This window comes from Salmo salar, chromosome 11, assembly GCF_965601325.2.
Source record: "Salmo salar chromosome 11, fSalSal1, whole genome shotgun sequence".
In the NCBI taxonomy this organism is placed as follows: domain Eukaryota; kingdom Metazoa; phylum Chordata; class Actinopteri; order Salmoniformes; family Salmonidae; genus Salmo; species Salmo salar.
The window spans coordinates 86,471,198-86,598,012 of NC_138301.1; the positions used below are offsets into that span (position 1 = coordinate 86,471,198).

General features: G+C 42.2%; 5 protein-coding genes across 7 annotated transcripts in view; 2 read left to right on the forward strand and 3 right to left on the reverse strand.

Annotated features, from left to right (window-relative positions):
• Positions 1-55,322: 55,322 nt before the first annotated feature.
• Positions 55,323-72,613, reverse strand: cox5ba (cytochrome c oxidase subunit 5Ba). Its single transcript, XM_014128278.3, has 4 exons — positions 72,413-72,613; positions 71,896-71,966; positions 56,095-56,194; positions 55,323-55,920 (listed from the first exon to the last, which is right to left on the reverse strand). Exons 1-4 carry the CDS (start codon positions 72,507-72,509, stop codon positions 55,808-55,810), a joined length of 381 nt encoding a protein of 126 aa, XP_013983753.1. The 5' UTR covers positions 72,510-72,613; the 3' UTR covers positions 55,323-55,807.
• A 3,193-nt stretch (positions 72,614-75,806) lies between these two features.
• Positions 75,807-77,311, reverse strand: dbnla (drebrin-like a). The gene is made up of 3 exons (XM_082957604.1): positions 77,181-77,311; positions 76,964-77,033; positions 75,807-76,826 (listed from the first exon to the last, which is right to left on the reverse strand). Exons 1-3 carry the CDS (start codon positions 77,196-77,198, stop codon positions 76,621-76,623), a joined length of 294 nt encoding a protein of 97 aa, XP_082813730.1. The 5' UTR covers positions 77,199-77,311; the 3' UTR covers positions 75,807-76,620.
• Positions 77,312-81,761: 4,450 nt separating this feature from the next.
• On the forward strand, positions 81,762-109,270 carry tcf7l1a (transcription factor 7 like 1a). Of its 2 annotated transcripts, none has more exons than XM_014128276.3 (12): positions 81,762-82,723; positions 82,854-82,935; positions 83,295-83,458; positions 95,978-96,061; positions 100,274-100,391; positions 104,383-104,476; positions 104,613-104,699; positions 106,972-107,088; positions 107,169-107,334; positions 107,471-107,578; positions 107,689-107,776; positions 107,897-109,270. In XM_014128276.3, exons 1-12 carry the CDS (start codon positions 82,538-82,540, stop codon positions 108,469-108,471), a joined length of 1,869 nt encoding a protein of 622 aa, XP_013983751.1. In that variant the 5' UTR covers positions 81,762-82,537; the 3' UTR covers positions 108,472-109,270. The 2 variants fall into 2 exon arrangements, with proteins under 2 accessions (XP_013983751.1, XP_013983752.1); XM_014128277.3 differs by having other exon boundaries at positions 82,857-82,935.
• Positions 109,271-110,536: 1,266 nt separating this feature from the next.
• Positions 110,537-121,183, reverse strand: LOC106563110 (caspase-7). The gene is given in 4 exon segments (XM_014128334.3): positions 110,537-111,345; positions 111,445-111,608; positions 120,589-120,696; positions 120,699-121,183. Coding segments are annotated over 4 exon segments (822 nt in total). The 5' UTR covers positions 120,805-121,183; the 3' UTR covers positions 110,537-110,901.
• Positions 121,184-125,147: 3,964 nt separating this feature from the next.
• dusp11 (dual specificity phosphatase 11 (RNA/RNP complex 1-interacting)) overlaps positions 125,148-126,815 on the forward strand; it is a 21,044-nt gene continuing 19,376 nt past the window's right edge. The window contains exons 1-4 of one of the 2 annotated variants that reach the window (XM_014128274.3): positions 125,148-125,544; positions 125,800-125,850; positions 125,975-126,050; positions 126,640-126,771. In XM_014128274.3, coding sequence (XP_013983749.1) covers positions 125,417-125,544; positions 125,800-125,850; positions 125,975-126,050; positions 126,640-126,771 — 387 coding nt within the window. In that variant the 5' untranslated portion in view covers positions 125,148-125,416. Of the gene's footprint in view, positions 125,545-125,757; positions 125,851-125,974; positions 126,051-126,639; positions 126,772-126,815 lie in introns of both variants that reach the window. The other variant, XM_014128275.3, reaches the window with a different exon arrangement.

Consider the following 126,815-nt stretch of genomic DNA (forward strand, 5'->3'; position numbering starts at 1 on the left):
ATGTTGTTATAGGCACTTTAGTATTGCCAGTGTAGCAATATAGCTTCCGTCCCTCTCCTCGCTCCTACCTGGGCTCGAACCAGGAACACATCGACAACAGCCACCCTCGAAGCAGCGTTACCCATGTAGAGGAAGGGAAAAAACTACTCCAAGTCTCAGAGCGAGTGACGTTTGAAACGCTATTAGCGCGCACCCGGCTAACTAGCTAGCCATTTCATATCGGTTACACCAGCCTAATCTTGGGAGTTGACAGGCTTGAAGTCATAAACAGCGCAATGCATTGCGAAGGGCTGCTGGCAAAATGCACGAAAGTGCTATTTTGAATGAACGCTTACGAGCCTGCTGGTGCCTACCATCGCTCAGTCAGACTGCTCTATCAAATCATAGACTTAATTATAACATAATAACACACAGAAACACGAGCCTTAGGTCATTAATATGGTCGAATCCGGAAACTATCATCTCGAAAACAAAACGTTATTCCTGTTACATTGCACAACCTTCAGTGTTATGTCATAATTACGTAAAATTCTGGCAAATTAGTTCGCAACGAGCCAGGCGGCCCAAACTGTTGCATATACCCTGACTGCGTGCAATGAACGCAAAATGACACAATTTCACCTGGTTAATATTGCCTGCTAACCTGGATTTCTTTTAGGTAAATATGCAGGTTTAAAAATATATACTTCTGTGTATTGATTTTAAGAAAGGCATTGATGTTTATGGTTAGGTACAGTCGTGCAACGATTGTGCTTTTTTCGCAAATGCGCTTTTGTTAAATCATCCCCGTTTGGTGAAGTCGGCTGTCTTTGTTAGGAAGAAATAGTCTTCACAGTTCGCAACGAGCCAGGCGGCCCAAACTGCTGCATATACCCTGACTCTGTTTGCAAGAGAAATGACACATTTTCCCTAGTTGAAAGAAATTCATGTTAGCAGGCAATATTAACTAAATATGCAGGTTTAAAAATATATACTTGTGTATTGATTTTAAGAAAGGCATTGATGTTTATGGTTGGAGCAACTTGTACCTAAGCGATTATATGCAACGCAGGACAGGCTAGATAAACTGGTAATATCATCAACCATGTGTAGTTAACTAGGGATTATGATTGATTGATTGTTTTTTATAAGATACGTTTAATGCTAGCTAGCAACTTACCTTAGCTGCTTACTGCATTCACGTAACCTCGTGGAGTACAATGTAAAGCAGGTGGTTAGAGCGTTGGACTAGTTAACCGTAAGGTTGCAAGATTAAATCCGTGAGCTGACAAAGTAAAAATCTGTCGTTCTGCCCCTGAACTAGGCCATCATTGAAAATAAGAATGTGTTCTTAACTGACTTGCCTAGTTAAATAAAGGTCTAAAAAAATAAATACATTTAAAAAAAAAAAATAATAATAATAATAAATCGCCCAAATCGTCATCCAAAAATACCGATTTCCGATTGTTATGAAAACTTGAAATCGGCCCTAAATAATCGGCCATTCCGATTAATCGGTCGACCTCTAGTGAGTAACGAACGTATTTTGACATTATAACACTTGCAGAGCTAATGGGAGTTTGAATCAGAGCTTCCTGAGCGTTAGAGAAGTGACAAGTCATACTCAACGTCGACATCTCTAATGCACAGATATTGGACCAGGCTGGAACTAAAGCCCGTAGCTATCCAGGTCCAGGGGTTTAGACAGCAACAGCTGCAGACCCATCTGACTTCTGCTCACTACAATAATCCACAAGCCATAGTCCCTCAGTGACACTTTATGAGAAAGCTTAAAACAGAAAGTGTGGTAGCAAAGAGAACAGTCTAGGACTTGGGTGATTGGAGTATTTGGCAATTTTTTGGGCCTTCCTCTGACACAGATAGGTGCTTGCCAAATGGGTCCCCAGAGGGGGAAAAGACATTGTCGTGCCCTCTTCACGACTTTCTTGGTGTGTTTGTAACATGACAGTTTGTGGACACCAAGGAACTTGAAACTCTCGACCCGCTCCACTACAGCCCCGTCGATGTGAACGGGGCCGTGTTCGGCCATCCTTTTCCTGTAGTTCACGATCCTTTGTCTTGCTCACGTTGAGGGAGAGGTTGTTTTTCTGGCACATTTTTACATTTACATTTTAGTCATTTAGCAGATGCTCTTATCCAGAGCGACTTACAGTAGTGAATGCATACATTTCATACATTTTTTTTTTTTGTACTGGCCCCCCGTGGGAATCGAACCCACAACCCTGGCGTTGCACACACCATGCTGGCATTGCAAACACCATGCTCTACCACTGAGCCACAGGGAAGACCAGTGTGTGTGTGTGTGTGTGTGTGTGTGTGTGTGTGTGTGTGTGTGTGTGTGTGTGTGTGTGTGTGTGTGTGTGTGTGTGTGTGTGTGTGTGTGTGTGTGTGTGTGTGTGTGTGTGTGTGTGTGTGTGTGTGTGTGTGTGTGTGTGTGTGTGTGTGTGTGTGTGTGTGTGTGTGTGTGTGTGTGTGTGTGTGTGTGTGTGTGTGTGTGTGTGTGTGTGTGTGTGTGTGTGTGTGTGTGTGTGTGTGTGATTGTGCATGCCAGATGTAGCACTCTCTCTCTCTCTCCTCAGAGACCATGTGATCTGTATGGAGAAATGGCCGACAGATAGACACCGTCTGGCCTACACCACCTTCCTGCTGCTGTTCCAGTACTGCGTCCCTCTGCTATTGGTGCTGCTCTGCTACCTCCGCATTTTCCTACGCCTACGTCGACGCAGGTGACACACACGTGCACGCACACTCACACACACACACACACACACACACACACACACACACACACACACACACACACACACACACACACACGGGGGATGGGCGTAATCCAGCTCTGAGGATTGTGGGTTCAATCCCAGTGCTAGGCATTACTTTTTATTTGTTTTGTTTTAATCCTATCCCAAACCTTAACCCTTACCAGTCGGAATTAATGTTGAAACTTAACTGTCAAGTTGTTTCTGTTTTAACCCTATCCCAAACCTTAACCATTAACTTAAAGGGGCATTTTTCAATTTCATATTCATCATCTCCAGCACCACCGCAACATCAACATATGTGAAAGTTGCACATTTCTATGTTTTGGTGGCTCAGTTCATCCTCAGCCAGCAGAAGCAACAGGCTCTCCAGGAGCAAGCACTGGAGGAGCAGCACCAACAAAACCGCAGACTGGTAGCGGAGGTAGCCCAGTTGAAGGTTGGGAGGGCTCAGGAGTCTGGCCCGAATCAGTTCCTGGTTCAGTTAAGGGAGGAAGATGACGTGGAGTTGTATTTGTACACCTTCGAGAGGACGGCACAGAGGGAAGGATGGCCAAGCCCAAGTGGGCCAGCCTGTTGGCACCCTACCTCTCTGGGAAGGCCCAGAAGGTCTACTTTGATTTGAATGCTGACCAGGCCTGAATTAATTGGGGCAGCAGGGTAGCCTACTGGTTAAAACATTGGACTAGTAACCGAAATGTTGCAAGTTCAAATCCCCGAGCTGACAAGGTACAAATCTGTCATTCTGCCCCTGAACAGGCAGTTAACCTGCTGTTCCTAGGCAGTCATTGAAAATAAGAATTTGTTCTTAAACTGACTTGCCTAGTAAAATACTTTTAAAAAAAAGAGGGACTCAAACGGGAGATCCTGAGCAGTTATGGGTTCAATCTCACATGCCATGCACGACAGGGCCTTTGACCTCACCCTTTCCCCCTGTGCTCAGATGAGCGACCTGACCAAGGGCTGGCTACTGATGGAAGTACCATCCCTCCCGAAGCTCATCCTGGATACGAGATGAAGAAGACGGTGAACATGCAGAGCCCGGAGGAATTGCTGACCGCGGTGGAAATTCACCAGAACACCCAGGACCTGCTGAGAGGGGCCCGAGCGGAGAGAGGACACGCGGCGAGGGGGACAAACAACACAAAGAGAAGCGAGGGCTGAAGGGGGCCCGGACAGAACGAGCCGAGGCTGTGGTAGCGGGAGGGTGACCCAAACTGACAACGTCGGCGGCTGCTGGACCCAGATCAGAGACGCTGCTATGAGTGAGGTGAGCTGGGGCACCTCGCGTGGAGCTGTCCCGGCCGGGAGGAGGCCATGCCCTGGTGTCAATGGCATTGACACCAGCCCTCTGCTGGACTCTGGCAGCATGGTGACCCTGGAACCGTCCGCTTCTGTAATGACTTCCAGGGCCTGAATGAGGTCAGTAGGTTCGATGCCTACCCCATGCCCCGGGTGGACGAAATGATCGACCACTTGGGAATGGCGAGATACAGCAGCACCTTTTCCTGACGAAGGGGTACTGGCAGGTGCCACCCGGGAGAAGACTGCCTTCTCCATCCCGGGGGGGCTATACCACTACTGGGTTCTGCCTTTTGGGCTCTACGGGGCACCAGCAACCTTTCAGCGACTCATGGACCGCGTCCTGCGGCCGCACAGTGAGTACGCAGCTGCTTATCTGGATAACATAATTGTGCACAGTGACAGTTGGGAGTCACATCTTTGTAGGTTACAGGCTGTGGTGGATGCGCTAAGGGATGCAGGTCTGACCGCAAACCCCCACAAGTGCAAGCTGGGCTACGCTGAGGTGGAGTACCTGGAATATCAGATCGGGAGGGGAAATGTCAAACCTCAAGACATTTTTTTTGCCATTAGGGGATGGCCGGTCCCCCGAACCAAGAGGCAGGTGAAGTCATTCCTGGGGTTAGCAGGGTACTACAGTAGATTTGTACCTAACTTTGCCGCAATAGCTACTCCCCTCACGGACTTAATGAAGGCACGACTACCCCAGATGGTCCGATGGACGGAGGACACAGAGGCGGCATTCCAGGCCCTGAAGGATGTGCTATGTTCGCATCCGGTACTCTTCACCCCGGGCTCCTCAAAAAACCTCCTGGTCCAGACAGACGCGTCTGACACAGGGGTAGGGGCCGTTTTGTCCCAAGAGCAGGAAGGAGTGGACCACCCAATCTTGTATGTGAGCAGGAAGCTCCTCCCGAGGGAGAAGCAATACTTGATTGTCGAGAAGGAGTGCCTCGCCGTGAAGTGGGCACTGGACACCCTCAAGTATTACCTCCTCGGGAGGAAGTTCAACCTGTTCACTGACCATGCCCCCCTTGTGTGGATGGCAAGAGGTAAGGACACGAATGACCGTGTCACCCACTGGTTCCTGTCCTTACAGCGATTTTCTTTTTCTGTCATCCACATTCAGGTCCAGTTCGGCAATGTTGACGCCCTCTCCAGGAGGGATGCAAATCTAGCCCTGAGCATGCCTCCCTCCCAGTCAGAGCTAAGGGGAGGGGGGTGTGGTATACCAGGAGGTCTACCCCTGGGGATGGTAATAGAGGGGAGGTACGTGAGGCAATGTTGGCTCCCTCTGCTGGGAATACGGGAGCTGGGCACCCCGACACGGACAGCTCCAAGTGGAGGTAATTAGGGGAAAGTGCCAACCAGCCGTAGAGGTCAAATAAAAGGAGCACTGTGGCACACCGCGAGAGAGAACGGGGAGAGACCGACACCAAGCAAAAGTAGAGGAGAAGGACCGCGCCAAATCTAAGTGATTTTCTTTGTTATGTTTATTTTCTGTCCTAGTAAAGATGTTTTGCGGACTAAAAGCTCTCTGTATCAATCTCTGCACGCTCAACCCAGCACCCCAAAACACGTACCAACAAATGGGTGTGATCATTCTACAGTGGTCCCTGCAGCTTACCCTCAAACCGGTGTGATTAGAACGCTTATTTAGAACGTACCGTTTCGATTAAGGCAACAGTCAGCATTTGAGCTAGCCATACAGTTTTTGGGGGGGATGCAATGTTCAGACATTCACAGAAGTAGCGACAGCATACACAATCATCCAAACTGGAATATGTAGGCTACATTAGTCCTAGCGCTAACTGAGGAGAGATTGACGTAACACAAGCCGTCATATTTAGATAACTCTTGGCTGTCAGAAACTACAATATGGAATTAGCTAATAGCAATTACTGTTTATAATTCAACACAATACGGGTAACCTTAACATTGATCAAAATAATTGAGTAAAACAAAAAGTTTACTTGAGAGATGATTGAACCATTCCTTCACCTCATAATAATATCTTTGGAAAGACAGACATTTACGTGACACCCAGAATGCATTGTATAATGTCAACAAACATACATACCTGGCTCCACACATACCTGGCAAATAGCTTAGCATTAGCTCATTATAATCAGTACAACCTTCAAAAAAGTATTTTACACAAATCGTATGTGTCCATTACAATCTAAGCAATAATCGAAATGCATTATTTGTCACCAGTACTTGAAACCGTGAATAAAACTGTAAATAAATGTTGCTCCGTACATACAGGGCCTTCGGAAAGTATTCAGACCCCTTGACTTATTCCACATTTTGTTACGATTACAGCCTTACTCTAAAATGTATTAAATTGTTTTTTTCCCTCATCAATCTACACACAATAGCCCATAATGGCAAACAGTTTTATAGAAATGTGCTAATTTAAATATATTTTTTTACTCAAATATCACATTTTCCATAAGTATTCAGACCCTTTACTCAGTACTTTGTTGAAGCACCTTTGGCAGTGACAGCCTCGAGTCTTGGGTATGACGCTACAAGCTTGGTATGCCTGTATTTGGGGAGTTTTTCCCCATTCTTCTCTGCAGATCCTCTCAAACTCTGTCAGGTTAGATGGGGAGCATTGCTGCACAGCTATTTTCAGGTCTCTCCAGAGGTATTTGATCGGGTTCAAGTCCAGGCTCTGGCTGGTTCACTCAAGGACATTCAGAGACTTGTCCCGAAGCCACTCCTGCGTTGTCTTGGCTGTGTGCTTAGGGTCGTTGTCCTGTTGGAAGGTGAACCTTCGCCCTAGTCTGAGGTTCTGAGCGCTCTGGAGCAGGTTTTCATCAAGGATCTCTCTGTACTTTGCTTCGTTCATCTTTGCCTCACTCCTGACTAGTCTCCCGGTCCCTGCCGCTGAAAAACATCCCGACAGCATGATGCTGCCATCACTATGCTTCACCGTAGGGATGGTGCCAGGTTTCCTCCAGATGTGACGCTTGGCATTTTGGCCAAAGAGTTAAATCTCACCTCCCTGACCAAGGCCCTTCTCCCCCAATTGCTCAGTTTGGCCGGGTGGCCAGCTCTAGGAAGAGTCTTGGTGGTTCCAAACTTCTTCCATTTAAGAATGATGGAGGACACTATGTTCTTGGGGACCTTCAATGCTGAAGAAATGCTTTGGTACCGTTCCCCAGATCTGTAACCCGACACAATCCTGTCTAGAACCTCTACGGACAATTCCTTCGACCTCATGGCTTGGTTTTTGCTGTGACATGCACAGTCAAATGTGGGACCTTTTATAGACAGTTTTGTGCCTTTCCAAATAGTGTCCAATCAATTGAATTTACCTCAGGTGGAATCCAACCAAGTTGTAGAAACATCTCAACGATGATCAATGGAAACAGAATACACCTGCGCTCAAATTCGAGTTTCATAGCAAAGGGTCTGAATACTTACGTAAATAACATATTTCTGTTTTGTATTTTTAACACAATTGCAAAAACCTCTTTTCGCTTTGTCATTATGGGGTATTGTGTGTAGATTATTTTCCTCATCAATGTATTAATCCATTTTAGAAAAAGTGAAGGGGTCTGAATACTTTCGAAATTCACTTTATTGTGGTCTAACTCTATGACTAATGGCATAGCTGCCACACACACACACATAGTGATTTCAACTGCAGTAATGCCCTCCATATTCAGTGTCCTATTCTGCAGTGTTAGCTGCTGTGTTATTGTGTAAGACTTCATGGTGTATGTTTTTGGCCTGCTCTGGGAAATGTGTTGTTTGCTTTTACACTGTACTGTACAGGATATAAAACATGTGTTTTACTGAAAATGGTCTGTCTTCAACACTGTGCATGTTATAACACACACATGCACACACAGACAAAGAGTTACACGATGTCTGGCTCCTTTCTCAGGAGTAGCCTGGGTAAACAGCACGCCTGGAACTCTCTCTCTCTCTCTCTCTCTCTCTCTCTCTCTCTCTATACTTCATTAGCGTATCAGTAAATCAGATCACTGTACGTGAGTGTGAACCATTCACGCTTTATCAGAGTCAGTATGGTTCCCTCGTGCTGAAACAGCTGTCTACCGAAACCAAGTGATTGACAACATCTTAAAAAAGACAAGATTTCAAGAAGACAACAACTACACTAACGAATAAACGGTAGCATCGGAGAGAATACAGGAGCTTCAGAGCTGGACAACACAAATCTCGGTGAAGAATGAAACCAAATGTCTGAATGAGATTGAGAGGACATTTACCTTGTGTCTATCTCCGAACGCTCAGCCAAGTCACCTGCTGTAGGCTATACGGACAGAACAGATGCGTTCTCTCTCTTGTGTGTGATATATCGGTGCTTCTCTGCTGCCGCCTCTGGGCTGCGCTGTGTGGAGGGACTCACTGCGCGTAAACGCGGCTTTATAACGAGAGAAACAGGGGAGGGGAGAGACAAGTAGGGGGCAGTCGGCAGCGAGTCTTATGATAAGAGAGAGAGAGAGAGAGAGAGAGAGAGAGAGAGAGAGAGAGAGAGAGAGAGAGAGAGAGAGAGAGAGAGAGAGAGAGAGAGAGAGAGAGAGAGAGAGAGAGAGAGAGAGAGAGAGAGAGAGAGAGAGAGAGAGAGAGAGAGTTAATAAGGTCACTTCTTGGGGAAAACGTGCATTTCTTCTAAGACATTTAAAAAGATTATTAAATCAAGAGGAAGATAAAACATTTAAAAGAGGCATCCTGCCTTTGGTGTGAATATGTCTAATCATCTGAAATTACATATGAAGGCATGAGTCATCATATTTGTGCATATTCTTCTTTTATCTAGAAGAGACTGTCAAACGAAGTTAATAGCCAGACAAGTGTTATTTAGCCTATTGTCATTGGATACTCTTAGAGAGGGACAAACATAGGCCTAGACTAGGGGAAAATAAAGAGTTTGGCGGGAATGGACACAGTATTCTTTATTCAGTAGCTAGAGGACTCCTGATATCTAAGTATAGTTGTTGTCTTAATTTGTTATTGTCTAGTACCAATGGTGTAAAGTACTTAAGTACACATACTTTAAAGTACTACTTAAGTAGTCTTTTGGGGTATATGTATATTACTATTTATATTTTAGAAAACTTTTACTTCTCTACATTCCTAAAGAAAAGAATGTACTTTTACCCCATAGATTTTGCCTGACAGGCAAAAGTACTTGTTACATTTTGAATGCTTAGCAGGACAAGAAAAATTGTCCAATTCACACACTTATCAAGAGAACATCCCTGGTCATCCCTACTGCCTCTGATCACTAAACACAAATGCTTTGTTTGTAAATTATTTCTGAGTGGAGTGTGCCCCTCTCTATCCGTAAATTAAAACGTCTAGAAAATCAGGTTTGCTTAATATAAGGAATTTAAAATTGTCACACCCTGATCTGTTTCACCTGTCCTCGTTATTGTCTACACCCCCTCCAGGTGTCACTTGTTTCCCCAGTGTATTTATCCCTGTGTTTCCTGTCTCTCTGTGCCAGTTCGTCTTGTATGTTCAAGCCTACCAGCGGGTTTTCCTACTTTGCCTTTTCTCCTTTTTCTAGGCATCCCCGGTTTTGACCCTTGCCTGTTCTGGACTCTGTACCCACCTGCCTGACCATTCTGCCTGCCCTGACCTCGAACCTGCCTGCCACTCTGTACCTCCTGGACTGATCTGGTTATGACCTTTTGCCTGTCCACGACCATTCTCTCGCCTATTCCCTTTGGATTTATTAAACGTCTTAAACTCCAACCATCTGCCTCCTGTGTCTGCATTTTGGTCTCGTCTAGTGTCATGATAAAAATGATTAATGGTTATGTATATTTTAGCAGTTGTATTTACTTTTGATAACTAAGTACATTTAAAATCAAATACTTTTAGAATTTTACTCAAGTAGTATTTTACTGGGGGATTTTTGCTTTTTCTTGAGTCATTTTCTATTAAGGTATCTTTACTTTTACTCAAGTATGACAATTAGTACTAGAGAGGTGGAAAAAGTATCCATCTTTTTTTTTCCTAACTAGGACCATCTACTTTAAGTGCTGCCTGTCGTCACAGGAGCCTACTTGGTGCATGAACTGCTTACTGCTCATAACTTGCAGATGATTGTTGACACATCAACCAGGATTAAAGGGTAGGGCAATTTGACTGTTGTGGTTTTGGTAATACTGTCTGTGTCAATGGCGGTCTCATCAAAACTAAGACCGTCGCTGAAACAAAGATGGTTCTGCTGAGCTATTTGTGGAAGGAAAGAGGAAGGCTCCATACCACTGACTCGTTTACCTAGTTATTTTCAGCTGATCTCATTTTGCTCTTTTGTAGCTTTGGCAACTACTCCTCTCTACCTCCTATTCCTCTGTATCCGCTGCTAGAGGCACTTTCTATCACTATACATTTCATGCTCCTGCCTCCACCATAGGAAACTCTTTTCCATCTGTGGAGACCTTCTCCCATTCCTCACTTCTCTCATCAACTCATCCCTGGCCACTGGCTACGTCCCCGCTGACTTCAACAGGCAGAAATTACTCCCCACCTTCAAAAACCAAAACTCTGATGTCCAAAACTACAGACCGGTATTCCTTTTTTCTTTTCTTCCAAAACACTTGAGCGTGCTGTCTCCGACCAACTCTCTTGCTATCTCTCTCAGAACATTTTTCTTGTCCCTAACCAGTCAAGCTTCAAGACAGGTCACTCAACTGAGCATGCTCTTCTCTGTGTCATGGAGGCTCTCCGTAGTGCCAAAGCTGACTCTATCTCCTCATCCTCCTAGATCAGGGATGGGCAACTGGCAGGCCACGGCCCCCCTTTTGAAGGCCCTCGGATGCATGAAAATAAAAACTCAGTTGGGGTCTCAACCTTCCGTTGCAAGTTACAGTAGTAGAATACACAAGGTGCAATTTCGAAATTTGGTTGTGCATCAGCAGTTTTCTCTTGTTATGTCAGTCACTGATAGTCAATCAATTAGCCCATCAGCTAAATGTTTTTATATTGGTAAGTTAGTCTAGCTGCCAACTATCTAAACTTAGTAATCATGGTCGAATTACCGGCCGGGGGTCCCCATTGATTTTGTTAGTCTCACTCAGATATCATATTAATTAAAAACTGCAAACATTTCTCTTCACCTTATGGCAAATGTGTAGAATTGCATGAAATTAGCTGTAAAACAGATGCACATGTGTGTAGGCAGACCCTGCGAGAAACTGTAATGACTTCAGATTTTTTTTGTGGTCCTCACCGCCATCAAAGTTGCCTATCCCTGTCCTAGATCTATCCACTGCCTTCGACACCATGAATCTTCAGATCCTCCTCTCCACCCTCTCAGGGCTGGGCGTCTCAGGCTCTGCACACTCTTGGATTGCATCCTACCTGGCAGGCCACTCCTACCAGGTGACGTAGAGACAGTGGTGTAAAGTACTTAAGTAAAAAATACTTTAAAGTACTACTTGAGTCGTTTTTGCAGTATCTGTACTTTACTATTTATATTTTTACATACATTTTCCCTGACACCCAAAAGTACTCGTTACATTTTGAATGTTTAACAGGACAGGAAAATGATCCAATTCACACACTTATCAGGAGAACATCCCTGGTCATCACTACTGCCTCTGATCTGGCTTCATTTGTCAATTATGTCTGAGTGTTGCAGTGTGCCCCTGACAATCCGTAAAATTAAATAAAAAGAAAGTTGTGCCGTCTGGTTTGCCTAATATAAGGATTTTGAAATCCTTTAACTTGAGTCATGTTCTATTACGGTATCTTTACCTTTACTCAAGTATGGCAATTGGGTACTTTTTCCACCACTGCGTAGAGAGGATCTGTGTCTGCACCACGTACTCTCATTACTGGTGTCCCACAGGGCTCTGCCGCCTCTGGTCTCCTGGTACTCCCACCCCTATGAGAGGGCAGCTCCCGCTCAGCGCAATCCAAGCTCTTCTCTGTCCTGGCACTCTAATGGTTGAGCCAGCTTCCTCCTGAAGCTTGGCCGGCATAGTCCCAGCCCATCTTTGAAGACAGTTGAAACCTTACCTCTTTAAAGTGTATAGTAAACAATCCCACCCCCCAAAAAGCATTTAGTGAACTAATACACCATTCAAACCAACCAAGACGTTTTCTCACCAACTTTTCTTTATATATGAAAGGTATTGCCAGCGACAAAGTTTATATAGCGCATTCGGAAAGTATTCAGACCCCTTCACTTTATCCATATTTTGTTATGTTAAAGCCTTATTCGGAAATAATAATAACACATTTTTAAAAAAGAGATCCTCATCAATCTACACATTATACCCCATAATGTCAAAGCGAAAACAGGTTTAGACATTTTTGCAAATGTATAATAAAACACAACAGAAACAACGTATTTCCATAAGTATTCAAACCCTTTGCTATGACATTTATTTATTTTTGTACATTTTTTTAGTCATTTAGCAGATGCTCTTATCCAGAGCGACTTACAGTAGTGAATGCATACATTTCATACAATTTCATACATTTTTTTTTTCTGTGCTGGCCCCCCGTGGGAATCGAACCCACAACCCTGACGTTGCAAACACCATGCTCTACCAACTGAGCTACAGGGAATACATTTGCAACATTTCTAAATAACGTTTTTTCTTTGTCATTATGGGGTATTGTGTGTTGATTGATGAGGAAGAAACAATTTAACCCATTAGAATAAGGCTGTAATGTAACAAAATGTGAAAAAAAGTGAAGGGATCTGAATACTTTCTGAATGCACTGTACTTTTATTTTCACCAAATAGCTAGTCATGATTGTGGTAACACTCTTAATCTCTTGATGGTTTCTTGGCAGCGCATGTTACTACCATCATCCTGGCAGTTCTAAACTTTGCGAGGCATGTCACTTTTCTCTTAACCAAAACTGGATGGACCCATAAATAATTACTGTGGGAATAAAGACCACTGAATTATGAAAATATTGGAACAAAGTAGGATAATACAATTGAAGACTTCAAATTGTTGCTTACTGAAACTCCTAAAGTAATCCAATTGTTATAATACATTTGATTTAAGCAATAGTCTACCCATTTGTGTGATCAACTACACTGAACAAAAATATGAATGCAACATGTAAAGTGTTGATCACAGACATTTTATATACGGGCAAAAAGCTTATTTCTCTCAAATTTCGTGTTAGCAATTTGCTTACATTCCTGTTAGTGATTTATTCTTCGCCAAGATAATCCACCTGACAGGTTTTCCATATCAAGAAGCTGATTAAAAATTGTCATTACACAGGTGAAACTTGTGCTGGGGATAATAAAAGGCCACTCTAAAATGTGCAGTTTTATCACGCAACACAACGCCACAGATGTCTCAAGTTTGAGGGAGCGTGCAATTGCCATGCTGACTGCAGGAATGTCCATCAGAGCTGTTGCCAGAAAATTGAATTCCTGTCAGTAAAAGAAGCTGGTAGGTCCACATCTATCAAGTGTAAAAGGTCAGAACGTCCCTCACCTGTCCTCTCAGATCAATCACCTCCCGTGGGACGCATTCCCTTGGTATCATGTCAACCTGTCAGCTAGCCACTCTCTCACCTAAATACATGTTTGTGATGTATCTTGGCTGTATGTGAGTACACTACAAACCCTGACCAGAGGTCTACACCTTTATAGCGCAGGAGGTAGTTTGGTTGCCCTATTCGTGGGGTTGCTGGTTCAAGCCCTGCTGAACCCCCGCTGTCTTCAACAATCACTACATTGAGGTAGATGTAAGTAGAGTTCCTGTCTGCCATGAGTAATTGGGAATCAGTGTGTGCGTGTGTCAGTGCTCAGCAGGCCTCTACTCTCTCTTTGAGGTGTCTGTATGGACATGATGCCACACGTCTCCATGGGGGCCACATCATTTGGGGAATAAAATCCTTGCTAATATTATATAGAAGTTCCAGTGAAGCACCTTTAACTGTGCAATCGGAGTTTACACATTGTTCAGAATAACTGCTGCGTATGCTGACAAAAAGCCACTTTGGGAGAAATGAAACAAGCAGATTGCAGAGCTGCCTTTGTTCACAACTGTTCGCAATTTACTTTGATAATGAGTTTCTGATTCTCAGAGATGGATTGCATACTGAGAGAGAAATACAGAGAGAGAGGGGTGGAGGGAAACAGGGTGGGAGAGAGAGACACACAAAGATCCCAGCTAACAACAAATGTTCCCACGTCTTTAGAGAATGTTCCATTTAAGAGTCTCATTAGGTCATTGCCTAATGTTTTCATAGGAATGTTCCAGTGATGTTCAATGACTGTTTCCAAGAGACCATTCCCTTAATGTCAAACAGCACTTACCCAGAACGTGGTTACCGTGTTCTCAGAATAACCAATATTAAGGTTCTAGACACGATTCATTGGAACTTTGCAAGAACATTAGAACATTCCTGTAACCAATGACATGCAAAACATAGGAGCCTTATGTTTTGTATAGTTCCCAGCTTGATCCGGGGCAGTTTAAGACGTTTATAGGATGTCCCCTGATGGTCCCAAAGAAACATTTTCCACCATAAAACAAATTTTTACATACCACCCCTTGTTACTGTTGCCGAGGCCATCAAGGCCTTGATTGTTAAACAAATAATCTATTTATAGATTTGTCTGTGGCAACATTAAGGACAACCACACACAGTGGTTTTAACGTACAATGTTTTCAACTTACATATTTGACACACATGATTACATAGTGCATGTTAATTTATACAGTAAATATTATTCAACATTTCCTCAACTGGGATTTGAACTAACAACCTCTTGGGTCATGGCATTCCGATCTTCCTGCTATGCCACCATGTCTGTTAGCCGTTAATCTAAATAATCTCTCATTATTGATTTGATTTACTTGTTTCAGCAATGCAGCCCACTGCCCCTCTTTTGAAGTCCCTCGAATCAATAAATGAAGTGATAAAAATATTATAAATATATTTTGACTCAGTCAGGGGTGCACACGTGGGTAAGCAGACCCATGAGCAACTGTGGCCCCTCATCATGAGTTCAGATATTTTTGTGGCCCCCACCCCCATCAAAGTTACCCATTCCTGATGTATGTCAAATTGTGTAAAATATGTAAGTTGAAAAAGCTGTGTGTTGATACACTGTTTGTGTATGTGGGGTGTCCCTAACCTTGCCAACAAACAAAGCTTTATGGGCTTGACAACATTTCTTCGGGACCATATCTTTAGGAACATCCCTGGAACAGGTTGGGAACTAGACAAAAACCTCCAGGGGACCATGACAGAATGTCCTACATTTTAAACATTCTTTGAGACAGGAATGTCCTTGCAACATTCCAAAGTAACGTGTCTAGAACATTAATATCTTATATACTGAGAGCATGGCAACCATGTTCTGTGTATGCTTGGTGTGACGTAGATAGAATATTCTGCTATGCTTACTATTTATCCACGCCAAACTTGGTGCAAAACCACACCCATGAGAAAACCTAGCAACATACAATGCTGTGCTGATTGGGCAGAATTCGGTTGTTCCCTGTGATGATGTAAAAGCGCGCGAGAGAAGGTTAAACTCTAGAGATGGATTTCCCACCAAGAAAAACTGCCATCCATACCTTGCATTTCCCCCGAATCTGGATATGAAGTTGCATTAAAATATGCAGCTTTTTAGTGAGTGATTGAAGCCAGCCTGACCAGATGGATAGCATCAACATCATGGATAGTTGCATTGTTTTTGGAGGTATGTAAGCTGTGAATTATATTAAGTGTTATCGCTATCTTACAACATTGATTGGGCTGAAGCTGTCTAGTGTTGAATTAGTGTTGTTATCTAAGTGTTTGAGAAAGGACTGTTGAGATACTTCGCTACATGACATTTATGCTAGTTGGCAACTAAAAGTGATGCTGCATAGCTAGCTAGCTGAAGGGCAAAGCTAGCTACATTGATTCACTATTACTGACAATCATGCCATGTTAGCTATCTACAGAGTCACTTGTTCGTTAACTTTTATTTTGCTCATTTCAAACGAGGCTGCAAAACTGCGCATCTCCTGTGGTTTGTGGCATGGCACAAACAAACTCCGAACTCCCCGTTCTCGGGGATTCCCTCTTTAGCGTTCGTCCTCTTTCACACGCATTTATTTAATCAGAGGAAATGTCTGAACTCTGACTAATCAGCGTGGCTTTGAATGTTGCTAGGTTACTCGTGGTTGTGGTTTTGCACCAAGCTTAGTGTGGAAAAAAAGGACAATTCTCACAACCCTCAGAACACTGGACACATGAATATTCTTGCAACGTCCCATGAAATGTGTCTAACATTCATATCTTATAATCAAGAACAGAAAGAAGGGAACACATTGTTACTTTGGCCCAACGCCTAGAAACAATGTGTGCAAGTTCATGATCAGCGTATTGCACACTGAGAGCAGAGACGCCTAGTTTGTTCATGAGTATAAAGAGTGCTGAAGGGAGAGCTTCCCTTCAGAGCTTCTGACAGACTTGTACTTGGAGAATAAAATTTGTTATAACCTCGCCAGCCGTGATAATAAAGATCTGTTTATTTACTTTGACTTTGAGTCCGTAGTGGTAATTTCCACAACAATTTGGCGTCATGAAACAGGATGATTGATACGACCTGTGAAGCTCGGCTGTGAGGGTCTGTGAGGGAACACCAGCGGCGTATTCCATGTGAAGGCGTGCAAGGGAAATTCCCGTCTGAGCAAAGACGAGGACCCACCCAGACTAAAACACATCTACGAAACCTGGAAGGACTGACAACTGAATTTCACTGTCAATTTAAATACATTTTGAACAATAAGAACTGTTTTGAGAAGCTTAGAAAAGGATGCAGAGTCCCAAGACGGGACAAGATGGAGGTAGAGAGACCCTGTTGGCAACGTTGTCTGTAGGTATTCAGGGAATATTTACGTAGTTCTGGGAACTACATGGAAGTTCTGGGAACTACATGGAAGTTCTGGGAACTACATTTTAGGATTTAGAGAATAGTAAGTGATTGAGTGGAATGATGTTTGTATGATTACCTAATTTACTGAACAGGGAAATTAGTTCCCAGAATGATTGAGGCATGAACGTGATAATTGCTAGAGTAAAGTAAAGTGATAAGGTATAATTAAAAGTAAGAATGGGGAAAGGGAACTGTAAAACAAGATATGAAGACCCAGATTAGGCACCAAAGGGACACAGTAAAGCGATGGAAAATACATTTGTTAATGGGGTACTGTGCCAGACAGAAGATTGGACAGCATGAACCGATGGTGGTTTCCCTGAGGATGGCACCCTGAGCTCTGACAAATTGGAGGAAAAAAGAAAACAGCTGTAAAAGAGAAAAGTAATATAAAGATTAAAGTGAAGTGGGATGATTTTAGAAAGTGGGAGAGAAGCGGATTCTCGTAAGGAGAAAACAATAAAGGTATCACGACTCAGGATATGACCCAGATGAAAACACAGGAGGGGGATAGTGCAGTTCTAGCTTCTGGGCCTGAGTAACAGGCAGTTTATATTAGGCACCTCATTCATCCAAAATACAAAATACTGCACCCTACCCAAGAGAGGTTAATTCTGGACACAAGTGGGATGTAAAGAGAGGGTTTGGGGCAACAGAAGACGGACAGCAGAGGGGCTAAGGATCTTGGAGAATGGGAAAGGGCTAATAAAACGGGGGGGACAGTTTGCGGAACTCTACCCGGATGGGCAGATCCCGAGAGGACAGCCATGCCCTCTACCCAAGACGGTAGCGGGGAGCAGTGGTCCGGTGGCGGTCCACCTGTCATCGGTACCTGGATGCGGTCTTGAGAAGAGCGGCCCGGGCTCTCTTCCAGGTACTTCAACAGCGATGGATGACCACCTGGGCAGAATGTGTTCTGACCTCTGCCTCTTGCTTCGAGAGGAGCGGGGGCTGATAACCTAGAGAACACTCAAAAGGCAAGCGGCCCGTAGCAGAACAGGGAATCGTTTTGCGAGCTCATCTTTGATCACCTCCGATAATCCGTGAAGGAACATATCGAGCAATGCTTCTGGGTTCCAGGCACTCTCAGCCACCAACTCATGAAAATCCACTGCATAGTCTGCCACACTACAGGAGTCTTGATGTAGCAGCTTACAAGCAGCCTCTCTCCCGGACAACGGAGAATCAAACACCTTCTGTACTTCCGCCAGGAACTCCTCCAGACTGAGGCAGACGGTGGACTGTTGCTCCCACACTGCTGTAGGCCAGGCAAGTGCCCTCCCGGACATCAGCATTATGAGCCATGCTATCTTCGAGTGGTCCGAGTGGAACGAAGAAGGCTGCAGCCCAAAGATGAGAGAGCACTGGAAGAGAAATTCCCGGCAGGTTCCAGAATCTCCAATGTAGCGCTCCGAAGGAGGTAAGCGGGGTTCCCGGGACACTGGGGTAGGCTGGGAAGAAATGCCACTGGTGGTGGGGTTGCTGAGAGTCTGGGGGATTACTGGTGTGGCCCTCTGCCTAGTAGGGAATCTGCTGAATTGCTCCAGAAATGTATCGAATGCCTGGTCATGGCATTCCACCAGGGTATGGAGTCCCTCTATAAGGCATTGCAGTAACTCCTCATGTCTTCAATGGTGGCTCCTTGCTGGGAGACAGCATTGTGGAGCTGGTCTGAGTCTGTTGGGTCAGTCATGGTCAGTTCGTACTATCACGACTCAGGATATGACCCAGATGCAGACACAGGAGGCGGATAGTACAGTTCTCAGATGATTTATTGTAAACACAGGGCAGGCAAAGGGCAGGTCAAGGACAGGCAGGTGTTCGTTATCAGGTTAGAGTCAGGCAGGTACAGGATGGCAGGTTGGCTCAGGGTCAGGGCAGGCAGAATAGTCAGAACTGGGAAAACAAGGAAACAGAACTTGAGAAAAAGGAAGACGGGAAAGCACGCTGGTAAGACAAGACGAACGGGCAACAGACGAACAGAGAACACAGGTATAAATACACAGTGGATAATGGGATGATGGGTGACACCTGGGGTGGGGTGGAGACAAGCACAAAGACAGGTGAAACAGATCAGGGTGTGACAAAAGGGACTGATGCAAGAGAAAGACGAAGACAAACCAAAGGAAGAACTAGAAGAAGGCTGAGAGTTTGACCATCCAGCTTTGAAGATGATGATGATAAAGATCGCAAAGTAGACGAGCGGCCTCCACTCAAGAAGCTCTTCCCCCTCATATCCAAACCCTCAGGGGGGAGCTGTTATTACTGTGGATTGACTCTGGGATGTGGATGAGGTGAAAGCCATTGTAAAGGACGTGACTTACCCCACGAAAGATGCTGTGAAGTTTGAAGAGGTGAGAGCAATAATTGCCATGTATAACCCCACCACCCGTGAAAGTGAGGAAATACTCCGTCGGTGTTTGAAATTCAAGTGGAACCAGTGTAAGGGAGGTTGGAAGAGTGATGCGCAACCAGAGCCAACCGTGCTGACCAACTCAATGCCGTGTAAGATAATGTAAAGACAATATACCCAAAACACACAGACTGGCAGAAAATACATTCCACCATGATGAAGGCCGATGAGAGCTTGGAGGACAATCAAGAATGATTTGAGAAGATCTTCCTCCAGAACTCTGGTCTGACCCCTGATGAAGAACCATGTGGCAGCCTGCTGTGGCCTGTCGTGGTTACTGGCCTGCGACAAGACCTGAAGACAGCTGTGACCGCTACATGCACTGAGTGGGAGACAAAGACCCTTGCTGATGTAAACCTCACATCACCCATGCAGAAAGACAGATCAGGTCAAAGAACTCCAAGACTGGTGCTAAACTACAAGCTGCACAGTTGCACAGTTTTTCGCGGGGAGAGGTGGAAGAGGATACCGTGGAAGTCAAGGACGAGGCCGAGGAGGAGGTAGAGGAAAGGGAAGAGGCAGAGAGAGGGCTAGGAGCGCAAGGTGCCTCTGGAGGGAGAGACTGGAGCTGCTACAACTGTGGCAAGCCAGGATATTTAGCAAGGGACTGTCCTGGTGATGGAGATGACCAGAGTGAATGGCCAGGACCACCTAGAAGATGTAAGAGTTGGCAATCCCTTTGTTGGGTGGCCGATTTGCTTATTATAATTTACCACCTAATTGGGGAGGGACGTGTACTGTTGGGTTTGTGGTGCTAAGAATGAGAGTCCTTGGAAACACTGAAACAGAATTGATGGTTCTGTTCAGGGACTATCATCAGCTGAACCCTCGTTTTAATAAGCGAGACATTCTTCTCCCGATCCGTTGGTGTTTTGATGCCGCAATATGGAGTTGCATGTGCTTTAGATCAAATTAGATATTTGGCTATTGAAGTTGAGAAATACTAGAGACGCCGTGGTTGTTCTGAATGAGGGAGTAAAAGCACTCCAAAAGGTGGCCCTGCAAAACAGAGAGGCACTTGACTACTTATTGTCTGGTCAAGGGAGTATTTGTGCACTCATTGGCGACAAATGCTGCACTTTTGTCCTAGATGTGTCATCAAGTGTGACTTATCTTGCCAAATATATTGCCACTGTTGCAAAGTCTCATTCCGGGGAATCAGAGTGGGTGTTTGCTGGTTGGCTGAAAGGCTTCTTTAGAGCTTGGGGCTCCCAGATAGCTCAGTAGGTGATAGCTGGAATCTTTTGTTTAATGTGTTTGATCATTTTTCTTTCTTGTTGTAAAGCCATTTGTACTTCCCTGGCAACTCGAGTCTCAGCAACTATCATGTTCAATGCTACTAAAGAAGGTGATACTGATAACCTGCTGTCTCTCCAGAAACTCCCCTTTCCCCCTATAATGGATGATAATATGCAATTATGATTTAGTATCCATGTTTGAATAAGTACCTGAAGGTTTAAGGGAGGTTGCTAAACGACAGCAACCTTATAATGTAAAGGATTATGGAAAAAGGATCAAATATCAAGATTGATTTGTCTATTGTTATGCCTATCGTATGTAATAATCAGTATTTACTAAATGCACTCCTGTTGATAGACTGAATGTATTGTATGCTAAGAAGTAAAATACATTTTTGTTATCACATTTGGTGATAAAAGGAGGGAGTGTAGTGGACATTTTTAGTGTCCTCTGTGTCTCTGCAAATGTGTGACTACATGTAGTGTGTTGTCTCTTGTTATTGCGTTAGGATGTTCTGTGCTCTCAGGGAGAGGACTGATAGAAGAACAGAAAGCATGGATTACGTTGTTACTTTGGCCCAATGCCTAGAAACTATCAGGATAAGGTAAGACCCAGATACAGACTGTGTGGAAGTAACAGTGTTAATTACAGCAACAGAGGCCAAGGTACAGGACAGCAGGCAGGCTCAGGGTCAGGTCAGGCAGAGGTCGGAAATCCAGATGCAAAGGTATAGGATGGCAGGCAGGCTCAGGGGCAGGCAGAGTGGTTAGGTGGGTGGGTTCAGGGTCAGGGCAGGTAAGGATCAAAAACCAGGACGGCGAGAAAAAGAGAGACTGGGGAAAAGCAGGGGCTGACACAAAACCATTGGTAAGCTTGACAAACAAGACAAACTGGCAACAGACAAACAGAAAACACCGGTACAGTGAGGGAAAAAAGTATTTGATCCCCTGCTGATTTTGTACGTTTGCCCACTGTCACGTCCTGACCATAATAAGTTGTTATTTTCTATGGTAGAGTGGTCAGGGCGTGACAGGGGGTGTGGATGTGTTTTTGTGTTCTATGTTTTCTATTTCTATGTTGTAGCTCTAGTTTGTCTATTTCTATGTTGGGGTTTATTGGGTTGACCTCCAATTGGAGGCAGCTGGTCCTCGTTGCCGCTAATTGGTGGTCATATTTAGTAGGGGTGTTTCTTCATGTTGTTTGTGGGTGATTATATTTTGTGAGTGTGTATGTTCCTCCTGCGTCACGGTTTGTTGTTTTTGTTAGTTAAAGTATTTATGTATTGCATCACGTTTCACTGTTATAATAAATATGTGGAACGAAAACGCTGCATCTTGGTCCGCTCCTTATAACAGCCGTGACACCCACTGACAAAGAAATTATCAGTCTATAATTTTAATGGTAGGTTTATTTGAACAGTGAGAGACGTAATAACAACAACAAAAAATCCAGAAAAACACACGTCAAAAATGTTATAAATTGATTTGCATTTTAATGAGGGAAATAAGTATTTGACCCCTCTGCAAAACATGACTTAGTACTTGGTGGCAAAACCTTTGTTGGCAATCACAGAGGTCAGACGTGTCTTGTAGTTGGCCACCGGGTTTGCACACATCTCAGGAGGGATTTTGTCCCACTCCTCTTTGCAGATCTTCTCCAAGTCATTAAGGTTTCGAGGCTGACGTTTGGCAACTCGAACCTTCAGCTCCCTCCACAGATTTTCTATGGGATTAAGGTCTGGAGACTGGCTAGGCCACTCCAGGGCCAAAAATGTGCTTCTTCTTGAGCCACTCCTTTGTTGCCTTGGCCGTGTGTTTTAGGTCATTGTCATGCTGGAATACCCATCCACGACCCATTTTCAATGCCCTGGCTGAGGGAAGGAGGTTCTCACCCAAGATTTGACAGTACATGGCCCCGTCCATCGTCCCTTTGATGCGGTGAAGTTGTTCTGTCCCCTTAGCAGAAAAACGCCCCCAAAGCATAATGTTTCCACCTCCATGTTTGACGGTGGGGATGGTGTTCTTGGGGTCATAGGCAGCATCCCTCCTCCTCCAAACACGGCGAGTTGAGTTGATGCCAAAGAGCTCCATTTTGGTCTCATCTGACCACAACACTTTCACCCAGTTGTCCTCTGAATCATTCAGATGTTCATTGGCAAACTTCAGACGGGCATGTATATGTGCTTTCTTCAGCAGGGGGACCTTATGGGCGCTGCATGATTTCAGTCCTTCACGGATTGTGTTACCAATTGTTTTCTTGGTGACTATGGTCCCAGCTGCCTTGAGATCATTGACAAGATCCTCCAGTGTAGTTCTGGGCTGATTCCTCACCATTCTCATGATCATTGCAACTCCACGGGGTGAGATCTTGCATGGAGCCCCAGGCCGAGGGAGATTGACAGTTCTTTTGTGTTTCTTCCATTTGCGAATAATCACACCAACTGTTTTCACCTTCTCACCAAGCTGCTTGGCGATGGTCTTGTAGCCCATTCCAGCCTTGTGTAGGTCTACAATCTTGTCCCTGACATCCTTGGAGAGCTCTTTGGTCTTGGCCATGGTGGAGAGTTTGGAATCTGATTGATTGCTTCTGTGGACAGGTGTCTTTTATACAGGTAAGAAACTGAGATTAGGAGCACTCCCTTTAAGAGTGTGCTCCTAATCTCAGCTCGTTACCTGTATAATAGACACCTGGGAGCCAGAAATCTTTCTGATTGAGAGGGGGTCAAATACTTATTTCCCTCATTAAAATGCAAATCAATTTATAACATTTTTGACATGCGTTTTTCTGGATTTCTTTGTTGTTATTCTGTCTCTCACTGTTCAAATAAACCTACCATTAAAATTATAGACCGATCATTTCTTTGTCAGTGGGCAAACGTACAAAATCAGTAGGGGATCAAATACTTTTTCCCCCTCACAGTATAAGTACACAGGGGATAATAGGGAAGATGGGCATCACCTGAGGGGGGTGGAGACAAGCACAATGACAGGTGAAACAGATCAGGGCGTGACAAGAAACTATGTGCGCAAGGTCATGATCAGCGTATTGCACCATGAGAGCAGGGACACCTAGTTTGTTCATGAGTATAAATAGTGCTGAAGGGAGATTATCTAGAGATTCTCAGAATGAGAGAGAGAAATGAGAGAAAGAGAGAGTAAAAGAGAGCAAGTTACACTAGTCATATCTTATATTCTGAGAACATGGCAACCATATTCTGTGCGTTTTTGGTGGGGTAAATACAGGCAAATGTATTGATAAAAGTCACCTTGTCCTAGAGAGATTTACACAGTTATCAAAATGTCATGTCAGGGTAAGCCTACAAGAAACACAGCCCTTATTTGAAGTGTTTCTAAAATCCCCTATGGGAAAAATGAATGGTGGAAAACGATTGGAACCATTTCCTTATTTGACAGCTAGATTTTATGGGTATTATGACTCGTACTGTGGTACTCTATAGGGGATCATAGCCTTCACCTGGATTCATGGAAAGAGCAGGTGTTCCTAATTTCTTGTACACTCATTGTATGTCCGAACTCAGAATCAAATAGGCTTCCCCAAAAGAACATGGTTGCTGTGGTGGAACGTTTATTTTGATTGGCTTTTTTATGCATTTATCAAAATCCCAACAGGTAGGCTGATTTCAGATGTGGCATGTAAACAAGATTATTAGGGAAATCGTTCTTCTTGCACAGCATGTTAATGTTTAACTTGAACTATTATATTAATCTGACCATTCACAATAATCGTATTATTGTGTGCATACTCAGTGACGATCATGTTCCTATTGGTCATTCACTGGGATCAGCTCATAACACCAGCCACACTACACGATAAAGGCCAAAAAAATCTGACACGATCAGAACTTTGTCTGAGCCTACGACCACACGTAGTGGTACTTAAATCGGCAGACCTAGACCCTGTTACACTGAACGAGCCAAGATGACTGACAATTGTTTACAACCAAGAATTTGCCCACGACATGAACATTTTGTCTTGGACAGCAAAATCCAGGCATAAAATGGCTAAAATCGTACAGTCTGCAAAGGCTTTAACAGAGACAAGCCACAGTAATAGTCAGACTTTAAGAGATAATTTCAGCAGATTATAATGGTTTGATCTTTTGACTCACTCACACAGAGGATTTATCTCATCAGAGGCCAGATGGCATGAGTGTGTGTGTGTGTGTGTGTGTGTGTGTGTGTGTGTGTGTGTGTGTGTGTGTGTGTGTGTGTGTGTGTGTGTGTGTGTGTGTGTGTGTATCCACTCTGTGACATCAGCCACTACGTTGGATGAAGGTGGGAGACGAACAGCACACACACACCACACACACACACACACACACACACACACACACACACACACACACACACACACACACACACACACACACACACACACACACACACACAGGGTCATATCAGCGATGGGAGATGTCATATCAGGGTACAGAAATAACACACATGCTCTCAATCATCTCCAGGTCCTATTCATATATGAAACAAACTGGCCATTAGTACTGAGCAATTAACCGACATGCTGGTTATTTTTCATTTTTTAAACAACTAATTGACTGACATCTGTTGAATTATTTGAATTCCATTTTGTTTGCGTTTTTTTTCTGTGAGCTCAATGCGCACTTTGCACAGTTTCTCTAGAGATGAATCAGATTAAGCCCGAACCGTGCAATGTAGTAGGGAGTTGTCGTTACTAACAGTCCAATATTCAACATAGTTTAGTGCAGAAAACATGGTAATTAACTACAATGCAGCTGTGAGTGGATAATCAAGCAGACAGGACTTCTGCAGCCAACCACCATCTTAACACACACACACGTCCTGATCTCTGCTCATCAACACAATATCCACAATATCCACTCCAACCGTTATCTCTCAGTGACATTAAAAAGACTTCAGAAATTATTTGTTTTTTTATTAGCTGCATCTTCATTGATCTGGAGGACAGTCTTTCTCTATTGTCTCTTCTCTCCTCTGTCTTCCTCCCCTCTCTCCTTTTCCCGCCCTCTCTCTCTACTTCTCTCTCTTAGTAATACTCTCAATACCAGAGCTCCACACAGGCTGATTGATGGGTATCTGAGCCCCAGTTGGAGACCTCTAGGATGGGAAATCATCTTAGCTCCTTCAAAATCATCTTCGCTCCTTCCCCTGGGAGTGACACAGCCTGGAGCTCAACGTTCTAATATTACACGCCAGAGGAGAGGAGAGATGGGATCATGTAGGGATAAGTAGGGGTGAGAGGGGGAGCAGGCGCATGAAATGGGATTTTATGTGAACCCAATCTTCTCCTGCCAAAAAAGCTTATCACACCCAGTTATCATCTCTTCTCTCCATTTGAATAATATTTTCTCTCTCCATCTTTCATCATGAATGTTCTTCCATTGTTCCCGTGAAATGTGTCTAGAACGTTAATATTGAATATTCTGAGAACATGGTAACCACGTTCTGGGTAAGTTCTGTTTGACATTAAGGGAATGGTCTCTTGGAAACCGTCCTTGCACATCACTGGAACATTCCTTTGAAAACGTTAGGTAATGACCTAATGAGACTAAACTTCTCCAACGTTCTCTAAAGTTGTGGGAACGTTGGTTGTTAGCTGGGAAGTTTTTGATGGGATTTTATTCTTAAACGTTCCAATGTTTAAAACATACAGTTGTCCGCTGAGAGAGTGAGTGTCGCTGGGTGTCATCTCTAATGAAATGGAATGAGAGAGAACACAAAACATTGACAGTTCTCCAAACAAATTTTTGAATATTTCCTATTAAAATAAGTTATGATTACTTGGCTCACTGCATATTTGCATTTAGAAGAGTTAAGTGTCACCAAATGTATGATAATGTTCTGTGCAAGTTTGTTGGAATATTCTCCAAACCATCAGAAAACTGAAGTGATGTGAACTCAATCTTCTACTGCCAGAGAAGCTTATCACACCTTGCTATCCCTCCATCTGAAAAATGTTCTCTCCCCCTCTCTCTCTAACTCCATGAAACACGTCTGTCCTACCCATTACTTGAACTTCAGGTCGTTCTCATGTATGTGTATGCGTACATGCACTGCCTAGTCAGACCTGATGAGATTGACAAAGCATGATCAGGGGAGTCAACTGTAAGCGTATGTGTGAGACAGATGTTATTACAATGTAAAGGTGAGGGGTCAGATGAATGAGATGTGGTTCCATAGGGAAATCATTGAATTAGATAAGTACACCAGTAGATGTGTGTCAGTTATCAGATATGAAGGTAAGACCCAGATGCAGACCACGTTGGATAACCAATAGTTGAATAATCCCAAAGGGGCAGGCAAATAGACAGGTCAAGGCAGGCAGGGGTCAATAGTCCAGAGAAGTGGGGGAAAGGTACAGGATGGCAGGCAGGCTCAGGGTCCGGTCAGGCAGAGGTTGGTTATCCAGAGGTAGGGCAAAGGTACAGGACGGCAGGCAGGCTCAGGGGCAGGCAGAGTGGTCAGGCAGGCGGGCTCAGAGACAGGACAGGCAAGGGTCAAAACCAGGAAGGTGAGGAAAAAGAGAGACTTCAAGGCACACTTAACCATCATGGCTATCACAGCATTCTGCAGCGATACGTCATCCCATCTTGTTTGCACTAAGAGGAACTATCATTTGTTTTTCAACAGGACAATGACCAAAGAACACACCTCCAGGCTGTGTAAGGGCTATTTGACCAAGAAGGAGAGTGATGGAGTGCTGCATCAGATGACCTGGCCTGCACAATTACCCGACCTCAAACTAATTGAGATGGTTTGGGATGAGTTGGACCGCACAGTGAAGGAAAAGCAGCCAACAAGTGCTCAGCATATGTGGGAACTCCTTCAAGACGGTTGGAAAAGCATTCCAAGAGTGTGCAAAGCTGTCATCAAGGCAAAGAGTGGTTACTTTGAAGAATCTAAAATCTAAAATATATTTTGGTTACTACATGATTCCATATGTGTTTTTTCATAGTTTTGATGTCTTCACTATTATTCTAATAATAAAAATAAAGAAAAAACTTTGAATGAGTAGATGTTTCCAAACCTTCGAATGATACTGTATATACAATGAGCAAAATGATCATGATGTTTATATGTGGCTGCTATGAGAGTGAACTGTGTTTGTGTGTATTTGTATTTATTATGGATCCCCATTAGCTGCTGCAAAGGCAGCAGCTACTCTTCCTGGGGTTCAGGAAAATTAAGGCAGTTATACATTTTAAAAACATTACAATACATTAATGACATATTTCACAGTATATCAGGGATGTATTCATTCCGCCGATTCTCTTGAAGAATGTTTCTTAAATGGAAGCCAACGGAACGAAACGGGAATTAACATACCTGAATTAGTCCAATAGAAACTGTCATTTGCAAATATTGGACTAATGATTAGACCCTAGATCAGCTAGATGCAGGCAAGAGTGTGCAAGGCGGTATTAAATGTGTCTCTCTCGACCTGTGCACTTACGTTGTAAACTTTCATTCATATGATTGGTTGTAGCAACCCCATGATGGGTACAGGGAACATTTTAGTATCATGTAGTAGCCTAAACCTGCTACATTGAGCTGGGTGAATGGAATAGGAATGACAGTCATCCAATATGCTGTAATAGAAATAAGGCCATGCTCATAACAACAACAAAAAACGTTACCAACCGCCACTGCTGTGTGCATGAGGGTGAGTGAAATGAAGCGTGAAAATAATAAAAATTACTTGGTTTGATTTTCACATTGAGATTCTGTTGTGGTCGATAGCCACCCACTTCTGGAAATGGATTGTTATAGAGTGAGTCAGAGTGAGATTCAGGCAGATATCGAATTATACAGAAGAACATTATAAAGTCTGCAAGAGATTCTCAGAGAGAGAGAGAGAGAAACAGAGAGAGAAAAAACACTAGCTATCAAGGTCCATCTTACACTCCTAACAGAATAGAAAGGGGGATGCTGGTGAGATTAAGGCGAAGGGAAAACTGGCCACCTCTTCCCTCCATTCTACTGGCCAATATACAGTCACATGATAATAATAATGGATAATAATGGATGACCTCCAATTGCGGATTTTCTATCAACGGGACTCTCAAAACTGCAATATTCTCTGCTTTTCTGAAACATGGCTCTCGGACAAGATACCTCCCATAGCTTTCCAACTCAATGGATTCTCTATTCACCGTGCGGACAGGACAGTGGAGTAACGGAAATCGAGAGGGGGAGGGGTTTGCCTCTTCATCAACAACAACTGGTGTGCTGAATCAAGCGCAGTGGGAGTGTTGACCTATTGATCACCCGTCTTGCAATACCGGATGGTCAAATGCCGACCCTTCTACCTACCAAGGGACTTTTCAGCTGTTATCGTGATTGCTGTATACATTGCACCTCAGGACAAGAAAAATAACAAACTGGCAAGAACTGTATGAGGCTATAAACAAGCAAAGAAATGTACATCCGGAGGTTGCTTTTCTAGTTGCCTGCGATTTTAATTCCACGTCATAAAGACAAGTGATGCCCAACTTCGATCAATACGTCTCCTTCGCCACTAGGGACGATAAAGTCCTAGACCAGTGTTATTCTACCCACAAGCAAGCAACCATCTACCCTCATCCACAATTCGGCAAATCAGATCATGACTGCGTACTCTGCGTAGTAAGTACCCGTGATTCACTCCATTGAGAAATTGTCACCAGAATCAGAGAGTATACTAAAGGACTGCTTTGCTAGCGCTGATTAAAATGTTTCGATACTCCACCAATAACATTGACGAGCTAACCACCTCAATCGCAAGCTTCATTAGGAAATGCATAGGTGACGTTGTCCCCACAGTAAATGTTTGCTGCTTCTCCAATCAAAAGCTCAATCAAAAGCCCAATCAAAAGCCCTGGATTAAAGGTTGGTGCTAAACTAAAGGACAGGGCTACCACACACAGGGCTATCACAGACAAACCTGATGCTACGGCTGAAGGCGGGAACAAGTACAAGAAGTCCCGCTACAACCTCCGCAGAGTCATCAAACGAGAAAAATAACAATATAGGAATAAGGTGGAATCATATTACACAGGCTCCGCCACCCACCGCATGTTGCAGAGGCTACGATCCATCACAGATAACAAAGGAAGACCCAGCCGTGATCTGCCCAACGTTGCCTCTCTACCAGATGAACGCAATACAATTTATGCACGTTTCGACAATAACAACATTGTGCTGAGTGTGAGGTCCGCCACCAACCCAGAGGACTGGGTGATCGAACGTGAGTAAGGCCTTTAACCAGATCAACACCCGCAAGACCGCGGGGCTCGACAGTATTCCAGGGCTCCAGAGCATGCGCAAAACAGCTGGCAGGCATATTCAAATCAAATCAAATGTATTTATATAGCCCTTCTTAAATCAGCTGATATCTCAAAGTGCTGTACAGAAACCCAGCCTAAAACCCTAAACAGCAAGCAATGCAGGTGTAGAAGCATGGTGGCTAGGAAAAACTCCCTAGAAAGGACAAAACCTAGGAAGAAACCTAGAGAGGAACCAGGCTATGAGGGGTGTCCAGTCCTCTTCTGGCTGTGCCGGGTGGAGATTATAACAGAACATGGCCAAGATGTTCAAATGTTCATAAATGACCAGCATGGTCAAATAATAATAATCACAGTAGTTGTCGAGGGTGCAACAGGTCAGCACCTCAGGAGTAAATGTCAGTTGGTTTTTCATAGCCGGTCATTGAGAGTATCTCTACCGCTCCTGCTGTCTCTAGAGAGTTGAAAACAGTAGGTCTGGGACAGGTAGCACATCCGGTGAACAGGTAAGGGTTCCATAGCTGCAGGCAAAACAGTTGAAACTGGAGCAGCAGCACGGCCAGGTGGACTGGGGACAGCAAGGAGTCATCATGCCAGGTAGTCCTGAGGCATGGTCCTAGGGCTCAGGTCCTCCGAGAGAGGAAGAAAGAGAGAATTAGAGAGAGCATACTTAAATTCACACAGGACACCGGATAAGACAGGAGAAATACTCCAGATATAACAGACTGACCCTAGCCCCCCGACACATAAACTACTGCAGCATAAATACTGGAGGCTGAGACAGGGTCATTTTCAAACTCTCCTTGTCCCAGTCTGTCATCCCCATGTTTTAAGATGACCACCATCATTCCTGTTCCCAATAACTCTAAGGTTTCATGCCACAATAACTATTGCCCTGTAGCACTCACATCGCTAATCATTAAGTGCTTTGAGAGGCTGGTTATGGCACACATCAACTCCATCCCAGACACCCTAGACTAGTGATTCCCAACCAGGGGTACTAGGACTAGGTACTTGGCCTATCCACAGGGGGTACTTGAGAAAATTCATGAGACTATAGGCTTTATGGTAAAATGCACATGAAGGGGTACTTCATGGGAACTCCGGAAAATAAGAAACATTTAACTGAACACACTTTAAACATTATTTTGTATTGCTTCTTTGGTTTGATATTCACATTGAGATTCTGTTCTGGTCGCTAGCCACCCGTTTCTGGAAATTTACTTTTATAGAGTGAGTCAGAGTGAGATTTAGGCAGATATCGAATCATACAGAAGAACATTATAAAGTCTGCAAGAGATTCTCAGAGAGAGAGAGAGAAAGACAAAGAGCGAGAGAGAGAGAGAGAGAGAGAGAGAGAGAGTCAGTCATGGGGCCCTATGCAATCATGCACACTGACAGTCCAACACACACACAAACAAGTCATAATTTGCTCACACACACGTATAATTATACTGACTCTACACACACACACACACACACACACACACACACACACACACACACCACACACACACACACACACACACACACACACACACACACACACACACACACACACACACACACACACACACACACACACACACGCTAAGCCACTCACATTCAATCATCATATACGCTGCTGCTACTCTGTTAATCATATGCCCTGATGCCTAGTCACTTTACCCTTATACATATATAGTTGAAGTCGGAAGTTTACATACACCTTAGCCAAATACATTTAAACTCAGTTTTTCACAATTCCTGACATTTAATCCTAGTAAAAATCCAATGTCTTAGGTCAGTTAGGATCAGCACTTTATTTTAAGAATGTGAAATGTCAGAATAATAGTAGAGAGAATTATTTCTTTCAGCTTTTTTTTCTTTCATCACATTCCCAGTAGGTCAGGAGTTTACATACACTCAATTAGTATTTAGTAGCATTGCCATTAAATTGTTTAATTTGGGTCAACTGTTTCGGGTAGCCTTCCACAAGCTTCCCACAGTAAGTTGGGTGAATTTTGGCCCATTCCTCCTGACAGAGCTGGTGTAACTGAGTCAGGTTTGCCTCCTTGCTTGCACACGCTTTTTCAGTTCTGCCCACACATTTTCTATAGGATTGAGGTCAGGGCTTTGTGATGGCCACTACAATACCTTGACTTTGTTGTCCTTAAGCCATTTTGCCACAACTTTGGAAGTATGTGTGGGGTCATTTCCATTTGGAAGACCCATTTGCGACCAAGCTTTAACTTCCTGACTGATGTCTTGAGATGTTGCTTCAATATATCCACATAATTTTACTTCCTCATGATGCTATCCATTTTGTGAAGTGCACCTGTCCCTCCGGCAGCAAAGCACCCCACAACATGATGCTGCCACCCCCGTGCTTCACGGTTGGGATGGTGTTCTTCGGCTTGCAAGCCTCCCCCTTTTTCCTCCAAACATAACAACGGTCATTATGGCCAAACAGTTCTATTTTTGTTTCATCAGACCAGAGGACATTTCTCCAAAAAGTATGATCTTTGTCCCCATGTGCAGTTGCAAACCGTAGTCTGGCTTTTTTACGACGGTTTTGGAGCAGCTTCCTTGCTGAGCGGCCTTTCAGGTTATGTCGATATAGGACTCGTTTTACTGTGGATATAGAGACTTTTGTATCCGTTTCCTCCAGCATCTTCACAAGGTCATTAGCTGTTGTTCTGGGATTGATTTGCACTTTTCGCACCAAAATACATTCATCTCTAGGGGACAGAACGTGTCTCCTTCCTGACTGGTATGACGGCTGCGTGGTCCCATGGTGTTTATATTTGCGTACTATTATTTGTACAGATGAACGTGGTACCTTCTGGTATTTGGAAATTGCTCCCAAGGATGAACCAGACTTGTGGAGGTCTACAATTCTTTTCTGAGGTCTTAGTCGATTTCTTTTGATTTTCCCATGATGTCAAGCAAAGAGGCACTGAGTTTGAAGGTAGGCCTTGAAATACATCCACAGGTACACCTCCAATTGACTCAAATGATGTCAATTAGCCTATCAGAAGCTTCTAAAGCCATGACATCATTTTCTGGAATTTTTCAAGCTGGTTAAAGGCACAGTCAACTTAGTATATGTACATTTCTGACTCACTGGAATTGTGATACAGTGAATTATAAGTGAAATAATCTGTCTGTAAACAATTGTTGTAAAAATTACTTGTGTCATGCACAAAGAGATGTCCTAACCGACTTGCCCAAACTATGGTTTGTTGACAAGAAATGTGTGGAGTGATTGAAAAAGGAGTTTTAATGACTCCAACCTAAGTGTATGTAAACTTCCAACTTCAACTGTAGTATCTACCTCTATCACTGCAGTATCCCTGCACACTGTAAATTTGGTACTCAAATTGACTGATTCTGTATATAGTATGCTTACTTACTTTCTCATGTTCTTATTTCTATTTCTCGTGTGTTTTTGTTCTACCTTCTGTTATTTTTAGTATAACGTTGTTATCGATTACTGCATTGTTGGGTTTAGAGCTTGCAAGAAGGCATTTCACTGCAATTGTGCACGTGACATTAAAACTTGAAACTTGAATAGAGAACATCTAAGATATACAGTATGTTATATATTTGATGATTCTTTATCCAAGCTCAAAGCAGTTCATAAAGGTATCTGTGATGAAATCTTTTCACACATTCAAATGTCAAACATACAGTGCATTCGGAAAGTATTCAGAGCCCTTCCCCTTTTCCACATTTTGTTACTTTACAGCCTCATTCTAAAATTGATTAAATGAATTGTTTTCCTCGTCAATCTACACACAATACCCCATGATGACAAAGCAAAAACAGGTGTTTAGACATTTTTGCTAATTTATTAAAAATGAAAAACAGAAATACCTTATTTATATAAGTATTCAGACCCTTTGCTATGAGACTTGAAATTGAGCTTACGTGATTCCTGTTTCCATTGATCATCCTTGAGATGTTTCTACAACTTGATTGGAGTCCACCTGCAGTAAATTCAATTGATTGGACATGATTTGGTAAGGCACACGCCTGTCTATATAAAGGTCCCACAGTTGACAGTGCATGTCAGAGCAAAAACTAAACCATGAGGTTTGAAGGAATTGTCCTAAGAGCTCCGAGAAAGAATTGTGTCAAGGCACACATCTCAGGAAGGGTACCAAAAAAATTCTGCAGCATTGAAGGTCCCCAAGAACACAGTGGCCTCCATCATTCTTAAATGGAAGAATTTTGGAACCACCAAGACTCTTCCTAGAGCTGGTCGCCTGGCCAAACTGAGCAATCGGGGAGAAGGGCCTTGGTCAGGGAGGTGACCAAGAACCCGATGGTCACTCTGATAGAGCTCCAGAGTTCATCTGTGGAGATGGAATAACCTTCTAAAAGGACAACCATCTCTGCAGTACTCCATCCATCAGGCCTATATGGTAGGATGGCCAGACCGAAACCACTCCTCAGTAAAAGACACATGACAGCCCGCTTGGAGTTTGCCAAATGGCACGTAAAGGACTCTCAGACCATGAGAAATGTATATTCTCTGGTCTGATGAAACCAAGATTCAAATGTTTGGCCTGAATGTCAAGAGTCAATTCTGGAGGAAACCTGTCACCATCCCTACGGTGAAGCATGGTGGTGGCAGCATCATGCTGTGGGGATGTTTTTCAGTGACTGGGAGACTAGTCAGGATCGAGAGAAAGATGACCAGAGCAAAGTACAGAGAGATCCTTGATGAAAACCTGCTCCAGAGCGCTTAGTACCTCAGACTGGGGGCGAAGGTTCACCTTCCAACAGGACAACGGCCCTAAGCACACAGCCAACACAACGCAGGAGTGGCTTCGGGACAAGTCTCTGAATGTCCTTGAGTGAACCAGCCAGAGCCTGGACTTGAACCCGATCAAATACCTCTGGAGAGACCTGAAAATAGCTGTGCAGCAATGCTCCCCATCTAACCTGACAGAGTTTGAGAGGATCTGCAAAGAAGAATGGGAGAAACTCCCCAAATACAGGCATGCCAAGCTTGTAGCGTCATACCCAAGAAGACTCGAGGCTGTAGTCACTGCCAAAGGTTCCTCAACAATATACTGAGGAAAGAGTCTGAAGACTTATGTAAATGTGATATTTCTGTATTTATTTATAATACATTTGCGAAAATTACAGGGTATCGTGTGAAGATTGATGAGTAAATATTTTTTTAAATCATTTTAGAATAAGGCTTTATTAACGTAACAAAATGTGGAAAAATTTAAGGAGTCTGAATATTTTCCCAATGCACTGTATGCCAACTCAAACTATTCAATTTGACATAAGCCTGCTTACCTAAAATGGGTGTACCAGAAAATCTCTACAGTATAGCAATGATATGCATATATATAAAAGTGATATGGGTATATACACTGAGTGTACAAAACCTTAAGAACACCTTCCTAATATTGAGTTGCAGTTGCACCCCCCTTCTGAACTCATCCCTGACCATACTGATCCACATGGAGGAATCTCAGAGCTCTGCATAGTGCAGGCTTTCATCTCCCAGTCAGTTTGATTTGGGTGGATTCACCAGCCATGGCAGAAAGTGCATAGAGGAGAGAGATGAAAACCAAGATTCAGGATGTTTTTACTGGCTTCAAGGAAGCTGTAAAACTTTCCAATCCCTCCTGGACCGACTGAAGCCCGAGAAAACTCCTACAGACAGTCACAGCTCACAGCAGGGGAGGACCAGCTAGGATGGGGAAATAGGGTACAGATTTAGGTGGAGAGTTATGATGTAGAGTAAGAGAGCTGCAGAGTCAGGGTGAAGACAGAGGGTGCAGAGTTAGGTGGAGAGTTAGTAGGTTGGAGAATTAGGGTGGAGAGTTAGTGAAAATGCACAGTGTTAAGGACGTCGACTTAACTAATAGTGAAGGTAGATTGAGTATGAAGTTAGCGATCATGGGACCTGGGGCTACCACTTTTTCCAGGCCTGAGGATAAATGGTTTGTTTTAGCTTGAACATGAGCATCTACAGATATCCAAACTCAAAAAGTATAAAGGCGTAATAACACTGTAACGGAGACGCGGGGAGTCAAGAAGCAAGTGCAGGGGGGTGAGTTTAAGAATACAATAAAAGAACGACACAAAACAAGAGTAGCGTCTGGACATGAAACACATAACTAATAATCCCTGAGGAATGAACCAAAGGGAGTGACAGATGTAGGGGAGGTAATCAGTGAAGTGAGTCCAGGTGAGGCACATAATGAGGCGCAGGTGCGCGTAACGATGGTGCCAGGTGTGCGTAATGATGGTAGTGTGAGCCAGTGATTAGCAAACCGATGACATCGAGAGGGGGAGCGGGAGTAGACGTGACAAACACGCTCTTAAACATAACACACACGCGTCACAACATTTGCTCGTTAGCAGACACCCTCTCCACTGCAATTAGGGAACCGCAGGGGCTCGTTTCCATGACAACCACTCTGTCACTTTTATCCTCCAATCAGGGGGCGGCCTCACAGTGAAGGTGCTTAATGAAGTAAATGGTGGCATCCGGTGTGTGTGTTTGTGTAACAGACGTCAAGCTGCTTGCTTAGCAAGTACCACTGCCTCCGGATTCGGCTCACACGGAGGCTCAAACACAGGACCTCTGCCTTGCTAGCACACATGACCACCCTCCTGAAAGCATCTTACCAGTCATGCCACACGAAAAGCCAGCTATTCACCAATGCAAGTGGGTACATTTCAGGCTGAGGTGTGTGTTTCACACATCCCAGTGCTACATATTTGTGTATGCTAGCTTTTATTTAGGTGATTATTTGTTCTCAAAGATAATATGGGTCCATTACCTTTTCTACATACTTTATATATCTTGGTTTAGTATACACTGAAAACGTTTTTCCATCGTGAAAATGATACAATATGTTACGAATTTGCAAAACATTTGATATGTGACAAATTCCAATTTGTTGTGGCTAACGTAAGCTAGGTGGCGTTGTGGAAAACTCTATCCAAAGAGTAGGCAGAGACTATTGGAGTATAATTATTAACTTTTAATCAAGCAGCTGCAGGCGAGATCTATTTCTGAGCATAGTCAGTGAAGGAACTCACCTGGGAGATGGTTGCATGTCCTTCATATAGAGGGAGATGAAAATACAATCATATTGTTTACACAACAGGTAAATTAAACAAGCAAAGCAACAGTTCCAGAACACAATGACCTTGTGTTAGGGTGCAGACATAACAGGAGTCTATGAAATGCAGTTTATCACAGTTCAACACGGAACAAAGCATAAACCTTGAGAAGTTACAACAGCTTAAGTCAAATTCTGCCACCACAGTGGCTAACACTAATGTTAGCTAGGTGGCTAACGTTAGCTAGGCTAGGGGTTAGGGTTAGAGTTTAAGGTTAGGGTTAGGGTTAAGGTTAGGGTTAGAGGAAGGGTCAGCTAGCATGCTTAGTAGTAGCTAAAAAGTAACAGAAAAGTTGCTAATTAACTAAAATGCTAAAGTTGTCCATGAGATTAAAAAACGCTACCTTTGGTTTGCTAGACGTTCGCGTTGTACACCCACCCACCCACCCACCCTGACCAACCACCCTACTTTTGTTTTTGCCTCAAGTATCCTTCTGTCTTATGTAGGTTATGTATACCAAATGTAACATGTCATACTCATTTGAGTGTCCCCGACACGTTTACTATGTTACGTCTAGTCTATGAGACCATGCTGGTGTGTTTATGTGCAATAATAGGCTAATGAGCAAAAGCTTGATATCTCCTCAGTGTGTACAGTACCAGTCAAAAGTTAGGAAACACCTACTCATTCAATGGTTTTTCATAATTTTTTAAACTTTTCTACATTCCTATTGGTGACCTTTAGTAGTGGTTTCTTTGCAGCATTTCTCTCAACAAAGCTTGATTCACACAGTCTCCTCTGAACAGCTGATGTTGAGATGTCTGTTACTTGAACTCTGTGAAGCATTTATTTGGGCTGCAATTTCTGAGGCTGGTAACTCTAATGAACTTAACCTCTACAGCAGGCACTGTATGTGTCTGGGAATAAGTTAAACAGACCATCAGATACCCTTCACAATCAATTACAGCCAAATGTCAATGTAGTGGCCAAGGTGTCGAGGGACAACTTTAGATCAGAAATGTCCCATTATTAAAGATGGGCTGAAAAATTAAGGATAGTTTGTGTGAAAGCAGAAATTAAGCTATCACACATCCTTTACCTCCAGTGTCCATTGCAGACTGACAAGATGACAGTTAGCCTGTGGGTAATGGCTTGAGATTGTGATGGTCGTCTGTGGGAGTTTGGGCAGCAGAGATCTGAGAGTGAACAGCTCGGATACAGTTAGTCAGAGCTATGCAGTACTTCATCATAGTGTCATCCAACAGATGCAGATTTGGGATAGCACATGGAGGGGATGCTGGGGTTCTCATAGGCCACTTTTCTTGCAACAGGCACTCAGCCACTGTCTTTGCTTCCTCATTTGTGGTGGGAAAGCTTCAGTCCATTTTGAGGAGTTATCCACCATTACCAACATGTATTTCTTTCCCTTACAGGTGGGCATATGTACAAATTCTGCATGCACTGATCATTCACCCTTTGGACACATGACTCACACCGTGATACATGCGTCCAAGGCAACCCAACAGTGCCGGTGGCTAATCGTTCAAGGGTTGTTCGTTCTACAGTAAAACCCTCTCCATATGTAGCCAACAGAGTATGAAATTGCAATAAATAGTTACAGTAATCAACCAGCAGCCACTGATGCATAGTAGATTGTTATTGGCTGGAGTGTACAGCCAATAACAGGGCCTTCTCGCTAGACCTTGGGAGGAAACGCTCCCAAACCAGGGAGCTCAATGGATTCGTACATAAATGTAATTCGTTTCAGAAACCACCTGCAGGATAACATTTCTAAGTCATGACACAATTGCACAAAATATGAAGGAGGGCACAGGAACGTATGAGTAGCTTTGCTTAACCACCTCTCTACATCTCCCCTCTTGTGTAACGCAATGTTGTCAGTGTAACGCGATGTCAGTGTAACGCAATGTTTCTTCAGAATACAAAAAAAATGAAAATAAACTAATCAGAATAATGAATAAAATTAGAATTATAACCCTTGATAAATCCATAAGGAAATAATTATATCCCATAAGGGAATTCAAGATCTAGTCAAATAGACTACAAACAGGTTTCTCTAACACTACTCATATACTGTTGTGTGTGAGTAACTCACCCGCCCACTCCCTTTGTGCTTTCTTCACAGTCAGGAGCAATGCTTCTCTCAAAACATACAACATGCAAAACAACAATAAACACTTCTTCATAAATATCAGCATTTACTTATTACATTGAAATTTCAGCAATGTCACTGATCTTTCTAGCGAGGGTGATCAGACCTCACCAGAATGTCAGAACAGAGGTCATTCAAAACCATTAAGTGAGTCTAATCTTTCCAGTTTCTTTCCCTGTACTTCAGACTCATGGTTTTAAAACATGTAAAACATTCCTCTAGGCCAGGTTTAGATTGGGTTTTTCAGTACATTTCTCATCAGGAGAACTTTCACTACCGGTCAAAGGTTATAGAACACCTACTCATTCAAGGGTTTTTCTTTATGTTTACTATTTTCTACATTGTAAAATAATAGTGAATACATCAAAACTACGAAATAACACTTATGGAATCATGTAGTAACCAAAAAAGTGTTAAAACAAATAAAAATATATTTTATATTTGAGATTCTTCAAATAGCCACCCTTTTCCTTGATGACAGCTTTGCAAACTCTTGGCGTTCTCTCAACCAGTTTCACCTGGAATGCTTTTCCAACAGTCTTGAAGCAGTTCCCACATACACTGAGCACTTGTTGGCTGCTTTTCCTTCACTCTGCGAGACGACCATGGCGACCCGTCATTCAGGGCAGAACTGTTTTGAGTCCCACATAAAAAAAAAATCATTACAAATTACAAAAATGACAAAAACTAAAAAAGATATATAGATATTTTTTTCTTTTTTTGGGGGGGGGGGGGGGGTTGCCTATTTTGCATGTTATTTTGGCATTAATACGTGTCACATATCAGTTTGTAAACAATGTAAAAAATATATATATCATTGAGTTAATAACGCCGCATACAAACATGGTCTCTTTTTTGTTTTCTTGGGTAAAGCAGCTCCAAAATGCAGGTGTTTCAGCCTAGCTTAGTGTTTTTTGTGGTGGTGGGGCAAGCCAGCAGAAAATAGGAGCATTGTGCCGTGATCGGCTCAGTGTTCTGTCACTCAAGGGCACACTACGTCACAGGCCAAGTCTAAGTCCTTAGTAAGAGTAGACATTGAACATTTAAGCCCTTTGGGTCCTGCCATAGAGTTACATTAGAAGAGCCCTTCAAGACAGCTCAAGGTCACAGATAAAATGACATATTTTTTTTTACATTTTAGTCATTTAGCAGACGCTCTTATCCAGAGCAACTTACAGCAGTGAATGCATACATTTCATGCTTTTTTTTTTGCACTGGCCCCCCATGGGAATTGAACCCACAACCCTGGCATTGCACACACCATGCTGGCATTGCAAACACCATGCTCTACCAACTGAGCCATAGGGAAGTACTTTCAAAATCTTCGCGAGCAGTCATCATCATGAATCAAGTTGACAATCTACTGGCAAATTATTTTTAATCCTTGTCATATGAAGAGAAATATTTAAGAGAAATTATAGATAAAACGTATCGGTGCTCATCGGCCATTGGGACATAAACATTACACAACAAGTTGGAAATTGCAAATTCGACAATGAGTGGTTTGGAAGTAATCACTGGCTAACTGCAAGCAATGGAAAGCAACCATTAGCCTGCTATTCAGTGGAGTGGTGTTTTTTTCAGAGTTCCCACCATATATCCAGAGAATGCCAGACTTTGATGACAAAATTTGCCCACAAAGGAACGCCGTGCCACCTTCCTGTTTAAGTGAGCACAGCACAAGGTGAGTCAAAAGATGTCTTGTAATGTTATGCTGCGGCATAAATTATGTAATATGCAAGGGAGATATGTATACTCTAGCTAAGAAAGTAATACTAAGTGTATGTTGTGTAGTAAGCTGTTAGTAGCCCATGTGCCTCACCCTAATAGTTTGCTTTATATTCACCAACGCGGTATTGTAAACACATTGTTCGTGGCCAGTGTGTTCCTGTTGGCAGATTTTTTGTTGTTGTACTGCTTTGACAATGCTACTGATAGTAGTGATGGAGCTTGGCTTGCACGTGCAAATTCAGTACAAACGACATTCTATAATAAAATTGTGTTATTTGACGTGTCAAATTAAAAGCTTATTTAACATGTCAAATAGTGTTATTTGATGTGTATCTTTTTTTGACGTGCAAAGACCAAAACAGCATTCAATGTGCCTCACCCTAATTATTTGGTCTATTTTCACCTCTTAATTTCGACTACAGTTCTAACTTGATGGTGCACATGTAGCCTATAACCTGTTTTAGAGAAATGTAATCATTGAATATTGTAAGAGCTTTCATTGTCTGCTTGTATGCCCCCTTTATTTATCCTACGGCTCTGACTTGGTGTACAGGGAGTACACTGTAAGAACGGCCCATGTTCTGAATTCTGTTGCTGTACATTTCAAAAGTGCTGAACAAATAGTTATATTGACTACGTCCGTCGTCGCTCGCTCATGAATGTCTTAATCGAAATTACAGATTGACTCTTCTTCGCTTGTCGTCCTCTTATGCCATAGTTAGTACATCTCAATTGTTAGTAAAAACCATATTTGTTTTTTAAAGGCAGTAAATGAGGCTGAATGAAGTGTTCTGATGTGAGACAAGGCTCCGCTTATAGCCAGGTGTAGCAGTGGTAATGTGTTGGGACAGGTTTACGTAGGCCCTTACAGTTTGTGGGCAAAGTTTGTCACCGTTATAGTGCAATTAATGTATTGTTTAGTGTTGTGGCTTTTCTGGCACCCATCCCACAATTATTATTTTTTGCCCCACCAAGATTTACATGCTAAAATCGCTACTGGGTCCGACTCATCCCAAAACTTCTCAATTTGTTGGAGGTCGGGGGATTATGGAGGCCAGGTCATCTGATGCAGCACTCCATTACTCTCCTTCTGGGGAAAATAGCCCTTACACAGCCTGGAGGTGCGTTGGGTCATTGTCCTGTTGAAAAACAAATCATAGTCCCACTAAGCCCAAACCAGATGGGATGGCATATCGCCGCAGAATGCTGTGGTAGCCATGCTGGTTAAGTGTGCCTTGAATTCTAAATAAATCACAAACAATGTCCCCAGCAAAGCACCCCCACACCATAACACCTCCTCCATGCTTTACGGTGGGAAATACACATGTGGAGATCATCCGTTCACCCACACCGTTTCTCAAGGACATGGCGGTTGGAACCAAAAATCTCCAATTTGGACTGCAGACTAAAGGACAAATTTCCACCGGTCCAATGTCCATTGCTCGTGTTTCTTGGCCCAAGCAAGTATCTTCTTCTTATTGGCGTCCTTTAGTAGTGGTTTCTTTGCAGTAATTCGACCATGAAGGCCTGATTCACGCAGTCTTCTCTGAACAGTTGATGTTGAGATGTGTATGTTACTTGAACTCTGTGAAGCATTTATTTATCTGGGATGCAATTTCTGTGGCTTGTAACTCTAATGAACTGATCCTCTGCAGCAGAGGTAACTTTGAGTCTTCCTTTCCTGTGGCGGTCCTCATGAGAGCAAGTTTCATCATAGCGCTCAATGTTTTTTGCGACTGCATTTGAAAAAACGTTCAAAGTTCTTGAAATTTTCCGGATTGACTGACCTTCATGTCTTAAAGTAATGATGTACTGTCGTTTTTCTTTGCTTATTTGAGCTGTTCGTGGAAGATTCATTATTAAAGGGAAATAGTTCTGCCAAATTGAACCCCAAAATGTAATGGATGAGGATGACAAGAGATAAAGCTCCATAATAAATAATTAAAAAGCTAAGTTTTGTGCTTGAAGGATTTTTGTTAGGTTCAGTTTGATAAAGTTAGCTTGCTAACTTAGCCAGACAGACACGGTTGTGACTTTCCGTAGCAGGTTAGGAGAGAATTTTAGCTAACCCTTACCCTTTTCCTAAACTTAACCTAAGTATCCTAACCTACCATGTTAATTATCCTAACCTGCCATCCAGGTTGTTCAAGATTGGCATCGAAATTGGACGTCTATCCATGTCCTGAGGACTTCGGGAAATGCCTTCAAAACTGGCTACTAGGTGAAACAGTGTGCGCTATTACTATCAGGTAGGCTTGAGTTTTGCTAGGGCATTGTGGACAAGGATGATGAATGGGTGTTACCAATGACTCTGGATAAGAAGGTTGTGTGTTCGATTCCAACATTTTAATGTAGTCAACTGGGTGAGACTTCCAAATGTATTCGCTGATCCCTCCTGGAGACCCTGTTGGAGTCATGTCCAACCGGGTCAACAGGAGGGATAAGCCAATCATGAAGAAAATGTACCACCTTAAAATTGAGTTATCCTCAATTATCCCTGCCCATGCTGTCACACACAATATATTAGCAGAGATACAAAGACGATTCCTCTATATCTATGATCACCATTTAGCGCAACATAGCTAGCTAGCTACTCCACTGACTCTCAACAGCTAACAAGCATCTGCTTCATTCAAAAATGAATCCATTGTGATTTAATTAAAATGTTTATAGCTACACTGGTTATTTAGTTGTGACTATCTGGTTAGTATCAACATGGGCTTAACACGATTCCTAGTGTCATGACTTTCCCTCTTGGGTGAGGATCATAAGCTCCAGATCATCTCCCCCCCGCCAGAGTTTTTGGACTTAACAACCTGGTACTAAATACCTTGCAGGAACTCTCTTCCACTCTGCAGAAATGGAAATGAAAAATCCTTTGCAGTGCTGTAACATAAAAAGGTTTTCTAATGTAAATTTTTTGGGGAAATGGTTCATGGGGCTCGCAACAATAATCATGTCAAATAAGTCGTTGTTTGTGATATCATTAAGGATGGTATAAGCAAATAATGGCAACTCTACAAATGTATACGTTCCAGTTATCAGATTTACATCTACATGTTGTGGAACTTATATGAGCAAATATGAAACCATTTGTGAGAAGATGAAATGTGATTTTTAGCCTCCTAAGAAAGAATGGTTTTTCATGTAAGACTTTTTCCAAGTCAGTGCCCACGGGAGCACAGACATTATGACTAAAAGTTGGATCGTCCTTTTCCCCCAAGTCTTTAAAAGGACTCGCTGAAGAATTTACATTAGACCATGTAGGCGGACAGTAAGCCGGAAGTCACAAATGGTTAGACAATAGAGACCAGAAAAACATGGAGTGGTGGCTGCACATTGAAATTGTAGGAATTTAAATCTCTAGAGACCAATATATGGACGGTAAACCAGATGTGTAAAATGGTTAGACTCTACATTAGACCAGCGTGACCGACAGCGTGAGCTGAAAGTTACGAAATGGTTAGAAACTCTGAAACTCGTTCTAACAGACACTCCGAGACCAACCTACTACAACTACAAGGACATTGTGACCTCTGGTGAACCACCAGAGACTTACACAACCAGAGACTTTCTGATGAATTACTCTCCACAGACTGATCAAATTATTTCAACAGAGCGAGATGACAAAGAAATACAAGCCTAAATATGTGTTGCATTTCTAAATTCGAATGAGCGGTTGTTAGGGTGCTAAATATCCATATTTACGATGAGCGTATTATTCAACTGTATGTACAATAGTTGAATTCCTGTCTCTCCTCCTCCTGCTCATATCGGGTTAGTCCACTAGGGACTTTTCATTGCATTAAGTTAACTGTCAATACTATACTGTGTGTGTATTTCTATGTGATTATTTCATTAGTTAATTATTTATTTACTAAGGCAATTTATGTAACTTGATTCATCATGAACACTAGGGTTCGTGCAGACTTATAGGATATTAAAATGTTCAGAATGAGACTGATGAGTTAATAATGATAATTAATGGATGACTGGTATAACAATGTTTTTATATCTTTACAGTTAATTTGGGAAACGGTAACACATTAAATAAACTTTTCCCGTGGTGCCCCAGGTTCATACTTAATTAATTGTTATATGATTAATTTAATTGCGTAATAATTGAACATGGTATGTAATTATTTGATTAAATAATTGTCATCGCAATAATGGTACTAACATCATGACACTAGCTAGCTAGAAACATTAGCACAGCTTGCTAGTTAGCTTACATTAGGTAAAGCAGGCACAAGCTAAACAACTTTGTGCCCTTGAGTTTTTAAACGAAGGAAATCGGAGATAAAACTGTTCTATGTTCTACCGACGAAGGGGCGTAGTCTTCGGAGCCAAACTTTGCTTGCCTCCAGAAAGAAATGTGTGAGCCCGAAAAACCGAAGGCCAAAATGAACAAAAACACAAAATGTCTTCATAATTTATGCATGAAATCTACCGGACTGTTTCGGCTGGGAAGCATGCGGTGATTGGTCAGCAGCAGGGATTCTTCAATAAAGTCTTTGTTGTCTATCAATGAGAGACGACTCGTTTTACTGCACTTGTTTTAAAAAAAATGTTTATACTGCACCAAACATCTTAGTTTGATGTCAAATTATGCAACTAAGATCTCTTCGGCAAAAACATCAACATTAATAACAGATTTCTTGAGTTAATTCTAATTATTTTGAGGAAGTCTACTGGCTACGGTGTCTCAAAATGAACAAACAGCACTATTGTCGCTTTTTTTTCTAGTTTTTCAAGCAAAGGTATTTTAAGGGAGTATGCCAGCACACTTGTTTGGTTCGGCTAGCCGAGTTTGGCTAGCCGCAAAACACCAGTCTCAACGTCAACAGTGAAGAGGCAACTCCGGGATGCTGAGATTAGCACACAGCGTTGTACGAGATCTTCAGTTTCTTGGCAATTTCTCACATGGAATAGCATTCATTTACCAGAACAATAATAGACTGACGAGTTTCAGAAGAAAGTTCTTTGTTTCCGGCCATTTTTAGCCTGTAATCGAACCCACTAATGCTGATGATCCAGATACTCAACTAGTCTAAAGAAGGCCAGTTTTATTGCTTCTTTAATCAGCACAACAAGTTTCAGCAGTGCTAAAATAATTGCAAAAGGGTTTTCTAATGATCAATTAGCCTTTTAAAATGATAAAATTAACAATGTCTACACTGTACTTTCTGATCAATTTTATGTTATTTTAATGGTCAAAAAATTAGCTTTTCTTTCAAAAACAAGGACATTTCTAAGTGAACCCAAACTTTTGAACAGTAATGTAAGTAATCAGATCCTTTACTCTGTACTTTGTTGAAGCACCTTTGACAGCAATTACAGCCTCGAGTCTTCTTGGGTATGACACTACAAGCTTGGCACACCTATATTTGGAGAGTTTCTCCCATTCTTCTCTGCAGATCCTCTCAAGCTCTGTCAGGTTTGATGGGGAGCACTGCTGCACAGCTATTTTCAGGTCTCTCCAGAAATGTTTGATCGGGTTCAAGTCCGGGCACTGGCTGGGCCACTCAAGGACATTGAGACTTGTCTTGGCTGTGTCTTGGCTGTGTGCTTAGGGTCATTGTCCTGTTGGAAGGTGAACCTTCGCCCCAGTCTGAGGTCCTGAGCGCTCTCGAGCAGGTTTTCATCAAGGATCTCTCTGTACTTTGCTCCATTCATATTTCCTCAATCCTGACTAGTCTCCCTGCCCCTGAAAAACATCACCACAGCATGATGATGCTGCCACCACCATGCTTCGGGCGGCAGGTAGCCTAGTGGTTAGAGCGTTGGACTTGTTGCAAGATGAAATCCCCGAGCTGACAAGGTAAAAATCTGTCATTCTGCCCCTGAACAAGGCAGTTAACACACTGTTCCTAGGCTGTCAGTGAAAATAAGAATTTGTTCTTAACTGACTTGCCTAGTACAAAAAAAAATGCTTCACCATAGGGATGGTGCCAGGTTTCCTCCAGACTTGAAGCTTGGCATTCAGGCCAAAGAGTTCAATCTTGGTTTCATCAACTCCAAGGTCACCAGACCTGGGCTTTGTCTCAGCCCAAAGTCTTTTGCCTGCTGGGAGGGTATAAAACAAGCTAGGCTACACTGCATTACACACTGCAATGAATACTCCAAACATGAGGCCTGGCCTGCCCTGCCTTTTTAGTGCTGCCTAAAACCAGCATTTCTGCAGGGTCAAAGTGGTTTTCCAAAGTCATTTTTGATTTGTCCCAAAAAACATTTTTTATGATGCTCACGGGCAACTGTTCATTCTCTGAGGGAGAGAGTGCAAAGATGAGAAGGAGAATCGGAGGTAAACTTTGTTAGCTTGTTTTTACTACAGCACATTTTGTTAGCCCAAGATGATGTTATTGACCTCACAGTAAAGCCAGATTTGAGTAACTTACATTTCAACATGTTGACTCAAAAGCTGCAATGACAGATAATGTTAAGCTAACTAACTAATGTGAGGGACTACCCAGTCTAGCTAGCAGTGCTGCTTCATTAGCAACCTAGGAGATTTTATGAGCAGGGTTTTGACAGAACAGTTATTGATCAGCTATCTGGACATTGAATCCAACTGCTGGAGCTCTGTTACCACCCGACAAAGTATCACTAACTAACCAATTACTGTCTAATCAAGTACTGTCCAAATATGCACAAAAACAAAGATTGAGTGAACTGCTAATATCATTAAGGAACAGAAATTATCCCAGATTTTACCTTTAGCTCAATTCAGGTAAACATGATTTGCCTGTTGTTCATATTGTGTGTGTATGTGTGCGTGTGTATATTTCTTATGTGTGTTTGTCTGTTTAGAATTCTCCATATTGCTAAGGTACTATGCTGTCTCTGTAATAATATAGGAGATCCAAGAAAGCAGAACTTCAGACAGCAAGGAAGAGAGGGGAGCAGACAGGACAGAGTGAGAACAAGGGAGAACATAGAGAGAGGGGAGGCTCCACACAAGACAAACATGGCATATTCCTCTCAAGCCAGAGGAAGAAGTCCCTGCTAAACATTATCTCTCAAAAAAAGAAAGATGCCACTTCTGACATGTCCTGTGTGTATAAATTGTTAGACCCTGATATGTTCCCATCACTGAAGGTAATCATACAGGTCGCGCTGACCATGCCAGTTAGCATCTGTGAGAGATCTTTCAGTGCATTAAGACGTCTACATACCTGCACTAGTGGAAAAAGTACTCAATTCTCATACTTGAATAAAAGTAAAGATATCTTAATAGAAAATTACTCAAGTAAAAGTCACCCAGTGAAATACTACTTGAGTAAAGTCAAAGTATTTGGTTATAAATATACTTCGGTATCAAAAGTAAATGTAGTTGCTAAAATATACTTAAGTATCAAAAGTAAAAGTATGAATAATTAAAAATTCCTTATATATGGCCATACAGCACAATTTTCTTGTTTTTTTATTTATCTACGGATAGCCAGGGTCACACTCCAACATTCAAACATCATTTAAAAACAAAGCATTTGTGTTTAGTGAGTCCGCCAGATCAGAGGCAGTAGGGATGACCAGGGATGTTCTCTTGATAAGTGTGCAAATTTGCAAATTTGAGCATTTTCTGTCTTGCTAAGCAATCAAAATGTAAAGAGTACTTTTGGGTGTCAGGGAAAATGTATGGAGTAAAAAGTACAGAATTTTCTTTAGGAATGTAGTGAAGTAAAAGTTGTCAAAAGTATAAATAGGTAAGCAAAGTACAGATACCCCCAAAAACGACTTAAGTAGTACTTTAAAGTATTTTTACACCACTGCATACTTGGCTTAGGAGACCAATGACTCAAGATAGAATGCATCATGATAATTGACAAAGATATACATACTAACACGCTTGGGAAAGAGTGAAGTCATAGACAGGTTTGCACCTACAGTTTAATTTTGTTTAATTTCTAATCTTTATGGATGGACTAACATCCTAGTACTGTGCAATATAACTCGGAAACATTGTGAATATTTATTTGAAGAAAGGATTGTATGCTGGTATGTACATGTGTGTAAAATTGTGAAGTGTTGTTACTTCAGGGGTGTTGGAGGGGGTGTACTTGTTTTTGTGTAATTAATTAGGTAGAAATATTGTCCTGTAGCTAATTGACCTTGGAATCTGTGATTTATTACCACAATTATTATAAAATCATGATTTTCAAGCGTGTTTGGTGCCCCCCCCCAACTAATCTACAGTTATAATACAAGCCTACTACTAACGAGTTCATGAAGTTCCAACATAATCCGAAGGATGGCAGCCTAAAATCCCAATCCTGCCATATTGCAAGTAACTAGAAAAAATGTTCATGCAAAACATTCATTTGTGGTTTAGGCTGCCACCATTTGGATTATTGTGGAGCTGCACAGTGCACGCAGCATGACTATCTCAGCAGTAATGTGATCAACATGAGGCTTTTTTTTATTGCCAATCAAATATTGGACATGGTTTAAAACATTGCAACAAAATGATAAATACTTTCTCCAACAATTTTTCTTCATGGAAAATTGTGATGAACTCTGATCACAACACTGTCCAGATCCTTCCAACCTACCTTACAGCAGTAAACCCCTTGTGAAATGTGTGGACTGAGGATAGCATAGAATCACTTAAGGGATGTATTTTATGTACAGATTGGGACATTTTTCATGAATTAGACGTGCACAAGTCAACACTGATTGTCACAGACAGCATACATTTCTGTGATGACTCGGGCACCACTACACAACTGCATAGGGCCGATGTAAAACGGCAGTCACACACAGCATGATGCTTTAGGATAAGCAGTCCATAAACTCTGACATAATAAGCCAGTAGGTCTCAATCATAAGAATACAACAAAAAAACACCATTAAGCATTTCCTAATTGAAATGTACTACTATTACTTCCCATTGCAAAAAAATTAATTCATGTTTAGCCCACAAAGTAACCGGTGACCTAAAGCAAACAAAGGCATACCCAAACAACAAACCGTTCATCCCAATGGAGGTAAAGGACTGTTTCAGCCACAAGAGGCAAACATTCAAAAACAAGGACCAACAACAACTGAAATGTGTGCAAAAGGAGCTCAACCAAAAGCTCAGTCAGATAAGGAAACAACACAAGGAATCAATGAAAAACATTTCCTTACAACGAACTCCAAAAAACTGTGGGAGAACAATCACCAACATGAACCTGCAAAAAAAATCCTTGCACACACCAGATGAGCTGACCAAAGCCAGTTAATTACATGTTTTTGCATGCAAGATTTGATGTATATGTCTTCTCTGTTGAGTGTGATAATGTGATTGACTCCATTGTTATTGATGGTTGTGTTCGTAGGTTGGAAATCAACCCTATAGTTGTCACTGGAGTCTTCAAGCACACCTGTATGAATAAGGCAACAGGTCCTGATGGCATCTCTGCTTTTCTTCTAAAAACATACACAGAGGAACTGACTCTGGCTTGGTGCCCTATCTTTCAGAGGTCTGTAGACTCCCATACTGTCCCATCTCTGTGGAAAAAGGCCCTTATCACTCCAGTCCCCAAAAAGCTTTGTCCAAAAATATTATGACTAGACCTGTTGCCCTGACGCCCAGTGTTTTGAAAAGATAATGGTGTGCGAGCTTCGTTCAGATGTGAACCGTGTTTAGCAAATTGATTAAGGGTCTATAAGTAAAGTCATGAGACTCATGATGCAATCAACACCATAGTGCATCTCATTGTTAAGCATCTGGAAAACCCCAAGGCTTATGCTAGACTGTTATTTATTGATTTCCACGTTCAATACAGCCACGTCCTACTCAGCCAGTTAAAGCGGATGGGCGTCAACCCCTATGCATAAGGTGGTACCACTCATTTCTGACTAGCTGTACTCAGCAGGTTAGAGTTAACAGTACCCTCTGAGGCTAGAGACATTAGCACAGGGGCCCCACAGGGTTGTGTGAGTTCACCAATTTTATTCACACTACACAAACGAATGCACTAGAGTAATCCTGATAATTATATTGTCAACTTTTTTGATGATACCACCATTTTTGGTCTGATGTATAAAGATGCTGAAACTACTGTGTACAGGTCAGAGATTCAAAAGTTAGCCAAGTGGTGTGATGAGAACCATCTCAATCTTAATGGTGTTTGACCCCAAGTACCTGGGTGTACACAACGACAATGTGCTGTGCTGGAAGGTCCAAGTAGAGAGCGTCTGCTGCAGAGTCGCAGTTTTGTCTCACCAGGGGTGATAGTCGGATTCACGTTTATCGTCGAAGGAATGAGCGTTACACCGAGGCCTGTACTCTGGAGCGGGATCGATTTGGAGGTGGAGGGTCCGTCATGGTCTGGGGTGGTGTCACAGCATCATCGGACTGAGCTTGTCGTCATTGCAGGCAATCTTAACGCTGTGCATTACAGGGAAGACATCCTCCTCCATGTGGTATCCTTCCTGCAGGCTCATCCTGACATGACCCTACAGCATGACAATGCCACCAGCCATACTGCTCGTTCTGTGCGTGATTTCCTGCAAGACAGGAATGTCAGTGTTCTGCCATGGCCAGTGAAGAGCCCGGATCTCAATCCTATTGAGCACGTCTGGGACCTGTTGGATCAGAGGGTGAGGGCTAGGGCCATTTGCCCCAGAAATGTCCGGGAACTTGCAGGTGCCTTGGTGGAAGAGTGGGGTAACATCTCACAGCAAGAACTGGCAAATCTGGTGCTGTCCATGAGGTGGAGATGCACTGCAGTACTTAATGCAACTGGTGGCCACACCAGATACTGACTGTTAATTTTGATTTTGACCCCCCTTTGTTCAGGGACACATTATTCCATTTCTGTTAGTCACATGTCTGTGGAACTTATGTCTCAGTTGTTGAATCTTATGTTCATACAAATATTTATATGTTAAGCTTGCCGAAAATAAATGCAGTTGACAGTGAGAGGACGTTTCTTTTTTTGCTAAGTTTTCAGTTAGTCAAGAAAGCTCTAGATAACATGTAAACAGCCTAACCAGCTCTGCTACGGTGAGTAAAATGGTCAGAGTGAGGTGTTCTCTCATTTGTGTCTGGAAGTAGCTAGCTAGCCAGCTAGCCAACTTTAGCCAGTTAGCTCAGATGCTTGGTTGGGACAAGCATACATTGGCATTATTATAATATCTTTGAGATTCTAAACCTGTTTTTGCTTTGTCATTATGGGGTATTGTGTGTAGATTGATGAGGTGGGGGAAAAAAACTATGTAATCCATTTTAGAACAAGGCTTTAATGTAACAAAATGTGGAAAAAGTCAAGGGGTCTGAATACTTTCCGAATGCACTATTCATGCTACTATTCAAGGCGATATGGGCTTGAAAACTATATTGCATCACCAGTGGCTATGCATTTTCCTTTAATTGGTCGAGATTTTGCAGCATTCCAAATGAGCATCTAAGTAAAGGTGTATTTATACACCACGTCAAAGCCTTTAACTCTAACCATGACTCAGCTCACTGATAGAGTATATCCTAGAAGTGACAGTAATGCTTTTGAATGAGCACTTTCAGAGCGCAATGAACTAAAGTGGTAACTGCTAAATGTACCTGAAAGTAACAAACTGCACACCTACTGCCTTTTTAAATGCACTTTGGGGATATAACCTTATGTACTTACCGTTTTATCCCAGCAATATCGAAGCTCTTTTGCAAAATGTAGATGTGGAGTGACCCCTCGCGCTCGAGTCTGGTTGATGCACAAACACTCCCCTAGATTAACGCGTTTGTACTTTATGTAACGATGGTTCCATTGAAACTGAAGCTCATGCCTTAGTGTAAATGCCTGCGCCAAAGCCATCCTATCGTCCTTTTATCCACTGTACTTTGTTTATGCATAGATGTCATGTATTATAGATGACGCTTGTAACATGATTGTTTTGGAGTGATACTTAAATTCATTTTTCTAACTAACACAAACATACAGCAGGGTCAGGAAGGTCTTATGGTCTCAGACCCATCCGGCTGATCTGACCCTAGTAGCCCGATGCTGGAGCTGACAGGGGGACTCTCACAACAGACATGCCCATGACAAAGACAGGGTAAGACACCCTGGACCTCTAGGAGAGAAGACCATGCCAGCAGCAGCCTGAAGGTAGGACAGTTCCCTCCAAATCAGACCTCCGTGTCTCAGAGAGAGAAAGACAGGAGAGCAGTGGCTCAGCAGCAGTAGACAAAAAGTAACAACTCTGCAGCTTAATAAAGTCAGCACAGTTGATGTAATCCTCCTAGGTTCTCCTCCCTAAACACTTAGCCTTTCTGCCTCTCCCCATCTACCTCTTCTCCTCTCTATGGCATTCACCCTCTCCTTTCTCACTCATCATATCCCCCTTCCTCTACACCCTTCCTACCCCTTTTCCTGCAGTATAAATCATTTCCCAGCTCACCCTGCTCAAGTCAGGCATTTGTCAGGCCTGTTGGATGTGACTGTTCTATCTCACTTCCCCTCCCCCTTATCCTCTCTAAGTGAAAGAATGGTAATGGGTAGAGGAGACGGCAATATAGAAGGAAAAGGAATGAGTCCCAAATACACAGGGAAACCCCCCCCCCCCCCCCCAAAAAAAAAACAAAAACACGATGGATAATTGGGCATCACCATCCTTTCCTTCCAGTAGCCATGGAAACACAACTTCATTAGGCTACAGGGATTATAGCCCTGGCTAATCTCCACTGTCAACCTAAACCTAGGCTATTGCCCCTCCACTTAGTGCACTATATGGGGAATGGGGTCATTTAATATTAGTGCACTATAGCGAATAAGGTGTCATTTGAAGACAAACGGCGGGTCAAAGAATCCTCATATTTCCCGCCATCTTGTGGGAAGACATCAGTATCAACATACTGTAGTCCTACTGTGAGAATGGAATCACACAAAGCTAAGGAAGTCAGACATTCTGATGTTCGGTCCGATGCAGAAGTTGTGGAGTCAGATTGAGATGCAGACGTGCTTCAAACAGCAGTTTCCAAAGTAACCAGCTGAATGACTCACTCAAGATCCTCAGGAATAACTAGGCAGAAGTAGTTTTTTTATGATAGCAATCTGCCAGTCCCTGAAGGAGTCGGTACGGTTGACAAATTCATACTAAACTGCTTAGGGCAGTAGGCAGAGCATGACATTAGTCATGTAAACACCTTACTTTGCTTATCTTAAAATCGTCACATGGGTCATAATCGAAGTAAGCATACGCTGATTAAAACCTGGTTTTCAAGGCAATTTTGAATGATTACATGTAAACACTTTAAATCGCCGTTTCAGCAGTGTATTCTGTCTGTGCATGTAATAGCACCAGCCGACTCGAGCGAGCCTCCCTCTAACACGAGTGACGCGAGTTCAAAACCACAGAAAGTATGCAACTTAGTAGTTTACACAAACTGTCCGAACTCCTAAAAATGGCACCATTAGTTGCAAAGACTCGCCCTACCCAGTTGCAGCCCACTTTTTGGAAGCAAACCGCTCAATTTCGTCCCATCGGCATCGAACATGTCACCCTCCCTAGGAGAAGGGGTGACCGACAATTTATTGTTAAAACGAGAGGCTGCCTGGATCTTTATTTTAAAAGACCTTTTCTCCCTTCGGTCTCAACGTAGATTTTGATCTGAAGCCATTCTTGTGATTTTGCAGGCCTATGTAGCCAAATTGTATCGATGATCATATGCTATCCATTTGTTTTTTGTATGCTATTTTAATATGAGAATTAACCAATTATCAGGCCACACCCAGCCATGATTTGACCCCTGTATATGTCCTTTGACACTATATAAACTAGTCACCCCACAGTGTTTGTCATTAGACAAGCTGTCTTCATCAGGGTATATCTAAACGTTGGATATTAGGTTATTACATTATTGCATCTGAGCTCCTAGAGTGTGCGTTTCTCCTTTAATTTGTCAAGCGACCTTTATCTACTCCGCTAACCAGCACCTCGCCTAAATAGGTGTGCGTTTCTTTCGCTTCTAGATGGAAATCCCCAAAATAACACGGTCGGTCACGTAGAACCTTTATTTTGAGTGGCGATTTTCTGCATTCATCAAAGTCCCATCAGGTAGCCTGACTTCATGTGTCCAAGTAAACAGGATTATTAGGGAAATTGTTCCTTCTTGCAAAGTATGTGAACATTTTAAAAATCAAGACATTATATTAAGCTGACTACCCACAATAAATCGTATTGTGTGCATGTAAACGTACTCATTATATAGGATGAATATGGAACATCTGCAGGGAAGCACAGGACTGGGATCATCTGATGGTAAATGTCACCCTCTGTTGGTGACTGGCCACATGTAGCAGAAGCAAGTCATATCGAGAGACTTACAAAAATGCGGTATATATACACACAGAACAGAACCCACCACAAGGGAGTCTGTAAAAAAAAAGGTCCGGTTTCCCAGATCAAAGACGCCCGCCATCACAATCTACACTTCACCACTGAAAAAGCAAGAGGAGTTTAGGAGTTAATGACTTTATTGGTTTGATAAGAGGGGTCACTGGTCCAAGTGTAACATCGTACAGTACATACGTCAACGTAAACTGCTGTTTGAATAGAATTGCTTGAAAAATAGCATTGTGTCCCACACCGTAAAGCCTAGGCCTTTGGTACGTTTAAAACAATAATTGGTACTGTAAGCACAGACCGACATTGAAGTTAGCAAGTTAGATTATCAAGTAGACTCTAGGATGAGATTAAAGAACAATTGGACAGTAAAGAAATCATAAAAGGAAACCAGAAAGTGCACAACATTCTAATTTAGAAACCCCTACTCTCAGTGCAAATACACTTCCTGAAAGACCATTGTGATTTCTGACATCACTGTCTAACCCCACTTCACCCCATTCTAAAGAAGCTGGAATCTTTCAGAGTGAATGTAAGGGAATGGGTGTGTTTTGGTGGTGTGTATGTATGTATATAATAGATAGAGGGTGTATATATTTTAGTGTGGCAGCTCGTGGGGCACCAGTTTGTAGTGGGAGCCACAGGAGGGACAGCGCTGAGCCTCGCCCTGATGGAGCCAGAACCACACCACTGCCGTGTTATCCTCCTCACCTAGAGATGGAGAGAGGGGAAGGGGAGAGGCAGAGAGAGTGTTTGAAGGAGAGATTAGATATGAGCAGAGACTACAACAGTCAGACAGCCAAGACAAATGAAAGTGGTATGGTTTCTGGCAACAGAAAGCTACCAGACAGCTATTGCAAGACTAATATGGAGCCAGTCACGTACAGACACAGCCCACAATCCTCTTTGTGGTGATGGAGGGCACCAGATGAGGGTCAGCCTTGGAGCCAGCATACTCCTTGGGTTTCAGCATGCTGTAGGGGTCCTGGAAGGAATTCAAACAAGGCAGGTTCAGTAATAGACTTATAGAGTATGAGAGAGTGAACTACAATAAGGGCAAAGCCCACTAAGAAACCTTGTAATGATCCTAGCTAAGTTACTTGGCTAACATCAAATCACATGCTTCGTAAAACAGGTGTAGACTAACAGTGAAATGCTTAATTACCGTCCCTTCTCAATGCAGAGAAAAATAAGAGGAATAAATACACAATAAGTAACGATAACTTAGCTATACACACACACACACACAGGGTACCAGTACAGAGTCGATGTGCAGGGGTCCGAGGTAATCAAGGTAGATACAAAAGTATGTGGCCACCCCTTCAAACTAGTGGATTCGGTGTATAAAAAAAAAATCAGGCACACAGCCACCCAATCTCCATAGGACAAACTTTGACCATAGAATGGCCTTACTGAAGAGCTCAGTGACTTTCAACGTGGCACCGTCATAGTATGCCACCTTTCCAACAAGTCAGTTTGTCAAATATCTGCCCTGCTAGAGCTTCCCAGTCAACTGTAAGTGTTATTGTGAAGTGGAAACGTCTAGGAGCAAAAATGGCTCAGCCGCAAAGTGGTAGCCCACACAAGCTTATAGAAGGGGACCGCTGAGCGCTGAAGAGCGTAAAAATCGTCTGTCCTTGGTTGCAACTCTCACTACCGAGTTCCAAATTGCCTCTGGAAGTAACGTCAGCACAAGAACCGTTTGTCGGGAGCTTCATGAAATGGGTTTCCATGGCCGAGCAGCCGCACGCACAAGATCACCATGCGCAATGCCAAGCGTCGGCTGGAGTGGTGTAAAACTTACTGCCTTTGGACTCTGGAGTAGTGGAAACTTGTTCTCTGGTGTAAGGAATCACGCTTCATCAGTTGGCAGTGTTATGGACACCGATGAACTTGAATCTCTCAACATGCTCCACTACAGCCTCGATGTGGATGGGGGCGTGCTCGGCCATCCGTTTCCTGTAGTCACAATCAGCTCCTTTGTATTGCTGACATTGAGGGAGAGGTATATGTCCTGGCACCACAATGCCAGGTCACGGACCTCCTCCCTGTAGGCCATCTCGTCGGTGATCAGGTCTATCGCGTCGTGTCGTCAGCAAACTTAAGTGTTGGAGTCGTGCATTGCCATGCAGTCGTGGGTGAACCAAGGAGGGGACTAAGCACGCACACCTGAGGGGGCCCTGTGTTGAGGGTCAGCATAGCTGCCTACCCTCACCACCTGGGGGCGGTCTATCAGGATGTCCAGGATCCAGTTGCAGAGGGGGGGGGGGGGGGGGGCAATCTGCAGTTGCTACATCCATTTTCTTACTTATAAAATGTGTGATATTTACCCATTGATTTCTGAAGAATATAACAACACCTGAGCTTAGTTCAGCTGTCGTACCCCATCAGAACCCGAAACATAAGCTTTTACTCCATTGTAAACCAACACTAGGCCTATATAGCCTCAAATCATGCTTAAAACAACAATTTAGATATCTTGGATGGTCAGTCCTTGCATCCCTACATCTATGAACTTGAGTGGTTACATTTCTCCAGGCCCAGGCCCATCACTCAGCTTTTTACCAAAACAGAGGCAGCGAAACCGCATTGTTTCAAATACTGATTGCTGCTTTAAAGGTCTATGTCCCTAGAGTTGAAAATGTGTGATAGCAGTGTAGCAATGGTAGCTTTCTATGCGTTATCACTTTCTTTCATCCCTCCATCCCATTCTTTTTCCCCCATAGAGATTTTACCCTATGACAAACAATGTCAGTTTACAACAAGTTATTGCTCACTTATACCCTTTAAATATATCTATCCATCTATCTCATTGGAATGATTAGAGAGTCACAGTTAAATGACACATTTTTGGAATGTTCAGGTCCACAGAACTTTGACCTCTAGGGTACATATCAGAATTACCCATATAAAATGTCTTTTGACAGAAACACCTGATACATTTTTTAACTTTGTTTGACTTTGTTTGACAAGTGGTTCTGAAAGGTCATGAAATTACCTTTCAAATGACTGTCTTTAGAAAGTATTCACACCCCTGATTCAATACTTTGTAGAAGTACCTTTGGCAGTGATTACAGCTGTGAGTCTTTCTGGGAAAGTCTCCAAGAGCTTCCCACACCTGGATTGTGCAACATATCCCATTATTCTTAAAGTTCTGCCAATGTCACGCCCTGACCATAGAAAGCCCTTGGTTCTCTATGGTGTAGTAGGTCAGGGCGTGATCTATTATGTTTATTTCTATGTTGGTGCTAATATGGTTCCCAATTAGAGGCAGCTGTTTATCGTTGCCTCTGATTGAGGATCATATTTAGGTAGGTATTTCCCCACCTGTGTTTTGTGGGATATTGATTGTTAGTGTGTTTAGGCACTACGTCCTCACGGTCTTTAAGTTTTGTTATGTTAGTTTCGCTTAAATAAATATGTGGAACTATACTCACGCTGCGCCTTGGTCCGCTCTTTTCCAAGAATGTGACAGCCAAATTAGTTGTTGATCATTGCTAGACAACCATTTTTCAGGTCTTGACATATTTTCAAATAGATTTAAGTCAACTGTAACTCAGCCACTCAGGAACATTCACGGTCTTCTTGGTAAGCAACTTTAGGTGTAGACTTAGCCTTGTGTTTTAGGTTATTGTCCTGCTGAAAGGTGAATTAATCTCCCAGTGTCTGGTGGAAAGCAGACTGAACCAGGTTTTCCCTCAAGGATTTTGTCTCTTTTTTAGCCATAAACTCATCCTTAACAATTACAAGCATACCCATAACATGATGCAGCTTGAAAATATGATGAGTTGTACTCAGTAAACAGAGTTACACATGGGATAAACAAACATATAGTCAATAACACAATAGAAAAATTTATATACAGTGTGTGCAAATGTAGTAAGATTAGGGAGGTGAGGTAAGGCAATAAATTGGCCATAGTGGTGAAATAATTACAATTTAGCAGGGAGGGACCTTATGTGGGGTGTAGAGATAGGGTAGTCATTAAAAAAAAGAAAAAAAGAATCTGGTTAAAACACCATTACAGCACAGTTACTCCATGCAATTTTTTGTTGTTGTTGCAAACATGCAACTTTCTCTTCTGAAGTTATTTAGGCTTAACATAAAGGGCTGAATACTTAAGACATTTCAGCTGAATTTTTTGGTATTTAATTTCTAAAAAAACAATTCCACTGACATTATGGGGCAGTGTGTGTAGGTCAGTGACAATATACATTTGATACATTTTGAATTCAGGCTGTAACAAAAAGGTTGAAAAAGTCAAGGGGTGCAAATACTTTCTGAAGGCACTGTATAGAGGTAACTTTTGCTTCCCTAAATATCAGTATCGGTCCCAAAAATCACACATCGGCGGGCTCTGCTAATGTCACTGGGCAGCTCGATTTCCCTTTGTAATCCCTGATAGTTTGCAAGCCCTGCCTAGGGCAGTTACGGTGACTGTATTACCGCCCCACTGGCGGTCACAAGTCATGATGGCAGTCAAATTCCACGTGACTGTTTAGTCACGGTAATTAGGCTTCTCCAAGCTCTAATGCTGCTGATGGTCATTACCAAACTTGCCAACTGCCTGGTACTCAGCACTCCATTTTCCCTCTAATCACTGACATCAATACAAATGTAATTGAAAATCTAATCAATCACTTCATGACCGCCCATGAGCTCATGTTGTAAAACATTTCTATAGGCTATGCAATTGTGTGAGAAAAGAGTTGATTGAATTGACAAGGAAATAATGGGAAGAATCTGTCTCGATCGACGATTACGTCACCTCCTAATATTTAGAACATCACTTCGCTTTACAACAGGAGTATAACCTACCTGGATGGCATGAAAATGAACCATGGGAAAAGCATCAATTCGCTATTTAAGTGCATAGTTGACATGTTTTTTTTCCTTCTCATGCCCCTGTTCCAAGACAGGAGCATGATAATGGTCCATTCTAAAGCAAAACTCATTTCACACTTATCTAGTATATGCAAAGACATTAAATGAAGAACAGTTTGATGGGTGACAATATTAGCCAATCACATGGATCATGTATTATCACTTGTGAATGATACCCAGCTTGTGCAGTAAGGCAAGGAATAGCAAATGCCTTTTTTTGCGACTTTTTCAAATCATAGTCGCACACCTCATGGAGCCTAGCCCAAAGGCCTATATGTTTTGATGTTTATCACAACTAAAGGTGGCCAAATAGCTCCTTAAATTTAAGCACATTAGTCTGTTTTATAACCGGGAGTCTAATAAACATATAGGCTGCGCATGAGTTAAGTTTGGGGAAGATATTGGTCACCATAAATACGCACCGTTTTAATAAAGCATTACATGCATAAATCGCATTTGCCTTCACTCTCGAGAAGTGTTTTCCCGCTAATTGATTGCATTTTGGAACAGTCACGCTTATAGCCTACTGCCATGTGCGCATTGCTGCTCTTAAAATGTGACGAAATCACATAATAGCTTATCAACATTTTAAGCTAAATGTTCTGAGCTGTTGCGTCAGCCTCATTGCTTTTAAAAGATTGATGCGAGTGGTTGTATTAACTTGGGATATATCGCATCCCACAACTGTCGCAGAGTATGTTTGGAATATTTATTGATTGCACAGAAGAACAGTTGACTAATAGCATAGATCAACTTTTGTACTATTAGGGATAGTAGATTGACATAGGCTTTTGCTTTTCGTTAGGCCTACTCATCTTGTTGGCTGACGAAAATTAGGCTAAATATGGAAGCCTCTAACATCTTCAATATGTGCATCGGAATTGAATTGTAGCGTACTTATTAGTTGAAATGCATTGGCTACATTTGAGTGCGCGAGGGGCTTCGGAGCACGGCAGCCGGGAATTACAATTATTTTCAGCCCAAGGCCCAAAAGGCATGTATTTTTTAGGGGGCATTACGGTCACACAAGGGGGATGCCGCTGGGAAATTCAAGGGCCGGTGAAAATATTATCAAGTGCTTGTCAAATTGTGAATGAGCGTGATGGTGTGTAGCTCAAAACAGAATAGCCACATGTGCGCACTTCCTTTGAAATTGTTTGGAGAAAATATCCTTTCTATTTTATTAAGCTATGTTCAATTGTATTCCTCATACTATAAACTAAAACTGTATACCATGGAATTCTAAGCAAACCTTGTCTGCTAAATTAACTACCGTAGCCGACAGCCATGTGGCATAGCCATATCAGGGCCTAACATAAGGACAACTCCGCATGCTATTCTCTTCTTCTGAAATATACTACATTTTCTTCAAATTATGTTTCTTTAGACCCGTCTAAAATAATGGATTTATTGTGATGCTGTAAAATATTCTACACCGACTTTACACTTTTTAAAATGTAGTTCCAAAAAAGGTCTGTGTCAGTGGCTTGTAGGCTATGCATGGAAGCCAGTAGATACTAAACATGTTTATGTTAATGAACAGTCAATTACAGTGACACTGGCAGTTATTTGCTCGACAATCACCGCCTGACAAAATTGTGTGACCGCCACAGCCCTAGCCCTGCCACATCTGACGAGCATCAGAGCCGGCGTAGTAGGATTCAATCTTAGTCCTGTGTTTACACGGTCTGTTTGATGGCTCGGAGGCCGTAGCAGGATTTCTTATAAGCAGTCGGATTAGTGTCCCTCTACTTGAAAGCGGTAGGTCTTGACTTAAGCTCAAGGCAGATGTAGCCTGTAATCCATGGCTTCTGGTTGGGATATGTACGTACGGTCACCGGGGACTACGCCGTTGATGCACTTAAACCCTTAGCCTATCATTTACACAGCCCCATGGAAATCTAAGTAAAATAAAATCCCCATCAAAGGTTGTCTGTTAAGCTAGAGATGTTTTTGCATGGGCTGCGTCTCAATCCACCACATCCACTGATATCGCCCTTTCCCGTGAAAGGTGGCAGAGCTTGAGCGGTGTTTATCAGACCATGAGCGATCTTCTCACAAAAATGTCTGTAGTGTCCAAACGGTTTGGCCTACAAAGTGTTATGACCACCACTGAACCACTTTAGATCTAGTATGCCCACAAACCTCATGATGGTTAAAAAAAAAAGAAAGTATATAAGGAGATATTTTAGGCACTAAACTAAGGAGATAAATACACATATACACTAATCTTTCTTATACATCTCTCAGATATAGGACACTTCAGAACAAACTTCCTTTAGATTTTTTGGGGGACTTACTCAGTGCGTTTCTATTGGCTAATAGCAGTAATGCCAAAGTCAATGTTTTCATCCAATAATTTATATCTTAAGGGGTCTTAAAATTAAAAACGATCCTTGGTAACACCAAAACTAATCCATATTTTAGCTTACAACAAGCCCCCCCCAGCTTAGACTTGAGGGTTAATGAAGCCAGTGACTTATCTTGTAAACTATTCAATGTTTTCAGATGAATCCCAGAACATATTCGTCTGTTAGCGAAAGTAGCTTAACAGCCGCTGTAGCTTAACAGCCGCTTCATGTGACCACTTTTGTATTGAGCGTTTCACTGGTAATTCCTGTTTGAGTTTTTGCTTGTAAGCAGGAGGATCGAGTTATGGTCAGATTTTCCAAATGGCGTGCGAGAGCTTTGTATGAGTCTCTATGTGTAGAGTAAAGGTGATCTAGAGTTTGTTTTGCCGCTAGTTGCACAGGTTACATGCTTGTAGAAATTAGCTATAAAAAAAAAATAAGTTTTCAGTTTTCCTTCAATTAAAATCACCGGCCACCAGGAAAACAGAGTTATGGTTAGATTGGCCAAAGGGAGGCAAATATCAGACCAGGACAAATGCTGACAGACAGAGGGCCAGATGGGAGAAGGAGAAAGAGTCTAAGATCACTGTCAAAATGATAGTGTGACCTAGCTGCTAAACTGACACTTGACAAAATACCAGCTGTTTTACCGCAACATAAGCCCTTAATACATGACTCAAATTCCATTGCATTACATTGGGCAATTGGACGTCGCCTTTAGCCTTTTAAAATGTATTTTATTGAATATCTGAAACATACAATATACTTGCAGTGAAGGCGCTCAACAACTCCACACCAGTCATCCAACAGACTCCCATTCAGAGCGACACAGAAGCATCCAGGGTCAATGCCCTGCTCAAGGGCACGTTGACAGATCTCCCATCAAAAAACATGAACCCGAACCCTCCAAGATCCCCCCCTACAGTTTCCCAATAGCTGTCCCTCAACCACCCCCCACAGACCCCACCCCTAGAAGAAAAAATAAAATACCATTCCCAATTTCTAAGAACCCCCCAATGCACCAACAAAATGAACTAAAGAGGAAAACAAAAAGAAAATAATAAAAATAAATAAAAGGACATCAAGGACAACTAAAATCAGAACAGAAATGCCAACTGTATATGTTTGAGAACATGTCTGGCACTATTACGTGTGTGTGTGTGTGTGTGTGTATTTGAATGGGAGTGTGTACAAACACCTGCACAGCATCAGCCAAACCGGCATTAGCTGTAAAAACACTGCCCCTCTGTCATTTAAACTTACTTTCTATTATGTTTTATTTTTTACTTTGACCATCATGCCATCTCCCGCACAGTAACTCCAGTCCCATCTATCTCTGCTGGCCACCCTCTTCGGATTTCTACACAACACAAATACATTTGAAGTCGCAAATTTACATACACCTTAGCCAAATACATTTAAATGCAGTTCCACAATTCCTGACATTTAATCCTAGTAAATATTCCCTGTCTTCAGTCAGTTAGGATCACCACTTTATTTTAAGAAGGTGAAATGTCAGAATAATAGTAGAGAGAATGATTGATTTATTTCAGCTCATTCCCAGTGGGTCAGAGGTTTACACACTCAATTAGTATTTGGTAGCATTGCCTTTAAATTGTTTAACTTGGGTCAAACATTTCAGGTAGCCTTCCACAAGCTTCCCACAATAAGTTGGGGTGAATTTTGGCCCATTCCTCCTGACAGAGCTGGTGTAACTGAGTGAGGTTTGTAGGCCTCCTTGCTCGCACACACTTTTTCAGTTCTGCCCACAAATTTTCTATAGGATTGAGGTCAGGGCTTTGTGATGGCCACTCCAATACCTTGATTTTGTTATCCTTAAGCCATTTTGCCACAACTTTGGACGTATGCTTGGGGTCATTGTCCATTTGGAAGACCCATTTGCGACCAAGCTTTAACTTCCTGACTGATGTTTTGAGATGTTGCTTCAATATATCCACATAATTTTACTTCCTCATGATGCCATCTATTTTGTGAAGTGCACCAGTCCCTCCTGCAGCAATGCACCCCCACATCATTATGCTGCCACCCAACCGTGAAGCACGGGGGATGGTGTTCTTTGGCTTGCAAGCCTCCCCATTTTTCCTCCAAAACATAACAATGGTCATTATGGCCAAACAGTTCTATTTTTGTTTCATCAGACCAGAGGACATTTCTCCAAAAAGTACGATCTTTGTCCCCATGTGCAGTTGCAAACCGTAGTCTGGCTTTTTTATGGTTGTTTTGGAGCAGTGGCTTCTTCCTTGCTGAGCGGCCTTTCAGGTTGTGTCGATATAGGACTCATTTTACTGTGGATATAGATACTTTTGTATCCGTTTCCTCTAGCATCCTCACAAGGTCCTTTGCTGTTGTTCTGGGATTGATTTGAACTTCTCGCACCAAAGTACGTTCATCTCTTGGAGACAGAACGCATCTCCAACCTGAGCGGTATGACAGTTGCGTGGTCCCATGGTGTTTATACTTGCGTACTATTGTTTGTACAGATGAACGTGGTACCTTCAGGCGTTTGGAAATTGCTCCCAAGGATGAACAAGACTTGTGGAGGTCTATAGTTTTTTTCTGAGATCTTGGCTGATTTCTTTTGATTTTCCCATGATGTCAAGCAAAGAGACACTGATTTTGAAGGTAGGCCTTGAAATACAGCCACACCTCCAATTGACTCAAATAATGTCAATTAGCCTATCAGAAGCTTCTAAAGCCATGACATTATTTCATGCTATTTTTATTCCTCCGCCAGCTGATCCTTTATATTGGGCAGACAGACCAGTTCCCTACCTCCTCCGCTGCCTCCTGCTGCCTCCATTTTTGGGGTAATGCTGTAATCAATTGGTTGTACTCTTGGATTGAGCAGACCTTCTCATACAATTCTGGTAACTCCATGAAGGACATAACTCTACCATCCCAATATCATTTAAGAACAAAAATACCCTTTCCCATCAATACAGGTATTTTATCAACCAGCACATTTGAGTTCAGCCATAATATTTGTTATATTGTTTAAGGGGGATGAACTTGTAGCCAGCGCTGCAATGCTTGTTTGAAAAAGAATCTTAGTATCATTTTCAATTAATAGAACATGAGACAAAGGCCATTTTTAAACAATGGATGAGCTTTTCTTAGTAATCTACTTGAGAACCATTTAGGGTTCAAGTAAAAGTTTTGAATAAGTGAAGCTTTTAGAGAAAGGTTTAGTGCTTTTATATTTAATAATCTCAACCCACCCAATTTGTATTCATTATATACATAGGCACGCTTTATTTTGTCTGGTTTAGCATCCCAGAAAGCTAAATGTTTTGCTCATATGATTTGAAAAACAAATCATCAGGAGTAGGCAGCACCATAAGTGAGTAAACTGAGATATAACTAAGGAGTTATCAGGGCAATTTCTCCATAAATAGACAGGTATTTACCTATCCATGGTTGCAGGATCTTGTCTATTTTTACAAGTTTTCTATTGAAATTCATTGTGAGAGCTTATTTATACATTTAGTGATATGAATACCAAGTATGTCTACTTCACCATCAGCCCATTTTATTAGGTAAACTGCATGGTAATGTAAAAGTTGTATTTTTTAAAGATCCAATACGTAATATTGTACACTTGTCATAATTAGGTTTTAGTCCAGAAAAGTTATCTAGATCTTCAATGAGACATTGCAGGGATCTAGCTTGCGGACTTAATATAAAAACGTGAGTCGTCGGCATATGGACACCTTTGTTTTTAAGCCTTGGATTTCTAATCCTCTAATGTTATTGGATCTGATTTTAATAGCTAGCATTTAGATGGCCATAATGAATAGATATGGTGACAGCGGACACCCTTGTTTAACTCCTCTTGACAATTCAAAACTCTGAAAAGTAGCCATTATTTATTATTTTACACCTGGGGTTGCTATACATTATTTTTACCCATTTTCTAAGAGAATCAACAAAATTGAAAAACTCCAGGCATTTATAAATAAAATCCAGTCTTATTTAATCAAATGATTTTTCAAAATCCACTATAAATACCAGGCATGGCGTCTTAGATGTTTCATGATGTTCTATTATTTCTAGTAGTTGTCATATCGCCAATGTATCGTCCATGTAAAAAACCTGTCTGATCAGGATGAACAATACCTGGTAAAACCCTTTTAAAAATTCTGAGTGCTATGCATTTCGCTAGTATTTTTGCATCACAACATTGAAGTGTAAGGGGCCTCCAGTTTTTTTATTTTTTTATTAGATAGAATGGGTCTTTATATTTGCCATCCGTCTTGTTTTAAAAAGAAATCAGACCTTCCTGCTGAGTACCTGACAGACTACCATTCCTATAGGAGTAGTTAAAACAAATCTAACAAATGGAGCTTTTAGTATATCATAAAATGCTTGATATACCTCTACCAGCATGCCATCAAGCCCTGGGGTTTTTCCAGACAAAGGATTTAATGGCCTCAAAGTTATTCCTCTAATTTGGCCTTCACACTGATCTTTCTGTACAATTGTTAATTTTCAATTTTTTATATTATTTGGAAAGAATTCCTTACGGTAATCTTCATTGAGTGGGAGAGAATGAGATGGAAAAGAGAACATCTGCCTAAAATATTTAGCTTCCTCTTAAAATATCATTCGGAGAATCATAGATGACTCCGTCTTCAGTAACGATTTTCTGCAAATTATTTTGTTAGCGTTCCTGTATTGGAGATTCAGGAATAATTTTGTGCATTTTCTCCTTATTCCATCCAGTTTGCTTTATTTTTGTAATAGATTACATTAGATCGTTCTTTGAAGTTCTTTTTGTTTTTCCTCCAAATTATTTTGTATCTCTGTAGTATCATTTTTATTGCTATCTACCTGTACTATTAGTTCATGTCTTTCCCTTGTTAGTCTTGTCTCTTTAGCCAGAAACTGCTTTTTTTAAATGATTGATGAATATGGAATTGAATGACCTCTGAAGGTACATTTAAAAAGGTATCCCAAACAATAAGGGGATTTGCTTAACCTATGTTCTACTGGAAAAATTCAGTTAAATTATTTTCTCTTATTTCTAACTATGTTGTCTGCAGTAAACTTTGATTAAATTTCCAATATCCCCGTCCACGTGGAAAGTCTATAAGAGTTATGTGAAGGCCAATTAGATGATGATCCGATCGCATTCTGTCTCGTATTAAAACTTTGATGCAAAATAGAAAGAGAAAAGAAAGTAGTCAAGACAACTAGCTCGAATAAGTCTACTCCATCTATCGCAAACTAGATCAGGGTTTTTTAGTCACCAAATATCCACTATTTATAATGTGTCCATAATATTTGTGATTTCCTGAAGGGCACGGTGATGACAGTTTATAGAGTGACTTCCTTTTTGGTCCATTGTGGTACTTAACAATGTTATAGTCTCCTACCATAATGATTTGATCATTTGTTGCCTGTAAATTCAATAAATTGTTAAATGTTTTCGAAGTAGTATGGATCATCCTGATTTGGACCATATAGATTGATGAGCCAAATCTCTTTTTCATCCACTTTCATATTCAAAAAGAACCACCTTCCCTGCGAATCATTCCTGACTATTTGCACATTCAGATCTACATTTGTTGATATTAATTAAAAATCACACCTTTTGAGATCCTTTGTCCATGACAGAAAATGATTTCACCACCCCATTTCTTTTTCCACGCAACTTCATCTAAGGATGTAGAGTGAGTTTCCTGTAAACAGTATGCTATATTCCTTTGCCACGTAAAGACTGATCTTTTTTAATAATCTGCTAAACCGTTACAATTTTAACTGGCTATACTTATTTCACCCCCTTACCATAACTAGATACTATTCTCAGTCTAAATTGACCATAATTAGTGCTTGTAAAGTTACTGCCATCTGAGGTATTATGACGGTCAAAATTGATGTGTATGATATTGGATGTGATTTAGTGAGTGTGTGTACGATGTCTGTATAAGAGTAAGACTGTGTGCTGTCCAAATAGATAACTCCGCCAATTTGCATGGTTGAGTGTCTGTATAACATGTAGTGCGTATAGCCTTAATATTGATGATAAGCTGTAATCCATATCGTATCACCGACATAGATGCATCATAATTACCTTTAACATCATTGAAAAACATCCCAGCATTGGCGTTTCACATGATCATGAAAGAGACCTTCCATTACTACAGACGGCTTCACTACAGTACGAATGTATTCCGTACAATGTTATTATTCCCCAATGCCCCTATTCTGACAACTTCCCACTGCTTATTGTATACATAAACATGTAGACAAGTACATAGAGAAACAAGAAACATATTAAATTATAAAACAGTTGGACAAAGAGGGAAGAGAACAGAAAGGGAGTGAAGAGAACGAGATCAGGTGTGTATGTGCATGTACAAGTCTATATGTGTAAGCGAGCATGTAATTGAGTACGTGTGTTCATATCCACTTCATAGTGTTCAGATACACGTGTGTTCATATCCACTTCATAGTGTTCAGATACTTTTTTTTTCATAACCTGAAGTCCCTGTAGAATTTAGTACAGCCATGGTGTTATGGAGCTGTCTCGGAATAGCTATCCATCTATAAAGAGTTCGTCCACAATGAGAAAGGCACGCTTACCCTTCTCCCTCTGTATCCGGTACAGAGACAACAGTCTCTTACTACGTTTCTTTATCTCCCATGGAAATTGGTCATTGAGACCAAATGTGTCCCTTTTAGCTCCCTTCCCCCAATTTTGATCAGCTCCCTTTGTTGGTAGTGTTCAAATTTTGCGATGATCGGTCGTGGACCCTTGGTCTTGTCACTCCGAGCTCCAAGTCTGTACTCGGTGGAAAGTCACCCGTTTTACAGTCTCTATAGGAAGTTTCAAGGCGGATATTATGAATTCTCTGATCGTGCCCTCTTGACTATTGGATGCGTCCTCAGGAATCCCCCCCAAAAAAATATTTTCAGGCATGCCCACGACTTTGTATGTCTAGTAGCGACTCCATCACCCTGTTTTCCCTGAGTAGACAACCCATGTTGGAATCGTGGATTTTTACCTTGGCTGTGAGTGCCTTGTTCTCGTCTTGGAGCGTGAGAATTTCACTCTGGCTAAACAAACTCCCCCTCAGCCCTGCTACCTCCTCACAACATTTCTAGTGCTGCATGAATTCCAGCCAGAGCAGTAGCCTCTACTTCAACGGTAAGTAAATTGTCCGTGTCTGTAGATGAATAGGTTTCTTTTTTTGGGGGTTGGGTTAAAGTTTTGTGAGGTAGTCGGATCTTTCCATGATGGAGTATGTTGTTCCTCCATAGCGTAAAGCTGTTGGTACTCGTCTATTTCCCTGAGGATCTCCTAAGTATCCAGGTTGGCTTTTACTGCAACCAGTTTTCCGAAAAGATAACAATGAGTCTTTCCCACAACAGGTTTCTGTAGTAGAGCCAGCTAGCACTCGCGGAATTCATGCAAAAACATGTTTGGTATTCGTCTTTAATTAATAGCCATTTCATTTTAATCAAAAATAAAGTGTTTTCCAGCATACAGTGTTCAGCTGTGCACTCTGACGTCACCTTGCAGAGTTGGCCTTTATTTCTTGATGTACATCAGTTCTAGCGTGTTAATATGTTTTATGGAAAAGGGGTTGGAAAATAGGTGTCTCCATAATGACAATCAATACAGCCTACCTACTACTAGTAATCAATATAGCCTACCTACACCCCCCCCCCCCCCCCCCCCCCCAGCCTTGTAAGAAAAATGGCCCGACACCGACACTTCCCCAATGCTCTGTCTAAATACACCTTGCACCCGATAGTTTGAAACATTTGGAACTTAAATGTATTTTGTTTTTAAATAGCAATTCCACCACGCCCAAATGGAGCACTTGCGGGAACAAATGTTCCAGATACAAAAGATAAACTTACTGTATGCAGTTTAGCAAAGTTGTTTTGAGTAAAGGCATCAACATGCTTCAGTTTGGCTGGCGGTTAGCCAAATTCAGCTAGGCGAACGAGTGTGTTCGCACACTCCTGTAAAAGACCTTTGCTTCAAAAATGAGACAAAAAGCAACAATAGTACGGTTTGTCCATTTTGAGATGCCCTAGCTTCCTAAAAATAGTCAGAATTCATTTAAGATACCTCACAAAATCTGTCAATAATTTGAAGTTTTTGCAGAGATCTTAGTCACGCAATTTTACATCCAAAATGTTTGGTGCAGTATTTCTAAAGTTCAATGTGCATGAAAAAAAGTAGTCTTCCGTTGAATTGAACATTTCCTGAAGAATCCCTACTGTTGACCAACCATGACAAAGGGGCGTAGATTTCGGCTTGCCTCAAGAAAAAAAAAATTGCCCAAAAAACCCTCAACGAAGCCCAAAACGAACATAAACATCAAAATGTAATCCAAATATATGCACAAAGTCTTCGGAACTGTTTCGACTGGGAAGCACGCAGGCGCCTTAACACCTGTTTCCGACCGGAAACGTGGAATTGAATGGTCCAATAGAAATACAAGTGCAATGTTCGAGGATGTGTCGTACCTTGGCTGGAGGCTGTGTTAAAGCCAGGTGCAACTTTGCTAAACTGCGTACATTAAGTGCATCTTTTCTACTTTAAAAATACAATTTCTCACAGGTATTAAAATTAAAGTCCAAAGGTTTGCAAGTGAGGATTAACATTTCTAACCAGTGATACACATATTTTTCCCAGATTCCATGTGTTTTATAGTAGTTAGTTGTAACAGGACGTGCAACCTGACACCCCCCCCCCCCCCCAACACAATAGCGGTAGGAGTGATTGACAAATAAGTGTTGTGTTTCGGCCACCCCCATATCAAAATGCGTCACTCCAAAATGTAGCTGGTTGTCTTCAGTAGTTTGTCTTCTAACGAGTGGTGTAAACAATATTTCCAGTTTCCATGTGTTTTTTGAGTTGTGTTAGTTTCAACAGCACATACTAATTCATATGAGTGATTTATTTCCACTAGGCAAAACAAGGGCGATTGGTGCAAATGCAATTCATAAGGTGCTTTAAAAAATAAATAATATGACTATTGTAGCACATGCATGTGTAGGTAACACATTTAATGTTTAGGTTTTAAATATATCATGAACTGGTTCAGCATATTCATTGATTTAAACTGACCTTTGTTTTGACATTGGTCTACTTATCAAAGGTTGTTGTCAACAGGATGTAGCGACAGAGTCATTTTCAACCTGTTATAGGAATGTACCTTTAAAACTTAACATTACATTCCAAAAGTATTATACTTAATTATGAACAAAACTGCTTAATGAGTACAAAAGCTTGATGTGATTTTTATTTTTATCTACCAGAAATCATTTTAAAAAACTGATTTGAGTTACCCTGGACCTTGGGTTCTCGAGAGCTACATCAACGCTAGCGTTCTAGCGTTAGATATTTTGCACTAACTAGCTAACTGACGTTATAATATTATTTAACAAATATTCCAAAATCTTGACGTACCGCGCCCTGTTGGGCAGCCTTCATAACGATCTTCTCCAGACCAGTGGCCTGCTCCTCGTCGGTGGGGATGCCTGAAAACATGCAACCATCAGTGTTTGCTAACAAGCTTAGCTAACTAGCTTGTCAGCTAGCTGATGCGATTGGAATTAGCTAGCAGAATTAGCACTGGGCTACTTTCGCGCTAACCACACTCAATAATAAAGTCGACACTAAGCTAAAGGCTAATGCACCATATTTGGCTAAGGTCGCTATAAAGACAAAATAGCTCAATATAGAACATGGAAAAATGTACATCTGCTCAGTTAGCTACTTCATGTGAACAAAAAAACGGACGACAAAAAATATATATTTTGCTACAACGAACATTTTATGATAGCCATCTAGTACTATACTGTTAGCTAGCTATAATAAATTGGATAGCTAGCCTTGCGCCATTGCCTGGCATCCTCTGTCCTTGGCATGACATCATATGTCTAATATGATGCTTCTGCCCAAAACCTCAACATTACCGACTCACCTCCAGCAGCCATGCCGCGGGTGAGAATAGGGACCGGGGCGGCCCGGCAAGTTGTGGCGGCCCTGATGGACGATCTGAGCAGTAACCTTGCAGCCATTTCTTCTTCTGGTCGAAAATACAACTGGCAGCACGCTGATGACGTTTAATATTTTTACCTACTTGTGCTTCTTCTTCTTCTTCTTCGTCTTCTTCTTCTTTGAAAGTTGATTGGCGGATCGCATCCAACTTTTAGGTGCACACACCGCCACCTACTGTACTAGTGTGTGATGCCATTCACAGCCTACCTACATTATATTCTTAGATACAATAAAACAAAATTGGGGAAAAGGAAAATTACCCCACCACCTATTAGTCCTCTATAAAAAAAACACCACCCATTCCACTATTTAACCCTACCTAGTCCTACTCCAGACCAATGGTCTGAGGGGACATATCACGACCACTCAACACCCCCTGCAGCTGTTCTGCAGTAAATCTTCACAATCTCAAGTACTTCTCTGCCGCGGCCACTACAACCTCTATTTTCTGTGACTTTCAATTAATTACTGCTGTACAATTAACAACCATGGCTATAAATGCTAAAAAGCCCATGTTACTGAAGCACATATTATTCCCATTACTCTCTCTTGATCTCTGCCTACTCACAGGAATCCTCTCAGGATCTTTCACCCTGTACCCATCTTCCTCTAACACTCTTCACTGCTTCGGCATACAACACTTTCTGTACTACTCTAACCCTGGCAACCTCAATCTGCCTCTCTCACCGGACACCTCCGATCTCCAGCCCCATGATCACTCCCACAACTAACACACACAACTTTCTCCACCGATACCGCACTTTCCTTTGTCTCATGCCCTCCTGCACACTTCTCACATCTAGGCATCTCCCTCCTACACACTGCTGCAATATGCCCAAAACATTGACACCTACAACACTAATATTTTTGGAACATTAACTCTCACAGGATATCTGACACTTCCTACCATGACCTTATTTGGTAACTACTCCACATCAAAACACATCATGACAGATGTCTTCTCCTTTTCCCCACAGGATCTACTTCTCATCAAGTGGTGGGCATCACAAACAGAGAATCTTCAATTTCAACTGCTCTTCTTCAACACTTTATGCCAGCCTTGTTATCACTCCATTCAACGGCATCCAGAGAGCAAAGTTCCTGCCTTTCTAGGTTTCCTAGCCACCGTGCTGGATTCTTCTGTACAAGCACTTTGTGACAGATACTGATGTAAAAATACCTGATCCGTTCAAAACACCTTATAACTCTTCAGCAGTAAAATGTCATACAGCCAAGTAGTTCTCTGCAGATAACATCACAAAATCTATCCTCTGTGATTTACGTTCTATTCCCGCGGTACAGTTGACAACCATGACCATGAATGCCCAATTATTTTTTTTTTACTGAAACACATGTTAATCCTATCACTCTCTATTGAGCTCAGCCTACTCACAGGAATACTCTTAAGATCCCTCACACTCTACTACTCTCCTTTCTCTCACAGTACACCTCTGATCTCCAGCACCATGGGTTTAGCACCTACAGCACCTACAGTTTACACACATTTTTCCACTGATACCACACATTCCTTTGTCTCATGTCCAACTGCACACTTCTCACATCTAGGAATTTCCCTCCTACACACTGCTGCCACATGACCATAAGCTTGACACCTAAAACATCGTAATGGGTTCGGGACAAAAGCTCTCACAGGATAACTGACATCCTAAATTGACTATTTGGTAAAAACTCTGCATCAAAACTCAGTAGTACAGACATCTTAAACTTCTGTTGGCCCTCAACACTTAATGCCACTCCAGTTATCACTCCTTTCAACGGCAGCCTGCTCCGGGAAGGAAAGCAAATCACAGTTCTTGCCCCCAGTTGCATGGTGCGGAGAGCACACTCCCTCTGAACAGCAGAAATGCAAAAAATCTACACAATTCCACCGACCCAACCTCTTCTCCACCCAACCTGACACCACATATGGATCAGCCAGAAGGCAAGGATCCATTCTCTCAAAAAAATCTCACTCCCACTGCGCAAAAAAATATCTATCTGGACGAGGCTCAAACTCAGCGGTCTTCACCACACATGCCTCCGCAGTTAATTCATCATCACTCTAGTCCTGTTCAACTTCCTTCTGTCGTATAGAGGGGACCAAGGCGCAGCGTGTTGAGTGCTCATAATTACGTTTATTTAAACTCAGAACACTAAAGAAAATAACAAAGAGAAAACGAACAGCTAACAGTTCTGTCAGGTACTTGAAGTCTACACAGAACACAACTAAACAGAATTCAACTGCCCACAAACACACTAGAAAAAACCCCAACATAAATATGATCTCCAATTAGAGACAACGCGAACCAGCTGCCTCTAATTGGAGATCATCCCAAAAACCTCCAACATAGAAATAGAATACTAGAACAAAACATAGAAATAGAAACATAGACAAACCACCCAAAACACCCCCTGTCACGCCCTGACCTACTGTACTATAGAAAATGACATCTTACTAGGGTCAGAACGTGACAGACGACGATGATGATGATATAACGATCGTGAAAAATGTAGCGCATATATGCACTCACACAAAACAATATCCCACATCGCAGGTGGGAAAAAGGACACACTAAGTATGATCCCCAATTAGAGGTAACGATTATCAGCTGCCTCCAATTGGGAACCATACACACACACCAACATAGAAACCCCCTCAGTCACGCCCTGACCTAAAACACCATAGAGAATCCCGAGGGCTCTCTATGGTCAGGGCGTGACAGACAACCATTAGGGCATAGGTCTACCCGCCATTTTGTCCACCTGTCTGCTTTTGACGCTCTTGTCAAAGACAGTCTGTGCTCTTGTATTAAAAAATAGATGGGGTGCGTTCAAAGGGCCAGGGTTCCAGTTCCTTAATACACACAAACTAAAACAAAAATAACGTAACAATTTCTAACTCCCTCCCCAAGCTCCGGGGCCTGAGAGGGTGGTACTGCTCGTGCAAGTACAGTGAGGGAAAAAAGTATTTGATCCCCTGCTGATTTTGTACGTTTGCCCACTGACAAAGATATGATCAGTCTATAATTTTAATGGTAGGTTTATTTGAACAGTGAGAGACAGAATAACATAAAAAAAATACTGAAAAACGCATGTCAAAAATGTTATAAATTGATTTGCATTTTAATGAAGGAAATAAGTATTTGACCCCCTCTCAATCAGAAATATTTTTGGCTCCCAGGTGTCTTTTATACAGGTAACGAGCTGAGATTAGGAGCACACTCTTAAAGGGAGTGCTCCTAATCTCAGTTTGTTACCTGTATAAAAGACACCTATCCACAGAAGCAATCAATCAATCAGATTCCAAACTCTCCACCATGGCCAAGACCAAAGAGCTCTCCAAGGATGTCAGGGACAAGATTGTAGACCTACACAAGGCTGGAATGGGCTACAAGACCACAATAACTTCCATCCTTCTGGACCTCTTCTCCACCTTAGCCGTGCCATTGACCACCATTGCCACAAATAATATGATTTGCAGATGTCAATCAGTCACAATTTACCCATGACGCATCATGGTTTTAATGCTCTCGAACAATGCCATGGATTCAAGGCTCTGGCAAAGATTTGTATAACTGCTCCATTTGTGGCTCTGGTGGTTGACTGTACCTGAAAAGGTAGGCTATACATATACAGTACTTCATCATGCCAACTAATTAGCTCCAGCTTTCTGTTTACACTAAACTACTAAGAAAACATTGCAGTACATTCAGTATTCTACATGACATGGCTAATGCCAAAGATGGTGGTATGGCACTGTTCCTCTGCTAATAATCAGATGAGCCCAAATACATTTACCCACATTTCGTAGTCGAGGGAAGACCATAAATAATCTAGACTTGACTATGCTTCAAATACTAGAAAAGATTAAGCAAATGTTAACAATTGGACACGCAACCATCTTTATTTGATTTACAAGTTCAATCAAAATCAAAAGTCTGACAAGACAGATAGTAAATCACAAAACATCCCCCTGATTGCGTAGAAGACCATGAGTTAGAGCCTACTGGTCTGAGACCTGACTAAAACCCGACAAAGACTAATAAACTGACATTATCCCTGGGTTAATTAAGATGCAGTAATCAAGTCAGTTTCTTTCCCTGAGGTCTCTCCACTCTCCCCCTATAAATCTTAACACGGGTCCCAGAATGATCCAAATGATGCTCTGCTTGGGTGTATAGGCATGTGGGGGCTTTCGAACAACAGGAGCTCAACGTAATTGGCCGGGAACATTCTGTAGTGTCCGTACGGTCTGTGGCCTCCCCACCAATCCTCGTCCACCATATCGATCCCTGTGATGATGTCATCTGAATCAAAGGTGATCTTAGAGTCGTCAGCTGAGGAGAAGATTGAGAGGTGAGAATAGATGAACGAAGGGAAGGAATAGAAAGATGACAGAAAACATGAGAGATGAGAAAATATGGAAAGAGAAAAAGAGGGATGTGATTTGAAACCAGAGCTGGGCAACACTCACTGGCTTGGTAGTCATACAGGGCCCTAGTACGCAAATTCTGTCCACTGGCCTCCTCTCCCTGCTCCACCACCTGAGAGAGAGATTGTTCAAGTGATTTTCAAGTGATAAGGAGTTAAAGAAAACCTAAAGGCGGTTAAAACATTGTATTCATAACACGGCTGAGGGCAACGTTGTCCTACTTCATGTAGACTCAGTGTTGGTGTGTCCTGGTAGATACCCTCATAAATGTTCGCATTTGTCTCAGCCAATGGCAGGGGCTCGTACACCTCGTCTGGGCCAATGGGCGCCTCTGTACCCGGAACCAGGGTGGCAACAGTTGGCTCGGAGAGATGAAGAAGACCTCCGGCCAGCTGTAGTTTTTAAGTGGTAACAAAGTGAGAGTGGAAATTAGTGCACGTGTGTGAGGCCTACTGTCCTCTAGTGCTGAGTCCACTGGATCATCAAAATCATCAGACCAGTACTCCTTTTCAGTAAAAGAAGACTGACACACACACAAACATTTTATTTTGACTGAAAGGCTGAAAGGGTTAGCGGCGTGCATGCATGTCTGACCTGTTTGTTGGACAGGTGAGGGCGGGCAGCTGGTGACTCAGGCTGCGAGAGCAAAGGAGCAGGGGTTAAAGGGTTATTTATGATAAAGGTGTGTGCATGCATGTCTGACCTGTGGGTTAGACAGGTGAGAGCGGGGCAGCAGTTTTAGGGCTTTCTGGGAACAGGGGTTTCTGGGAGCAGTGGAGCAGGGGTTAAAGGGTTACTTATAATACAGATGTGTGTGTGGGTGCGTGCGTGTATTACCTGTGTGTTGGACAAGTGAGAGCAGAGCTGTCGGTGCCTCGGGCCCTGAGAGCAGAGGATCAGGGGTTTCTGGGAGCAGAGGAGCAGGGGCTTCTCGGAGAAGTGGAGCAGGGGATTTTGGGGACTGTGGTTCGATTGGCGTCTCTCTCTCAGTGGACTTCTGAGACAGAAAGGGGCTCTGCAGATTCCCTGAAAGTGGGGGATGTGTTATTGATATGTCACAATTATTAATTGAGAACCTTAAAGTCAATAAGTGTTTAATGTTGACTGGTTTTCTAAGTCGATACCCATCTAGCTGGTTTATTTTTTGTATTTTTTTTAACCTTTATTTAACTATGCAAGTCAGTTAAGAACAAATTCTTATTTACAATGACAGCCTACCAAAAGGCAAAAGGCTTCCTGCGGGGATGGGGGCTGGGATTATACATAAGAAAAAATTAAATAAATATCGGACAAAACACACATCACGACAAGGGAGACAATACAACACTACATAAAGAGAGACCTAAGATAACAACATAGCAAGGCAGCAACACATGACAACACAGCATGGTAGCAACATGACAACAACATGGTAGTAACACAACATGGTAGCAGCACAAAACATGGTACAAACATTATTGGGCACAGACAACAGCACAAAGGGCAAAAAGGTAGAGACAACAATATATCACGCAAAGCAGCCACAACTATCAGTAAGAGTGTCCATGATTGAGTCTTTGAATGAAGAGATTGAGATAAAAACTGTCCAGTTTGAGTGTTTGTTGCAGCTTGTTCCAGTCGTTAGCTGCAACGAACTGAAAAGACGAGCGACCCAGGGATGTGTGCGCTTTTGGGACCTTTAACAGAATGTGACTGGCAGAACGGGTGTTGTATGTGGAGGATGAGGGCTGCAGTAGCTATATCTCAGATAGGGGGGAGTGAGGCCTAAGATGGTTTTATAAATAAGCATCAACCAGTGGGTCTTGCGACAGGTATACAGAGATGACCAGTTTACAGAGGAGTATAGAGTGCAGTGATGTGTCCTATAAGGAGCATTGGTGGCAAATCTGATGGTGTTGCTTATCTATGGGCAATTCCACGATAACTGAATTGCGCCAAGACTCAGAAATCATTGATTTCAAAGCTTAACATACCATACTCTATGCACAACTACTTTTAACAATTTACACTGAACATTTGACCTAAAAACACATTTACTGGAAGAATTGTGCAGATGCAAAAAGTGTGGTAAAATAATTTATGTAAAATCTCCCTCAGTTTTTTTTATTTTTTATGTGACCACGGTTTCCATGATGTCTGCAGAAAGAAGGGGGTGCCAGCCATGACATGACACCTTGAGTTTGAAAAAAATCTATTTAGATTCTTGATCTACAGTAAGTGAAGTGGATTTACACCCAGTAACATCATTTAATTATGGGTCCCTGATCTGTACTACACAGAAATACATAATGGATGTCAATCTCTTCATGGAGATGTATCCTAAATAGGCACACAAAGAAAGGTAGAAATATGCAATATCCTCCTTTTGCATATCTGGGTATTATTCTACACACTGGCTATTACAAGTCTAAGCCAGGGGAATTGTTTTCAGATGGTCATAACAAGGATCATTTAAATATTTCATAGCATTTTTGGACCCCTTCAGGTATAAAAATAAATAAAAACATTTTGATTTAACATTGAATTTGTCCTTACTGCTATTAGCCCATAGAAACATATTGAGTAACAGATGCATACATGGAAAAACAGATAGTCAAAAATAAATAAGAAGTTTGTTTCGAAGTGTCTGTCCTGTATCTGAGAGAGAAGATCAGGAAATTATATATACAGTATCAGTCAAAAGTTTGGACACACCTACTCATTCAAAGGGTTTTCTTTATTTGACTATTTTCTACATTGTAGAATAATAGGGAATACATCAAAACTATGAAATAACACATATGGAATCATGTAGTAACCAAAAAAGTGGTAAACAAATCAAAATAGATTTTATATTTGAGATTCTTCAAAGTAGCCACTTATTGCCTTGATGACAGCTTTGCACAGTCTTGGCATTCTCTCAACCAGCTTCACCTGGAATGCTTTTCCAACAGTCTTGAAGGAGTTCCCACAGGTGCTGAGCACTTGTTGGCTGCTTTTTCATCACTCTGCGGTCCAACTCATCCCAAACCATCTCAATTGGGTTGAGGTCAGGTGATTGTGGAGGCCAGGTCATCTGATGCAGCACTCCATTACTCTCTTTCTTGGTCAAATAGCCTTACACAGCCTGGAGGCGTGTTGGGTCATTGTCCTGTTGAAAAACAAATGATAATCCCACTAAGTGCAAACCAGATGGGATTTCGTATCCCTGCAGAATGCTGTCGTGCAGTAACACTCCCCCATCCAACCTGACAGAGCTTGAGAGGATCTGAAGAGAAGAATGGAAGAAACTCCCAAAATACAGCTGTGCCAAGCTTGTAGCGTCATACCCAAGACTCGAGGCTGTAATCGCTACAAAATCTGGAAAAAGTCAAGGGGTCTAAACACTTTCTGAAGGCACTGTATAACAGTCATAGTATGTTACCATTACTGAGAATGTTATTGTAGCTGAAGCGGTCTGTTTGTTTATTATGTAGATTTGGCTACTTTGAACATCATTACTAACAATTTTAAAGAGCGGCTTTACCTAAAAAGTAATGTCTCCGTTTGACAATGGCCTATGTGGCATTGATATGAATCAAAAACATTCATTCTAGTGTCAAAATAAACTATACAGTGTAAATAGGATAATGTTTGTCATTAAAGTCAGTCTCCTCTAAAACTAAGATTTGCAAGCTGGTAGGAAAAAATTATACGTCACGGAATGAAGGGTACTCTTAACAGTTTTCTTTGGGTTGAGTTTATTTCAATCGTGCCCATAGCTGGTATCACCCAAGTAACGGTCAATTCGGAGTGCAGCTGCATGCAATCATACTGCCCACGGTCAATTTTGTTCGCACACCAGCTGGCTGAATTTAATTGGTGAAAGAAGTTGACTAGCCCTATCTAGCCTAGGCGACTTCAAGACCTTGTTAGACTGTTACAAGTTATCTAGAAGGGTGAGTTACCACTTTAAAGATTTTGAAAAAAGCTAACATAAGTACATGTGACAGATAGGATCAATAATAAATATTTTATGTTGCATTCTTCAGTTGGTTCCTTTTTCCAATATGAAATGGATTTTAAAAAGCGTTATTGTGATATAACGCTTACTTCAGTGAGATTGAATGTGCAGTAGATTTAGCCATGACAACAATACTTTCATTCAGAACCGAAAATGAACCTGATTTCAACGTCTGGAAAATACGTATTTCTACATCTGGAAAATAGGTATTTTCAACTTCCGAAAAATAACTTTTCAACTTTCATTCAGAACCGAAAATGAACCTGATTTCAACGCTCAGAAAATACATATTTCCATATCCAGAAAATACGTATTTTCGACGCCCGGAAAAAAACATATTTTCACCTTTCATTCAGAACCTAAAATGGACCTAACTTCAATGACTGGAAAATGATCCTTTTAGAGGTCTTTCAATATCATTTTGCTATCTAGGTTGTCTCATTAACTCATTGGTGTGTGGTGGGATTATGATCGGGATGGGTGCATGCGCATTATCATCATAGTACCTTCGTCACTTCACACTGAATATGTACATAGCCAATGTAAATCTAATCTAATTCAGTCTAGTGAAAAAACAGCGATATTCAGTGTGCAATCCAGACTAATGCAGACATGGCAAAGATATACAAAAAAAATGTACACGTATTGCCAGAACTTTCACACTGACTAAGATTTATTTTCATTTTAAAGAAATCAACTGGGAAAGATCAGGTTCTACACATGATTGATGGCTGGACTGGCATTTCTCCGCCCAACGTCTTCCCTCCTCCCTTTCTCCTCCTTCCCTCCTCCCCCTGTCTACCTTCCTCCCCCTCTTTCCCTCCTTCCCCCTTCCCCCTCCCTCTTGTCTCATCACCCCCTCCCCCAGTCTCCCGGCGGCGGCCTAGCTCTTCCTTCCACTCCACTTCAGAAACACCAAGCGACTTTTCTTCTTTCCCACGCCAACACAGACACACAAAAACAGAACATAGACAGCCAGCGAGTAACTTCTTCTCGAACTCACAATAATGACATTTTCTCAGTTTTAACGATAATGGACGACGAAATAAGCAAGAAAGTAGGGCTGGTGAGCTGACTTTGCTTCGGATGGATTTTACTCGGGGGGGAAACAGGATAAAGTTTTATGTGCGTGCGTGTTTCAGCAAACTTCGACGCACAACTTTTCATTGTTGTCGTTTTCCCTTTCAGTTGGAGGAGATACCTAACTATATATATTTTTTACACCCGTATACAAATATTCATGGATTTAACTTTTTGGTTTCGTCGGTGTGTTTTGTAACTTGTTTTTCGATCCCAGAAGACGCAACAAGGAACGCGGGGGACAAGTCAAGATATCAGCTACCTAAATAGCTACTGTAGTTAGCTTAGCTACTGTAGCTAACAAAAATGAACAGTCATTGAATGCTTACTTTTGCGGGGTTTGCAATAACTATTCTCTTGTTTATGGGTTATATCTTTACTACCATTGGAAAGCGTGGAAATACAAATAATACAGTGTGCTAGCTAGGTAGCTACGTGTTTTGAGAGAGGGTTTTTGGAACTCTGGATATTTTCCCGACCGGAGTAAGTTAACTGTTAGCTAGCTAGCTAAAACAGTACTTTCACAGAAAGACGACACTGTTTCGAATTCCAAGATGCCGCAGCTGGATGGAGGAGGAGGGGATGATTTGGGGGCAAACGACGAGTTAATTTCGTTTAAAGACGAGGGGGAGCAGGAGGAAAAAACAGCCGAGAATGTGTCCTCTGAGCGGGACCTGGACGATGTCAAGTCCTCGCTGGTCAACGAGACGGAGAACAACAGCAGTTCGTCTGACTCCGAGGTAACTAGTTTGTCTACTTAGCTAATGTTAATGTGACTGAAGATTGAATCACTCTATAAACCAGTACAGTACTAACCGTTGTCTTCTAGCTACCAATGTAATGTGTTGTTTTACAAACAATGTTTGTCAGCAGGCAGGCAGTCACAGACGTCCCCAGCAGCACAGACCAGATTGGGAGAGCTATGTCAGGCAGAGAGAGTTCTTTGCAGAAGGTAACTAAAACTTTACAAACTCATAGTAAAACTATAACTGTAGCCCTCACTGATCCTTTATGAATGCTCCCCCATTTTCTCTTGTTCTCCTATGCATTCTTTCCTATCTCTTTTTGCCTCCCAGTCTCTATCTCCCTATTCATTTAAATAAGCTTTGTTGAAATGAGGTCATTTTACACCCCTTACAAGAAACAACCAAAACCCTCCTTTCTCCCTCATCCTATCCCCCCGCCCCCCTCCCCTCTCTCAATTCAATGAGCACTGTTGACCCCAGTCTATCCCCCAGCTCAGAGGAGGGAGTGGGTCAGCAATTGCTAAAGTTAACTGTGTCTGTGTGTCTGTGTGTGTGTCTTTTCCAGCTCTGAGACAGCAACACGACAGTGGGTTGTTCAAGGCATCTCCATATGCTGGCTATCCCTTACTGATGATCCCTGACCTGGGTAACCTAGCCAACCTGAGTCACCTGGGGAACCTTGGCAACCCCTACCTCTCTCCCGGAGCCCTCTCACCCGGCGCCAGGACGGTGAGTCAGTCACACATACACGAACATGCATTAAACACTCTCGCTCTTGAGTTTATATTTTTTGCAAGTGAGGCTGCTAGACTAACATACACCGCCACACCGCACAGAAATGTATCTAGTGTGTGATGTCTGGTGTGTGTTAAGGGACAGTGAACGATGAGTTCTGTGTGTGCTCTGACAATGAGCAGTGTAATGTGTCTCGTAGCGATTAATGGTGTTATGATAACACACTAGCGTTACGGCAGCAGGCAGGCCTCAACACTGCCCTGCTAAAACGCTGATGCAGGAATGTGTGCACGTGTGAGAGAGAGACACACGTATAGATGCTACAGTATTTCTGTCATCACCATCCATGCGTACCTAATGTTAGTTGTAGTTAACATAGTTTTTTTGTTTGCTTTCTGTATATTGGGGCCAAGGACCTATTTGGGTTTATCCACTAAGTCCTTTCTAATAAGACATAAAATCTTAGATCATAATGTTAGCTTTTTAACTCAGATGTGAATAATATTCCCTACGACATAACCGGCAGTAGCTCTTTTTCATGTGCGTTTACCCCCCCCCCACTCGCATACCCTGCCTGCCTCTACATTCCCCTCCCCAGGTATTAATGAGCTATTGTTGTCATGAGGAGGAGGAGGTGGAGAAGCTCAATTGACCTAATGTTGCTCTCCACAGGAGATCATTACCACACGCACACACAGTGGAGGTTCTGTTGACTTTAGTCAGCACCGTGGTTAATGCTCCCTCCTCATTAGATGGCATGTGTGTAAGAGATGCACGCCTCTCTGTCTGAGTGAAGATCTACATGCTAATGTAAACTGTACATTAGCTGAATCGTAGCACACAGCCATGTGTGCTGTCCAGCATCTACCCTCACCAAAATATGGAACAAAAACTCTAGGTGTATCCAAAACAGTAAGAGTGAAATCAGGTGCACTCTAGACCAGGACTGGAAGTTAAGTGTGTAGCGTTCCGTGATCGGGGCTTGATATAGGTGGACCCCCCCACGGATACTGTAACCCCAGGGAGAGTTGCTCTGGCCCCTTTCCTCTTTCAACACACGCTTTTGAGTTGGAGTTAGACAGCAGTGTTTGGGATGGATTCAGCCTTAGGTTGCTGATTTTACTCACTTGGTGAGCTTTCAACACACACACACACTTGGTTGTCAGTCACCCCTAAGCATTAGTGAATTTGTGGAGGGGATGTGGGGAGAGATTACTGACACTGTTCTAACACGTCTCGCTACCTCACTCTCTCTTTGTGAATGGTGTGTGCGCTGTCGACAGCCTTCTCTCCTGGTATTTTAAGTCCAGTGAGACAATGTGGAGTAAACACAAGCCAGAGGGCCTCACACTTTACATAAACACACTGCAACCTTTACACACACACACACACACACACACACACACACACACACACACACACACACACACACACACACACACACACACACACACACAGCGAGAGAGACAGACCATCTGAAGAGTGAACTCACATGGGACAATGAGGTCAGTTGCACAAAGTCTGCAAGGCTGTTTATAGTTAGTTTTTATTATAGTAGTTTATTTGAAAATGCCAACTTATCAAACACTCAAGGTAGTCAGATGATTTGTATAGTGTTTCAACTAAAAGGCAACAATTTTATTTTATATTCAAATACAGGTCTCAGAAAACCAAATAATATTTGAAGGTATTACAATATATGCAACTTATTTGAAAAATGTTTTTATGGCTGGCAAATATTTGTCAAAGAACCAAAAACTACAATAGTTATATTAGTCTAAATATATGATTATAAGCACATGGTCTGGAGGGAACCTGGATATCAAGCGTCCCACCTACTCAACAGCCAGTGTAATCCCGTGGCGCGTTATTCAAATTCCTCAAAAAATGCAAAAACTTCAATTTTTCAATCATATGACTATTTTACACCATTTTAAAGATAAGACTCTCGTTAATCTAACCACACTGTCCGATTTCAAAAAGGCTTTACAACGAAAGCAAAACATTAGATTATGTCAGCAGAGTATCCAGCCAGAAATATTCAGACACCCATTTTTCAAGCTAGCATATAATGTCACATAAACCCAAACCACAGCTAAATGTAGCACTAACCTTTGATGATCTTCATCAGATGACAACCCTAGGACATTATGTTATACAATACATGCATGTTTTGTTCAATCAAGTTCATATTTATATAAAAAACCAGCTTTTTACATTAGCATGTGACTAGCATGTGACTAGCATTCCCACCGAACACTGCCGGTGAATTTACTAAATTACTCACGATAAACGTTCACAAAAAGCATAACAATTATTTTAAGATTATAGATACAGAACTCCTCTATGCACTCGATATGTCCGATTTTAAAATAGCTTTTCGGTGAAAGCACATTTTGCAATATTCTCAGTAGATAGCCCGGCATCACAGGGCTAGCTATTTAGACACCCAGCAAGTTTAGCACTCACCAAAGTCAGATTTACTATTTACTATAAGAAAAATGTTACTACCTTTGCTGTCTTCGTCAGAATGCACTCCCAGGACTTCTACTTCAATAACACATGTTGGTTTGGTTCAAAATAATCCATAGTTATATCCAAACAGCGGCGTTTTGTTAGTTCGTTCAAGACACTATCCGAAAGGGTAAATAAGGGTGACGAGCATGGCGCAATTCGTGACAAAAAATTCTAAATATTCCATCACCGTACTTCGAAGCATGTCAACCGCTGTTTAAAATCAATTTTTATGCCATTTTTCTCATAAAAAAGCGATAATATTCCGACCGGGAATCTGCGTTTAGGTAAATAGACGAAAGAAAATAAAGCATTCGGTCGACTCGGGCACGCGCCTAAGCCCATAGTACTCTGATCGGCCACTTGCCAAAAGCGGTAATGTGTTTCAGCCAGAGCCTGCCTCGATATCGTTCGGCTTTTTCCCGGGCTCTGAGAGCCTATGGGAGCCGTAGGAAGTGTCACGTTATTGCAAAGATCCTCAGTCTTCAATTAAAAGAGCCAAGATGAAACACAATTTGTCAGACAGGCCACTTCCTGCATGGAATCTTCTCAGGTTTTGTTCTGTTATACTCACAGACACCATTCAAACAGTTTTAGAAACTTTAGGGTGTTTTCTATCCAAAGCCAATAATTATATGCATATTCTAGTTACTGGGCAGGAGTAGTAACCAGATTAAATCGGGTACGTTTTTTATCCGGCCGTGTCAATACTGCCCCCTAGCCCTAACAGGTTAATAAAGCCTACAATGAAAGGCCCACTAAAGTAAAAAAAACAGATTTTCCTGTTTTATATAGTGCCTTCAAAGTATTCATGCCCCTTGACTTGTTCAAAATTGTTGTTATAGGCTCAAAATAAAATAAATTCTCACCCATCTACACACAATATTCCATAATGAAATGCATATATTTTCTGAAATGTTTGCTAATTTATTAAATGAAACAGAAATATCTTAATTACAATACACAGTGCCCTCGGAAATTATTCATACTTTCACTTTTCCCACATTTTGTTACGTTACCGCCTTATTCTAAAATTGATAAAATAATTTTCCCCCTTATCAATCTACAAACAATACCCCATAATAACAAAGCGAAAACAGGTTTTAAGAAATGTTTGCAAATGTATAAAAAAAATACTGTATTTACTTAAGTATTCAGCCCCTTTCCTATGAGACTCAATTGAGCTCAGGTGCATCCTGTTTCATCCTTGATGTGTCTACAACTTGATTGGAGTCCACCTGTGGTAAATTCAATTGATTAGACATGATTTGGAAAGGCACACGCCTGTATGTAAGGTCCCACAGTTGACAGTGCATGTCAGAGTAAAAACCAATCCATGAGGTCAAAGGAATTGTCCTTAGAGCTCCGAGACAGGATTGCACCGAGCCAAAGATATGGGGAAGGGTACCAAAAAATGTTAGCAGCATTGAAGGTCCCCAAGAACAGTGGCCTGCATCATTCTTAAATTGAAGAAGTTTGCAGCCACCAAGACTCTTCCTAGAGCTGGCTGTCCAGGCAAACTGAGCAATCGGGAGAGAAGGTCCTCGGTCGGGGAGGTGACCAAGAACCCAAAGATCACTTTGACAGAGCTCCAGAGTTCCTCTGTGGAGATGGAAGAACCTTGCAGAAGGTCACGTATTTCTGCAGCACTCCGCTAATCAGGCATTTTATGGTAGAGTGGCCAGACGGAAGCCACTCTTCAGTAAAAGGCACATGACATCCTGCTTGGAGTTTGCCAAAAGGCACCTAAAGGACTCTGTCCATGAGAAACGAGATTCTCTGGTCTGATGAAACCAAGACTGGACTGTTTGGCCTGAATGCCAAGCTTCATGTCTGGAGGAAACCAGCCACTTCTCATCACCTGGCCAATACCATCCCTATGGTGAAGCGTGGTGGTGGCAGCATCATGCTGTGGGGATATTTTTAGTCAGGATCGAGAGAAAGCTGAACGGAGCAAAGTACAGAGATCCTAGATGAAAACCTGCTCAGGGCCTTAGTCTGGGGAAAAGGTTCACCTTCCAACGGGACAACGGCCCTAAGCACACAGCCAAGAGAATGCAGGAGTGGCTTCGGGACAAGTCTTTTAATGTCCTTGTCTGGTCCAGCCAGAGCCCGGACTTGAACCCGTTCGAACATCTCTGGAGAGACCTGAAAATAGCTGTGCAGCATTGCTCCCCATCCAACCTGACAGAGCTTGAGAGGATCTGAAGAGAAGAATGGGAGAAACTCTCCAAATATAGGTGTGCCAAGCTTGTAGCATCATACCCAAGAAGACTCGAGGCTGTAATTGCTTATAACAGGGAACCTTTTTTGTGGGATACACACAAGATACACAAGGTCTTGTGGCATATTTTGTTTAAACTATCCCAATTTTAGATTTCTTTTTAAATGTAATTTATTTAACCTGTTGAGGACAGACGTAACCCCGTTCTGCCTGCGGAACCCCTAGCCAATGGCATCGCACGGCGCGAAATACAAAACCAACTAAAATACCACAATTCAATTTTCTCAAACAATCAACTATTTTACACCATTTTAAAGATAAGACTCTCTAACCACATTGTTCGATTTCAAAAAGGCTTTACAGCGGAAAAAAAACAAATTATGATAGGAGAGTACATAAACTCAAATAATCACACAGCCATTTTCCAAGCAAGCATATATGTCACATAAACCCAAACCACAGCTAAATGCAGCACTAACCTTTGATCTTCATCAGATGACACTCCTAGGACATTGTTATACAATACATCCGTGTTTTGTTCAATCAAGTTTATATTTATATAAAAAATCAGCTTTTACATTACCATGTGATGTTCAGAACTAGCAACCCACGGAAAACTTCCGGTGAATTTACTAAATTACTCATGATAAACGTTCACAAAATACATAACAATTATTTTAAGAATTATAAATACAGAACTCCTTTATGCAATCGCGGTGTCAGATTTTAAAATAGCTTTTCGGCGAAAGCACATTTTGCAATATTCTGAGTACATAGCCCGGCCATCACGGCTAGCTATTTTGACACCCACCAAGTTTGGGGCTCACTAAACTCAGAATTACTATTAGAAAAATTGGATTACCCTTGCTGTTCTTCGTCAGAATGCACTCCCAGGACTTCTACTTCAACAACAAATGTTGTTTTGGTTCCAGATAATCCATACTTATATTCAAATAGCTCCGTTTTGTTTGTGCGTTCAGGTCACTATCCGAAGGGTGACGCACGAGCGCATTTCGTGACAAAAAAAATCTAAATATTCCATTACCGTACTTAGAAGCATGTCAAACGCTGTTTAAAATCAATTTTTATGCAATTTTTCTCGTAAAATAGCGATAATATTCCATTCAAAGGCTGAAGGAAAAAAGTGGAGTAGTCTCGTGAACGCGCCTATGTCTCACTGTCCCCAGGCTGACCACTCACAAACAGAGCTGCTGTACTTTTCCCAGAGACAGCAGACACCCCATTCCACTTTCTGGCGGCTTTAGAGAGCCAATGGAAGCCTTAGAAAATTTCACGTTACAGCACAGATGCTGTATTTTCGATAGAGATGCAACAGAGGGACAACAAATTGTCAGACAGGGCACTTCCTGTATGGAATCTTCTCAGGTTTTGTCCTGCCATATGAGTTCTGTTATACTCACAGACACCATTCAAACAGTTTTAGAAACTTTAGAGTGTTTTCTATCCAAATCTACAAATTATATACATATTGTAGTTTCTGGGCAGGAGTAGTAACCAGATTAAATCGGGTACGTTTTTTATCCGGCCGTGAAAATACTGCCACCTATCCCAAAGAAGTTAACCTTCAATTAACTAGGCAAGTCAGTTAAGAACAAATTCTTATTTACAATGATGGCCTAGGAACAGTGGCTTAACTGCCTTGTTCAGGGGCAGAATTACAGATTTTCTTACCTTGTCAGCTCTGTGATTCGATCTAGCAACCTTTCGGTTACTGGCCCAACGCTCTAACCACTAGGCTACACTAGGCTACCTCTCGCCCCAAATATCGTTGTGTGGCCCAGCCAGAGCCCGGACTTGAACCTGTTTGAAAATCCCTGGAGAGACTTGAAAATAGCTGTGCAATGGAATTGCAACCCTCTGCATGCACAGTGCATTCTTCCATCACATGTGCTGTGCACTCTTCCATCAAATGTATAGCTGATTCTCAAGATCTTGCACACTAATGAGATGCTATTGAGCCCACACTACTACACTGTCTGAGCCAAGGACTACATGCTTTCTGGTAAGTTTTGATTACAATACTGGGTAGGGTGAATATATTTTATATGACAGTGTTTAAATCATTTATAACTGAACAGTTTTTGCTCTTTAGTTTTTGCTACCATGTGCGATTTATCTTGCTTGAGCCTGCTCTGAGTGTTAATTCACCTGTTTCCGTACATGTTTCATCTTAAAACATTATCTTACAAAGGAGTTGTTTAATCTAACTGCTTAACTATTTATCTGTACATGGAATTGTATTTTATTTTTTACTAATTTTCTTCCTAATCTTTACAGGAAAATGCTGCGGGCACTATCTGATGTGTGGAAACATTTCACTGCAGCTAATGTAGAAGGAAAAGCTGTGTACATTTGCAAACACTGTGCCAAATCATTTGTGAAGAATGCAACAAAGATGCAGAATCATCTGGCCAAGTGCATAAAGTTCCCTCAGTGCTAACAACAAGCAACCTCTGACAAAAGTCCCTCTACTTCTATTCGCAGTGAAAATGATGAATTAGACACCTTATCGATAGCAACAGCTCATGGTTCTCCTGGAGTCAGAAGTTTTTTGACTCAATGGAGGAACGTAGTCAGAGAAATGCTGATGAATGTCTTGCGTGAGCTGTGTATGCAACTGGTTCAACTCTGCTCACAGGCAATGTGTATTGGAAGAGATTTCTGAATGTTCTTCGTCCAGCATACACCCCTCCAACCAGACATGCTTTATCTACTCATTTGCTGGATACAGAGTTCAAGTGAAGGTCAAGCAAATAATCGAGAAAGCAGACTTTATTGCAGTTATCTGATGGGTGGTCAAATGTTCGTTGGCAAGGAATAATTAACTACATCTCCATCCCTCAACCAGTATTCTACAAGAGCACAGACACACCGGTCTCTACATTGCAGATGAGCTGAAGGCAGTTATCAATGACCTTGGACCACAGAGGGTATTTGCACTGGTGACAGACAATGCTGCAAACCTGAAGGCTGCTTGGTCTAAAGTGGAGGAGACCTACCCTCACATCACACCCATTGGCTGTGCTGCTCATGCATTGAATCTGCTCCTCAAGGACATCATGGCACTGAAAACAATGGATACACTCTGCAAGAGAGCCAAAGAAATGGTTAGGTACTTGAAGGGTCATCAAGTCATAGCAGCGATCTACCTCACCAAGCAAAGTGAGAAGAATAAGAGCACCGCATTGAAGCTGCCCAGCAACACCCATTGGGGGGGTGGTGTCATCATGTTTGACAGTCTCCTGGAAGGGAAAGAGTCTCTCCAAGAAATGGCCATATCACCATCTGCCGATATGGACAGCCCCATCAAGTGGATCCTTCTGGATGATGTATTTTGGTTGAGTGGTAAGCAGCCTGAAACTCCTGAAACCTATAGTAGTAGCCATTGCACGGATTGAGGGAGACAATGCCATCCTGTCTGATGTTCATTCTGCTTGCAGATGTAAGGGAAGAAATCCATACTGCCCACTTCACTGTTGCTCCAAGCAGAGGAAACTGCAGTTCTGAAATACATCAAAAAGCGTGAAGACTTCTGCCTGAAGCACATACACACTGCAGAGAACATGTTGGACCCCAAGTATGCTGGCAAGAGCATCCTGTCTGGTGCAGAGATCAACAAGGCCTATGGTGTCATCACTACCTTGTCTCGCCACCTTGGCAAGGTTCTTGGCGGTCTGACGAAGTACACTTCCAAGCAAGAGCTTTGGGATGGAGATGCAATATGGCAGTCTTGCCAACATATCTCATTAGCCACCTGGTGGGAGGGACTTTGTGGATCTGAGGTTCTTTCCCCTGTTGCCTCCATCCTCCAAATCTCACCAACATCAGCCGCCTCAGAGCGCAACTGGTCCTTGTATGGGAACACACACACCAAAGCACGCAACAGGCAATACAAGGGTTGAGAAATTGGTGGCCATCCGGGCATATTTGAGGCTTTTTGAGTCTGACAACGAGCCTTCCTCAACAAGGTTGGAAAGTGACAGTGAAGAGGTCTCAGTCTGATGTTCAAGAGGTGGACATTGAGGAGGTCCAGGGAGAAGACATGGAAGCCTGAGAGGAAGACAACCAAAGCTTTGGTTTCTAGACAATCATTTTACAGATGTATGTTGAAGAAAATTTTGAGATGCGATGGATCATTAAATATTCCCATTTGTTTTTCAGTGAAATCATCCCATGTGAAGAGTCAACTAATTGAATTAAAGTTCAATTCATAACTAAATTGTTTTATTTCTTTTGGAAGGATTTAATCATTTGCAATTGTCTACTTATGATAAGGTAAAAGGTTTGTTTCTGTCTCCATATGAGATGGTAAATATATGCAATGCAAAAAACATCTACATTTAAATGGTATTAAAATTAATTCCCATTTATTCCCATGGAAAGTTTCCACCTCTGAATATCCCCAAAATGTGCAACCCTAGTCGTACCCAAGAAGACCAGAGGCTGTAATCGCTGCCAAAGGTGCTTCATCAAAGTGCTGGGAAAAGGGTCTGAATGCTTCAACATCAACAAAATGAAGGCGCTGATTGTAGACTTCAGGAGACAGCAGAGGGAATCTGCCCCCATCCACATCGACAAGGCCGCAGTGGAGAAGGTTCAAAAGCTACAATCTGAAATGGTCCACCCACACAGATAGTGTGGTGAAGGCGGCGCAACAGCTCCTCTTCAACCTAAAAGACCCTCACTACCTTCACATCCTGTCGGGCTGTGTCACTGCCTGGTACGGAAACTACGCCTAACATGACCGCAGAGCTCTCCAGAAGGTGGTGCGATCTGCCCAACGCATCACTGGGGGCACACTGCCTGCCCTCCAGGACATAAATAACATCCGGAGTCAGAGGAGGGCCAAGAAAATCAAGGACATCAGCCAACCGAGCTACGGCCTGTTCACCCCACTACCATCCAGAAGGCGAGGTCAGTACAGGTGCATCAAAGCTGGGAAAGAGACTGAAGAACTGTCAAGTAGACTGTTAAATAGTCTAGTCACCACTAGCCGGTAACCTGCCCTGAACTTTGGTCACTCTCGCTAGCCGGCTACCGCCCGGTTATTCTACCATGCACCTTAGAGGCTGCTGCCCTATGTACACCGAACAAAAATATAAATGCAACATGGAACAATTTCTACGATTTTACCTATTTACAGTTTATATAAGGAAATCAGTCAATTTAAATACATTTGTTACGCCCTAATCTATGGATTTTCCATGACTGGGAATACAGATATGCATCTGTTGGTCACAGATACCTTAACTAGGGGCATGAATCAGAAAACCAGTCGGTATCTGCTGTGACCACCATTTGTCTCGTAGTGCGACATCTCCTTTGCATGGAGTTGATCAGGCTGTTGAATGTAGTCCCACTCCTCTTCAATGCCTGTGCGAATTCGCTAGATATCGACTGGAACGTGCTGTCGTACATGTCGACACAGAGTATCCCAAACATGCTCAATGGGTGACATGTCTGGTGAGTGTGGCCATGGAAAAACTGGGACATTTTCAGCTTCCAGGAATTGTGTACGGATCCTTGTGACGTGGGGCCGTGCATTATCATGCTGAAACATGAGGTGAGGGCTGTGGATGAATGGCACGACAATGGTCCTCAGGATATCGTCACGGTATCTCTGTGCATTCCAATTGCCATAGATAAAATGCAATTTGTTTGTTATCTGTAGTTTATGCCTACCCATAACCTCAGCGCACCATGGGGCACTCTGTTCACAACGTTGACATCAGCAACTGCTCGCCAACACGGTGCCGCACATGCTGCGTGCCATCTGCCCCGTACACTTGAAATAGGGATTCACACTTCTCCCGCATTCTAGTGGCCGTCGAAGGTGAGCATTTTCCCACTGAGGTTGGACATGATGCCAAATTGCAGTCAGGTCAAGACCCTGGTAAGGATGACAAGCACACAGATGAGCTTCACTGAGATGGTTTCTGACAGTTTGTGCAGAAATTCTTCTGTTGTGTAATCCCATAGTTTCCGTTTTGCCAAATTCTCTTAAATGATGTTGGAGGCGGCTTATGGTAGATAAATGAACATTCAATTCTCTGGCCACAGCTCTGGTGGACATTGCTGCAGTCAGAATGCCCATTGCACACTCCCTCAACTTGAGGCATCTTTGGCATTGGGCTGTGGGACACAACTGCACATTTTAGAGTGGCCTTTTATTGTCCCCAGCACAAGGTGCACCTGTGTAATGATCGTGGTGGTAAATCAGCTTCTTAATATGCCACACCTGTCAGTTGGATGGATTACCTTGGCAAAGGAGAAACTCACTAACAGGGATGTAAACTAATTTGTGCACAGTTTTTGAGAGAAGTAAGCGCTTTGTGTGTATGAACAATTTCTGCAATCTCTTATTTCAGTTCATGAAACATGGGACCAACACTTTACATGTTGCGTTTCATATTTTGGTTTAGTGTAAGCACACAATGGCATGCTAATTTAAAAGATAGCTTGTCATTATTAGTCTGGTTCTGTATGGAATGCAGTACATTATGAGAGCGGTCTGCTTGGTGCGACCAAATCATTTGCTGGTGCCATCAACTGAAAACATTTGTTGCACCAGTGGGAAAAACTTTGTCTAGAGCCCTGCGGACATGGATGATTGACTGGCCCGGAAGGTTTCCAAAACCTCCCTGGGCCAGCAGGCAGTCCTGTATGTCGAGCCGTGTGCTGTTTACTCACCTTTTCATTTATGGTGAATAGCATTCACAAACCTATCACTCCTAGTTGAAGTGGAGGGAGGGGGGTGTTGGTGTGTGTGGTTTCTATCTTGGTGTTTTGTAAGAAGCAGTAAGTTTAGCCTCCAGCCATGCAGCAACATCATGATTGTACAGCAAACTACCGATTGTTCAGGGATAAAGGGAGTGAGAGAGGCAGAGTTGTGTAGGCTTCATCAGTATGGTATTTCTAACAGCTGGTTTCATTTAGAACTCACAGCCAGAACTTCCTGGGGCCTTAGAATGGGGGTATATGTGTGTGTACTGGAGGCTGGTGTGTGTGTGTGTGCGCTCAGCCCCACTCTCCCTCTCTCACTCACACACACACACAGGGCCTACACTTTCTCCGTGTGCAGTGAACACACTCCCTGCACAGGCAAACACTTATTATGTACTTGTGGTCCTCATTATTTGAGTTTTATTTGACCTGCCACACAATGGGACCCTTATTCATGACGTGCGTGTGCTCTTGTTTCTTTCCTCAACTGAAAGTCAGCGACTCGACGTAGCATGTTGGTCTGCTGTGAACATTATACCACAACCCTGACACACATTCCCCGACGCTCTCCCCTTTTCTACTCTATATTGCCATGTCCATTTTTAGCCCTATATCTTATCCCTTCTTCCTTCCTGTCTCACCACCTTGGGGTGGTGACTGACCGCTGAGCGGTTGTGCCCTACGTTAAAAGCCCGTGTGTGTGTGTGCACCCGCTGCTTTTCTAAACGAATGCGCTCCCACACATAAACCTTCATGCAGAGAGACGTACATCTGGAGTCTGACTGATACACTCACCAGATGTCTGCAGAAAGTAATCCGACCAGGACCCATGTGGAGAGTCATCGGAATTCACTTCTCGCTCTCACCTCTCACACTGTAATGCACTCACATCCTACCAGCTGTACCCATTTCATGATATGTTGTTTTGTCCATAAAATTACATTTTTTTTGTGTGGTGCTTAATTGTTCGCACGCAGTCTTTAAATCTTTTAATTCTCTCTCTCCCCATTCCTTTGTCTTTCTCTCTCCAGTATTTACAGATGAAGTGGCCCATGCTGGATGTTCCTGGAACCTCTGCTTTAAAAGACCCTCGCTCCACCTCCTCCGCTCACATGGTGGGTGTGTGTCTTAGGGCTGGTCGGTATACCGTATTTTACTATACCGGTATTGATGCATGGACCAGTTTAAGTTTTTACTTAACCTTCTATAACATTTTTTTCAATGTTTGGTTTGTTACATGTGATACGCTACTCCGCTGTGTGTAGCGTCCATTTAATATAGTTTACTCCGCAACTTGAGACGTCTCGCTCCTCTCCCTTTCTCTCTCTCCATGCCACTTTCTACACAGACCAAGCCCCCACCCCTGTCACTCAAGGAGCGTGCCGTTGTTGTGTTCAGTTTGCATGGCCAATGCAGCACATGCAACAAGATGCTGATTTCCAGTTTACTAAATATAAATCTACAAGCGTTCTATAATTACACTTTGTTTGTGTATCTTACTGTCTGCAAACAGCGAGTTTGTCTTAGCATGTTGTGGCAAAAATGTATTGTTTTTGAGACTAACGCTAATCATAGTTAGATGTCTGGCTAACTAGCTAGCTAATAAATCTACTGAGTCAGAGCAAATGTAGATAGCTAATATAGCCTTGTACTAGTGATGGTTGGTGTAGGCCTAAATCAGCATGTTTCTTCAAAATCAAAGGGCAATAGGCAAAGCATGAATGTTAGCTAACCTCTCTGGGCTAGGCGGGACGAATTCGTCCCACCTACGTAACAGCCACTTTAAGCCTGTTGCGCGATTTTCAAAACCTTAAAAATCCTATTACTTCAATTTCTCAAACATATGACTATTTCACAGCTATTCAAAGACAAGACTCTCGTTAATCTAACCACACTGTCCGATTTCAAAAAGGCTTTACAACGAAAGCAAAACATTAGATTATGTCAGCAGAGTACCAAGCCAGAAATAATCAGACACCCATTTTTCAAGCTAGCATATAATGTCACATAAACCCAGAAGACAGCTAAATGCAGTACTAACCTTTGATGATCTTCATCAGATGACAACCCTAGGACATTATGTTATACAATACATGCATGTTTTGTTCAATCAAGTTCATATTTATATAAAAAAACAGCTTTTTACATTAGCATGTGACGTTCAGAACTAGCATACCCCCCGCAAACCTCCGGAGGAATTCGCTAACATTTTACTAAATTACTCACGATAAACGTTCACAAAAAGCATAACAATTATTTTAAGAATTATAGATACAGACCTCCTCTATGCACTCGATATGTCCGATTTTAAAATAGCTTTTTGGTGAAAGCACATTTTGCAATATTCTAAGTACATAGCCCAGGCATCACGGGCTAGCTATTTAGACACCCGGCAAGTTTAGCACTCACCATAATCATATTTACTATTATAAAAGTTTGATTACCTTTTGTTGTCTTCGTCAGAATGCACTCCCAGGACTGCTACTTCAATAACAAATGTTGGTTTGGTCCAAAATAATCCATCGTTATATCCGAATAGCGGCGTTTTGTTCGTGCGTCCCAGACACTATCTGAAATGGTAAATCAGGGTCGTGCGCATGGCGCAATTCGTGACAAAAAAAATCTAAATATTCCATTACCGTACTTCGAGGCATGTCAACCGCTGTTTAAAATCCATTTTTATGCCATTTTTCTCGTAAAAAAGCGATAATATTCCGACCAGGAATGTCCATTTAGCTAAACTGAGGAAAGTAAACAAAGCTTTCGGTCGACGCGGGCACGTGCCTGAGTCTCACAGTACTGTAACCAGCCACTACCCAAACGCGCTACTTTGTTTCAGCCAGAGCCTGCAAAGCCACGATTCAGCTTTTTGCCGCCTTCTGAGACCCTATGGCAGCCGTAGGAAGTGTCACGGGACAGCTAAGATCCTCACTCTTCAATAAACAGAGACAAGAAGAACGACACCTTGTCAGACAGGCCACTTCCTGCCTGAAACCTTGTCAGGTTTTTGCCTGCCAAATGAGTTCTGTTATACTCACAGACACCATTCAAACAGTTTTAGAAACTTTAGGGTGTTTTCTATCCATATGTAATAAGTATATGCATATTCTAGTTACTGGGTAGGAGTGGTAACCAGATTAAATCGGGTACGTTTTTTATCCAGCCGTGTCAATACTGCCCCCTATCCTAAACAGGCTAAATGACGTAGCTAAGATAACATTTTAATGTAACCGAAGGTTATACGGTCCCCTAGGAAACACTGACCAACACTTTGGTTCCTACCCTGTCACAACTACTCCGTCTTTTTTTTATTTGTCATGTCAAACACTGTATTCGAAGTGCCCACTTATATTCTAACTTTATAGAATTAGAATAAACAAATCAAAATGTATTTGTCACATGCTTTGTAATCAACTGGTGTGGATAAACAGTGAAATACTTACTTACCTTGCTATTTCCATGATTTGAACATTTCCCCCAAGTGTTTTGATCTAAATCGCAATTGCAATATTTGTTTAAAAAAATACGGCCTAGATCTTTGCCCATATCGTGCAGCCCTATGTGGCAGTGTGGAAATTGTCTCAAATGAGTGTAGGAAATGGATGAAAATACTGAAATTTGAAAAGTATAAAACATTCAGAAGAGAGAGAGCCATTGAAATCACTTAGAATAATCTATTTGTTTCCACCTTATCGTCATGCACTCCTTACCCATAAAGCAAATGTGGAGCGTTTTATTGTTCAAAAACATGAAGGAAAAAGGAAACCACACACTGCTCTTGATAGTATCACTGATATTTAATAAGCTTAAGTATGGCCCCACCCACATCCGTTCCATGCATGGAAAGGGGTTGGAGGCAAAGGAAAAATAAATAAGTGCTACCAAACATAACAATATGCATTTCACAAACATCTTATTTATACACTTTTGTAGTGTTTGTGAAATGCATATTATGTTTGGTAGCACTTATTTATTTTTCCTTCCTGATTTAAAAAAAATTCACAAAAGCTCTGACGAAGGCCGTGAGGCCGATACGTAAGCTTATTAAATATCAGTGATACTATCAAGAGCAGTGTGCGGTTTCCTTTTTCCTTCATCCTGTTTCAACTGTTGCCAGGCACCTGCAAAAAGATTGCTCAGATGTGCGAGTGCCTTTTTAATATTGTTCAAAAACATAAAATACCACCACACTGAAAAAATATTGTGATATATTTTTGCCATATTGCCCAGCCGTTGTGTGTGCGTGCTTCACAATCTAGCCACCATGCAGTGACAATGGTCGGAGCACAATTGGCCCAGCGTCGTTAGGGGAGGGTTTGTTCCGGGTAGGCCCTCATTGTAAATAATTTGTTCTTAATGGACTTGCCTAGCTAAGTTTAAATAAAATTAAAACATCCTGACTGACATCTAAAAGGCCAACTGTTGCTCAAGCTAGCTTCTTGCTAAGTATCTGGTCTTTCTTACAAAACTTACCTGAGTATGTAACCCTGCACTGCTAGTATAAGCCATTTAGATTGTCTCCTAGAGTGCTCCCGCCCCCCATGCGCACACACGCACAAAGCACTCAGGTGACCTGACTCCTGACCTCCTTCACCCTCTCCAGGCTTACACACACACCCTCCTGACCTCCCTCAAACTCGCTGCAGACAGACACTGGAATGTTCAAGCTGAATAGTGTTAATCCGCCCGGAGACACAGGACTTTCACACCTCGGTGTGTGTGTGTCTATAAGACCGGTGGAGTGAGTGTGTATGAGATGAGCGGGATTGTGTTCCTGTGTGTGTGTGTGTGTGGAAAGACCTGCTCTGCCATGGAGGACTGATCCCCTGTCATTGATAGTCAGACTGAGAGGCCCTACCCAGAAACAACCCTAGCCCTTAGGCTCATGTGTAGATTTTAAGGCATTGTACAGTAGGGCTGGGAATTGCCAGGGACTGGACGCTACGATATTATCACGATACTTAGGTGTCAATACAAAATGTATTGCGATTCTCACGATACTGATTTATTGTGATTCAATGTTCCAAACATATTGCTTACTGTATGTCTGCTGTAGAGGGACGAGAGTCATGAGATAACAAGTTCTGGTCAGTCATGTAAAAAAAAAAGTGGATTCCTATTTAAAAAGATGGAGCACAGGCAAATAATATTGTGATATTGTCAAAACTATATGATGTATTGTCAAAAATAATATCCCGATATGCATGCGCAATGTAGTGAAAATTCCACCTTGGGGAGAAACTGTTAATCCTTGTGACCAGAAACAGTATGAACTTTCCTCTGTTCCTAATCTCTTGCTCTCATCCCTCTCGCTCTCTCCTCTCTAGTCCAATAAGGTACCAGTGGTGCAGCACGGTCATCTGCCCCCCTTCTCTCCCCTCCTGTCCTACAGTCCAGACCCCTTCCCCCCGCGGACACCCCCTCCTCACCTCTCACCTGACACAGGTATGGAACCTCCTCATCCTTCTCGCTAGTCTCTCTGTAACAATGGATGTGTGTGTGTGTATATATGTGTGTGTATACATACATACATGCATACAGTTGAAGTCGAAAGTTTACATACACTTAGGTTGGATTCATTAACTTGTTTTTCAACCACTCCACAAATTTCTTGTTAACAAACTATAGTTTTGGCAAGTCGGTTAGAACATCTACTTTGTGCATGACACAAGTTTATTTTTCCAACAATTGTTTACAGACAGATTATTTCACTTATAATTCACTATCACAATTCGTGGGTTAGAAGTTTACATACACTAAGTTGACTGTGCCTTTTAACAGCTTGGAAAATTTCAGAAAATTATGTCATGGCTTTAGAAGCTTCTGATAGGCTAATTTACATCATTTGAATCAATTGGAGGTGTACCTGTGGATGCATTTCACGGCCTACCTTCAAACTCACTGCCTCTTTGCTTGACATCATGGGAAAATCAAAATAAATCAGCCAAGATCTCAGGAAAAAGTTGTAGACATCCACAAGTCTAGTTCATCCTTGGGAGCAATTTCCAAATGCCTGAAGGTACCATGTTCATCTGTACAAACAATAGTACGCAAGTATAAACACCATGGCACCACGCAGCCATCATACCGCTCAGGAAGGAGACGCATTCTGTCTCCTAGAGATGAAAGTACTTTGGTGCGAAAAGTGCAAATCAATCCCAGAACAACAGCAAAGGACCTTGTGAAGATGCTGGAGGAAACGGGTACAAAAGTATCTATATCCACAGTAAAACGAGTCCTATATCGACATACCGCTCAGCAAGGAAGAAGCCACTGCTCCAAAACCGCCATAAAAAGCCAGACTACGGTTTGCAACTGCACATGGGGACTAAGATTGTACTTTTTGGAGACATGTCCTCTGGTCGGATTAAACAAAAATAGAACTGTTTGGTCATAATGACCATCGTTATGTTTGGAGGAAAAAGGGAGAGGCTTGCCAGCTGAAGAACACCACCCCAACCATGAAGTATGTGGGAGGCAGCATCATGTTGTGAGGGTGCTTTGCTGCAGGAGTGACTGGTGCCCTTTACAAAATAAATGGCATGAGGTAGGAAAATGGTGTGGATATATTGAAGCAACATCTCAAGACATCAGTCAGGAAGTTAAAGCTTGGTCGCAAATGGGTCTTCCAAATGGACAATGACTCCAAGCATACTTCCAAAGTTGTGGCAAAATGGCTTAAGGACAACAAAGTCAAGGTATTGGAGTGGCCATCACAAAGCCCAGACCTCAATACTATAGAATATTTGTGGGCAGAACTGAAAAAGCGTGTGCGAGCAAGGAGTCCTACAAATCTTACTCACTTACAAGTTAACCTTTTTTGGCGCATGAACCACTAGCGGGACACCTACGACAACATCTGGTGAAATTGCAGAGCAGAAAATACAAAAATCGTAATATAAGGTGTCATACATAATTTAAAGCTTAACTTCTTGTTAATACAACCGCGTTGTCAGATTTCAAGGCTTTACGGCGAAAGCATACCATGCGATTATCTGAGGACAGCGCCCCACACAAATACTTTTTCAACCATCACAAATGGTGGTTAAATAAATCACTTACTTTTGAGGATCTTCCTCTGTTTGCAATCCCAGGGGTCCCAACGACACAATGAATGGTCGTTGTGTTCGGTAAAGTCCTTTATTGATCTCAGTAATCCACTTGTTCAACATGCATACAAACGAATCCAAAGAGTTACCAGTGAAGTTCGTCCAAACAAGTCAAACGATGTTTCTAGTTAATCCTCAGGTACTCTAATATCTAAATAAACGATCATATGTACAATGGAATGTTCAACAAGACCACTTTTCTAATGAGACACCTTGTAGTTCTTCCAACTACTTGTTCATTTTTCAAAAAACAAGCCTGAAACCCTTTCTAAAGACTGATATCTAGTGGAAGCCATAGGAACTGCAATATGGGTCCTATCTATTTCTATTTCCCATAGGCAAGCACTGAAATGGACTCTGACCTCAATTTAATATCCGGATGGATTTTCCTCGGGTTTTCGCATGCCATATCAGTTCTGTTATACTCATAGACATTGTAACAGTTTTAGAAACTTCAGAGGGTTTTCTATCTAATGCTACCAAGTATATGCATATCTTTGCTACTGGGCCTGAGTAACAGCAAGTTTACTTTGGCCACGTCAGTCATCTGAAATTCCGAACAAAAACCACTCTCCAAAACAGGTAAAACAATTTAAAGGCAATGATACCAAATACTAATTGAGTGTATTTAAACTTCTGACCCACTGGGAATGTGATGAAAGAAATGAATGATACTCTCGACTATTATTCTGACATTTCACATTCTTAACCTCTATGGGCTAGGTGGGACGCTAGCGTGCCACCCGTGGTGCACTCCATCAACAGCAGGTGCATTTCAAGAGCGGCAAATTTGAATCCAAATAAATGTCAAAATTAAAAATTTTCAAACATACAACTATGTTACACCATTTGAAAGATAAACATCTCCTTAATCTAACCACGTTTTACGATTTCAAAAAGGTTTTACGGCGAAAGCATAAATTTAGAGTATGTTAGGACAGTACATTTACAAGAGTTGTGTGTAATGTTTTGTCAAGTCAAAGACAGGGTCACCAAAACCATAAAACCAGCTAAAATGATGCACTAACCTTTTACAATCTCCATCAGATGACACTCCTAGGACATTATGTTAGACAATGCATGCATTTTTAGTTCTATCAAGTTCATATTTATATCCAAAAACAGCGTTTTACTATGGCATTGATGTTGAGGAAATCGTTTCCCTCCAATAACCGGCAGTCAAGTCAGCATCACAAATTAAATAATTAAAATTAGAAAACATTGGTAAAATATTATATTGTCATTTAAAGAATTATAGATTTACATCTCTTGAACGCAATCAACTTGCCAGATTTAAAAATAACCTTACTGGGAAATCACACTTTGCAATAATCTGAGCACTGCGCCCAGAAAAATACGCGTTGCGATACAGACTAGACGTCATGTTGGGGAGATCTAAAATCGAAAATACTATGTAAATAATCCATTACCTTTGATTCTCTTCATCAGATGTCACTTCCAGGTATCACAGGTCCATAACGAATGTAGTTTTGTTCAAAAAAGCTCATCATTTATGTCCAAAAATCTCCGTCTCGTTAGCACATGATGTAAGCCAGCCGGACTTCTCGTCATGAACGAGGGGAAAAAATATATTTACGTTCGTTCAAACATGTCAAACGTTGTATAGCATAAATCATTAGGGCCTTTTTTAACCAGAACATGAATAATATTCAAGGTGGACGAATGCATACTCTTTTATAACGTATTGGAACGAGGGTACCCAACATGAACTCGCGCGCCAGGTGTCTAATGGGCCATCATCGTTCCATGGCTCTTGTTCGGTCAGATCTCCCTCCAGAAGACTCAAAACACTTTGTAAAGGCTGGTGACATCTAGTGGAAGCAATAGGAAGTGCCAAAATATTCCTCAGCCCCTGTGTTTTTCAATGGGATAGGTTTAAAGGTAATACAACACATCAGGTATCCACTTCCTGTCAGAAAATGTCTCAGGGTTTTGCCTGCCAAATGAGTTCTGTTATACTCACAGACACCATTCAAACAGTTTTAGAAACTTTAGGGTGTTTTCTATCCATATATAATAAGTATATGCATATTCTAGTTACTGGGTAGGATTAGTAACCAGATTAAATCGGGTACATTTTTTTTATCCAGACGTGCAAATGCTGCCCCCTAGCCCTAACAGGTTAAAATAAAGTGGTGATCCTAACTAACCTAAGATGGCATTTTTACTAGAATTAAATGTCAGGAATTGTGAAAAACTGAGTTTAAATGTATTTCGCTAAGGTGTATGTAAACTTCTGACTTTAACTGTGTGTGTATGTATATGTGTGTTACTCTTTCTCCGCTGTCCTTCTCCACCCTCTCCAGGTCTTCCCCGCACTCACCACCCAGCAGAGCTCTCCCCCTACTACCCTCTCTCTCCTGGAGGCATGGGACACATGACACATCCTTTGGGCTGGCTGTGAGTCACACACTCACATTCACCATCTTGTGATGGACACAATGATTGTTTAGTTTATTTTGCTAACAATTTCTAGCCGAACGAATGCTGTTGCAACACAAGTGACACTGTTTCCCCTCTCTCTCTTTGTTTCCAGGCCGGGCCAGTCTATGTACGGTATTCCAGCGGGGGGGTTTAGACCATCCTACCCTGCAGCTCTCGCCATGAACTCTTCTATGTCCAGGTACAGCTCACCTAATCACTCTCACACATCCATGTATTACTGCTTTGGAGACTTAGTACTATAGAGACTGGACTTATATTTGTAAAGCAAGGGCTCTCAAACTGTTTGTGGCCTGGACCCTTTTGAAATAGAAAATTCATCAGGGACCCCCTCATAATTTAGAACAACTTGAGTGAGATAAAAATAGCATAGAAGGATTTTTACTATGACTTCGGCAGTGCGTGGCCGGACGAACCAAGTGTCGGGCCCTGGGAAAGAACATTTTTAAAGGCCTGCCTTTTGGCATCTGTGAGAAAATGTTGCAGTGTTCAAGCTAATTTTCTACACAATTTGTCATGGGGCAGAGATTTATGTTGTTGCCGCATTAAAGCTAATATCCTAGAATTCTACACAATTTGCCATAACGCAGAGAGAAAACGTAGCATTCTTTTTTTTTTTTTAAGCTTAAATTAAATACAAGAAGTATTGAGTTGGATAATGGGTAATTGGTGGAGTGCTGTGGATACCTATATCCCCCTGTGAGCCTCCCTGGTCCATGTTGCCCAGGGTTAACCTCTCTAGGGGAGGTGGGACGAAATGGTCCCACACTATTCAACAGCCAGTGACAAATCAGAGTGCCATATTTTAAAACCACAAAATGTCAAAGTTCTCAAACATAATTCAAAGTTCTCAAACAGGACTATTTTACACCATTTTATAGATACACTTCTCCTGAATCGAACCACATTGTCCGATTTCCAAAAGGCTTTACAGCGAAAGCAAAACATTAGATTATGTTAGGAGAGTACATGGACACAAAAAACCACACAGCCATTTCCAAGCAACTAGCATGCATCACAAATACCCAAAACACAGCTAAAAGCAGCACTAACCTTTGATCTTCATCAGATGACACTCCTAGGACATTATGTTATACAACACATGCATGTTTTGTTCAATCAAGTTCATATTTATATCAAAAACCAGCTTTTTACATTAGCATGTGATGTTCAGAACTAGCATACCCACCGAAAACTTCCGGTGAATTTACTAAATTACTCACGATAAACGTTCACAAAATACATAACAATTATTTTAAGAATTATAGATACAGAACTCCTTTATGCAATCGCTATGTCCGATTTTAAAATAGCTTTTCGGCGAAAGCACATTTTGCGATATTCTGAGTACATAGCTCGGCCATCACGGCTAGCTAATTTGACACCCACCAAGTTTGGGACAACCTAAACTCAGAATTACTATAAGAAAAATTGGATTACCTTTGTTGTTCTTCGTCAGAATGCACTCCCAGGACTTCTACTTCAACAACAAATGTTGTTTTGGTTCCAAATAATCCATAGTTATATTCGAATAGCTCCGTTTTGTTCGTGCGTTCAGGTCACTATCCGAAGGGTGACGCACGAGCGCATTTCATGACAAAGAAATGCAAAATATTCCATTACCGTACTTAGAAGCATGTCAAACGCTGTTTGAAATCAATTTTTATGCGATTTTTTTTTTTTTTTTTTTTCTCGTATAATAGCGATAATATTCCAACTGGGCAACGTTGTATTCATTCAAAGGCTGAAAGAAGAAAATGGACTAGTCTCGTGAACGCGCCTCTGTCTCACTGTCCCCAGGCTGACCACTCACAAATTCGCCTGCTGTTCTTTGCCCAGAGACAGCAGACACCCCATTCCACTTTCTGGCGGCTTTAGAGAGCCAATGGAAGCCTTAGAAAATGTCACGTTACAGCACAGATGCTGTATTTTCGAAAGAGATGCAACAGAAGGACAACAAATTGTCAGACAGGGCACTTCCTGTATGGAATCTTCTCAGGTTTTGGCCTGCCATATGAGTTCTGTTATACTCAGACACCATTCGAACAGTTTTAGAAGCTTTAGTGTTTTCTATCCAAATCTACTAATTATATGCATATTCTAGTTTCTGGGCAGGAGTAGTAACCAGATTAAATCGGGTACGTTTTTTATCCAGTCGTGAAAATACTGCCCCCTATCCCAAAGAAGTTAACAACATCAACTGAAGATTAATACAATTGTATTGCTCCCTCGACTTATTATACGAATCCCTTGGTCAAAATGTGTTTCGTCGATTATTAGTAATATTCATTAAAAAAATATATATTTATTGATCATTATATTTTGAGCTCTTGCCCCGGACCCACTTTGCAGTTCCTGCGTGGACTTACTTTGAGAACCTCTGCTCTAATAAATACAATCATGTCATTTCAAATGGTATTTATGCTTTATGGACCTGTGTGTGTGATTGACAGCTTGGTGGCCAGTCGTTTCTCGCCCCACATGGTCCCGTCCCTGCAGACGTCTGTCCCTCACCCTGCCATCGTTTCCACGGCGATCAAACAGGAACCAAGAGACGGCAACCGTCACGGGTAAGCAAACACGCACATCTTTCTATCACACACATGTTAACACCTCTTGCTGACTCACTGACTGTCTCTGGTGTGTGTAGGTGTGGCGTATCCATGGGGGACAGAGAGAAAGAGGAGGAGAAGAAGCCCCATGTGAAGAAGCCTCTGAACGCCTTTATGCTGTACATGAAGGAGCAGAGACCCAAGGTGGTGGCAGAGTGCACGCTGAAGGAGAGCGCTGCCATCAACCAGATACTGGGACGCAGGGTAAGTGGCAGCGTGTGCTTGCACACTGTCTTTCTTTGGAGGATTATACAATGGGTGTGTTCATACTGAAAACTCTTGTCGATGGCCTATGCTCCAGAAGGGAGTATGTGTTAACCCTGTGTGTGTGTGTCTACAGTGGCACTCTCTATCTCGTGAGGAGCAGTCAAAATACTACGATATGGCCCGCAAAGAGAGACAGCTACATTCCCAACTCTACCCTGGATGGTCAGCTAGAGACAACTACGTAAGTACTATAGTAAACATTTTGTAGTGATTTGATTGGTTGCTTTGAGAGTAAGTGTGATTGGTTGCTGTGAGATGGAGGGTGTGATGTGATTGGTTGTTTGTGTGCAGGGGAAGAGAAAGAAGAGGAAGAGAGATGGCAGGCCAGAGACTGCTCCAGATGGACAAATAACACACACCCAGTCTGCTGCTCCAGAGGGTAAGCGACCTCCAAGACCAGAGAATTATGAGAACATGAGAAGTGACCAAACTATATATTTTTTTACATTACTGGAAACTAACGGCAAAGACTGATCAGTGTTTTATTTTGTCTCTCCAGAGCACTTCTCTCCACAGCCCAAGAAGTCATGTGTGTCGTATGGAACTCAGGAAAGGCCCAGTGTTTCTCACACACACCTGACACACACACACCTGTCCCAGGCTAGTCCCGCCTCCTCCCTGGACTCTCCAGCCACGCCCACCACTGCTCTGGCCTCCCCTGCTGCTCCTGCACCCACACACACTGAACACACACACTCTCACTCTGAGCACACACATCCCGAGCAGGTCCAGCCGCTCTCCCTCACCACCAAACCCCCTCGCCCACACTCGCACAGGGAGACACATGGTCAGACTTACACCCACATCCAGTCGCATACACACCCACACTTGTTCACTCACACACACCTGCCCTTCACCACTAAGACTACTTCATCTCAATCCTCTTCCTCTCATCCCCCCTTTTCTCCCCACATGAGCTCATCCAGTAACCAGACTCCGCCGCTCCTTACTGGACCAATCCCCTTCGCCTCTGGCTTAGCCCCTACCACCTCCATCCACCAATCGACGATGAGCTCCCATCATGCCATGCTCCAGTCCCAGCCTCTCTCCCTTGTCACCAGAAATAATCATTGAAACCCAAAGACGCTAACCACAGATCTAGGATACAATTTTGCTATGCCCAGTCCTAACCTTAAGCATTACGCTACCCCTAACCACTGATCTAGGATCAGATTTTCCCTAACCGTAAGCATTACACTACCCCCAGATCCTTTATGCAGTCTATCCATATTCATGGATGGGATGAAAAACTATCTGACCCTGTATCAGTGGATAGGAGAGTACTCTACTCTACTCTGGGCAGGGGTGAACGACTCCTTGCGGGTTTTAGCTCCAGAGCAGCAATACACCCAATTTGAAGTGGTTTAAATGAAGATCATGATTAGTTGGTTAGCTGAATCATGTGCTGGGCTGGGGGAAAAGCCTGCAATAACCAATAGCCCCTGTTGCCTTCGGATTAGGATCAACTCTTTCCTACTCTTTTTATTTTTTTGCTTATTTTTTGTTGTTTGTAAATAAACTTTTTTTAACCTTTTCTAGATAGTAGAACTGGTTTTATATTAGTATGAAAAGAAAACAATTATTGGTCAATATTTGACCACCTCTTTTTTTAACTTGTCGTCATGAAACCAAGCATATTTTTAGTCATTGTAGAATATTACCTTTTTTTGATGAATTTGTCCAATTTGTTACTTGTATGAAATACAAAAATGTAAAGGCACATTTTTTAAAGAAAAATAGATCAAAGTAATAATTTCTGTCTTTGGTAATGAGTGCAGATCTGTTCTCCCTCCCTCCCCTATTCTTTTATAAATCCCCCCTCTCCTGTATGACTGAGTCTTTGTTGATAATAAACACCTACTTATTTCTGAAACGTGTCTTTGTCCGTATCTGTGTGTTTCTGTTCCTGTGTGGTCTTTGCCTTTGGTAGGATGGTCTTTGATATGAACTCAAGGCAACTTCAATGGATCTCATCATTGAAGCTAGTCGTTTCTTAACAAACAAATCAAATGTTTGACCAGCAGAAGTAACACGGTTTAGATATGGTCTTTGTCCAAGAACATGTTTCCTTAACTCAATCTTTATTGCTACGATAAACAAACTACAAAGTGCAGTAACTGGGTGTGCTCCAGAAACACCCAATATGTTGCAGAAACTATCGGACTAATTTAATCCTCTATGATCGTCTTACAATCTAAGCAGGGCTTTGCATAATTTGGGTATGTGTGCGCCCCGGACCAGTTTGGGTGTCCCTGTACCATCCCTGGGTAAACTGGTTATGTGTTGTGACATGTTTGCTCTATTAAACTTTCAGTTCGGTGTCTGATCTGCTTCCTGAAGGAACGCCGCTTACTGTAAATGAATCTTTAGAGTGAAAAGTGATAGCTCAGAAGCACAATTTTATAAGCAATGAATCAATAATGTGTGGCAGGGTTGGGGTCGATTCCATTTAAATTTGTCAACTCCGAAATCAATCCAAATGTTCCTAATTGAAAAGCGTTGGCATTTTAGCAGACACTTATCCAGATCGACCTACAGGAGCAATTAGGGATAAGTACCTTGCTCAAGGCGCAGACAGATTTTTAATCGCCGACCTTTCGGTTATTGCTCAATGCTTTTAACCACTAGGCTGCCTGCCATCACAATGTACTTTCTGAATTGAAATGGAATTTACACCAACCCTGGTATGTGGTAGGTTTTCATGTGGTTTATCAGTGTGTTGTGTTTTGGTAAGTACAGTGTTTCAGGTTGTGTCTAGCGTGACAGGCACTCATATGTGTTCCTCTGTCACCTTACCTGTCAGGGGAAATGCCCTTAGTCCTTCCAACAGCTCAGTATGTCTTCCTCACCTGCCCACCTACACATAAGTGGGTTTAATATGTTAGTGTACCTGGGCTGGTGCTCCTCATTCCTCTACAGCAGAGGTACTCAAATTTGGCTGTATCTTCAACTTACACCCTGCATCAGCCCAGTCAGAGCCATAACTCAGAAATAAACTAATTTGTCTTAGTTACAATACAAAAAAATACCTTGAACATATCAGTCAATGAAAAAATATATCAGACACTTTCCTCAAGGTAGTTTTTAGCACACTCAACTTACATTAAATTGTTTCAAATAAGAGCATAGCAGTAGAAGCTAAGCGATAGGTAGCCATTTTAATGAAAGAAACAAGACTCGATGTGTAGTATACCTTTCATTTTCTAGGATATTTTAAGATGCATTAGTTTGTAGAGGACAGGGGCCATGATAATCTACTTTATGATGAAACCATCAACACCTGATCTGTTCCTGCATCCACACGTCTGATCTTCACAATGTTATTTTTATTTCATGCACACAAACGTAGCAGAGTGGAAATTCCATCCCAACCTAGGCACGAACTCACAACCCTCTGACCAACAACACTCAAAGTCAACTGTACTAGCTGACAGAGCAAGAGTCAAGCCTAACAATCCGGGAGAGACCGTTCTCTTCAGATCTAACAAAGGCTTTGGGTTTAGCTTATATAATGTTTGTAAGGTCTGTTGTACTCTGGGTTGACGAATGTTGCGGCAGAAAATCCATTGGCCACGCCCTCCTTCCGGGCACGGCAAATGGGAACACCTCTCTGGTCAGTCGTGATAGGAAGCAAGGCATTTCCTTTTTCCCCCCCAGCAGACGACCTTTGGCCTCGAAGCAGAAGGCCACACGATGGGAAAGGCGTGTCAGAAGGCGTGTCAGTTCCAGGGCACCACCCCCTTCCTCCTCCAATAGGATGCAGAATGTCTGGAGGAAGACGGCCCCCAGAGGGTGCATGAACGCCCCGTAACCTGGTGCGGTGGCGTACATAACTGCCGTATCCATGGGGATGGACAGGTATTGAGACAAGGTGTCCTCAATGATGTCACTTCCTGCTGAATCCGTCTCCACTGTCACCCCATCATCCAGCTCACCCCCACGACACGCCTAGAGAGAGAGAGAGAAAGATGATTACTATTGATTATTATCACTGACTGATTGAATGACTGACCTCATTGTTGTGGGTGTGGTGATGATGGTACTGACCTGGATGAAAAACAGTTTGATCTTTCCCTCCATGTGTGTGTTGTTGAAGCAGGAGAAGATGTGGGACAGTCTAACCGGCATTCCGTCCGCCCCGAACACACAGCCCTCCTCCCCGTGAGATGATAGCACTGCCAGGAAGCACTCTTTCACCGGCTGCTCGCTCTCTGCAATCAATCACTACATCAATTAATCAAATTGTATTCATTTATACATTTTTGGGTCAGAAAATGCTTTATTGGCCTAGACCCACTAAGAGCAAGCAGCAACACAGTGGCAAGTAAAAACTCCCTAAAAGGAAAAAAACCTTGAGAGGACTAGACTAGCTCTCTGGCTGTGCCGGTTAGCAGAAAAAAGACTACTAGAAAATTCTATCTCCTGCTGTGCCATGTGATGATGGTGGCACTTGATTCCTCAAAACAGTCTCTTTCAACTAACAATTAGCTCACCCATCAGTCATCCTTCTGTCTGCTGGCCACAACACAGTGTGCGCATGTTTGCAGAGTAGTTATTAAATAGGTGTGTACGGGACTGTGCCATGGATCACTAGGACATTATGTCTCTCTCTCTGTGTGTATGTGTGTGTGTCATAGTTTCATCCTGTCTGCACACTTTACATATTTCACATCTCCTGTGGTTTTTACTGTTAATAACAATGAATGACAGTATCTTTCCTCTGCCTCCCCCCTCCCTAATATTTATTTAACCTTTATTTTGACAGGGAAGACATATTGAGACCTAAGTCTCTTTTACAAATGTGCCCTGTATAATGCAATCTAAAAATACAAATTATACACAATATAGGACTGTTTTGCTAGAATATGTTTTGGGATTCATCCAAATGCTTTGAGGAGCATACGACATCAGTCACCGGCTTCATCAATAAGTGCATCGACGACGTAGTCACCACATTGACCATACGTACAGTACATATCCCAACCAGAAGCCATGGATTAGAGGCAACATCCACACTGAGCTAGAGCTGCCACTCAAGGAGCGGGACACTAATCCGGATGCTTATAAGAAATCCCGCTATGTCCTCCGACGAACCATCAAACAGGCAAAGCGTCAATAAAGGACTAAGATTGAATCCTACTACACCGGCTCTGACGCTCTTCGGATGTGGCAGGGCTTGCAAACAATTACGGATTACAAAGGGTTACCAGGATACGTACTCAGTGCCTGCGCTGACCAACTGGCAAGTGTCTTCACTGACATTTTCAACCTCTCACTGACCGAGTTTGTAATACCTACATGTTTCAAGCAGACCACCATAGTCCCTGTGCCTAAGAATGCCAAGGCAACCTGCCTAAATGACTACCGCACAGTAGCACTCACGTCTGTAGCCCATTCACATCGACGGGGCTGTAGTGGAGCGGATCGAGAGCTCCAAGTTCCTTGGTGTCCACATCAATAACAAACTATCATGGTCCAAACACACTAAGACAGTCATGAAGAGGGCATGACAATGCCTATTCCCCCTCAGGAGACTGAAAAGATTTGGCATGGGTCCTCAGATCTTCAAAAAGTTCTACAACTGCACCATCTTGAGCATCCTGACTGGTTGCATCACTGCTTGGTATGGCAACTGCTCGGCATCCAACCACAAGGCGCTACAGAGGGTAGTGTGTACGGCACAGAACATCACTGGGACCAAGCTTCCTGCCATCCAGGACCTCTATACCAGGCGGTGTCAGAGGAAGGCCCTAAACATTTTCAAAGACTCCAGCCACCCTAGTCATAGACTGTTCTCTCTGCCTACACATGGCAAGCGTTACCGGAGTTCCAAGTCTAGGTCCAAAAGGCTCCTTAACAGCTTCTATCCCCAAGCTATTAGACTGCTAAACAGTTAATAAAATGGCTATTCAGTAAAATCTTTTAAATGATTTTATGTTACATTTATATTTTTGTTCAGTATACAGTACCAGTCAAAAGTTTGGATACACCGACTCATTCAAGGGTTTTTCTATGTTTTTACTGTTTTCTACATTGTAGAATAATAGTTAAGACATCAAAACAAGGAAATAACACATATGGAATCATGTAGTAAGCAAAAAAGTGTTAAACAAAACATTTGAGATTCTTCAAAGTAGCTGCCCTTTGCCTTGATAACAGCTTTGCACACTCTTGGCATTCTCTCAACCAGCTTCACCTGGGAGTAATGTAGAGATCTACAGGTCTTTAGCGAAGTTAAGCCAACGTTTTGATACAGGATACAGTGATGGGTATCAAAACTGTCACCTGTAACAAAACAAAGGGCACTATGGTACATGGCATCCAAAGGTTTAGTAGCAGTAGTGCAGCTGCACTTTGATAAATAATATCACCATAGTCAAGAACAGATTAAAAGGTTGACTGAATAATCTGCTTCCTACCTTTTAGAGAAAGGCACGATCTGTTTCTGTAGTAAAAGCCAACTTTAAATTTTAGCTTCTTAACCAGCTCATCTATGTTTTTTAAACATCTAACCCATATAAATACAAGTGCCTAAGTATTTATACGCGGGAAAACGTTCAATCGGAGAACCATCTAAAGAGTGAACATGTAAGTAATTTGAAACGTTCTTACGAGAATTTAAAAACAACATGAACATAGTCTTGCCCCTATTAAGCACAAGTTTTAAATCAGCAAGGGATTCCTGCATAGCTATAAAACCTGACTGTAGTTTAGACACAGCCAGACCAACAGTCAGGGCAATAACATACATAATGCTATCATCCGCATATAGACGAAATGTACCATTTTTAACAGATTGACGTGTGATGTTTATATAAATAGAGAACAGGCCCCAAAACCGACCCCTGTAGTACACCTTCATGCACTTCAAGAAATTCAGACTAAACCGCATCAATCTCGATGGCCTGAGTTCTGTCACTGATAATCATGAAACCATGAACAGGCGTCAGAGCTCAGGCCTATCAAGGACAACTTAGTCAATAAAATAGCATGACCAACAGTATCAAAAGCTGTTGACAAGATCATTAACAATTAAAGTGGTTGCTGTCATAATGCTACGCCAGGCCTAAACCCTGATTGGGTTACGTTAAAAATACATTTCTCCGATAAAAAAATAGCAAAGTTGTACATTTACCAAGGATTCGAGAGTCTGAATTAATTTGTTGTGGCAGAGAGGTGGAAGTAGAACTATTCAGGGATTTTACAGTTTTCCAGAATTTAGCCGGGTTCCCATTACAATCTAAAAGAGCAGTTACATAATAATCAGATTTTGTCTTTCTGATTTTTTTTTTTACACAATGATTCCTCAGTTGCTTAAAAGCTTTCCAGTCTGGGCCTAAACCTGTGTTCCTGGCCTTGACCCAAGCATCATCTCTTTTATGAATGACTTCTGATAATTCCGGAGTGCACCAGGAATTCAATCTACCTTTAACCCTTCATTTTTTAAAGGGAGCGTGATTATCCACAATAGTATTGAAGACATCTGCAAAAAAGGTAAATCTAAATCAGGTTCAGGGAAAGCTGAAATTCAATCAAGCTCACTAAAATAAAGATCCTGTAAAAAGCCTATTCACTGAAGTTTTTAAAGTTCCTATTTGTCATGACACAAGGCTTCGATTTTTGTATTCTCACATCTCTAACACAAACAACTGGGCAATGGTCATTAACGTCTTGGGCAAAGACAACAGTAGAAATCAAATCAAATCAAATGTTATTTGTCACATGCGCCGAATACAATCTTACAGTGAAACGCTTACTTACAAGCCCTTAACCAACAATGCACTTTTAAGAAAAATACATTTAAAAAAAGTAAGAGATAAAGTAACAAATAATTAAAGAGCAGCAGTATAATAACAATATTTAACATATTTCTCTGGTGTATGTGTTAAAACAAGATCAATCAGTGTTGACTTCAAAGGATCTTTAGGGTCAAAACAAATCAAATTTATTTGTCACATACACATAGTTAGCAGATGTTAATGCAAGGGTAGCGAAATGCTTGTGCTTCTAGTTCCGACCATGCAGTAATATCTAACAAGTAATTTAACCTCTCTGGGGTATGTGGGATGCTAGCGTCCCACCCGCGGGACACACTATTCAACAGCCAGTGAAATAGCAGGGCGGCAAATTCAAAACAACAAACATCTCATAATTCAAATTTCTCAAACATACAACTATTATACCCCATTTTAAATATGCACTTCTCGTTAATCCAACCACATTGTCCGATTTCAAAAAGGCTTTACAGCGAAAGCATAACATTAGATTATGTTAGGACAGCGCCGAGACAAGAAAAACCACACAGCCATTTTCCAAGCAAGGAGAGGCGTCACAAAAAACAGAAATACAGCTAAAATTAATCACTAACCTTTGATCATCTTCATCAGATGGCACTCATAGGACTTCATGTTACACAATACATGTATGTTTTGCTCGATAAAGTTCATATTTATATCCAAAAACCCCATTTTACATTGGCCTGTAATGTTCAGAAATGTTTTGCCTCCCAAAACTTCTGGTGAATGAGCACATCAATTTACATAAATACTCATCATAAACATTGATAAAATATTCAACAGTTATTCAAAGAATTATAGATACACTTCTCCTTAATGCAACCATAACATTAAAGAATTATAGATACACTTCTCCTTAATGCAACCGCTGTGTCAGATTTCAAAAAAGCTTTATGGCGAAAGCAAATTTTGAAATAATCTGAGTACAGCGCTCAGATATCAAAACAAGCCATACAGATACCCGCCATTTTGGAGTCAACAGAAATGACAAAAATTACATTATAAATATTCACTTACCTTTGATGATCTTCATCTGAATGCACTCCCAGGAATCCCAGTTCCAGAATAAATGTTCATTTTGTTCGATAAAGTTAATCTTTATGTCCAAATACCTCCATTTTGTTCGCGCGTTAGGTTCACTATTCCAAATGTAAGGCACGCGCTTACTAAGTCCAGACGAAAAGTCAAAAAAGTTATACTACAGTTTGTAGAAACATGTCAAACGATGTATAGAATCAATCTTTAGGATGTTTTTTATCATAAATCTTCCATAATATTCCAACCAGACGATTCCTTTGTCTTCAAAAAAGAAAAGGAACACAGCTAACTCTCATGCGAGCGAGCGCCACTGAGCTCATGTCATTTTCTCTGTCATCTACTTCCAGGAGCTCTTATTCTCTCCCTATTCACAGTAGAAGCATGAAACAACATTCTAAAGACTGTTGACATTTAGTGGAAGCCTTAGGAAGTGCAAAATGAACCCTAAGTCACTGTATGCTGTATAGGCAATCACTTGAAAAACTACAAACCTCAGATTTCCACAATTTTTGTATGGAAATCTTTTTGTGTGGAATTCCACACAATTTTTCTCCGTTTTTTCACTGCCATATGAGTTCTGTTATACTCACAGACATCATTCAAACAGTTTAAAAAACTTCAGAGTGTTTTCTATCCAGATCTACTAATAATATGCATATCCTACCTTCTGAGCCTGAGTAGCAGGCAGTTTACTATGGGCATGCCTTCAATTCGGACTTCAAAACCCTAGAGAAGATAACCTAACAATTCCACAACAACTACCTTATACACACAAGTGTAAAGGAATGAATACGAATATGTACATAAAAATATATAAATGAGTGATGGTCGAACGGCATAGGCAAGATGCAGTGGCTAGTGATACATTACATCAAGATGGCAAGATGCAGTAGATGGTATAGAGTACAGTATATACATATGAGATGAGTAATGTAGGGCATGAAAACATTATATGAAGTGGCATTGTTTACAGTGGCTAGTGATACATTACATCAAGATGGCAAGATGCAGTAGATGGAATAGCGTACAGTATATACATATGAGATGAGTAATGTAGGGTATATAAACATTATATAAAGTGGGTAGTGATAAATTGATTACATAATTGTTTCCATTATTAAAGTGGCTGGAGTTGAGTCAGTATGTTGGCAGCAGCCACTCAATGTTAGTGATGGCTGTTTAACAGTCTGATGGCCTTGAGATAGAATCTGTTTTTCAGTCTCTCGGTCCCCGCTTTGATGCACCTGTACTGACCTCGCCTTTTGGATGATAGCGGGGTGAACAGGCAGTGGCTCGGGTGGTTGTTGTCCTTGATGATCTTGTTGGCCTTCCTGTGACATCGGGTGGTGTAGATGTCCTGGAGGGCAGGTAGTTTGCACCCGGTGATGCGTTGTGCAGACCTCACTACCCTCTGGAGACCCTTCCGGTTATGGGCGGAGCAGCTGCCGTACCAGGCGGTAATACAGCCCGACAGGATGCTCTCGATTGTGCATCTGTAAAAGTTTGTGAGTGTTTTTGGTGACAAGCCGAATTTCTTCAGCCTCCTGAGGTTGAAGAAGAGCTGCTGCGCCTTCTTCACCACGCTGTCTGTGTGGGTGGACCATTTCAATTTGTCCGTGATGTGTACGCCGATGTAGATAGGGGGCTGCTCCCTCTGCTGTTTCCTGAAGTCCATGATCATCTCCTTTGTTTTGTTGACATTGAGTGTGAGGTTATTTTCCTGACACCACACTTCGAGGGCCCACACCTCCTCCCTGTAGGACGTCTCGTCGTTGTTGGTAATCAAGCCTACCACTGTAGTGTCGTCTGCAAACTTGATGATTGAGTTGGAGGCGTGCATGGCCACGCAGTCGTGGGTGAACAGGGAGTACAGGAGAGGGCTGAGAACGCACCCTTGTGGGGACCCAGTGTTGAGGATCAGCGGGGTGGAGGTGTTGTTTCCTACCCTCACCACCTGAAGTCGGCCCGTCAGGAGGTCCAGGACCCAGTTGCACAGGGCGAGGTCGAGGCCCAGGGTCTCGAGCTTAATGACGAGTTTGGAGGGTACTATAGTGTTAAATGCTGAGCTGTAATCGATGAGCAGCATTCTTACATAGGTATTCCTCTTGTCCAGATGGGTTAGGGCAGTGTGCAGTGTAATGGCGATTGCGTCATCTGTGGACCTATAGGGGCGGTAAGCAAATTGGAGTGGGTCTAGGGTGTCAGGTAGGGTGGAGGTGATATGGTCCTTGACTAGTCTCTCAAAGCACTTCATGATGACGGAAGTGAGTGCTACAGGGCGGTAGTCATTTAGCTCAGTTACCTTAGCTTTCTTGGGAACAGGAACAATGGTGGCCCTCAAGAAGCATGTGGGGACAGCAGACTGGGATAAGGATTGATTGAATATGTCTGTAAACACACCAGCCAGCTGGTCTGCGCATGCTCTGAGGACGCGGCGGGGATGCCGTCTGGGCCTGCAGCCTTGCGAGGGTTAACACGTTTAAATGTTTTACTCACGTTGGCTACAGTGAAGGAGAGCCCACAGGTTTTGGTAGCGGGCCGTGTCAGTGGCACTCTTATTGTCCTCAAAGCGAGCAAAAAAGTTGTTTAGTCTGTCTGGGCGCAAGGCATCGTGATCCACGACGGGGCTGGTTATTCTTTTGTAGTCTGTGATTGACTGTAGACCCTGCCAGATATCTCTCGTGTCTGAGCCATTGAAATGCGACTCCACTTTGTCTCTGCACTGACGCTTAGCTTGTTTGATTGCCTTGCGAGGGAATAGCTACACTGTTTGTATTCGGACATGTTTCCAGTCACCTTGCCCTGATTAAAAGCAGTGGTTCACGCATTCAGTTTTGCGTGAATGCTGCCATCAATCCACAGTTTCTGGTTGGGGAATGTTTTAATAGACGCTGTGGGTACAACATCACCGATGCACTTGTTAATAAACTTGCACACCGAATCAGCGTATTCGTCAATGTTGTTGTTCGCCGCAATGCAGAACATATCGCAGTCCATGTGATCGGAGCAATCTTTAAGCGTGGAATCTGATTGGTCAGACCAGCGTTGAACAGACCTGAGTGCGGGTGCTTCCTGTTTTAGTTTCTGTCTATAGGCTGGGAGCAACAAAATGGAGTCGTGATCAGCTTTTCCGAAGGGGGGCGGGGGAGGGCCTTATATGCGTCGCGGAAGTCAGAATAACAGTGGTCTAGGGTTTTGCCAGCCGTGGCAGCACAATCGATATCCTTGTTTTCAGATTAGCCTTGTTAAAATCCCCGGCTACAATAAATGCAGCCTCAGGATATGTGGTTTCCAGTTTACATAGAGTCCAATGAAGTTCTTTCAGGGCCGTCGATGTGTCTGCTTGGGGGGGGGGGGGGGGGATATACATGACAGTGATTATGATCGAAGAGAATTCTCTTGGTAGATAATGCGGTTGGCATTTGATTGTGAGGAATTCTAAGTCAGGTGAACAAAAGGACTTGAGTTCCTGTATGTTGTTATGATCACACCACGTCTCGTTAATCATAAGGCATACACCCCCGCCCTTCTTCTTACCAGAGAGATGCTTGTTTCTGTCGGCACGATGTGTGACGAAACCAGGTGGCTGTACCGACTCAGATAGCGTGCCTCGAGTGAGCCATGTTTCCGTGAAACAAAGAATGTTACAGTCTCGGATGTCTCTCTGGAATGCTACCCTTGCTCGGATTTTGTCTACCTTGTTGTCAAGAGACTGGACATTGGCGAGTAGTATGCTCGGGAGCGGTGCGCGATGTGCCCGTCTATGGAGCCTGACCAGACCGCTCCGTCTGCCCCTTCTATGGCGCGTTGTTTTGGGTCGCCGGCTGGGATCCAATCCATTGTCCTCGGTGGTAGGCCAAACAGAGGATCCGCTCCGGGAAAGTCGTATTCCTGGTCGTAATGTTGGTGAGTTGACATTGCTCTTATATCCAAAAATTCCTCCTGACTGTATGTAATAAAAACTAATATTTCCTGGGGTAACAATGTAAGAAATAATACATAAAAAAAATGAAATACTGCATAGTTTCCTAGGAACGCCAAGCGAGGCGGCCATCTCTGTTGGCGCCGGGCTGTTTTCAGAAGACGAACAGTTAACAATTTCTCAGAATCTGAAATCTTCGTAGTCTTTTAGGACTTTGGGTAAGAGAACATGATATGTGTGTTTGTATGTGTGTGTATACGTTTTCCATTGCTTTGTGTGCTGGGCTGCTGTGGACTCCGTGACCTTCCCCTAATTGATAACATTATGTAGCAACTCTGATAAGTTTGATAACATTGATAAAACCAGGTTATAAAGTATTTATTATTGTTTTGGAGCTGATATGTAGCAGGGGTGTGTGTATAAGATGTGTGTTACCAGTTTTGAAGAGTGTGTAAACGTCCTGAGCGTTAAGGTCCATGTGTATGTCCACCCTGTAGCCCAGTCTGGTCAAGGCACTGTGGAGTCTCTTGGTGTCTTTCTCTGCCCCGGCCTCCTGCCCAGTGGCACCCCATGGTCAAAGTTTGACTCGGAGACCAGCACGGCCCGGTTGCACTCCTCATCGCCAGCATTTGTCCGTCTCCACAGCGGCATGTCCAAATATATAGAGACCAACGGCCCAGTCAAGTTGTTGCAGTCTGGTTCCTCTCAAGATTTTTACCTATCCCTTGGGAGTGTGCCCGTGCTCCTGTCTTCCCCTGCTTTCTCTCTGGGGGTTTATGTCCGAGTCTTTGACAAATGTACCGCTATATTGTGCACAAAGTGCTACACAAGTCCAATGTAATAGAAAGAGTGGGGATCAGAGCACTGAACGAAGTGAGCTCTCTTCCCTTATGGGGTAAGGTCCAACAGGTAAAACCCACCTGAATAGACCACCAGCAGGCAAATATCCACCTGAGCTGTGTGTCAGTCAGTGTAAAGTCGGAGAGTGTCTTGTTCATGTGTGTGTATTTTATACTGCAGCTGAGCACTGTTCCAACCGGCAGACAGGAAGGCTACTGGCTACAGCCACACCCTCAACACTAACATACCTGGGTGGCTGTAGGCAAAATGTCATGATCGCATCCTGTTGCATCACAGTTCCTGGTATTACCTAACTGTTATTTTCTACATTCATTTCACCTTCCCTCTTCCATTCCTCTACTATGGTTTTTCCTGTCTACTGGGAATGCCAGCTCAGTAAAACATGTGCTAGCTCATCTCTGGACTTACCCACCTTTTACATTCTATAGCAATTGATTACAAGCTCATCTATCATTTTTACAGGGCTTGCTGGATCAGTAGCTTCACTTTCACAATGACTTGGGACTTAGGTCACATTATATGAATAGGGGTAAATGGTTCTGAGAAATCACATCACTGCAGGGATTGACATTAAACCAAAGTCTGAAAGGCACATGCCCATCAGGCAGGTCAGGATTTTTGGGGGGTTGCCCGAAGATTATGACCACTTGCCTGAACATTTAAAGTTTCTGTTTTCACCTACATACAGGGGAGGAACCACAAAGACCAGACTACTGTCATTATTTTATTTTTTACTTATTGTTAGGAATGGGTCCGAGTACTCAATTCAAGGTTAGTAGTCAATAACTAATGCTGCTTTGGGATACTCAGAAAGTACTACTTGTAAACTGGGAGCAAAGAGTTGTGTGCATTCACGTGCTTTCAACTTGAGAACGCCGCAAACAAATTGTAGTGTTAAAAACCATATTGATATATTGTTTTTCATAAATAATGTTTTGTTGTTGCATTTAACTTCTGAAAATGCTGTTATCGAGGTAATTCCCTTAGTATGTGATGTCAGAGTTCAGCATGTAATAGAGGTCGGAGCTCAGAGATGATAAACAAGTTTCCCACTACTAATTACCAGTTGCGGTGGCGTTTAAGTGGATTTCTCCCAGTTGTATTCTGGTATTTACGAATTTAGGAGCTGTTATGAACGCCTCATAATAATCGCCACATGTAAAGTGAACATCTCTAGTAAAGTGAACTTAACACAGCCCGGATGACCGACTGACAGACACACACACACCTGCCTGGAGCAGACACTCACTGACACATACTAACAGTGATGGGAGCCCAAGGCTTTTTGAAGGCTTCGGCGCTTGCTGAAAAACGGTTCATTACTGGGAGGTTCATTATCTGTTCACAATGCTCGTTAGTGACCTCTGCTGGTCAGCAATAAATAGCAGCGTGTGATTGTCAGATATTATCAGCGAAAACAATGAACTGAGAAAATGTCAAATTGGCTTTTTACCAAATTACCGTACGACACTTTTTTTTTACCTTTATTTAACTAGGCAAGTCAGTTAAGAACAAATTCTTATTAAAATGACGGCCTAGGAACATTGGGTTAACTGCTTTGTTCAGGGGCAGAACGACAGATTTTTACTGCAGGATATAGAGGGGCTGGGATTAAAAATAACATATATAAATATAGGACAAAATGCATATCATGACAAGAGAGACAACACAACACTACATAAAGAGAGACCTAAGACAAAATAGAATGTCTTCTCTTGAGAGCCAGGTCTGCATTCGGTGGCCTTTCTCAATAGCAAGTCTATGCTCACTGAGTCTGTACATAGAGAAAGGTTTCCTTAATTTTGGGTCAGTCACAGTGGTCAGGTAGTCTGTTTAGGGCCAAATAGCGTTCTATTTTGCTCAGTTTTTTAATAAATTCTTTCCAGTGCGTCAAGTAATTATCTTTTTGTTTTCTCATGATTTGGTTGGGTCTAGTTGTGTTGCTGTCCTGGACCTCTGGTGGGGTCTGTTTGTGAACAGGTTAATTTCTCTGTAGGTAATGGCTTTGTTATGGAAGGTTTGGTAATCACTTCCAGTTAGGTGGTTGTAGAATTTAGCAGCTCTTTTCTGGATTTTGATAATTAGCGGGTATTAGCCTAATTCTGCTCTGCATGCATTATTTGGTGTTTTACACAGAGGATATTTTTGCAGAATTCTGCATGCAGAGTCTTGATTTGGGGTTTGTCCCATTTTGTGAATTCTTGGTTGGTGAACGGACCCCAGTCCACACAACCATAAAGGGCAATGGGTTCTTTAACTGATAGGTATGTCGAATTTCATGTTCCTTTTGATGGCATAGAAGGCCCTTCTTGCCTTGTCTCTCACATCGTTCACAGCTTTGTGGAAGTTACCTGTGGCGCTGATGATTAGGCCAAGGTATGTATAGTGTTTTGTGTGCTCTAGGCTAGCACAACAGTGTCAAGATGGAATTTGTATTCGTGGTCCTGGCAACTGGACCTTTTTTGGAACACCATTATTTTTGTCTTACTGAGATTTACTGTCAGGGCCCAGGTCTGACAGAATCTGTACAGAAGATCTAGGTGCTGCTGTTGGCCCTCCTTGGTTGGGGAGAGAAGCACCAGAATCAGCAAACAATAGATATTTGACTTCAGATTCTAGTAGGGTGAGGTCGGGTGCTGCAGACCATTCTAGTGCCCTCGCCAATTCGTTGATATATATGTTGAAGAGGATGGAGCTTAAGCTGCATCCCTGTCTCACCCCTGTGGAAAGAAATGTGTGATTTTTACCCATTTTAATCGCACACTTGTTGTTTGTGTACTTGGATTTTATAATGTCTATAATATTTTTCCCCCAACACCACTTTCCATCAATTTGTATAACAGGCCCTCATGCCAAATTGAGTCAAAAGCATTTTTGAAATCAAGAAAGCATGAGGTGCCTTTGTTTTGTTTGGTTTGTATGTTTGTAAATTAGAGTGGCAGGTAGCCTAGTGGTTAGAGCATTGGGCCAGTAACCATAAAAGTTGCTAGATCGAATCCCTGAGCTGACAAGGTAAAAATCTGTCGTTCTGCCCCTGAACAAAGCAGTTAACCCAATGTTCCTAGGCCGTCATTGTAAATAAAAATGTGTTCTTAACTGACTTGCCTAGTTAAATAAATAAAACATGTGCACACTGCCCACAAAATGAGGTGGAAACTGAACTGCACTTCCTAACATCCTGCCAAATGTATGACCATATTAGAGACACATATTTCCCTCAGATTACACAGACCTCCAATTTTGATAAACTCCCATGTCTATTGGGTGAAATGCCAGTGTGCAATCACAGCAGCAAGATGTGTGACCTGTTGCCACAAGAAAAGGGCAACCAGTGAAAAACAAACACCTATATTTATGTTTATTTATTTTCCCTTTTGTACTTTTACTATTTGCACATCATTACAACACTGTATATAGAGATATGACATGTGAAATGTCTTTATTCTTTTCGAACTTTTGTAAGTGTAACGTTTACTGTTAATTATTTGTATTGTTTATTTCACTTTTGTTTATTATCTATTTCACTTGCTTTGGCAATGTAAACATATGTTTCCCATGCCAATAAAGGCCCTTTAAATGGAATAGTTTTTTTTCCTCCACTATTTTCATCAATACCCCGTGGCGCAGCGGTAAATCGTTAGCTTTAATAGCCTATAATAGGTTGGAATAGCAGATCTACGTCATGCCTGCCTTTAAGTTGACTATTTTTCTAAAACGGAATCTATTGCATTAATTAGGGTGCTTAAGTCAGAATCTTATACTAGACTAAGTAAAACACATTATTTGAACAACACTACAGAAAGTATGGTTTCACATAAAACCATTTTCAAAATAGCGTGCCTTCAACCTCATACCAATACGTATCTAACTGTTCTATAGTTCCCGACTCTACCGGCTAAGCTACCGGTCAGGTGAACCTATTGGCACAACATCCTAATTATATTTGTGAGTACGGTGTCTAGTAGAGGTAGGTGTTTGAAAGCAGCTCGGACTCGAAGAAATCACCGGAACCACGGTAAAAACCAGTGGGATCTCCCATTTCGCCACACACACACTGGTTGAAAAAGCACGTGATGAAATGACGCTTCGGACGTCATTGATGACGTACGTTTGATAAAGCGATAAATGCTCTCCGCCACCCGCACGCTGCTTCGAAGTTAGCTGCCTAGCGAGTTCGGCACCTGCCTCGGAGCTCCGGTATCAAACAATCATTACAGACCACTGACTGACCACCCAATGGTGCTTTAGAAAAACTGTGTCTATATTGGTCTAGCAATATCTGCTATGCTTGTATTCGGGCTTAAATTGGGCTTCCTCTCCTGCGATAACACATCCAAACCACTAGGGGAGAACAGAGACATTCTGGCCGCAAGATACACTAGACTCTCCTTACGTCATCCAAATGCGGCAGCTGAAAGGTGGAATGCGATTCATGCTAAATTGTTTTCGGTTAAATACATTGACTTCTGTTTTCAGGTCAAATGAAACACGATTTATGTTAACTGTTGAGAAGAAGTCATATTTTACTGGGTAAGTAAGGAAGTTGTTGACGACGTTACAGTAAAAAATGTGCCTTGAGAACTAACGTAGTTACCTAGCGCTAGCTAATCCTCCGTCGACCGCCCAGACATTTTTCAAACCTTTCTCAATACCTCTGTCTTGTCGATATAATTTGATAGCTAACTAGCTGACGTAGAAATACTTTGGTTTTGCTGCTAGTGGCTAATACACATTTTATTGCAGATCATGTTGATTGTATAAGTAAGGTTAATTGTTACCCAAAAGTGAACCCAAGAAAAAGATGCCACCTCACAAGAAAAACGGGATTCCGGACAGGTAAATATCCACTGTCTAAACGGTTAACTATTTAATTCTAATGTTAGCCCAGAGTTGGACTTCAATTAGGAATGTAGACGGGATTATAGACTGTCATATTGATGTCCTGCACTCTCTCCTACAGATGGGAAGACTACCAAGCCGTAGGGAAGGTTATATCTGGGACGCGGTTCATCGCTTTTAAAGTCCCTCTGAAACCGGTAACAGTCAAGAACTGTGTGTGTGTGTGTTTTAAGTCACTCCACTCCACGATGTACTTGATGTGAAATACATGGTGGATTTCAGTGACTTCGCTGTGTGTCCCCCTGGTGTGTTGTCAAGCACTGGGTAGTCTAGGAAACCCAAAACTAGAATCTAGCGGAGTTGTGTCAGATGCTCAATGTTATGTTTTTAGTTATCTAGGCAAGTCAGTTAAGACCAAATTCTTATTTTACAATGACGGCCTACCATTATGCGAGTCTGTCCAAAAGAGATTAAGCACTGGGTTATGGGGTTGGTGTTAGTGGCCTTGGGGTTTGGTATAGGTATACTGGGATGTATTCGTTATTCAGATTCCATTGCAAAACGTTTTGCAACAGAAACATTTTACTCTAGGATGCAAACAAAACGGTGAGGGACCTACCTGAATATGTCAAATAGAAAATCTTGTTTGTTGCAAAATGTTTTCCGTTTGAGTAAATTATTTCTGTTGCAAAACATTTTGCAACTGAGTCCGACTAATGGTACACCCCTGGTAGCGAGGAGTGTTAGTAGTTACTAGGCTAATAACTCTGTGTGTGTGTGTTCCAGTCCCTGTGTTGTCATGTTGAACGTTCGCAGGCGTTTGGTCCATGGGAGCTGATGCAGACTATGGAGCAAGATGGACAGGAGCTGGGACTGATTATAGACCTCACCTTTACTACGCGCTACTACAAACCTGAGGTACACACATTCACTTACACACTCACATTCACTTACACACTCAC

Coding starts and splice junctions, on each gene's coding strand:
- dbnla (XM_082957604.1), bottom strand. Junction 76,827..76,963: donor CCTGTATGACTACCAAGCCA/GTGAGTGTTGCC, acceptor TCTTCTCCTCAG/CTGACGACTCTAAGATCACC.
- tcf7l1a (XM_014128276.3), top strand. CDS start 82,538: ATGCCGCAGCTGGATGGAGGAGGAGGGGATGATTTGGGGGCAAACGAC. Junction 96,062..100,273: donor CCACCTCCTCCGCTCACATG/GTGGGTGTGTGT, acceptor TCTCCTCTCTAG/TCCAATAAGGTACCAGTGGT. Junction 107,579..107,688: donor GGTCAGCTAGAGACAACTAC/GTAAGTACTATA, acceptor GTTTGTGTGCAG/GGGAAGAGAAAGAAGAGGAA.
- cox5ba (XM_014128278.3), bottom strand. CDS start 72,509: ATGGCTGCAAGGTTACTGCTCAGATCGTCCATCAGGGCCGCCACAACT. Junction 71,967..72,412: donor CCGCGGCATGGCTGCTGGAG/GTGAGTCGGTAA, acceptor GCATGTTTTCAG/GCATCCCCACCGACGAGGAG. Junction 55,921..56,094: donor GAGGATTGTGGGCTGTGTCT/GTACGTGACTGG, acceptor CTCCATCTCTAG/GTGAGGAGGATAACACGGCA.